Source organism: Giraffa tippelskirchi, chromosome 7, assembly GCF_054371585.1.
Source record: "Giraffa tippelskirchi isolate mGirTip1 chromosome 7, T2T-mGirTip1v1.2.pri, whole genome shotgun sequence".
Taxonomy (NCBI): domain Eukaryota; kingdom Metazoa; phylum Chordata; class Mammalia; order Artiodactyla; family Giraffidae; genus Giraffa; species Giraffa tippelskirchi.
The window spans coordinates 154384893-154529071 of record NC_137281.1 but is presented as its reverse complement, the minus strand read 5'-3'; the positions used below and the strand labels follow the sequence as shown (position 1 = coordinate 154529071).

Here is a 144179-nt window from a genome sequence, read left to right as displayed (position 1 = left end):
ACCTCCTTATTGTTTTTTTTTTTTTCTTTTTAATTTGGATTGGATTGATAAAATTCCTGATATCCCTTGTCTTTCCTCTTCTGGTCTGAAGGATGCAAAATTTGTTTTAGTAATTTTAGTGGTTTGACTTCATTTTCTGAAACATAGTTAACTGCACATCGTACTTAATAAAACTAAGGGAACTTCATAAACGTTTCCTGAACAATAACCACTTATTATGTCTTCTTTTTCACTGATATTGTTACTTATTTTATTTTATATAATTTTAAACCCAAAGCAACGCTGACTACTTTGCGGTCAGTCTCAGTGAAGTTAGCTAAGGTGCACGTTCTGTGCTCTACAGTGTCACCTGTACCTCTGTTCGCTCCTGTTTCTAGTGTACTCACACAAGTCTACGCTTCGTTAATTCTTCATGTCGGTCAGAGGGGTGTTAACTACCTTTTTGTCTCAATGCTTTGCTCTCAGTGCTCAGTGACAGTTTGAATGACATAGAATTGTGGAGCTACGTTCTCTCATCTTTCCCGGGGTATTTATCTTTTACTGTCTGTCTAGGACGTCTCTGGTTAGCCTTACTTAATTCTTTTGCATATAATCTCTTTTTTCTTTCTGATAGTTGCAATAAGTTCTCTTTAATATTGATGACATGCAAATTTACTATGAACTGTATGGTTGTAAATTTATTTTTACCGCCCTTGTTTCTCAGGCTGTTTCACCTATGAATTGCTGTCTTTCTTAAATTCTTCATATACAAATATTGCTCCATTTTATTTGCTATGCAAATTATATTTTCTATACAAATATTTTATTGGAATTGTAATATCAAAGTTGCTTCTTTGTTATTTAAAATACATCATTATCACTCTGGAATTTTGGAGGGAAAGGGGTATATCAAGGACCTTCTTGCAATTTAGCACTTCCCCCCTGAGTGTTAGCTATAGTTGATTCCACCTACTTTAATAAGCCTCTCTGTATTATGAGTTTATTGCAGTGGTTTTATTTTTAAGTTCTACATAATAATTTTTTCTTTAATTTTAGAGTAAATATATGTTCCATCAGTGATCCTCTAGCTGTTTTTATTAACCTTATGTCTACTTATAAAATTGGGAATTTTAATTTCAAGCTTAGTTTGAGTGGGATATGTTTGATTTGTTTGTGTGTTTCATTTGATTGTCTTTCTTTCACTTTTTGTCTAAATTTTGCAGTTGTCTTAGACTGGGTAACTGATCTCCAAGTTCAGAAATAGGTCGTACAATGGAATTTGAGGTTTATCCTGTACAGCAACCATAAATCTCTGTTCAAATCCTCCTCAGTCTAAATAATTCCACCCTCTGGGGGTATGGTAAGTTCAGAAGAACAATCCATCGCAACCATGAAATTAAAAGATGCTTGCTCTTTGGAAGAAAAGCTACGAAAAAAACTAGACAGCATATTAAAAAGCAAAGACATCACCTTACTGACAAAGGTCCATATAGTCAAAGCTATGTCTTTTCCAGTAGTCATGTATGGATATGAGAATTGGACCATAAAGAAGGCTGAGCACCAAAGAACTGATGCCTTCAAATTGTGGTGCTAAAGAAGACTCTTGCGAGTTCCTTGGACAGCAACGAGTTCAAACAGTGAAACCTAAAGAAATCATCCCTGAATATTCATTGGAAGGACTAATGCTGAAGCTGAAGCTCCAATACCTTGGCCACTTGATGGGAAGAGCTGACTCATTGGAAAAGACCCTGATGCTGGGAAAGATTGAAGGTGGGAGGAGAAGGGGACAACAGAGGATGAGATGTTTAGCTATCATCACCAGCTCAATGGAAATGAGGACAGGGAAGCCTGGCATGCTCAGTCTATGAGGTCACAAAGAGTCAGACACGGCTTAGTGACTGAGCAACAACAGTCCATGGTACTGCACTCCTGTGGTTTTCTTCCCAGCAGTGATGCTGGAGTAGACTAGAAATCACATGACTTAGTGCCCACCACTGATTGCAACCAGCGAGTGGGAGAACAAATAGAGCCACAATGTGAGATAATTCTGTGTGTCTAACCCATAAATTCAAATTAGCATTTTGTGACTTTTTTTCTTCTTGCTCTGAAACATACATCCCCTTAAATTTTCCTTGAATGTAGAGCTGGCCAGATTAAAGGCTAATCACTGTTTAGTTGACGTACTGGCTTTTTTTTTTGTATTATAGTTTTATCAACAAGAGATGAGGTCACAGAGTCAGGATAAGACACAGAATTGACAAAAACTTATTTGTGTAGCTTTAATTAAAACTTAAAATTTACCTTCGAATTCTCATCATGGCTTTGGCTTTCTTTAGTCTTTAGGTTAAAAGAATGTTAACTATATTCATAGCTCTGCTTGATGTCTCATTTGTCAGTGCTCAGTTGGTTTTTTGCTTCTCTTTGTTTTCTCTTTCTTGTCATGAGATATTGTTGGCCAGAAGAATGTCTTCTGAATCTGTTACTTTATTTTTTTTCTCATGACTAGTAGTAAATCTACTACACTTTCCCCCTTATTAAGTGCAAATACTTCTTCTGACCAATGCTTCCTACTAAAAAAATTGATAGATATTGAGAGTACCTTAGGTCTAGTTACATAACGAGTGGAATATTTGGATCATTGTTTGTTTGTTTTTTTTTTTGTCAAGCTTTATATTTGTTCTCCTTTTTTCTGTGTTCCCAGTGGACTGAAAGGGTTGTGTTAGTCACGCAATCATGTCCAACTCTTTGTGACCCCATGGGCCGTAGCCCACCAGGCTCCTCTGTCCATGGGATTCTCCAGCAAGAATACTCAAGTGGGTTGCCATTCCCATCTCCAGGGGGTATCCCCGACCCGGGAATCCAATCCAGTCTCCTATATCGTAGGCAGATTCCTTACCATCTGACCTACCAGGGAAGCCTGTGGACTGAAAAGTAAAACCCAAAATAGCAATTTTTTTTTTTTCTTTTTTCTTCTAGCCTCAGTTCACATGCCTGAGAATTCCACCCAGATCCTTGTCTTTCAGGCTTTGCATATCAAGTAAATTCATCATCTTTTTGTAGATTCATTAATTTTCTATTACTCACACTTTCTTTATACCCACAAACATGGAACTCTTAGCCATCTTCTTCAGAGCCCTGTAGACCCTCAGTTTTACTCCAGCACCCTAACTTGACTTTCTAATCCACAGCTTTGGATCTTTTGCTGAGATTTTCTCTTTTTATCTTCGTCATTGCAATGATTTTGAAGCTGAATGGCAGTGCTGAAGTTTGAGTCAGCTTCTAAGAATTGCCAAGTACAGCTGACTATCAAAGCATCTTATTATTATCTGCTTTCTTATTATTTTTTTCTGTTCTCCATCTACAGTTTGCCATCTTTAAACGGTACTCTAACTTTACACCAGCGTATTCTTTCTCTAACTATAGATACTATATAAAATCACCACTTGTATTTCCTGTGTGTGTGTTCAGTCTCTCAGTTGTGTCCAACTTTGTGACCCCATGGACTGTAGCTTGCCAGACTCCTCTGTCCATGGAATTTTCTAGGCAAGAATACCAGAGTGAATTTCCTACTTTTATCTATAATTCTTATTTTGCTTCCTCTTCACCTCTTGGCTTTGTGGTAGAATGTTTAATTCCATCACAGTGAAATATAGTCTTACACTTTTATAATTTAACATCACATAATGCATACGTACTATCCAAGGACTTATATAATTTAACAGTGTGAAACATTTTTGCAATGTGCTTTACATAAAATATATTATATGCAATGAAGTTGTTTTGTATACAGCACAGAATTTTTTCTCTGAATAATGATTTTCACTATGGACTTTAGCTCATCTGGACTCATAAATACTTGCAGTCATAAAAATTGTTTCTCTTTACCTTCCAATATAAATCTGCATTTGTCTATAAAACTTTTAGCCCAATGAGAACAGTATGTTTCTTTTAAGATATTTGCCTTTGCTCCTATTGATTTTGTAGAATATTCCTTTCTTTCTTAAGAAAGTTATTTCTACATTTTCATAAAACAGAAAACATTAGGGTGTGAAACAATAGCTTTATGGAGCATCCTTAGTACAATTCAGGATACTCATAGACCTCTAAAAGTGGTGAAAAGCCTAATTTTATGTTTAGAATTTTTACAATTATCTTCTAAAACCTTTTACAAATGCCAATTTCCACTGATTTTATCTATCACTAGCTCTTTATTGAAATCTTTTAAAAAACATCCAGATATATATAAGCTCATAGTCAAATCTATTGACAATCTAAATAAACATATACAGTATTTTCTCTTGGAGAATTTGCAATATAAATGCCTTACATCTTTGTACTTTTCAGAGATCCATGTGGTATGCTATTGTGATCTGGTATAATTTTGTGTTTTCTACAATGTTTTCTACAAAAGATTTCTCATATCATTTAAAATTAAAAAAATAAACACCAAAATATAAAAGATTAACTTATGTAGTTTATCCATTGTCTATCTATATATTTGAAAATAATTAATTAAACATTCAGGATAGTTAATAATTACATACATATTTTTGGTAAAGCTTGTATTTAATCATAAAACCAATAATGATACTTCATTGAAAAAAAGCTGATGACTGTTACATGTATTTTAAATTCATGCTGTTATACTGAGATATTTATTCTTTTGTCCATGTTCCTAATGAAGAAAGTGGAATCCAGAATATTGTATAACACATGTTTTTAGTGCAAAACTTATTCCAATGACCATATTATTCCTTAGTAAAATATATTTTTAATTAGTTTTTATTGTATTAAATAATACAAGAATGGTATTTTAGAGAAAAATGGCACAGTATTCAAAACAATCTCTTTAAAATGCACCCCTACCTGTTAAAATCCTTCAGTGATTTCCAAACACATAAAATAATAAAATCCAAGCACCTCACCTGAATCATCTGTCAGCTGACTCTCTCACTGCCTCAGTAGTCTGAGCCTACATTGTCCAAAATATATCAAATATTCCTTCCCCTCAGACAAATGCTATTCACTCTGCCTAGAAAGCTTTGTCTACCAATTTTCCTACCAGTTGTTCATTCTCATCATTTAGTTCTTTATATAATTATTGTCTTATCAGAGAGTTGGTTCCTAATCATTCTATCAGATTTGCTATTGTCACCATCCATCCCATTACTGTATTTTATGTAACATTTATTATTATAAGAAAATTTAACAAACATTCCTTTCTGAATGTGTTTACTGTATACCTTTCTCAATAAAATATAAGACTATAAAAGAGCAGACAGTTCAGTTTAGTCGCTCAGTTGTGTCCAACTCTGCGACTCCATGGATTGCAACACGCCAGGCTTCCCCTGTCCATCACCAACTCCCAGAGCTTGCTCAAACTCATGTCCATTGAGTCAGTGATGCCACAGAACCATCTCATCCTCTGTCATTCCCCTTCTGCTGCAGTAGAAGACAGTTAGTCTATTTGGGTCACAGCAGTATCCTTAAAATGTGGATATGGGCCACCATGTTTGGCCCATAGAAGTACTCAGAAAATATTTGAAGGAAATACTGGCTATTCCCAAGGAAATTACAGTTTTCTACTGGTTAGTCCTCTTGCTAACTTTGTGACTTTGACTGTGTCATGGGTTTCCCTGGTGGCTCAGATGGTAAGAATCCGCCTGTAATGCAGGAGGCCTGGGTTCGATCCCTGGGGTGTGGGAAGATCCCCTGGAGAAGGGAATGGCTGCCCACTCCAGTATTCTTGCCTAGAGAATCCAATGGACAGAGGATCCGGGTGCCCTACAGTCCATGGGGTGGCAAAGAGTCCAATATGACTGAGCGACTAACACTTCCACTTTCATAGATTCTCTATCCCCAAAATCACTCCTCTATAACAAAGCTAGTGGAGGTGATGGAATTCCAGTTGAGCTATTTCAAATCCTGAAAGATGATGCTGTGAAAGTGCTGCACTCAATATGCCAGCAAATTTGGAAAACTCAAAGGTGGCCACAGGACTGGAAAAGGTCAGTTTTCATTCCAATCTCAAAGAAAAGCAATGCCAAACAATGCTCAAACTATCACACAATTGCACTCATCTCACACACAAGTAATGTAGTGCTCAAAATTCTCCAAGCCAGGCTTCAGCAATACGTGCACTGTGAACTTCCAGATGTTCAAACTGGTTTTAGAAAAGGCAGAGGAACGAGAGATCAAATTGTCAACTGGATCAATTGTCTGCTGGATCATCAAAAAAGCAAGAGAGTTCCAGAAAAACATCTATTTCTGCTTTATTGACTATGCCAAAGACTTTGACTGTGTGGATTACTATAAACTGCAGAAAATTCTGAAACAGATGGGAATACCAGACAACCTGACCTGCCTCTTGAGAAATCTGTATGCAGGTCAGGAAGCAACAGTTAGAACTGTACATGGAACAACAGACTTGTTCCAAATAAGAAAAGGAGCACGTCAAGGCTGTATATTGTCACCCTGCTTATTTAACTTATATGCAGAGTACATCATGAGAAACTCTGGGCTGAAAGAAGCACAAGCTGGGATCAAGATTGCCGGGAGAAATATCAATAACCTCAGATATGAAGATGACACCACCCTTATGGAAGAAAGTGAAGAGGAATTAAAAAGCCTCTTGATGAACGTCAAAGAGGAAAGTGAAAAAGTTGGCTAAAAGCTCAACATTCAGAAAACTAAGATCATGGCATCTGGTCCCATCACTTCATGGGAAATAGATGGGGAAACAGTGGAAACAGTGTCAGACTTTATTTTGGGGGGCTCCAAAATCACTGCAGATGGTGATTTCAGCCATGAAATTAAAAGACGCTTACTCCTTGGAAGGAAGGTTATGACCAACCTAGATAGCATATTAAAAATCAGAGACATTACTTTGCCAGCAAAGATCCATCTAGTCAAGGCTATGGTTTTTCAAATAGTCATGTATCAGTGTGAGAGTTGGACTGTGAAGAAAGCTGAACGCCTAAGAATTGATGCTTTTGAACTGTGGTGTTGGAGAAGACTCTTGAGAGTCCCTTGGACTGCAAGGAGATCCAAACAGTCCATCCTAAAGGAGATCAGTCCTGGGTGTTCATTGGAAGGACTGATGTTGAAGCTGAAACTCCAATACTTTGGCCACCTCATGTGAAGAGTTGACTCATTGGAAAAGACCCTGATGCTGGGAAGGATTGGGGGCAGGAGGAGAAGGGGACGACAGAGGATGAGATGCTTGGATGGCATCACTGACTCGATGGACATGGGTTTGGGTAAACTCCGGGAGTTGGTGATGGACAGGGAGGCCTGGCATGCTGCAATTCATGGGGTCACAAAGAGTCAGACGCGACTGAGCGACTGAACTGAACTGAACTGATAAAAAGAGAGAAGTTAAAGAAATAATGCTTGTATTCCTTATCCCCTAGAGTTATCATGAGGATATAGGCTATAATCTGTGGAAAATGCTTTGAGAATTGTAAAAGACTGTGAATATATAAAATGCCACTGCTGTCCCGATTGTCTGTTAACTTGCTGAGTGTCCTTCACTCATTCCCAGCATCCTCATCTAGAGAATTTGGGGAGTGAATGTCATCGAGCTCCTGACTCTTGAACGGCTTATGAATCCAACCATTACTCTTAGATCTTACCTTGCTCTAACTGGCTGTTTTATACTGAAAGCCAATGTGCAAACAATTAGACTTAGCAATGACAAGAGAAATATGAGAAAGCTGGGGTCTATCGAGGAGAGTCCCTATACTTGAATTTTTACATTAGATCAGTAGAACCTTTATTCACCACAGAAGTATTAGTAAAATATCTAACATGTAAGTTTATAAAATCAAGGGTATGATATATTTAATAAGCACTCTCCCCTAAGAGGTAGATAAAGGCTCAAAAAATTAAGGTCATTTGAATGTAATATACCTACAAATATTTAACAGGGTAAAATAACACAAAATAGCAAAACCCTGCAAAGTTTCACTAAGCAATTATGTCTTGGAACATACAATGGTAATTCTCTTAGATTTAATTTAGTAGGCTTAATCAGCTATATTGCATACAACTGTAACTACTCATACTTTTGTAAATCTTACATAATATCATTATTCAACTAGGAGAAATAATTTCAAAATAACTATTGGTCATAATAGCAGTGGACATACCTGTTATTTCAGAATGAATGGATGACTTATTTGACCTGGTTAAACTAAAGATTATTTTAAGGCACAGTAGGAGGATAAAATCTTTAATGACAAATTAGCAAGGCAAGGATTAACTTTTTTTTCTTTCAAATAAGAATCTATCCTCTTACGCTTAGTACCTTCTATTTAATAATTCCTTAACTATTCATCATTGTTTTAGGTCTTAATTTATTTTTACATCACATAATGCCAAGAACTCATCCCTGTATCCAACCAGAAAAACTTGAAGTATATATAATCAATGACCAAAAAAGTGGTTACATACATTTGCTTGTATTCAGTTTGAACAAAGGTAAGACTGCTTTCCTGCTTCAGGCAAATACACACATGGTGTTGCCTTCTACTCAAAAGTCCCCATTGTAACAACAAGGTCAATATTAAGTAATTATTTTTTCAATAACTGGGAAGATAATTGGATGTGCTATTTTCTGTAACTAACTCTCCCAACTAAAACTTCAGTAGTATTTTTATTCACCATTTCATAGATGCTATTTTTTCTTGTGTCCAAAGCTGTATCTTGTGTATTGAATGCAGTTTTTTACTTGTTTTGTTTCAGTTTTTGCTTTTCTCTACAAAAGATATTTGGGAAGCAAATTTCAAAGTTCCTGGCAGTGATGATTAAGTTTGTTTTAACTTGACTGGGCTACAGGATACCCAGATAGATGGATGGTAAAATGTTATATCTGAGTGTGTCTGTGAAGGTGTTTTTATAACACCTTTGGTGTTATAAATGGTGGCCTGAGTGAAGATCATAACACCAGTGCTAATGGCATCATCCAATCCCTCAAGGGTCTGAATAGAACCTAAAGACAGAGGAAAGAAGGATTTGCACTTTGCCTGGTATGGGCCTTCCATCTTCCCCTGCCCTGAGACATCAGTGCTCTTGGTTCCCAGTCTTCAGTTTCAGACTAGGATTTATACCACTGACTCCCCCGCTCCTCAGGCCTTTCACTTTATACTGGAACTACACCACTGGCTTTCCAGGGCCCCCAGATGCAAGCCACAGATCATGGAACTTTTCAGCCTCCATGTTCACATGAGCCAATCCTTCACAATAAATCTCTTTTGAAATACCTGTATTTGTATCTGGGCTTCCCAGGTGACTCAGTGGTCAAGAATCAACCTGCCAATGCAGGAGACATAGGAGATGTGAGTTTAATCCCTGGGTTGGGAAGATCCCCTGGAGAAGGAAATGGCAACCAACTTCAGTATTCTTGCCTGGGAAATCCCTTGGACAGAGGAGTCTCACAGGCTACAGTCCCTTGGGTAGCAAAGAGTCAACATGACTGAGCACAAACTCTCACATACACATTTGTATCTATATTTTGATTCTTCTGGTACTGTTTTTCTGGAAAATCCTGACTAGTATATTGTCTTTTGTGAGACTTATTTTTGTTTCTTTAATTAACATCTGACTTGGTTTGCTTTCCAGATGAAAGATATTGATTAGTTATCTATTTACCAAATTAAATGTTCTTAGTTCGTTCTTTAAACAAGATTCAATAAAAGTTCAACTTTCAAATGCAGCAAAGAGTTGGACATGACTTAGAGACTGAACCACAAAGTATTAAATACTTAAGCTCTTAATATATTCTATCTTTTCATATGTCAGATTTTCTATGGAATGTGTGGGGTTTCAGAAATTATTCAGCTAATTCTAAGACAAAGCTCTCTTTGATAACACTGCCTTCCCTAAGTCTAGAAAGACTGTGGAATGTTTAGTTTTTCAATCATTAGATCAGAGTCAATAAAATTTAAGAAATGGTTTCAAAGATGCATCAGTTTATAGGCAAAACTATCATGAGGGGGAAAAATCACATAGGCTAATCACTTTCCTGTGCTTTAACACTAATCTGCTCACATCTCAGAGTTAGTCCCTAAATTCATGTGTATGTTGCCTACCAATGTGTAAGGTCAATTAATGACTACTTGAAGGAGGCAAGGTAGAGAATGTAAGTGGCAATAACCCTTAAAAGGACCAAAGACATTGAAGGTTTCACATTTCTTGGGTCAAAGGAAGTATTTGGGAAGCAAAGATGACATAAACATCTTACCAAGATGCAACTGGGAGAAATTCAACAAAAATGAAATGTATATTTCATGCAGTATGTCTCATTCTAGTATTGTCATTTTTGACAGTGATGTACTTTCGGATTATGTTATTTTATATTAACTCTTGTAGTGTGTTTATATTTACTCTCCTATATTTATATTTCACAGCCTGAAACATTAATGCTAAGTGTCAAATTAAGCTAATTCTAAGAAAATAATTACAAATGAATGAGGAAATATTGGCTTCATTACATATTTAAAATTATATTCAAATCTTTATAAACACCATCCACCACTACTTTCAAACATGTTCTGTCATTTTTAAACATACTTTTACACAGTAATTAATAGATTACCATTCTTTTCTAGGATTGAGAAAAAAAAGGTTAAAAATAAAATATATAAAGAAGAAAGAAACAGTGGAACATTAAGAGGCTTTCTACATATTGTTTTGAACTCAGAAGTTTCGAAAGACCAACCAGTTATGGGAATAAGTCATGATAGCTGACCAAGAGAAAAACTATACCATTTAATTACAGCTGTTTTTGTTGTTCAGTTGCTAAGTCATGATCCACTCTTTGGCAACCCCAGGAGACTGTAGCCAGTCTCCTCTGTCCATGAGATTTCCTTGGCAAGACTACTGGAGTGAGCTGTCATTTCTTCCTCTAGGGGATGGTCTCGATCCAGGGATCAAATCCACGTCTCCTGCATTAGCAGGTGAATTCTTTACCACTGAGCCAATTGGGAAGGCTCTAATGGCAACTCAGTTCAGTCACTCAGTCATGTCCAACTTTTTGCAACCCCATGAACTGCAGCACACCAGGCCTCCCTGTCCATCACCAACTCCAAGAGTTTGCTCAAACTCATGTCCATTGAGTCCGTGATGCCATCCAATCATCTCGTCCTCTGACATTCCCTTCTCCTTCTGCCTTCAATCTTTCCCAACCTCAGGGTCTTTTCAAATGAGTTAGTTCATTGCATCAGGTGGCCAAAGTGTTGGAGCTTCAGCATCAGTCCTTCCAATGAATATCCAGGACTGATTTCCTTTAAGGTTGACTGGTTTGATCTCCTTGCAGTCCAAGGGACTCTCCACAGTTCAAAAGCATAAATTCTTTGGTGATCAGCTTTCTTTATGGTCCAACTTTTATATCCATACATGACTACTAGAAAAACCATAGTTCGACTAGAAGGACCTTTGTTGGCAAAGTAATGTCTCTGCTTTTTAATATGCTGCCTAGGTTTGTCATAGCTTGTCTTCCAAGGAGCAAGCATCTTTAGATTCCATGGCTGCAGTCACCATCTGCAGTGATTTTGGAACACAAGAACATAAAGCCTCTCACAGTTTCCACTGTTTCCCCATCTATTTGCCATGAAGTGATGGGACCGGGTTCCATGATTGCTGCAGCCTGGCGGAGCAGAGACCAGAACCTGCCCCATGGCTCCAAGGTGCGGCAAACTGCGCCCTCGTGATTGTCCTAGTAAGCATGCCAGGCGGACATTCTTGGGGCGGGACATTCTCCCTGCTAGGTTTCACTGCCTACCCCTGTGTCCGTCTCCATGGAAACAAAACAAGGTATTCCTGATCAACAGCAGAGCCTGCGCTAATCAAACTCCCCAGTAGCACTCTTCCCTAATGCTCTCATGTGACTTCTGCCAATAAAAGCGTGGGCTGAAAGGAGCCATTTCATCTTCCTGCCATGAAGAGCAGGAGGGCCCCCTGACTTCCTGCTTGCCAAACTATATATGTCTGTCTTTTCATTATGTACTCGCCCCTGTTTCAGATCTTTCTCACTGGCTGTGCTGGACGCAGCACCTGATCTTTGTTTTTTGAATACTGAGTTTTAAACCAGCTTTTTCACTCTCCTCTTTCACCTTCATCAAGAGGTTCTTTAGTTCCTTTTCCCTTTCTGCCATAAGGGTGGTGTCATCTGCATATCTGAGGTTACTGATATTTCTCCCTGAAATCTTGATTCCAGCTTGTGTTTCATCCAGCCCAGCGGTTTGCATGATGCACTCTGCATATAGGTAAAATGAGCAAGGTGACAATATACAGCCTTGAAGTACTCCTTTCCCAGTTTTGAACCAGTCCGTTGTTCCATGCCTGGTTCTGTTGCCTCTTGACCTGCATACAGATTTCTCAGGAGGCAGGTAAGGTGCTGGCATTCCCATCTCTTTAATAATTTTCTACAGTTTGTTGTGATCCACACAATCAAAGGCTTTAGTGTAGTCAATGAAGCCGAAGTGGATGTTTTTTTCTGGAATTTTCTTACTTTCTAACTGCAACTTCATTTTTTAAGAATACTAGGGAATATGTTGATCTTCAAAGTTATAGAGCTGTGTAATCTGCTGGCATATAAAAGAAGATTTTTGAGGGTTTTCTTAAACACTTTAATGCAAGTTTGAATTCGAGACAGAATTTGAATATAGTAACCAATAGTTAAAACTAGCTTCCACTATTTAAAATAATACATTTTAAATCTTTATTTTCCAGTGACTTATAGCTGTCATTGTTTCTGTTTAGTGTTGAGCTATGAATTTTGTTGTGTTTTTAAAAATAATGTATCTTTTTATCTACGGTCACTTTTAAGATGTTCTCTTTTTGGTTTGTGAGGAGCTTGAATATAATAATACTTAGATTAGGGTTACCTTGTATTTGTCTTGCTTGTGGTATGTAATAAAATTTAAATCTTTAGCTTAAATTAAAAAAAAATAAAGACTTATCATTCAAATATTGGTTTTGTTCAATTTTTTTTTTCCTATTCAGCCCTTTTGGCACTCGAAATATGTACATCTCACACATTTTCACTATGTCTCTTACGTCTCTTGTGCTTGCACATTTGTATGTGTTTTTAAAAATTTAAATTATTATTTTTGATTGAGGCAGATTATAGTCTATTTTCCTACATTACAAAGCACTACTCCACTCTTCTGTTGTGTTAATCCATATAGTTAATGGATTAGTTTGTTATTAAATCTATCTACTTAGTTCCTAATTTTATTAGTAAATAAGAAGAACTGATGCTTTCAGATTGTAGTGCTGGATAAGACTCTTGAGAGTTCCTTCGACTGTAAGGAGATCACACAGTCAATTCCAAAGGAAATCAATACTGAATATTCACTGGAAGGACAGATGCTGAAGCTGAAGCTCTAATACTTTGGCCACTTGATGCAAAGATCTCTCATTGGAAAAGACCCTCATGCTTGGAAAGATTGACAGAAAAAGGAAAAAGGAGTGCCAGAGGATGGGATGGTTAGATACCACCAACGGCTCAATGACATTAATTTGAGCAAACTCGGGCAGATATGGAGGGCAGACTAGCTTGGCGTGCTGCAGTCCATGGGGTGCAAAGGGTCAGAAATGACTTAGAGACTAAAAAACAACAGCAAAATTTCAGAATTCTAAAATTTTTCTTTACAGTTCCTTTATAACTTCTTAACTTCTGTATATTTTAAATAAATGTGTTTGTTGGAATAAATAAAAGGATTACATGGAAGCTCTTTTCAAACTGATTTGTTTGGAATTCTTCATCTTGCCATCTGTATTTTGATTGCACTCATTACATTAAGTTTTAAAAATATGTGCTTTATAATTGCAAATCTGTAAAAAAAATGGATTGCTTTCTATTTATTTATTTCTCCTCTTGCCCTCTCTGTGTCTCTGTCTCTATCTCTGTTTCTCTTTCTTAATATGTTTGGTTACTCATGATGGAGTACCATATTCTATACGCACACACACACACACACAAGATCAAGAATCTCTGAATGATGCTAATTCCATCTTCTTTTGGATTTTTTTTTTTTTCAAACTGGGAATAGGAAAAAAAAAATTCCCTTAATTCAAACAAGTTCCAAATTTACTTGAGTCTGGGTGCATTCCTTGTAATACTTGTTTTACTTATGTGTCACTACTGAGACATAGCCCACAAGACATATCCGTTGAGGAATTAGGGGGTATTCTAAAACTGCCTTACTTCTTGGGAAACCCTGAATGCTAAACTGGCCTAGTCTCCACTGGGGTCAGGAAGATCCCCTGGAGAAGAGCATGGCAACCCACTCCACCATTCTTGCCTGGAGAATTCTATGGCCAGAGGAGCCTGGTGGGCTATAGTCCAAGGGATCACAAAGAGATGGACATGACTGAGAGATTAACACTTTCACTTTCCACCATGAGACATTAGAAAACTCGACTGACTGAGCTTTCAGGGGCTTTTTGGTTGACATTTAGCTTCTTGCTTTGTGAAGCTTAAGAACTCCCAAAGTTCCTCAGAAGGAAAAGAGTTCAATGCATCACACACCTCATTGTAGTTCTCTTCTCCCCAGAATCATGGCCGCTCATATAATGTGCCCCTGGGCATTCCAAAATTTCCATTTTTGTGTAAAGCAAGACCACAACATAGAGGAAAATTCTCCTGGATTCTTACCCTTTTTCTAAATTCTCAAATGTTGGACCTATACCAAGAATCAAAACTGCCTCAATGAGAAATGTTAAAGAAAAGGGATTCCTCTCCTCATGATTTCCTTGTCTCTACAGTTTAGGTCGCTAAAGCCCTGGTTGCCTTAGTAGTCCTGAGGTGCTTTCAAAAGGTTTTTCTGACAAAATAGCTAGCTTTCCTAGTTGTTCCTAACAGGATTTTTGGTCTTACAATTTTTTAATAGGGAGAAACAAAAGTTCCTAAGTTAATTTAAACTGTTATATTTTTATGTCTCAGGAGAATCCTGAGGAAGATAGGAAGAGAATGAGTGGATTTTGAGAATCTAAAATGTGTCATTTTACATATCTTGTTTAAGTTCATTTCTTTTAACATCTTTAATGAAACCCCTCTTAAAAATTACTGTTCTCATTTTACATTTAAAACTAGTGACACATACTCATATTTGTCTTTTAAAAGTTTATTCAGAGAGTGAGTAGTAGAGGTCATATGGCAACCAGGTTCATCTGACTCAGTCCTGCCTGCCATCCAATGCATCATGATTTTCAATTTAATTACCTTAGGCAGTTTTGATTCCAACAAGTATATTCCATCTCTCCATGCAGTAAAAAGTGACCCTAGAAAGCCTTTTATTCTCACAGAGTGCAAAAGGGCATTTCATATGCATTTGTAGCCCAGGAACCTTTACTACATTAATCCTGTCTAAACACAATTTATTTTAGTTTAAAATTTGTTGTTCTGTCATTCTCTCATCTGTTCATGAAGAAACAGTATAAAATAAACTCCTTTTAATGTTCCTTATTATTTCCTCAATCATCTTTTTATCCTATAAAATGAAATTCTCTAAATACTGATGTTCTCAGAGTTAACTTTCTACCCATCACCATTATTGTTGCTTGGCTTCTCCATCAATACATTTAATTAAATTCTAGACAGAACATGAACCTCACTTAATATATTGAAATGACTATTATTAGCTCCTAAACAAAGCATCCTTGGAGAAGGGAACGGCAACCCACTCCAGTATTCTTGCCTGGAGAATCCCATGGACAGAGGAGCCTGACAGGCTGTACAGTCTACGGGATCGCAAAGAGTTGGACACCAGACTGAAGTGACTTTGGGTACACACATGCAAACAAAACATTCTAATTTATACATTCAGATCAGACTTTAAAGAGCAGGGACTTCCTGGCAGTCCAGTGGTTAAGATTCTTCGCTTCCACTGCAGTCTGAATGGGTTTGATCCCTAGTAGAGGAACTAATATCCTACACACTGCTTGGCACAACCAAAATTAATAATAATAGTAATAATAATAAATAGATATATTCTCAAAAATTTAAAAATAAAAGCATTTTTATAATCAATTCACTATTGATCTAAGATTTTAATAAATTTTAATGCAAATTCTAATAAAATTTAATTTGCATTAAAATTTATTAAAAGAGCTAAAGAGTTATAATAATTCTTAATATCTTGTATCTCTACAAATTTATACTGCTTATGTTTCCAGGTCCAAGTTACAAGAAGGACACAAAAATATCTGTCTCATTGTTTTGCAATCATATCTAAGAGATATGATTTAAGCAAAATGTAGATCATTTTCTAGAAACCATATATTTATTTTTATATAAAATTTTCAAAAACTACTCATTCTGCTTGATAAATTCCCCCATTTTCTTTTATTAAGGACTAGTTTATTGAGAACATTATTTTTTGACAAATAAACATATCTTTAATTTATTTAAAATACTTTGAAGTCCTAGAGGTGCTACATAAGTTATCTTTCAAGTACATATCACAAAGTTTCCCCTTCAATTGAGTTTAAGTTTCAAATATGGGCTACAGTCCAAACATTCACAAAGAGTTGGACACAACTGAGTGACTGATCAACAGCAGTTTCAAATATAAGTTAAAAAAAATTGTTTGTTTGTTCTATGTATGCATTGTCATAGGATGAATGTCTTCTATTCAAGTGATGGGAGTATCACGTTCAGAGTATCGCACGTGTCACACTGGGTCTTTGTACGACGTTTAGTCTTCCAGCAACAACGAAGCACAAATCTTTCCCTTCTAAAAGGAAACCCTTATTTTTCTGCCAAAATATAGTTACATGACCTCAGTCCCGGGTGTTCATTGAAAGGACTGATGTTGAAGCTGAAACTCCAATACTTTGGCCACCTGATGTGAAGAGCTGACTCATTGGAAAAGTCCCTGATGCTGGGAAAGATTGAGGGCAGGAGGAGAAGGGGACGACAGAGGATGGGATGGTTGGATGGCATCATCAACAGAATGGACATGGGTTTGGGTGGACTCCGGGAGTTGGTGATGGACAGGGAGGCCTGGCCTGCTGAGGTTCATGGGGTTGCAAAGAGTCAGACACGACTGAGCAACTGAACTGAACTGATCTCCTGGTCCTTTCCATTATCACTCTCCCTTCTCAACTAAATGTAACTATAGAAGAAAAATTCAGGAAAAAGTAAATAGGAGACTGATTTACTTATCATTTACACCTTACCTGAAATCATATGTACTTTTGAAAATATGGAAGCTGTGTCTAAAACTTTGAATGCTTCATTTGTACTGCTCTACTACACACAGAACAGTATTAAAACCAATCAATTTATGCTGCCAAATTTTTATTACAAATGAATTAGGCAAATAGTGGCTGAGAAAAGCAATGACTGTGATACTCAAAATAAAAGACAAGCAACATTTATTTAATGCTTCCTTATGCAACATTCCACAGATTTAAAAGAAAACAAGAAATGAGTAAGGCTATCCATTTCATTGGGTATCCACTCATTAGTTATAGAAAAGGACTTAACATTACAATACAGTGTGATAATTACTACAATAATTATGTACAAAGTACTACAGGAAAATTAAAGAGAGAGGGGTTACTCTGCCCAAGTAGGGAAGACTTCAAAGAAGACATGCTGTTTGAACTGTCATGAGAGTAAGCATCCATGTTTTCCATGAAGTAAAGAGACAGAGAAGTGGCAGTAAGGATGAGATTGAGGACTTGGGTGATAACTTGTTCATTAAGCAGGATGGTTTTAGAAAAGGCAGAGGAACCAGAGATCAAATTGCCAATATCCGCTGGATCATCGAAAAAGCAAGAGAGTTCCAGAAAAACATCTATTTCTGCTTTATTGACTATGCCAAAGCCTTTGACTGTGTGGATCACAATAAACTGTGGAAAATTCTGAAAGAGATGGGAATACCAGACCATCTGACCTGTCTCTTGAGAAACCTGTATGCAGGTCAGGAAGCAACAGTTAGAACTGGACATGGAACAACAGACTGGTTCCAAATAGGAAAAGGAGTACGTCAAGGCTGTATATTGTCACCCTGCTTATTTAACTTATATGCAGAGTACATCATGAGAAACACTGGGCTGGAAGAAACACAAGCTGGAATCAAGATTGCTGGGAGAAATATCAATAACCTCAGATATGCGGATGACACCACCCTTATGGCAGAAAGTGAAGAAGAACTAAAGAGCCTCTTGATGAAGATGAAAGAAGAGAGTGAAAAGGTTGGCTTAAAGCTCAATGTTCAGAAAACTAAGATCATGGCATCTGGTCCCATCACTCCATGGGAAATAGATGGGGAAACAGTGGAAACAGTGTCAGACTATACTTTTTTGGGCTCCAGAATCACTGCTGATGGTGACTGCAGCCATGAAATTAAAAGACGCTTACTAATTGGAAGGAAGGTTATGGCCAACCTAGATAGCATGTTTAAAAGCAGAGACATTACTTTGCCAACAAAAGTCCGTCTAGTCAAGACTATGGTTTTTCCAGTGGTCATGTATGGATGTGAGAGTTGGACGGTGAAGAAAGCTGAGCACCGCAGAATTGATGCTTTTGAACTGTGGTGTTGGAGAAGACTCTTGAGAGTTTCTTGGACTGCAAGGAGATCCAATCAATCCATCCTAAAAGAGATCAATCCTGGGTGTTCATTGGAAGGTCTGATGTTGAAGCTGAAGCTCCAATACTTTGGCCACCTCATGCGAAGGGTTGACTCATTGGAAAAGACCCTAATGCTGGGTAGGATTGGGGGCGGGAGGAGAAGGGGACGACAGAGGATGAGATGGTTGGATGGCATCACCGACTCGATGGACATGGGTTTGGGTAGACTCCGGGAGTTGGTGATGGACAGAGAGGCCTGGCGTGCTGCAATTCATGGGGTCACAGAGAGTCGGACACGACTGAGCGACTGAACTGAACTGAACATCTGAAATCACCCTTATGCAATTTCTGTGGCAGCTCAGGAAAGTTAGAAACACAACAGGAATGAGTGTATTATCCTGGTCCTGTTAAGCCTGCTTTGAATATCAGGCTCTGGCAAACACAAAATCCCTCCAAATTGTTTCCTTGAACTCTCACATTTCCAAGAATAGAGCATCAAACCTACAACTAGAGAACTGACTTGAATAATCAAGAAATGTTTCTTCATAGCTAATAAAATATATTGGCGTTTACTCTCACATTTCCACCCAGTATTTATAATCTCATTGAAGGAGTGGGAGTGACATGCAAGCTATTATCAGCAAAATCTAGGACACAAATCTCACTAGTGATGACCTTTTCATTGTTTCTTTGTCTTTGAAATGTTAACACAGTTTTGATTAATTAGGGTAGAGAACTCTCTCAATCCATTACAGGAGAGGTTTCAGTTTGCAACTAATTTACAGATACACCATATAACCAAGGAAAAGCTACGAAATGAATGTTAGTGAGCATACACACTATTATGCTGTTCCTCTGTGACTAGTGACATGAATGCTTAGCCATGTCTTGAAAACATCAATTTCAGGTCATTTTTAGAAAGAAAGGCAATAGTTGAAACATTTCCAATTTTGTATAAGTGTGTATTTTGTAGCAGGTTAGGAGATTTCACAGCATGCTAGGTAATTAACAGCATGTGACATAATGATGTAAGTGTTGTGAATGTGTTTACATTGTGTAATGTCAATATTCTATATTGCCAGTGCCTGAACAAAGAAACAAAATTTACAGAGTACATTTGGACTATATCCATACTAGTTTTTAATTAGTTTTTGTTACTTGTCATTTTTTTCAATAGAATCATATTTCTAAATTCATTCCACTTAAGTAGTTTTACTTTAAACACATATACATGTATATCGGTGTGTGTTTTGTGTTTTTAATGCATCTGTTAATATGAGTATTTGTGATAGAGTAATCATGTAGTCCTTGTGGTTGCAAAGAGTCGGACGTGACTGTGTGACTGAACAACAACTCAAAACAATCATGGAAAATGGAGAAGGAAATGGCAACCCACTCTAGTATTCTTGACTGGGAAATCCCATGGACAGAGGAGCCTGGAGGGCTGCAGTCCATGGGTTCTCAAAAGAGGTAGGTCACGACTTAGCAACTAAGCAACAACAATTATGGAAAAGGATGTGATCTCTGTGTTCAGTATTTCCAGCTTAGGAAAATGAGGGAAGTTGGCATTATCTTCTTTGTCTCATTTCTTTTCCATTTTAATTTTTTTGTTTGTTTGTTTACTTAACTATTTCTGAGAAACTTTGATCTCCACTACTCTTCTTTCTCTTTTTTTTCCTTTTTTCATTAATAAAAAAATATTTATTGTTCCCTCTGGCTCTACAGTTTGGATCTTAACATCTTCAATGATAGATGAGGTATGTGCTCAAAGATTCGGGGTCTGTTGAATATGGGAAGTTGTGGAGAGAATGTGGGTGAACTAAATGAATCTATTGCTCATAATTCTCCATAAAGACTATTGTCCTTCCTGTGTCTACTTTATCTTGCTGTGTCCCATCACTAAGAGATTGAGCATACTACATTTACTATGTTTAGCAGTTTAGCAGACTGCCAGATAGTGATGACAATGTGCTTATGCTTCCCTCCGATATTTCACTTTTCAGATTCTCTTGGGAAGGAAATCTTCCAGAATAAGTGTAGTCTGGGTAGTGACTCATCTGAGTTATTATCACTATTTTTTTTTTTTTTTCCAATTTGGACTTTGTGCTAAGAGTTTTATCTTTTTTGCTTCAACAGTGTTTGAATTCCAGAAAATGTCATCCCCAAGAGACCCAGCAAATGGCAGCAGTGGGAATTGTGCAGCTAATGCCAAGTTAACCTAGATTGTGACCTCATTTCTTATTATTTTCAGTCTAGGAATGAGTCAAACTAGTAGCATAACTGTGAGAACTTCATCTCTTCTTAATCTTCTCAACAGCTTAGTTCCTGGGGAAAAGATCAGTCTGTTGATGGCAATCCAATTCCAAGGCATTTCTTGTGTGGTTTGGGGAGGAAAGGTCTCACATATTCCAATAAATACAAAGACATATTCCGAACTCAGAAAATAGAAAATAAGCTGAATTCAGCAAGTGCTATCAGTAAGGTAGCAAAAATTCTTTGCCAACACTACTTTGGAATTATTTTCACATGGAATTGTTCAAGGGACTATAAAATGTGAACTCTCGAAGCACCAGAATCCTTCAGATATTATTTTAAAAGTTGTAAAATACATGCCACTCCCAATAAATTAAATTAAGGTAATATATGCATATACACATGTATCAGTAATTTTATAAATGTATATATACTGGAGTTTGCAATTTCTTATGAAATTGTCCATTCGTAGAATATTAGTCTGCATTTTCCGTATGAAAAACAATTCACTTTCCACCTATAATAAACTGAACTCATAGCTTTTAACCAAAAAGTAAATTACTGAAACTTCTCAGAGAACATTATATTTTAAAATATTGTGATAAGACTAGATATTTTACAGTGACATGGATCTTTTCCCCATAATAATTCATACTTGAGGCTGACAGAATTATTGAGGAATTTTCTTTTATATGCATTTTCTTTTATATAAAACTGATTTTGTTTTTATTTTTATGCCTCAAATATTTGCTAAAATGCATTACATAGTTCACAGATTTCACACAGCCTCTGCCGAGGGATAAGTCACTCATATTTGTATCATTAACTGCTGTGGAAAGTCTAGCTCTTTGGCTGCCTGTGGAAGAGTTTATGAGTGTTTTATGATGTTTCTTGGTTATACTGTATTTTTACAACTGTTGCAAATAGACACAAATGTCATAAATTACTGAAAAATGTTATCCTCAATCCCTCTGAGTTTAATGAGGAACAGTTACAGAAAAGGGAAGTTTGCAAGTGCCACTAAAGTCAGCTTGATGGATTCCACATGTAGAATAATTTCAGATCTCTGAGTCAGATTTGTTAAACTTCTAATGTTTATCAGTTTCCCTTCTTTGATGCTATTTAAAATGTACCCTTAATTATGGATAAATTGACTATTTGCTAATAAATACAGCTATTTGTTTCAAGTAAATGATCCACAGTAGCTGCCTTTTAGATACAACCAATGCAGTAGATGTAACCAATAGGTAAATATGTCCACCTCCAAATCAAATCATCTACACAATATGTGTCCAGAAAGTTTCTACAACTAAAATCTTTCAAGTTTATTATTAATAGCATTTGGAAAGCTGTCATTGAGATACTACATAAACTTAATGCCCCGTCTAAAAATTTAGTTAAAATCACACAAATATTCATGTAACCACACATCTATTATTACTAGCAAACATATTTAATGCCAAATATCAGGCTTGGAATGGTGCTAAGTACTATGTATGGATTCAAAGAGGTAAAGGTGGAATTTAAAATATAGAAGACATATTTATAACTATCAATAGAGGATGAGTCTAAGATTTAATTTATGTTACTGATGAGTAAAGACAACATTGTGATAGAGAAAAAGCGGCCCAGCAAGGGAAATATGCTTGAGAAAGAAAGAATTGAAGTCCAAACTTTATCAAAATTGAACTTAAATAATTAAAAATGGGTTAGGAGCTTTATCCAGGAAGAATCTCTTTAGGTGCCTCTATTTTAGCAAATAAAGCTGCATGGAGTGGTGAAGAACAAGTCATTTCCATTATAATCTTTCCCAAAATATACAAAAACAATGAACAATATAGAGGTAATGTGAGAAACTCAAAGGAATAGGAAACTCACAATCTTTCTATTATTCAAAGAGATTTAACTGATTTAACATTACTTACTTAATGCCTTACTGAATCTGGTACTAAGTAAAGAAACTAATTGGTTATAAATGCACTTCTCTTCTAGTCTTTCAAAATTCTTCTGAACATGCCCAAATTGGAACAATAATTAAAAATGAAGGCAGTGGTAGAGGGAGGTAAACTAGATAACACAAAAAGCACGATTATTTTCTCTTAATTAACTGAACATTAACTGACCATGAAACTAAATGCTTTTTGGAGTGTCTTAGATGAATTATCTCAAGTCAACCTCATACAAGCCAATAATAGGGATCCTATTATTCTCCCAGTTTTATAAACTATAAAATGTAGCCTTGTTAATATAAGACTTGCAGAAAATCAAGAGTTAATATAGTGATGGAGAACAGCATTGAACCAATGAAGTTTGTCCAATGATGATATTAACAAATACTCCATAATGGGATATAAGTATGAGGCATATTTGAATTCAAGTTTACTCCTAACTTTGAATTTTCTTACATATACTCACACATACACACACTTGTATATTAAATACTACATATTAAATTTAAGCAACTCCTGAAATATATGTAAAATGTATAATATAGAATACATAAAATATAATATATAAATTTATAAATATATAAAAGATATATTATACAATGTATGCATTATATATTTTATAAATATATTTAAGGAGTTGAATTTTTGGTTCCTATTACTGGTTATTGCACTTGATTCAACAAGTTCCTAATTCTATGTTGTTTGTGATCCTAGTTACTAGTCATAATCACACATTAAATTTAGCCTAGGATTAACGGCACTCTTAATAAAATCTAATACCCAAGAGTATCACACTGAATAACTCTCAAAAGATGATCTTTTGAAAAAAGTGTTTTCTCTCAACAAGTTGTTCTAATATTTTGTGAAGTTATCTTAACTGAACTTTTAGACTAAGCTCATTGACTTGCTTATCTAAAACCATATATAACTAAAGAGTTTAAATAAATAAATAAATAAATAAATATATATATATATATATATCATATATAGTATTTACCGTACATAGAGAGAGAGAGAGATACTTAGGATGTAACTCTTGGAAACAAATTCTTAATGTCTGAGATAGGGTGAAGCATTGAAAAGTTAATTCAGCCTGAAATCAGCATATGAAAACTAACTTTAAAATGTCTACTATTTTACTAGAAATTTTAATATATTCCTATGACTCTCCCTTTCTTTCTGCTCAAGTATTTTTATTTTTAAATACACATCAGTGTCTTCCTTTACAAATAAAAATAAATGGAGATAACTCAGGCAACAACATTTCTTTTTTTTCAGGCTTGGTACAATAAATAAAAATAATATGGAAAAGCTGGAAGTTTTACCTAATGCAAACGAGACAAACAGACATCACTGAAATTAGTCTGAGTTTTAATTAGTTCAAGGGGAACCAAAAAGATGCCTAAGGGTAAATGTAGTTGATGTCTTCTTTACGTCTATCATAATTGTGTTTTGTTCTATTGCTGCATGTATTACCATCATCAAACTACCGTGTATTTCGTTCTTGCCTGTGGCAATGCAGTGGCCCCGCTAACAGAAGACGGAGCGGCGTCAGGACTACATCAGGAAAGGAATGTTTTATTGAAGGACTGGGTTGGTAACTCACTACCATATTTCCCTTTACAATGTGCTCACTCCAATTGCTGAAACATTTCCTGCCATTTCAGAAGAGCAAGGACCACAAAAGCCTACAGATGAAATACTACCAGGCTTACACTAGAGGAGCAAATTTGTTCCGTGACCTACATTTGAGAGCATTTTAAACATGTCTTGTATGACTCCTTTCTTTCCTGCCTCTATTAGTTCTTCAGAATTGAACATCCGAACTTCTTGCGACTCTGAAATGAGTAATTAATGAAGCGTCAGTGTTTGGAAGCTTTCTCAATGAAAGCCAGTGAGATAGAACAGAGACAAATGAACCTAGAGACACACGTGCCCAAAGACTTGCGGTCTGAAAAAGTTCTGATTCAAAAATAGATTTGAGATGATTGAACTGTTTTCTCCTGATAGCTTCAGTCTAAAGAGGAAATACTATATCATTGTAAAATAGTGGACTATCTATGGGATATATCGCTGGTAAGTCGTAGAAGTAATTCTTTTTTAAATTACAGTTTTAAAAAGGATTTAGGAATAAATTGGAAATGTATTGATCAAGTGTATAAAGATAAGTAGCAATTTTCCATTCTATTATGAAAAGTTTTAAATAACTTACATAGTATTCCCAATATTAACAGATTTCTTGTGGGTATTTGAAACATATTCTTTATTTCTGGCATTTATTACAAGTGTCATGTGAAGACACAGCTAAATTCTTCAACTGTCTGAGCTCTCTTTGTCCAGAACATCTTGTACTTCTTACAACTCTCAAAATAATAGATGATAAATGTAAATAGATCAATATACAGACAAACCAAACAGACTTTAATCAATAAAATGCAAATCTTAAATTCTAAATTCCTGGTACATGTATTCAATATAAGCAGAACACTAAATATTTTTAAGGCTTACAGTTTCACTGGGGGTATAATTTCAAATATAGTAAAGGTTTAAATCAATATCTTTTCAACATCACAATCGTTGACTAGCTGGGGAGAAAGGTGGCTTCTTTAGTTAAGGTCACAGGGAGTAAAGACTAAAAATATGCCTTTTAAACATTTTCCCAGATAATGTTATAAACTCTAAAATGGGGGTGTTGCAGGCTTTGGCATTTTCTGCCTAATTAAGTGAATTGGACCAAATGGCCCTACAATTGGTGATTCTGTTGTTTTGTTTTATGTTCATTTCCACAATGCCAAGTCACCTGTTTGACCAAGGTATTCCATTGATAACTGTAAGTTTCAAATCTCATCATGCATTAAAATCTTATGGGGACTCAATCATGGGTTTTTATTTTTTCTGTATACAGAAAATTTCTATTACTCCAGAACATTCCTTTATTTCACTTTCCAATCAATCTCTCTCTGCCAGAAGCATCTGCTATTAGTTTTGCTAGTTCCTGAACTTAATAAAAATGAAATTCCACCTTATAACATTGATCTAGACAATACCAGGAGAAAACAATTCTTGAACCCCCAAGTAAATTTTGTAGCATTTCAATATCAGGTCAACGCCTATCTTGTGAACTTTTAAAATAGAAGTTGTCTAATATGCAATCTCTATTAATTAGCATCATCTTTCTCTATATTCGAGAATTAATAATCTCTCCATTGATAGTTCAGTTGCTCAGTCATGCCTGACTCTTTTGATAAACTAACCATAAGTCTGAATTCTATCCACTCAGAAACATTTTGTAGAAAAGGAAAAAGAACTGTTGTGGAAAACATTAGCTAATTCAAAACCTCTTTTCAAATATCAAGCATTGTAAAGTACTGCAAGAATAATCTTCTGCCCTGTATACATTGCCAAGGAAACAGTTACCTTCTCACTGTCTATTTAGGTGAAGAGTATTCAGACTTCAAAATCTTTAGTGTCCCTTGACACATGCTAAATTCAATGGACCCTTTAATTCTTGTGTCCTTTATGTTACAAATTCCAACTGCTAGAGAGAAAGAAAAGAACCTATTCCCCACCTACCTGTTTAGTTTCACCTCCTGTTCCTTTCTCTTTTCCAGAGTAGGCTTTAGGTCCAATAGTTTTGCTTTTTTTCTTTTAATTTTTATTGGAGGTTAGCTGCTTTACAATGTTATGTTAGTTTCTTCTGTACAGTAAAGTGAATTAGCTGTATATGTACATGTACCCACCACCACCACCCCCTCCCCAGCCTTTTTTGGATTCACTTCCTATTTCAGTCACCACAGAACACTGAATAGAGTTCCCTGTGCTATACAGTAGGTTCACACCAGTTATCTATTTTATACACAGGATCAATAATTCATATATGTCCAATAGTTTTCAATGCCTTGAGCCAACCCCAGCTTTTCCTGCCCAGGGCCTCAATACACACTGCCCTGCCTTCAGCTTTCTTATCTCTGCTTTTTGAGACACTAACATCTCATTCTTCCTTTATTACCAATCAATATCGTTTTACTTATTACCTCTTCAGAGAGGCCTCTTTTGATCATTCGCACCTCTGCTTTTGCCCTCTCAGAGCGCTATGGATTTTAACTCATGGAACACATACCAGTGGTAATCGCCTATAAGGAAAAAGAATCTGAAAAAAATGTCTAATGACATCAAAGATCATGCTAGTGATAAAGAATCCACCTGCCAAATACAGGAGCGTTAGATCCCTGGGTCAGGAAGCTCCCCTGGAGTAGGAATTGGCACCCCACTCCAGCACTCACCTGGAGAAGCCCACGGACAAAGAAGCTTCGCTGGCTACAGTCTACGGGGCCGCAAAGAGCTGGACATGACTGAGCACACACATACATACCCAGTGGTAATAACCTATAATGAAAAAGAATTTGGAAAACAGTCTTAACACCAAAGATCACACTCCTTTTTATGTATCTATAACTTAACATTTTAACTGAAATAGTTAAGAATTTTCAAAGAACTGAAGGCTTTGCCTTTCTGAATAAGAAAGCACATGTACACCTGTGGCAGATTCATGTCAATGTTTGGCAAAACCACTACAATATTGTAAAGTAATTAGCCTCCAATTAAAATAAATAAATTTATATTAAAAAAAAAAGAAAGCAATGACATTTGTTTATTAACTGCCTTCGACTTCCCTGGAGTCAGAATCCCCAGAGGTCTTTTCTCCTGTTCACTCACTTGATGTCTGTGGAAGAGGGACTCTGCTCCTTGAAGCATTCCGTGTGTATTAACCCCAACATCAGGGTAACGCTGATCTCCTGAGTAGTGTTTACGCTTGACATGCTATCAGGAGGCTGAGAAAACACTTTCTATTTTCTCTCTTCATAGGAAAGAACCTCTTCCTTCAACAAGATTGAGTTATCCAAGCATACAGGAGCCTCTTTCCATTTAATTTTGTTCTCAAGATGTTGGCTATTTCTCTCTATTCTTCAGGTGCTTTATCTCACCCAACTCAATGAATTTGGATAATGGAGGAAAATGAACTCTTGCTCTTCTAAGAAAACTGATTTAGGAAACTATACCAGGGCCAAATACTGACTTAGAGTTAATTTCTTGATATGTCCACTGCCTTCACTGTGCACTTCAGTTCAGTTCAGTTGCTCAGTCATGTCTGACTCTTTGCGACCCCATGGACTGCAGCATGCCAGGCCTCCCTGTCCATCACCAACTCATCAAGTTTACCCAAACTCATGTCCATCTAGTCGATCATGCCATCCAACCATCTCATCCTCTGTCATCCTCTTCTCCTTCTGCCCTCAATCTTTCCCAACATCAGGGTCTTTTCAAATGAGTCAGCTCTTCACATCAGATAGCCAAAGTATTGGAGTTTCAGCTTCAGCATCAGTCCTTCCAATGAATATTCAGGACTGATTTCCTTTAGGATGGACTGGTTGGATCTCCTTGCAGTCCAAGGGACTCTCAAGAGTCTTCTCCAACACCACAGCTTCAAAAGCATCGATTCTTAGGCACTCAGCTTTCTTTATAGTCCAACTCTCACATCCATACATGACTACTGGTAAAACCATACCCTTGACTAGATGGACCTTTATTGGAACAGAACACCCGTATCTTGTCCATCATTGGCTTGTGCTGATTTTCCCATGCCCTATGATACCTCTGCAGCAGGACCGACAGTCTTAGGGACCAACGAGAGGAGAATGTCTCTTGTAAGCATTGCTTGTTTCTCTTTCCCTGTGTTAACAGAGACAAGCACTATGATATACTAAATTAGAAATAGAAGGTGGAACCGAGGTCTATAAAAGGCATAATTCCTCATAAATTAGAAGAGACACATGCTTGAGCCTTTTTAATCAATGAAAAGACTGTTCTTTCAATGACTATGTTGTGGTTCTTAGCCTAGAAGTACTGCAGCCAATGGTGGTGTGACTTCTGCTATTTTAGTCATAAAATACCTATGTGAACTCCAGATGTTGCCTCTGAAGCCAGTTGTTAATGGAGCAAGAGAGGATTCGTTCCACGCCTATTTTCTACTGCGGTGCTGAAACGCGAGCTTGTCCATAGTCTAGATCCCACCAACAAGCTGGACTTGCACCTGCAAAAGTCTTCAATTTGGGGGCTTTTAAATCACAAACAGACACTCTGACTCACGCTTCCATATTAAAAATTCCATAGCAGAGGAAAAAAGAAAAGAAAAAAAAACCTCCAAAAACTCAGAGCTCTGATTCCTTAATGAGTTATGTACGTACTGTGAGATATACAGACAGACATAACTTGATTTGCTATTCTGAATACTGGAGAGTATATTGCGATGTGTACCAAGACCATTTCAGGGTTGCACTTGTGAGTAAACCAAAATGTTATCAAGATTTGCTTTAACTGAGGAAGCTGGGAATTTCAAACTATTCATAAAACATCACTGACAACGCTAAAGCTCAAGATGAAAATGCAATCTACTTTCTACAAGTTAACTCTATGGTCTTTGGAGACACAATGCATGTGAATATACTGCTACAGACTGAAGTCCATTTTGCACAGATTGTGCAAAGGCTTATTTATAGAGACATGCCCCTGCAATCACCAAGTTTCATTTTAGACTCCCAATGAACCAGAAACCCAAAGCTAAAGTCATCTACAGTCACCAGCTTTCTTATGCTTTTCACCTGGAGTCATAAATCTTTTCTTTATATCCTTGGGGAAGGAGTGAGTTCTCCTGAAAACTTGGGCCAAGTTCACCTGACACTTCTCATGAGTCCCATTTACAGATTTTGCACACACACACACACAAAAAGACAAATCAAAATAATGTTTGCCAGTTTTAGATTTCATTAAAACATACACAGACACATGTGCCATGTCCCAAATCACTTATTTTAATAGCAATCTGGGAGACAAAAATGGCATCAGCTTAGACTGTCAGGACTAACTTGAGAAACACACAGAAGACTCAAATCACTCTCCCGAGCCCTAGGTTATCTCTGAAAATGAAGCCAAAGGAAGTTTGGCCATGGAGGTTGACAGCATATGTGAGCACTCAGTAGTCAACCATGTCATTATTATTAATGTTGATGTAAATGCTCTTAGAACTCATACTTTCAGTCCACACGAGCACATAAACAGTTAATATCATGCTTATTGTCTGCTGTTGTCAAATGCAGGGTACCATGTCTTTTAGGTAAGTGAAAGCACACAGCCATGTGTTGGAACTGGGCATGAACCTTCCAGTAGAGGGCCTCAAAGGCAAGCATTGTTCAAGAAAAGTTCTAGATTTCCTTCCTGGAGAGGTATCATCTTTGTTCTCACTCTAAGTCCCCTCCTGACTCTGCCGCAAACTAACAGCATTGATAGATAAGACGTAAAAAGATAAAATTCAGAAGTCATAGTCCTCTTTGCCGCTTAAATGGGAAGAAGCCAGGATAATCTCAAGGAAGAAACTATGTTTAGTAACTAGGCAGGCAAATTAATTGAACTTCAAGAATGCTAGTAATATTCTTTCTTCATTGTGTTGGTAGTCATATGTGTGCATTCTCTTTGAAATGATTTATCAATGTGTAAATTGATTATATGTGCTTTTATACATCTATCATATTTAAAAAAAGGTTTACTAATCCAATTAAAACGTGGGCCAAAGAACTAAACACATGTTTTTCCAAAGAAACATACAGACGGCTAACAAACACATGAAAAGATGCTCAACATCACTCATTATCTGAGAAATGCAAATCAAAACCACAATAAGGTATCATCTCATATCAGCCAGAATGGCCACCATCAAAAAGTCTACAAACAATAAATGCTGGGGAGGGTGTGGAGAAAAGGGAACCCTCTTACACTGTCTGTGGGAATGCAAACTGGTACAGCCACTATGGAGAACCGTGTGGAGAGTCCTTAAAAAACTGGGAATAGAGCTGCCATATGACCCAGTAATCCCACTGCTGGGCATACACACTGAGGAAACCAGAATTTTTTTTTATTTTAATAAATTTATTTATTTTAGTTGGGGGCTAATTACTTTACAATATTGTAATAGTTTTTGCCATACATTGACATGAATCAGCCATGGGTTTACATGTGTTCCCCTTCCTGGACCCCCCACCCACCTCCCTCCCCATCCCATCCCTCTGGGTCATCCCATTGCCCCGGCCCTGAGCCCTTGTCTCATGCATCGAACATGGAATGGTGTTCTGTTTCACATATGATAATATACATGGGAAACCAGAATTTAAAGAGACACATGTACCCCAGTGTCCATCATATCACTGTTTACAATAGCTAGGACATGGAAGCAACCTAGATGTCCATCGGCAGACAAACGAATAAGGAAGTTGTGGTGCATACACACAATGGAATATTACTCAGCCATAAAAAGGAACACATTTGAGTCAGTTTTAATGAGGTGGATGAAACTGGGGCCTATTACACAGAGTGAAGAGGTGGATGAAACTGGGGCCTATTACACAGAGTGAAGTCAGTCAGAAAGAGGAGCGCCAATACAGCATATTAGAGCATATATATGGAATTTTGAAAGACGGTAACAATAATCCTATACGCAAGGCAGCAAAAGAGACACAGATATAAAGAACAGACTTTTGGACTATTTGGGAGAAGGCAACAATAGGATGATTTGAGAGAACAGCATTGAAACATATATATTACCATATGAAAAATAGATGACCAGTGCAAGATACACGAAGCAGGGCACTCAAAGCCGGTGCAGTGGGACGACCCTGAGGGATGGGGTGGGGAGGGAGGTGGGAGGGGGTTCAGGATGGGGGGACACATGTGCACCCGTGGCTGATTCACATCGATGTGTGGCAAAACCACCACAATAGTATAAAGTAATCATGCTCCAATTAAAATAAATTAATTATTTTTTTAAAGTTTACTAAAAAAAAAGTGTCATTGCACTGTGTTCCAAAAAATAAGTACTTGGAAAAGTAACGAAAAACAGTGGGTAGGGTTGAATCTGCAGGCCTGTTAGAGTGAAAACGTGGAATTTCAGAGAATAGAGCATGACTTAGGCAGTAATGAAGTTAGAAATGAAAAGTATGAAAATAAAGACAGAGCCTAAAGCCAGGCTTACTGCATAAAATTGGGAAGAAGAAAAAGTTTAAAAAGTTGTTGCTTCTTTCTGGATCCATAGCTCATTTAAAAGTTCATACCCAGAGACACAGAAAGAGAAGCGCCTGACAGTCAGGTCCTGCACTAGAGAATGTACTAGATTGAATCTGCCAAATTTCAAATAACACCACTAAACAGGAGGCTCACCCACCAATATAAGACCTGGGTCTGAATTCAGAACTTCAGCAAAGAGCAACAGAAAAGCTGAGAGAGAGAGTAGTACGGTAATAGACTGAGGTAAGCAAAATTAACCTTTACAAAATGCAAACAGCCAACAACTAACTCAAAGCGTCTATGGATTAAAAGCAAATGAACAAATAAGTTCGCAGCATTCTCCTCTTAACAAAACATTAGATAAAGGGAAGAGATGGATTGCTTACATATGAGCAGCAATTAAACAAGCCCTCTTCTCATCAGAAATGCTACTGAGAGAAGATAAAGAACATCCTTTCAAAGTGCTTATTAAAAAAAAAAAATACTGTCACAAGAGTGTATGCTACAAAAGTACAGTAATTTTAAAAAATTATACATTCATATTGAGATCTTTTTTTTTTCTCTCTTTGGACAAATATTGCTGAAGAGCTAAGAAAAGACTACTGAAACAAGAACAGACTGTATCTTAAGAAAAAGAAATGCAGAGGAAAAAATAAATGAGTGTTTAGAAACTGTAACATGTTATCTCTTTTAATTAAATAGTGTAAGCTAGAAATTAGAATCATAACTAGTTTTTATTTAATAAAAAGTTTGAAGTTAAGTTTCTAGATGCCATTAACAAGAAAAATGACAGGCAAAATATTTATAAACTACATAAGAATCTTATTATGTTGTAGGGAAGGACAGGTAGGTAGAATAAACTTTGTTGGAAAAAGTGTGTCCTTTTACTCAACAAAGGGCCTCCCAGGTGGTAAAGAATCCACCTGCCAATACAGGAGACACAGGAGACTAGGGTTCAATTCCTGAATCAGGAATATCCCCTGGAGTAGGATGTAGTAATCCACTTCAATATTCTTGCCTGGAAAATTCCATGCATGGACAGAAGAACTTGGAGGGCTATAGTCCATGGAGCTTCAAAGAGTTGGACATGACTCAGAGAGAGTGCAGTCAACAAATATTAATATTTACATAAAACTATTCATGTGCTTCCCAGTGGTAAAGAACCCGCTTGCCAATGCAGGAGATGCTGGAGACAAGGGTTCAATCCCAGGGCCGGGAAGACCCCCTGGGGGAGAGCATAGGAACTCACTCCAGCTTTCTTGCCTAGAGAATTCCATGAACTGGTCCATCAGGTCACAAAGAGTCAGACACGACTGACTTAGCACGCATGACAGTTCTAAGTGCTAAGGGTTTGCACAGATTCTGGAGAAACAGGAGACCATTCCGAGTGAAGCCGAACAGGTTGTAGCAGTGGGTGGTGAATGTAGTTACGAATGTGGCAGGGAGGCAGACTCTAGGATGTTCTGTTTGGCAAAGGGATTGGAACATGCTTTCAGTTCTTTGGTGTAATGAAGAGTCGAGCTCCTTGTGTTTGTTGTTTGACTGCTGAGAGCTTTTAAGCCTTACCCAGCTCTTCCCCTTCTGCCTGGCATCTGGGCAAGCTGATAAGAAAACCCCGTGCTCCTTCCTTTGGTTCCAGCAGGAGACGCAAAATACACAAACCACTATCTGCAAACAGACATCCTCATCCAGACTCTACTGCCTAAGCATAATAAAAACTCCAAGCCAGTCTTTTTCCTGCTCTTTGAAGACATTTCAGACTCTCTTGGGAGTGGTAGTGCTCTTCCCGAAATACCTCCTTATGTGGGTGATAAACTTTTTCAGCCCCTCTTGGTGTGCGTGGCACCATGAGCATTTACATCTGAATCAAATTTTGAGTCGCTTTCACAGATGGTAAGCCCTTGGAGTGTTTGAGTAGGTATAGACATTATCGGACTCATATTTTTAAAAAATCACTTATCTTCTCTGTGCAAAATACACCAAGGAAGGCAGAGGATACAGTAAGACAACTGTTCCAAGTTATTGCAATTATCTAGACCCAATTCTCCCCAAACTTTTTCACTCTGGGGAGCCCACATAGAAATTAAGACTGTCTATGTGGTACACTAGGAAAGCAGGAAGCTGTTCAGTGCTGGAAATTGTTTCCAGTTTCTCTGGTTCCTTCAGATCTCAATACACATCAGAGTTGATATCTTGGTACCCCTGAAACATATTAGGTAACGATATTGTGAAAGCTAGTATGAAAGAGTGATGGTTTAGACTCTGTGATAAGAGCAGTGAGGTAAAGCTACTGGATTTGGTTGTATGCATGTTTATTTCCATGGAGTTGGCATGAGCAAATGGAAGGATGAAACTGCCATTTACTGAGATGAAAAGAAGTTGGGAGGATCTGGTTTAATGGAACAAAAAATAAAAGGTTATATTTTGAGAAGTATGTTATTCAAAAATATTTTACCAACCACTGAAGGAAATCATTCAAGACCATTGCCTTCATTTTGCCAGAACTGCTTTCTTAAAAAGTTAAAACCAAATGGTAAAATGTACTATCATCTTTCTTTTTTGTCATAGGCAATAATCCCAAAACAATGTTTTATCAGAAAATATTATTTCCCTGTTGTTCTTGAAGGACATGACTTCTAGATATATAAATTGTAGTTGATAACACTTCTCTTTCAGTACTTCAAAAATGTGGAGGCATTTCCTTCTGGCCTCAAGGTTCATCTGCTATCCTTTGAACTAGTATTTCTTTGCCTATTGCGCTGGTTATCTCTAGATGCTTTCAAGATTTTTTTCCTTCAACTTTAGTTCCAGAAGTTTAATTATGATGCATCTTGTCTTGGGTTGTGTGAATGATAAGTCACTTCAATCATGTCCAACTCTGCAACCCTATGGACTGTAGCCTGCCAGACTCCTCTGTCTATGAGATTTTCCAGGCAAGAGCACTGGAGTGGGTTGCCATTCCCTCCTCCATGGGATCTTCCTGAACCAGGATAGAACCTGTGTCTCTTATGTCTCCCGCATTGGCCAGCAGGTTCTTTACCATTAATGCCATCTGTATAGCATTCACTCAGCTTCTGGAGTCTGCAGGTTTTGTGTTTTGGCAAATTTGGAAAGTTTTTACCATTATTTTGTTGAATACTTTTTTCAGTTCTATTCTCTGCACCCTCTGATTTTGGCCAAAAATATGACTGTGACCACTTTTATTATTCTACAAGTTCATGGGACTCTATTGAATTTTTTCATGCTATATCTTTCTGATATTCAGATTGCACAAATTCTGTTGATCTGTCCTCAAGGTAGTTAATTTTGTCCTTCATCATCACTGAAGCCCACCAGAGTTTTATTTGTTTTTGTGATTTGTTTTTCAGTTATACATGTTTTATTTGATTTTTGTTTTATAATTTTTTTACTTATTTGCTGAGATTTTCTAAATTTTATTTGTTTAAGAGAATTTAAACTTCTGGTTGAAGTATTTTATGGTGGCTGTCCTAAAATATTTGCCAGATAATTCTAACATCTAATTTTTCTTGCTCTTGATGTCTGTTAATATCCTCTCTTGTACATGTTGTGATTTTTCTAGTTTTGATATAGATGTTTTCTCAATTATACGCTGAGCATTTTAAATATGATAGTGTAAAACTCCAGGGTCTATGTAGTTTTTATTTTTTATTTTTAATTTTGGTAAAAGTCACATAATGTAAAACATGTTATTTTAACCATATTTAACTATACATTTCAGTGGCACTAAGTACATTCACGTTGTTATTTCAGTTTAGGAAAGTGAAAAAGTTTGGAGGTGCATGATGGTTCAGTTCAGTTCAGTCGCTCAGTCGTGTCCGACTCTGCGACCCCATGAATTGCAGCATGCCAGGCCACTCTGTCCATCACAAACTCCTGGAGTCTACCCAAACCCATGTCCATTGAGTCAGTGATGCCATCCAACCATCTCATCCTCTGTCGTCCCCTTCTCCTCCTGCCCCCAATCCTACCCAGCATTAGGGTCTTTTCCAATGAGTCAACTCTTCGCATGAGGTGGCCAAAGTATTGGAGTTTCAGCTTCAACATCAGTCCTTCCAATGAACACCCAGGACTGATCTCCTTTAGGATGGATTGATTGGATCTCCTTGCAGTCCAAGCGACTCTCAAGAGTCTTCTCCAACACCACAGTTCAAAAGCATCAATTCTGTGGTGCTCAGCTTTCTTCACCGTCCAACACTCACATCCATACATGACCACTGGAAAAACCATAGCCTTGACTAGATGGACTTTTGTTGGCAAAGTAATGTCTCTGCTTTTAAATATGCTATCTAGGTTGGCCGTAACCTTCCTTGTTAGAGTCTATAATATATGTTATTAAAATGTAATTGATTTACAATATTATGTTAGTTTTGGATGTACAACACAGTGATTCAGTTATACATACATATATATTTCTTCACATTCTTCACTCTTATAGGTTATTACAAACTACTGAGTATAGTTCACTGAGCTATACTGTAGCTGTATTATGTGGAGCAAGGGCAGAGAAGACCCAGGAGGACAGTAGGCGCTGGAGTGGTGACTGTGCGGTGCTGGAACAACTTAGAGGAGATCCCCAATGTCCAAGGGCAAAGGAGAAGCCACAGCAAGATGGTAGGAGGGGCAAAATTGCGTTTTAAATCAAACCCCATTCCTGCCAGAGAAGCTCAGAGGGCTCAAGCAAACCTTGTGCGCACCAGGACCCAGAGACCCCACAGTGACTGAGACAGAACTGTGTTTGAGCGTCTCCTGCGGAGGTACGGGTCAGCAGTGGGCTGCCGCAGGGGCAGGGGCTCTGGGTGCAGTAGACCTGGGTGTGGCATAAGCCCTCTAGGAGGAGGTCGCCACTAACCCACCATATAAACTTCCAGATGTTCAAGCTGGATTTAGAAAAGGTAGAGAAACCAGAGATCAAATTGCCAACATCCATTGTATCATAGAAAAAACAAGAGAGTTCCAGAAAAACATTTACTTCTGCTTTATTGACTATGCCAAAGCCTTTGACTGTGTGGATCATAATAAACTGTGGAAAATTCTGAAAGAGATGGGAATACCAGACCTCCTGACCTGCCTCCTGAGAAATCTGTACACAAGTTAAGAAGCAATAGTTAGAATTGGACATAGAACCACAGACTAGTTCCAAATCGGGAAAGGAGTACGTCAAGGCTATATATTGTTACCCTGCTTATTTAACTTATATGCAGGGTTCGTCATGAGAAATGTTGTACTGGATGAAGCACAAGCTGGAATCAAGATTGCTGGGAGAAATATCAATAACCTCAGACATGCATATACCACCACACTTATGGCTGAAAGTGAAGAAGAACTAAAGAGCCTCTTGATGAAAGTGAAAGAGGAGAGTGAAAAAGTTGGCTTAAACTCAACACTCAGAAAACTAAGATCATGGCATCTGGTCCCATCACTTCATGGCATAGATAGATGGGGAAACAGTGGAAACAGTGACAGACTTTATTTTTTAAGCTCCAAAATCACTGCAGATGGTGACTGCAGCCATGAAATTAAAAGACGCTTGCTCTTTGGAAGAAAAGTTATGACCAACAAAGACAGTGTATTAAAATGCAAAGACATTACTTTGCCAACAATGGTCCATTTAGTCAAAGCTATGTTTTTTCCAGTAGTCATGTATGGATATGAAAGTTGGACTATCAAGAAAACTGAGCACAGAATAATCGGTACTTTTGAACTGTGGTGTTGGAGAAGACCCTTGAGACTAACTTGAACAGCAAGGAGATCCAACCCGTCCATCCTAAAGGAAATTGGTCCTGAATTTTCTTTGCGGGGACTGATGTTGAAGCTGAAACTCCAATACTTTGGCCACCTGATTCGAAGAACAGACTTATTTGAAAAGACCCTGATGCTGGGAAAGATTGAAGGCGGGAGGAGAAGGGGAAGACAGAGGATGAGATGGCTGGATGGCATCACCGACTCAATGGACATAAGTTTGAGTAAACTCCAGGAGCTGGTGATGGACAGGGAGGCCTGGCGTGCTGCAGTTCATGGGGTTGCAAAGAATCAGACATGACTGAGCAACTGAACTGAACTGAACTAAATATGTGGAGTAACACAGATTAGAATGGAAGGGGGATGTGGAGTGTTCTTTATGTTCACCTGGAACCACCTCATTCCACCTAGTAGATACTGGATTGGATTAAAAATCAGCTTTCTTCTGGCCCAGGATAACACTAGGCAAAGGGACAAGAGTGTGTCAACTAGCCCAGCTGGCACCCCCTTCTTGTTGTAGTTCAGTTGCTAGGTCATTTCCCACTCTTTGTAACCTCAAGGACTGCAGCAGGCCAAGTTTCCCTGTCCTTCATTGTCTCCCAGAGTTGCTCAGATTCATGTCTATTGAATCGGTAATGCTATCTAACCATCTCATCCTCTGCCACCGTTTTCTCCTTTGGTCCTCAATCTTTCCCAGGATCAGGCTGGGAATAAGTTGGCTCTTTGCATCAGTTGCAAAGAGTATTGGAGCTCCAAGTATTGGAGCTTCAGCCTCAGTATCAGTTCTTCCAATGAATATTCAGGGTTGATTTCCTTTAGGATTGACTAGTTGGATCTCCTTACTGTCCAAGGAACTCTCGAGTCATCTCCAGCACCATAATTTGAAAGTATCAATTCTTTGGCCCCCCAGCCTTCTTTATGGTCCATCTCTCACACCCTGACAAGACTACTGGAAAATCCATAGCTCTGAATATGCAAACCTTTGTCAGCAAAATCATGTCTTTGCTTTTTAATATGCTGCCTTGGTTTGTCACAGCTTTCCTTCCAATGATCAAGCGGCATCTCCAAACCTGTCTTATTGATGTTGGATGACTGTGGAGGCTCAGTTTCTTGCTGGACCCGCCTATTTATAGCTGGACCAACCAGCTTTATAATTAACAATAACAGTATAACTGAAGATTAAAATTACTTAAAACTCAAAAACTGATATTTCTATTTCACTATAATTTGTGTTTCATTTTATTTCCCAGATCTTCTCTACGTATGTTTGTGTTTCATGGAAGTTCAATAATCGCATATGCTATTCCACATTCTTTTTCTGTTTATATTTATATTTTCCTTCTAAACCGATTTTCTACTGCTCACACAACATTGTAAATGGAGACTTGTTGCTTTTTAAAAGATTGGAAAATCACTTCAAAATTAATTTAATAATTAAATGTACAGTCAGTTTTATACCAAAGTAGCTGTTCATTAATGACCGTACTAGTTTCCAGCTAGTCACTGTATTAGTTTCTTATGGCTGCATAACAATTTACCATGTATTTATTGGCTTAAAACAATGTAAATTTGAATCTTACTGTTTTGTAGTTCAGAAATTTGTGTTGATCTCACTAGGCTAGAATCAACTTGTTCCATATCCAGGCTATGTTTCAATCTGGAGGCTCAATGGAATCACCACTCTCCTTGACTTTTCCAGTTGCTAGAGGCTTCCCTTCTTTGGCTCATGTTTCCTTCCACCTTCAAAGCCAGCAATTGCTTTCAAATCTTTCTCGCATTGTATCAGTCTTACACTGACTCACCTTCCTCTTCCACATTTAGGAACTCTGTGATCCCACTGTGACCACCCAAACAGTCCACAATAATCTCCCTATTTTGTTGTCATTTAATTCACAGATTTAATTGGATCTGTAACCTTAGTTCTTCTTTGCTATGGATCCTGACACCTTAATAGAAACTGGGATTAGTTGTGGATATCTTTGGATAGCTCAGTTGGTAAAGAATCCGCCTGCAATGCAGGAGACCCAGGTTCGATTCCTGGGTCAGGAAGATCCCCTGGAGAAGGGATAGGCTACCCGCTCCAGCATTCTTGGGCTTCCCTTGTGGCTCAGATGGTAAAGAATCTGCCTGCAATGCAGGAGACATGGGTTTGATCCCTGGGTTGGGAAGATCCTCTGGAGAAGAGAAAGACTATCCAGTCCAGTATTCTTGCCTGAAGAATTCCATGGACTGTATACTCCATGGGGTTGCAAAGACTCGGACATGAGTGAGCAATTTCACTTTCACTTGGAAGGCCATTATTCTATCTACATCCATGACAGTTCAACTGGGGTTTGCCTCTTGATTTACTGAATCATGATGTTCACTGTTTGCAAGAAGTAACTTGAGGTTTACAAGTTTATAACATATAATTTATCCTTTCAACACCAATTATGAGCAAACGGTTGTAAAATTAAGATTGATTCTAAATAAATGTGGCTTTTAGGATATAGATTAGATGTTAAATCATTCTTAAAGCTTGAAGAGAATGGGAACATTCATTTCAAAACTCTTGGATTTTTTACTACATTCCTAAGAGAAATTTGTCAGGAATGGAGCAGCAGGTGCAATTAGATTTGCCCCATTTTCTAAGATAAAAATATGGAGAAAAGAGTTTTAGGACTAGCAAGATCAGTATCAAGAATATGGAATAACATCATCTACTTTTACAAAGGTGATGAAACTGAACTCCAGAATCTTAGATTGCTTATAGCCACACATTCAATAAGCAGCAATGGGAAAGTAAAAGCCAATAGTCAGCTTTTCTGAACTTAATCCTTATCCACTCCATTTCATCACAACATCTATTGAAAAGAGTGATTTTGATTATTTATTTCAATTAAAGTGTACATATCATTAAAGACACAGGAGAAAAAAATGCCATTACATCAATAGGAACATTTCTTGAAAAAAGAAATTATGTAAAAATGAACTGCTAAAATTAATAGCAATAATTTGATGAAGAATAACTCTATATATTTGTATATATTTTCCTAAAATAAAATCACTCTCTATTTTACTCCATTTTACACTCTCTGGACAATTATAAACAGTCACACTATCAGTGATTAAATATACAAAACAAGTCTTCTAATAAAAATGTTCAATATATAGCAAGTTAAAGTTGCACAGATACATATTAAGTAAGCAGTATATTTGAATATGTATATAATCAACCTACTCCATCAGGCTTTTATAACTAAATATTTGATATAAATTTATTACCGAACATGTAAGAAATCAATATCCTTAATTTCATCATCAAAGGAAAACTATTGGCATTATTTGTATCCTAGAAATCGAAATATCTGTTAAATATATTAATTTCCTAGTAAGGTCTCTTCTTCACTATAATTCAGGTCACAATGACCAGTTAACACAATACAGAAACCAAGAGCTCTTGATTGAGGTCCTGAGTCATCCAGCTGTAACTTATGATGTGGCACGACTTGGGAATCAATAGCAGTAAACTAGTATTTACTAGACATATAATCCATTTATAGATGACAGTGGGGAAAAGAATAGTCTCTTACTATGTTTTCTCCTATCTGAAAAATCATCAAAATGATTCAGAAATCCCAAAATGATACTGTCGTAACCGTCTTGACTATACAAATTAGCTATTAGTAAGCAGTCTGTTTTTGAACACATTGAACAAAACTTTGAATTTTTCCCAAGATAAAAGCAAACATTTAGTTCAAATATGGGATCATCCATAATATCTTGTTTAACTCTTTACTGGAAAGCTGAAAGATTTTCCTTAACAAGACCGTATCAGAAATTTTTAGCCTTGAAAAAAAATCTCTGAATGTCCATACTGTCTTACAATGAAATATTGGCGAAATATAAGAAATATGTATTAGTGCTATAAACATGAGATACTTATTATTGTCTTTTCTTTTTTTTTTTCTTCATCATTGACAGAACATATTGGCCAATACTGTAGGCTCTGTAACGCTTTCCACGGCCCTTGCAAAAAGGTAATTGTCATGAACTATATTCCCTTTATGTGCTCTTCTTTTTAAATCTGTGAAATAGTATAACTACTTCAATGTTTTTTGGGGAAGATTAAATGAAAGGATATATTAACAATACTTAGGACAGAGCCTGGCTGCTTTTAAGTGTCTTTTCTTTTGGAATTTTTTTGTTTGGTTGGTTGTTTTAGCACCAAACCAAAGTTGACTATTTTATGATATTGATTATACCAATTCTTTTGTGCCAGGTATTTTTGTGGCATGATATATGTGCCAGGGAATTTAAGAGGCCAAGTAGCTTTGCCCATCAAGTAGATTGTAAGATACAGAGAATGAAACTGTATTATTATTTTAAAATATGCAGACACAATTGAAAAATATGATGTAAAGTTTATTTAAAAACAAGACAAAAAGTCTGAACAATAGGAGCCAGATAATTTATCACTAAAGCTAGGATAATTTGGAGAGTAAAATGAACCACTAATTAGATCAGGATAGCAGACAAAAAACTGGGATTGTTCAAGGCAATTCAAGAGATGTGGTCATGCTACCGATCAAGAATATCACAACTGTGAGGAACTTCTCTGGTGGTCCAAAGAATAAGACTCCACTTCCAATGCTGGGGGTCCAGGTTCAATCTCTGGTCAGGGCACTAAGATTCCACCTACACAACTAAGTCTGTCCAATGCAATGAAGACCCAGCACAGCCAAATAAATTTAAAAAATAAAAAATAAAAGGGAGTGGGGTTCAAGAGGGAAGGAACATACATATACCTACAGCTGACTCATGTTGATATGTGGCAGAAACCAACACAGTATTGTAAAGCAACTTTCCCTCAATTAAAAATATATACATTTAAAAAAATAAAATCAAAAGGAAATAAATTTCTAGAAACATATCGCAACCATGAAATAAAGAGCTTAGAAGCCTTCTCATACAAACCTGGATTTAAGCACTGGTTGTGCCATCTACTGACTCTGTTTTAATTGGGACATATTTTAAGACTTTAAAGACTATTGTCATATGTAAAATGGAACCATAATAATACCTATCTCTTGGTTTATTGTGAGGAATAAATACAGCAAAGTATTAATATTTAAAGAAGCTAGCAGGCTACTGGCACCAAATGAGTACTCAGAAAAAGGACAGCTATATATATGTACTGATAATCAGAAAATGTGTCAAAAGAAGATACAATAACCATGAAAAGGAGGCTTTGAGAAGTACCTTCCCACCACCATGAAATTACCTATCCCACTGAATGTTAGAAGTTCTAACTTTAATCATTTATTCATTTCAGCTACACCTTTTCCCTTTTAAACACAAGTATTTCTGGAAGGTAAACACTCTTTAAGCACTTCAAAGGTCTTTATTCTCATATATTACAAATTAACTATTACCTGAAACAACAGATTATATTTTGTTTAGAGTTTTCTTTTTTCCAGAACATCTTTGCATATATTATCACAATAAAATTTTTGCACATTAAAACTTACCAGCTCTACCCTTACTTCCCAGATGAGGAAACAAAATAAAACATTCAAGCCTAGCAAGTGAAAGGCAGTACTGTATTTGAATGCAGATTTTTGTTTCCAATATCTTCAGAACTAGCTTAAGAACTTGTTTTCAGAGTGCAAAGACTGGGAGAGACTGGCTTGTTGTTAGGGGGGCAAAAAAGCCTTAAGAAGCTGTATCTGGTGATGACATGACTATTGCTGGCAAGCGGCACTGGGCAACAAACAAAAGGAGATAAGGGGAGGAAAGGATACAAAGAGGGAGGTGGGTTTGGACAGATGGACAATAGAGCAGACAACTCTTTCCTGCCATTTCAAATACTTCCGGCCCCACCTCTTACATTAGTAACACAGTGACGATTTTTGTGCAACTGACAGATCCTTGTTTCCTACCTCAAGGTTTCTCAGCAACCATATTATGGGATGGTCTTGACCACTGTCTCCTGTACAATGTCATTAACCTCCATCCATAGTTCTTCAGGCACTCTGTCTATCAGATCTAATCCCTTGAATCTATTTCTCACTTCCACTGTATAATCGTAAGGGATTTGATTTAGGTCATACCTGAATGGTCTAGTGGTTTTCCCTACTTTCTTCAATTTAAGTCTGAATTTGGCAATAAGGACTTCATGATCTGAGCCCAGTCAGCTCCCAGTCTTGTTTTTGCTGACTGTACAGAGCTTCTCCATCTCTGGCTGTAAAGAATATAATCAATCTGATTTTGGTATTGATCATCTGGTGATGTCCATGTGTAAAGTCTTCTCTTGTGTTGTTGGAAGAGGGTGTTTGCTATGACCAGTGTGTTCTCTTGGCAAAACTCTATTAGCCTTTGCCCTGCTTCATTCTGTACTCCAAATTTGACTGCTTCTCCAGGTACTTCTTGACTTTCTACTTTTGCATTCCAGTCCCCTATAATGAAAAGGACATCTTTTTTGAGTGTTAGTTCTAGAAGGTCTTGTAGGTCTTCGTAGAACCATTCAGCTTCTTCAGCATTACTGGTCAAGGCACAGACTTGGATTACTGTGATATTGAATGGTTTGCCTTGGAAACGAAGAGAGATCGTTCTGTTGTTTTTGAGATTGCATCCAAGTACTGCATTTTGGACTCTTTTATCGACTATGAAGGCTATTCCTTTTCTTCTAAGAGATTCTTGCCCACAGTAGTAGATATAATGGTCATCTGAGTTAAATTCACCCATTCCAGTCCATTTTAGTTCACTGATTCCTAACATGTCAACGTTCACTCTTGCCCTCTCTTGTTTGACCACTTCCAATTTGCCTTGATTCATGGACCTAATATTCTAGGTTCCTAAGCAATATGGCTCTTTACAGCATGTGACTTTACTTCCATCACCATTCACATCCACAGCTAGGTGTTGTTGTTGCTTTGGCTCCCTCTCTTCATTCTTTCTGGAGTTACTTCTCCATTGATCTCCAGTAGCATATTGGGCACCTACAGACCTGGGGACTTCATCTTTCAGTGTCCTATCTTTTTGCCTTTTCATAATGTTCATGGGGTTCTCAAGGCAAGAATACTTAAGTGACTTGCCATTCCCTTCTCCAGTGGACCATGTTTCATCAGAAATCTCCACCATCACCCGTCCCTCTTGGGTGGCCCTACTTGGCATGGCTCATAGTTTCATTGAGTTAGACAAGGCTGTGGTCCATGTGGTCAGATTGGTTAGTTTTCTGTGACTGTGGTTTTCAATCTGTCTGTCCTATGATGGAGAAGAATAAGAGATTTTTGGAAACTTCCCAATGGAAGAGACTGACTGAGAGAGAAAGTGGGTCTTGTTCTGACAGGCGGGGACATGCTCAGTAAATCTTTAATCCAATTTTCTGTTGATGGACAGGGCTGTGTTCCCTCCCTGTTATATGACCTAAGGCCAAACTCTGGTGGAGGTAATGAAGATAATGGTGACCTCCTTCAAAAGGTCCCATGCATGCACTGCTACACTCAACTGCTACACTGCTCTCAACCTTGCAGCAGGCCACCACCGACCCACCTAGAGACTCCTAGACACCCCTGGACGCCTCTACTGGAGACTCCTGGACACTCACGGCAAGTCCGGGTCAGGCTCTTGTGGGGTTGTGGACTAAAAAAAGATGTACAACTTGAGAAATGTGAGTTAAGTTTTAATTGGGGCAAAACAAGGACTGCAGCCTAGGAAGCAGCATCTCAGATATCTCTGAGAGACTGCTCCAAAGCAGCAGTGGGGGAAAGTCAATATAAAAGGTTTTGGTGAATGGGGAGTTCAATACCATGAAGCACTCATTTTACAAAAGGTTTTCTGTGGGTCATGAGGATCTGATGTCACCATGAAAAGGTTCTTCTCTAGATATGAGGAGATGCAAGGCATAAGATGATAAAATCTGTTCCTAAAAACATCCAACTATATAAAAACCTGCCCCACCTGACTCCCTGGAGCACAGAGTGCCTCACTCCACCCTGCACTCCCTCAGGGGTTGTTGAAGGTCAACAGCTATAGAAGCCTGGGGTTCAACTTCCGTAGAGGCAGATGGCAAATGCTTTTGTGGTTCAGCCATTGGCAATGCTCTTGGTAAGTGCCAATTTGTAGTTGACAGGTCACTGTTCCTTTCTCCTCAGCCCTGGTGCTCACAACGTTCTGTTTGTGCCCTCCAAGTGTCTGTTACCCCATCCTCTGTAAGTTCTGCCGGCTCTATGGTAGGTTAATGGCAACCTCCTCAAAGAGGGCTTATGTCATACCCAGGTCTGCTGCAGCCAGAATCCCTGACCCTGTGGCAGTACACTGATGACCTGTGCATCCTCAGGAGACACTCAAACACAGTTCTGTCTCAGTCTCTTTGAGGTCTCTGGGTCCTGGTGCGCACAAGGTTTGTTTGAGCCCTCTGAGCATCTCTGGCAGGTATGGCGATTAGATCTGATAGACAGAGTGCCTGAAGAACTATAGACAGAGGTTCCTGACATTGTACAGGAGGCAGTAATCAAGACCATTGCAAAGAAAAAGAAATGCAAAAGGCAAAAAGGTTGTCAGAGGAGGCCTTACAAATAGCTGTGAAAAGAAGACAAGTGAAAGGCAAAGGAGAAAAGAAAGATATATCCACTTAAATGCAGAGTTCCAAAGAATAGCAAGGAGAGATAAGAAAGCCTTCTTCAGTTATCAACTCAAAGAAATAGAGGAAAACAATAGAATGGGAAAGACTAGAGATCTCCTCAAGAAAATTAGAGATATCAAGGGAACATTTCATGCAAAGATAGAGGAAAACAATAGAATGGGAAAGACTAGAGATCTCCTCAAGAAAATTAGAGATATCAAGGGAACATTTCATGCAAAGATGGACACAATAAAGGACAGAAATGGTAGGGACCTAACAGAAGCAGAAGATATTAAGAAGAGGTGTCAAGAATACACAGAAGTACTATACATAAAAGATCTTCATGACCCAGATAATCAGATGGTGTGATCACTCACCTAGAGCCAGACATCGGGAATGTGAAGTCAAGTGGGCCTTAGGAAGCATCACTATGAACAAAGCTAGTGGAGGTGATGGAATTCCAGTTGAGCTATTTCAAATCCTAGAAGATGATGCTGTGAAAGTGCTTCACTCAATATGCCAGCAAATTTGGAAAATTCAGCAGTGGCTACAGGACTGGAAAATGTCAGTTGTCATTCCAATCCCAAAGAAAGGTAATGCTAAAAATGCTCAAACTACCACACAATTGCACTCATCTCACATGCTAGCAAGGTAATGCTCAAAATTCTCCAAGCCAGGCTTCAACAGTATGTGAACCATAAACTTCCAGATGTTCATGCTGGATTTAGAAAAGGCAGAGAAACCAGAGATCAAATTGCCAACATCCATTGGATTATCAAAAAAGCAAAGGAGTTCCAGTAAAACGTCTACTTTTGCTTTATTGATTATGCCAAAGCCTTTGACTGTGAATATCATAACAAACTGGAAAATTATGAAAGAGATGGGAATACCAGACCACCTGACCTGCATCCTGAGAAATCTGTGTACAGGTCAAGAGGCAACATTTACAACTGGACATGGAACAACAGATTAGTTCCAAATCAGGAAAGGAATATGTCAAGGCTGTATATTGTCACCCTGCTTTATTTAACTTATATGCAGAGTACATCATGAGAAATGCTGGGCTGGATGAAGCACAAGCTAGAATCAAGATTGCTAGGAGAAATATCAATAACCTCGTACATGCAGATGACACCACACTTTTGGCAGAAAACGAAGAACTAAAGAGTCTCTTGATGGAAGTGAAAGAGGAGAGTGAAAAATTTGGCTTAAAACTCAACATTCAGAAAACTAAGATCATGGCATCTGGGCCCATCACTTCATGGGAAATAGTTCGGGAAACAGTGGAAACAGTGACAGACTTTATTTTGGGGGGCTCCAAAATCACTGCAGATGGTGACTGCAGCCATGAAATTAAAAGATGCTTGCTGCTTGGATGAAAAGTTATGACCAACCTAGACAGCATATTAAAACACAGAGACATCACTTTGCCAACAAAGGTCCATCTACTCAAAGCTATGGTTTTTCCACTAGTCATGTATGGATGTGAGAGTTGGAGTATAAATAAAGCTGAGCGCCAAAGAACTGATGCTTTTGAACTGTGGTGTTGGAGAAGACTCTTGAGAGTCCTTTGGACTGCAAGGAGATCCAGCCAGTCCATCCTAAAGGAAATCGTTCCTGAATATTCATTTGAAGGACTATCCTGAAGCTGAAACTCCAACACTTTGTCCACCTAATGCGAAGAACTGACTCATTTGAAAACACCCTGATGCTTGGAAAGATTGAAGGTGGGAGGAGAAGAGGAAGACAGGGGATGAAATGGTTGGATGGCATCACCAACTCAATGAACATGAATTTGAGTAAACTCAGGGAGTTGATGATGGACAGATAGACCTGGTGTGCCTCAGTCTATGGAGTCACAAAGGATCAGACATGACTGAGTGACTGAACTGAACTGATATTATGGGGTGCCCTGAAACCCCCTCAACTTTTATACATATGTACCTCAAAAGTTCAGGGAATTTCAAACAAATGGATCTGTCATTCACAGATTTCAGAAAAAGAAAGAAAAAGCTATATCCTTTCATGCAAGGATCTGAGAAACATTTCATGAAGCTCTTCCAAAGATCAGGATGGATGGAGCGCTAGTTAGCTCTTCTTCTTCCTCTGTTTGACTCTTGTTTGTCCTTCTCTCCTATTTCCAGGGGCCAGGGCATAGCACAATTCAGCAGGAACGTATGGTCTCTGCTCTGGCAAGAAATTGCTCACATGCTGAAGATATTTTAGGACCACTGATGGGTACCAAAAAGAAACAGGGAAAAATGTGGATGAGTCTTGTAAGTACTGGTCCAGTGGGTCCAGGTATGAGTGATTTATTGGCCTAGAAGCACTTAGAAACTGTTTTTGATAGATGACTTTCTTCAGTTTGCATGTAACAAACATCTATAGCAGTGTTACTCAAAGGGTCATCTACAGACCAGTAATATGGATTTCACCCAGGAGCATATTAGAAATAAAACTTTAAAGTCTCATCCAGTGTACTGAATCAGAATCTGTATTTATCAAGATCCCACATAATTTGTGTCGTATTTAAGTTTAAGAAACACTAGCCTACAGTAACTAAAGTGGAGATGGCTTAAAAAAATACCAAGGGAGGAGCCAGAAGGCTCAAGGAAATGAAAACGACTCTCTTGAGAGGAAACAGAAAACAGCTCCTTTGTTAAAGTTGCTATTAATAGAAAAGTGTTGGTGAGGGCATACTGGAATCTTTAAAATCCTTGGTGGAGGCACTCTTCTTCATGCCAAGGTTAAGTGCAGGAGATAAACCTATTGACTGGACTGCCTGGTTTTGAACGGGAGATGGTGGACTCTGGAATGGCAGAGGCAAGGCAGCAGCACCCCCTGCAGAGACAAGATGGATTAATGACTATAATGGATCACAGGGGCCAAATGGTAATTAGATTACTAGAACCTGCAGCGATTTGTAAAAATGATTAATAGATCCTGATGTTTTGAAGAGTGAGAAAGATAGAAATCTACATAGGTATTATTTAACTTGAATAACTAGGAAAAAAGACATGATGGCTAGTGAGCAGAAAGCAGACATTAAAGATTATGGTGAAAAATATCAACCCCTGGATCAATTTTTAAATATAAGTTCCTCTGCCTCAGAGCCTACTGACCTATGGGAAAGCTGAGGTGCTGGAGGAAAATCTTTGCATTGCATTGTATGAAAGTGAAATATCCAAATTCTTTGAACACTATTGGACAAGATGTCTACAGTGCCATTGATATCAGGGGATTGAAAGTGCCACCATGGTTTTCTAGATGGAATGAGGGTTTCAGAGCTGTCTCAAGTTCATTATATAGTGGGTCTAATATATTCAGGGAATAAAGCTGTGGGTATTTTCTAGTACCTAAGCCTATAATTGCCATAGGTATACCTTAGAGTTTGAAGAAGCATTTCATTGATTCCCTGAACTGTAGAGTAAGGCAGGTTTTGGCAGAAAGGCTCAAGTGGAAGACCCTAAAATTGGTCCCTGCAGCCCCTTGGGAGGATGATAAAATGGAAACAAAACTGTATCCCAGACGAATTGTATGATTAACACCACCGTAGAAGTTTTAAAAGATATAGAGCTATACATCCCCATCAGATTCTCATTCAAACCCCAAAGCTGTGTATGAGAGGGGTGGTGAGGTAAACTCACAACATTTTTTCATTGTGTAACTGGGAAATTTGGGACAGTTAACACCAATGATGCCACCCTTAACCCAGGGAAGGTGAAGCTGCTTTTATCTCACTGGATAGTTCATTAGTATCTCATACCCAAGGTGTCAAATAGAAACCCTTCTGAGAACCAGCCGGAAAGAACTGGACATAGGGGAGTAGGCAGTGCCAGTGGGAGGATGAGGGTTTATCAGAGATTGTTTTCCCTCCATGTCTGTTTGCTCTCTAGAGGGACCATTAAAAAGAGATTGTTTTCAATGCTCAAAAGTGATTCATAATTCAGGGGCCTGAGGGGAGAAGAGAAGCCCAACTACAGTTTAATCAAGTTAGTGGGCATTTTATCCAAATTGCTGAGTGGGAAATTTTTTATTTATCAGTATTTATTTATTAATTTGGCCGTGCTGGGTCTTAGTTGCAACATGTGGGATCTTTCGTTATGGCTCACGGGTTTCTCTCTAGCTGTGAGGAGCAGGCTCCAGAGCACGTGGGCTCAGTAGGTGTGATGTGTGGGCTGAGCTGCCCAGAAGCACGCGGGATCTTAGTTCTCCAAGCAGGCATTGAACCTGCATCCCCTGCATTGGAAGGGAAAGTGGGTTCTTAACAACTGGACCATAAAGAAGGCTGAGCGTTGAAGAACTGATGCTTTTGAACTGTGGTGTTGGAGAAGACTCTTGAGAGTCCCTTGGACTGCAAGGAGATCCAACCGGTCCACCCTAAAGGAAATTAGTCCTGAATATTCATTCAAAGGACTGATGCTGAAGCTGAAGCTCCAATACTTTGGCCCACATGCTCTGGAGCCCTCTCATCACAACTAGAGAGAAACCTGTGAGCCACAAAGAAAGATCCCACATGTTGCAACTAAGACCCAACACGGCCACATAAATAAATATTGATAAATAGAAAATTTGCCGAACTGTTGTTCCCACTCAGCAATTTGGATAAAATGCCCACTAACTTGATTAAATGATAGTTGGGCTTATCTTCTCCCCTAGCTAATTATTTATGAGACAAAGAATGGGAATTTGAAGGGTCTACACCTAGCCCTTTCATAGGTACACAAGAGAGTCATCCAAAGTCTTATGTAAGTCATGTGGGAGAGAATTATTCATTGTGATAAGATTTTCCCAAAGCTCAAAAAGATGGAGGAGACTTCTTGACCCTTGTTGTTTACCAGAAGTACAGGGTTCAAAGTTCAACACTGCCAGTGGGCAACTCAGCAAACACACCTTTCAGTTGTCTTTTCCTCTTCTGTTGTTACAGGTTCATGGAATCTTTTTTTTTCTTCCAGGCTTTGTTTTGTGATAAAACAGCAAACTTTACTCTAAATGAAGAGTCAGTGTTAGATTAGTCTTCTAATCCAATCAATGCTAGATTAGTCTTCAGGACACCTCAGTTCAGTTCAGTCGCTCAGTGGTGCCCCACTCTCTGCAGCCCCATGGACTGCAGAACGCAAGTCTTCCCTGTCCATGACCAACTCCCGGAGCTTGCTCACGTCCACTGAGTCGGTGATGCCATCCAACCAACTCATCCCCTGTCATCCCGTTCTCCTCCTGCACTTATAAAAAGAAGACAGCTCTCATAGACAATAGTGAATTAATGGGTAAGACACATTCCAATAAATATAAAAACTGATGATGGGCTGAATTTGGCTAAAATGATACAGTCTTCTGACAGTACAGGGGTAAAAGAATATTCAGTTCCTTTAACATGCTGCTTTGCTTCATGCTTCTAGTTTTATTCACATATCTAGTCCTCTAAAATAAAATAATTATAATAAATAAAATGTTTTGATTTGATGAGCTAAAAAATTTCTTTTAGAAAATCATCAAAGATCCAATTAAGAATCATCTCTGAAATAAAGGCTTGTCAGCACCATACATGTTTTCAGGGGACTTCATCACTATGTTCCTTATTCACCTGCTTTACCTTATAATCACTTCTTTTAATGCATATAATACTTTATTGGCCATCTGCATATCACTACTGTTTTAAAGAATGTAAGTTCCTTCAGTGAAGGCAGATTTTATCTTTTAAATTCAGCTCTTATTATGAGCTTTTGAAACTGTTTTGTTTGTGGAAATATTGAATAAACAAATAAATGAATAAAGTTGCATCATGCTTTTCTAGAAGCAGGGTCTCCCCAGTTTGCATTTTTAAAGAAAAAAGTTGCTTCCTTTGAGACTCAGACAACAAGAGACAAACAAAAACAAGAATGTTTGCCTGTGATTTTATCTTTTTTCTTTTGCTAGATAATCTCACTAAAATTTGAAACTACAGGGTGCTTCATTAAGAGAGACAATCAGATTTATCACTACAATTTTGAGAGAAAACATGGAGATAATCTGAAAGCATTTTCTTTTTAATACATATTGCTCTTTCCAAATAAATAGCTGATTAAAAAAGGATTCTTAAAATCAGTGAAGAACATATGGTAACATATTATCTTCATCATATTAAGATCACAACTTTAAGGCTATCTTTTTAAAAAAGAAAATGCTGCTGATAGGATTTTTACCCTTTTTCAATAGTGTTTTCTGCTTGCATCCAATACTTCCATCATAAGATTCTCTACTTTATTCCTATGTTACAAAGAAGTTTCTGTGATTATATTTACACATTGACTTTGGTACAATGCATACTGAATAGTGTCATCACTAACAAATTAAAAAGAAAACTAAACTGAAACTACGATTACCTTATAATATTAGCATGGCTTATAATGTCTAATTTTGCATTTACTTTAGTGATGAAATATCTCACATTTTCTTTTTTGCCTTTTGTCTGCCAGATGTATCAACCTCCAATATCATGCTGGTACTTTTTCACTGCAGTTAGGTCATAACTGTCATTAGCCAAGAAATCCTGGGGAAAAAGTAAAACATATCTGGGGAAAACTAAAAAAGTAACCAAAACCTCTGTCAAAATATTCAGGTTTGTAACAGGTAGTAGTTCTTATGAAAACAGATTCCAGAAGAGGGAGAAAAAAAAGTCAAACACTGAATGACTAGTGTGAATATTGCAAAGTGAACCAAAAAGCCACAGATGTTTCCAGGTTTATGTCTGAAAATCTGGAAAGATGAATGATTTATATATTTTCATTTTTATGATGGGGAGAGTGAAGTGAATTGTTCTGTAAGTAACACGTCATGAGTTGTTGGAACATATGTTGGAAAGCTCAGTGACTTGGATGCTGAAATTGGCCATTCTGCTTTTGTTTCTAGTTCATAGATTATTTTTTTCCTGCTTTAATGCAATTTTTATTATTTTTGGGCGAAAATGGAGAGCTGACAGATAACTTTGACTACCTAAAGTGTTGAGAAGAAATTTAAGAAGTTTTCTTAGTTGAAAATATTAGGCATATAGCAAAAATTGTTAATAGCATATTATTCTATTTAAAAAGATGCTTTTGGAAAATTTATTTGAAATAGTTCTAACGAAAGGCAAATAGAATACAATGAAAATTCTTCATATTTTCCTCTTTTCTGTATCCATATTCTATAATTTTTTAACAGTATTTTTTAAAGCTTATTGATTTATTTTTGATTGTGCTGGGTTTTGTTGCTGTTTGGGCTTTTCTCTAGCTGTGGTGAGTAGGGGCTATTCTCAGTTGATTTCCCCGGGCGTCTCAGTGTGGTGGCTTCTCTTGCTGCAGATCGCGGGCTCTCGGGTGTGTGGGCTTTAGTAGTTGCAGCTCCCAGGCTTAACAGTTGTGACTCCAGGGTTTAGTTTGCCCCAAGGCATGTGGAATCCTCCCAGATCAGGGATTGAACCCCCGTCTCTCTCCTGCATTCTCAGGCAAATTCTTCACCACTGAGCCACCAGAGAAACCCCATGTTCTACAATCTTAAAAAAAAATCTTAAACTCACATTCCTGACAATTGCTATATCAGAATATGGTGTTGAATGTATTCATTGTGAATCACATCATTGACCAGTAAGTATTATTGAAATCTGCCATCATTTAAGTGATTAATATTGCTTTGAATATGATTCAAAAGGTGCTTATATTAATTTGATATATTCATCTAAATTTTAGATTTGCTTGTTCCTACGTTTCTTATTTATACTTTTCCTTCCTTGTCTCTTTACTTCAGACTCAGGAAACCACAAGATGGGTCAGCTGTTTACATCATCCCTGCCCAGTTCTTTCAAACATACCTGAAAACATCACTTCTGAATCAATCTTTAAAATGAATAATAACCCGAACATCCAGTTTAATATTTACAGAAGAAAATTCATGAGCAAATATACACTAGTTATTTGGTATGACTAATTTTATAGAAATCTAATGTTCTTAGTAGGGGATATGCAAATCTGCAGAACTCTACCAAAATTTCCGGGGTTTCCCTTGTGGCTCAGACAGTAAAGAAACTGCAATGCTGGAGACCTGGGTTTGATCCCTGGGTCAGGAAAAACCCCTGGAGAAGGGAACAGCTACCCACTCCAGTACTCTTGCCTGGAGAATTCCATGGACAGAGGAGCCTGGCAGGCTACAGTCCATGGGGTCGCAAAAAGTCGGACACGGACTGAGCGACTTTCACTTTCACCAGGATTCTCTCTTCAGTCTCTCCTCACTATATACTATTCCTAATTTTAAATACAATCTGTTACATTTGCCCTTGTCCTAGTGAGACTCCAGTTAGGAGATATAAATCACATCAGTTATTGTAACAGAAGAAATTAATATAAATAATTTGCTAACTAGGTATAAAGCTATTAACTAGATAACTCAAAAGGTAAATTAAAACATGAAGGTACCAGGGAAGTAGCAATTTCAGGAACAGTGCCCGTAGTTGGTCCTAAAATCCAAAATGTCTCATAAATGGAAAACTGTCAGCAGTCTTTAGTTCACCTTGTAGTGGTTCCACCTTTCTAGAAGGTAACTTATCCAGAGATCACTGACATCTTTAAATATAAATATATATTAAATGTAACCAGCTTTTGTCTAGTACATGCAGTAGAAGCATTAGCCTAGTAAGATCTACGACATTCTAGAAATGGAAGTCTCTGAAATATACTTTATTAAATTCACAATGTTACTTAGTATGCTTAGGTTACTGCGTTAGTCCTTCAGTCGTGTCCAACTCTTTGGGGCCCCATGGACTATAGCCCACCAGGCTCCTCTGTCCATAGAATTCTCCAGGCAAGAATACTGGAGTGAGTTGCCTTTTCCTTTTCCAGGAATGCTTAGGCTAAATCAGTGATAATTATTTAAACATTGCTGGTACTTCCTATTAAGTGAAATCATTTAGGCAATTTTGAATACTGCAACCTAGCTTTCTGTATATGGAACTAAGTTTTTTTTTTTTAAAGCCATAATTTTCAACACAGATATTTGGTAGAATAGATATGTCCATGAATAAAGTTCCAGATATAGACATATGATAGATAAATCACTGATATATATTTATATATTAACTAGCATTATTATAGTAAAATAAGATATGAATTTCAAACTATCCCCATGTAGACTACTGTGCTATGAACCAGATTTCAAACATTATTTTTCAACACCAAACAATATATTTTATAAGATATAAAACTGACATTAGAAATATATTACCATTAAATTCTGTGATCTTGGCTCAAGAACATCAACGATTAAGTAAAACTGCTGATTTATCTGTGATATGATAGGATTATACCACAGAAAGTGGGATTTTTTTGCTTTGAAACTCTCCTAATTTTGTCTCTTATCACACAAGTACACATCAAAACAACTTGATATTTGGATATTAAATATGTTTTCAGTCACATACACTTATATTAACTTCTCTGAGTCTTTCATTCCATACATCTTTTCTGCTCTCCAAAACAATATATCTAACTGACAAATTTGACACTAGTGGTAAAGAGTATTCCTGCCAATGCAGGAGACATAAGAGACTCGGGTTTGATCCCTGGGTTAGGAAGATCCCCTGGAAGAGGAAATGGCTAACCACTCCAATATTCTTGCCTGGAGAATTCCACGGACAGAGGAGCCCTGTGGCCTACAGTCCATGGGGTCACAAAGAGTGAGACACGGCTGAGCTACAAACACTTTCACTTTAGGTCGTGAGGGTTGGGTCCTCAGAATGGGAGTAGTATCCTTACAAAAGAGACCCCAGAGACTGACCCTTCTCTAGAGGAGCCCACAGCAAATTTTAATAAAGGGTGGTCTATGAACCAATAAGCCAGCCCTCAGCAAACATTTCATCTACCAGCACTTTGATTTTGTGGTGCTGATCACCACTTCTTGGCCTCAAGAAACTGGAAAAATAAATTTCTGTCTTTTATAACCTTCTCGGTCTATGGTATTCTGTTATATCCACCCAAACAGACTAAGAAATATATTTCTCCAAGATATATAGATGAATTTTATCAATTTACCTTTACTTGCACAAACATATGTCTGCCTCTACACTTCTGTAAACAAACCTTACATGAGGAGAAACAATACTAAGATATTGATCATAGATCTCACTGAATGATGAGCAAACACATCTATCATAGATACTTTCTCATATATACCTATTAAAAATGTTTATCAATGAAATATTTTAAATATATGAGGTAATTCATCTCATAGTTTATATATACATATATACGTATCTGTTCAGTTCAGTTCAGTTGTTCAGTCGTGTTCGAATCTTTGCGACCCCATGAATCGCAGCACGCCAGGCCTCCCTGTCCATCACCAACTCCTGGAGTTTACCCAAACTCATGTCCATCGAGTCGGTGATGCCATCCAGCCATCTCATCCTCTGTTGTCCCCTTCTCCTGCCCCCATCCTTCCCAGCATCAGGGTCTTTTCCAATGAGTCAACTCTTCACATGAGGTGGTCAAAGTATTGGAGTTTCAGCTTCAACATCGGTCCTTCCAATGAACACCCAGGACTGATCTCCTTTAGGATGGACTGGTTGGATCTCCTTGCAGTCCAAGGGACTCTCAAGAGTCTTCTCCAACAGCACAGTTCAAAAGCATCAATTCTTCAGCGCTCAGCTTTCTTTATGGTCCAACTCTCACATCCATACATGACCACTGGAAAAACCATCGCCTTGACTAGATGGATCTTTGTTGGCAAAGTAATGTCTCTGCTTTTAATATACTATCTAGGTTCGTCATAACTTTCCTTCCAAGGATTAAGCGTCTTTCAATTTCATGGCTGCAATCACCATCTGCAGTGATTTTGGAGCCCAATAAAATAAAGTCTGATACTGTTTCCATTGTTTCCCCATCCATTTCCCATGAAGTGATGAGACCAGATGCCATGATCTTAGTTTTCTGAATGTTGAGCTTTAAGCCAACTTTTTCACTCTCCTCTTTCACTTTCATCAAGAGACTTTTTAGTTCCTCTTCACTCTCATAAGGGTGGTGTCATCTGCACATCTGAGGTTATTGATATTTCTCCCGGCAATCTTCATTCCAGTTTGTATTTCTTCCAGCCCAGCATTTCTCATGATGTAGTCTGCATATAAGTTAAATAAGCAGGGTAACAATATACAGCCTTGACGTACTCCTTTTCCTATTTGGAACCAGTCTGTTGTTCCATGTCCAGTTCTAACTGTTGCTTCCTGACCTGCATACAGGTTTCTCAAGAGACAGGTCAGGTGGTCTGGTATTCCTATCTCTTTCAGAATTTTCCACAGCTTATTGTGATCCACACAGTCTAAGGCTTTGGCGTAGTCAATAAAGCAGAAATAGATGTTTTTCTGGAAGTCTCTTGCTTTTTTGTTAATCCAATGGATTTTGGCAATTTGATGTCTGCTTCCTCTGCCTTTTCTAAAACCAGCTTTAGCATCTGGAAGTTCACAGTTCGTGTATTGCTGAAGCCTGGCTTGGAGAATTTTGAGCATTACTTTACTAGCGTGTGAGATGAGTGCAATTGTGTAGTCGTTTGAGCATTCTTTGGCATTGCCTTTCTTTGAGATTGGAATGAAAACTGACCTTTTCCAGTCCTGGGGTCACTGTTGAGCTTTCCAAATTTACTGGCATATTGAGTGCAGCGCTTTCACAGCATCGTCTTTCAAGATTTGAAATAGCTCACCTGAAATTCCATCACGTCCACTAGCTTTGTTTGTAGTGATGCTTTTAAGGCCCACTTGACTTCACATTCCAGGATGTCTGGCTCTAGGTGAGTGATCACATCATCGTGATTATCTGGGTCATGAAGATCTTTTTTGTACAGTTCTTCTGTGTATTCTTGCCACCTCTTCTTAATATCTTCTGCTCTGTTAGGTCCATACCATTTCTATCCTTTATTGAGCCCATCTTTGCATGAAATGTTCCCTTGGTATCTCTAATTTTCTTGAAGAGATCTCTCGTCTTTCTCATTCTATTGTTTTCCTCTTTTTCTTTGCATTGATTGCTAAGGAAGGCTTTCTTATCTCACCTTGCTATTCTTTGGAACTCGGCATTCAAGCGGGAATATCTTTCCTTTTCTCCTTTGTTTTTCACGTCTCTTCTTTTCACAGCTATTTTTAAGTATAGATATAGTTATATACATAGCAAGGTGGGTATCAAAGTTAATATCTGTTAATATATCTTTGGACTTTCCAGGTGGTGCCAGTGGTAAACAATCTGCCTGCAATGTAGGAGACTCAGGAGACATGGGTTCAATCCCTGGGTCAGGAAGATCCTCTGGAGCAGAAAATGGCAACCCGCTCCAGTAGTCTTGCCTGGGAAATTCCACAGCCAGAAGAGCCTGGTGATCTACAATCCTCTTCTATAAATTAAGCCCTGCTTATGACAAAATATGCTTAGAATATAGCAATTTCTTTTTATAAAGTAGATTATGTATACTGTTATTAAAAAGACCCATCACACTATAAAAGTCATTTTTATTATACCAAAAAATTTTACATTTTTTTAGACATTGGACATAGCAAGTTATTCACATGAAAATAGCAATTATAAAATCAGTCCTTGCAAAACTAAAATATGCTTCATAACATTATCCATTTCCGCTTTCACATTTAGTCTACTTAGTATATTCAATTTTTTGTCTGATTTTGAATGCAGTGTCCTTTATTAGCAGAATGTTTTCTTTTATAATAATCATGATCAGTCAACAAGATTGCTATGCTGTTAATAAACAGCAAGTGGAGCTGTCAAAGGAGCCCATTTAGACTTCTTTTTCCTTTTCCCTCAAAAACATATGAAAACTGATCAAACAATTAGTGTACCAGATTATAAAATGTGAAGATATTTGTATATTGAGATGCTTAGAGGCCCATAAATAGTCACTGCTCTGTAATCCTAATCAAAGTTCTAAGAATCTATGGAGACTGACTGGGACATTGTAAGGTAGGGTGGGGTATATGTTTCCTCACTTGGACTTCTGAAGTCTATTCAATACATCTGTAGAAAACATTTTACTGTCTCATCCGTGTCACAATTTTTCATTTTGTTTTTTATAGACATTTTCAAGAATATTATGGAAATCAGAAAAATAGATATTTTTTAATAAAAAAGACTCCCCTCTTTTTGTTTCTATCTCACCTATATTTGCTGTTGTTTATTCCCTAAGTCATGTGCAGCTCTTGTGACCCCATGGACTGTAGCCTGCCAGGTTCCTCTGTCCATGCAATTTCTCAGACAAGAATATGGAGTGAGCTGCCATTCCCTTCTCCAGGGGATCTTCTCAACCCAGGGATAGAACTTATGTCTCCTGAATTGCAGGCAGATTCTTTATCACTTAGCCACCAAGGAAGCTCTGTTTCTATGTAAGCATACTTTAGGTAAGATATCAGGGGATATATTATTTACAATTAGGGCTATCTGTGTAGAAGGTGTTCTATTCATTTCTCCATGGATCCTGTTGTTATTTTCATGCAATCTGGGTCCCAATCTTTTTTTGGTACCAATGATAACAACTGTGTCTCTCTTTGTTAGAAGACTGGCCTCAAGCTTTTGGAGTACATATTTTTATGTAAATGTGGAAAACTTTTATATTACATCACTTCCATAAGCATTTCTTAACAAGTATCTGATTGAGGTGGGGATATAAATACCCCCAGAGATATAAATAGCCCTTAATCAGGACCATCTGGACATATATGATAGACACTTGAGAAAAAGTTACCTATCATGGGACTTTGCATCATATCACACAGTTTCTTGACCTTCTTCCTTTCTTGGTTCTATTTTCCTGGTTTCTCACTAGGTTTTCCCGTGAACACTTCTTAACCAATCACTCTCAAATCTTGCATCTGAGGAACCTAATCTAAAATAAGACATGAGTAACAGGTGATGCTAGTGGTAAAGAACCTGCCTGCCAATGGAGGAGATGTAAGAGATGAGGGTTCAATCCCTGGGTCAGGAAGATTCCCTGGAGGAAGTTATGGTAATCCACTCCAGTATTCTTGCCTGGAGAATCCTATGGACAGAGGAGCCTGGCAGGCTACAGTTCATAGGGTCACAAAGAGTTGGACATAACTGAAAAAATTGAGCAGTAAAAACAACAAAGACTATTAAATTTGTTAAAGATAATAATTTTTTATCTCACATGTAAAACAATTTTTAGTGGAGGTGATTCTTAAATGATTCTGGGTAAGAATTTCACAACAGTGGAAACTAAGGCAGGTTTTAAAGGTAGAGTGGAGCAGCCCTCATTATTCTCAACACCCCGATAGTCAGATGTGATGATGAACAGGTTTAAAGATTCCTGGCAAGTTTCTGCCTGGCATCAGTCTCTTCTGCTCCTCTTCTAGCTCTTATTTCTAGCTGCTAGCCCAGTTGACCACAGTCAACTTAGGACCATCAGCAGGAGCTGGACTGTAGACTGCAGAAGTGATAGTTACAGAAGGTCAACAGCTCCCCCTAGATCCCCCCGTGAATTTCCCTCCTCCACTTTGGTACCTGAGAGACGATGATTTCTGTAACTGACTTGTTAATGTCTCCTCCTCTGATTCTCTTCTTCTTTCTACCTTCATTTCTGCAGATCTCACAATTGTGCCAGATCTAATTGTTCCTTAAGTTCTTTAACTATAACTTTCATTGTGACTTATACACAGTGGCACACACTTAATGGTCATTCCATAAATATGTAATGAATACATGGATGGTGATTTCACCAAAAGAGATCATTCACAAAGTGACTGGGAAATATGTATTTCCCAAATAATAAGTACTACCTTTTCACTGAAAGAATTAAGATGAGATAAACTTAATTTAAGCACAAGCTGGATTCAAGATTGCCGGGAGAAATATCAATAACCTCGGATATGCAGATGACACCATCCTTATGGCAGAAAGTGAAGAAGAACTAAAGAGCCTCTTGATGAAAGTGAAAGTGGAGAGTGAAAAAGTTGGCTTAAAGCTCAACACTCAGAAAACTAAGATCATGGCATCCGGTCCCATCACTTCATGGCAGATAGATGGGGAAACAGTGGAAACAGTGGCCGACTTTATTTTTCTGGGCTCAAAAATCACTGCCAATGGTGACTGCAGCCATGAAATTAAAAGACGCTTACTCCTTGGAAGGAAAGTTATGACCAACCTAGATAGCATATTAAAAAGCAGAGACATGACTTTGCCAACAAAGGTCCATCTAGTCAAGGCTATGGTTTTTCCATTGGTCATGTATGGATGTGAGAGTTGGACTATAAAGAAAGCTGAGCGCCACAGAATTGATGTTTTTGAACTGTGGTGTTGGAGAAGACTCTTGAGAGTCCCTTGGACTGCAAGGAGATCCAACCAGTCCATCTTAAAAGAGATCAGTCCTGGATGTTAATTGGAAGGACCGATGTTGAAGCTGAAACTCCAATATTTTGGCCACCTGATGCGAAGAGCTGAATCATTGGAAAAGACCCTGATGCTGGGAAAGATGGAAGGCAGGAGGAGAAGGGGACAACAGAGGATGAGATAGCTGGATGGCATCACCGACTCGGTGGACATGGATTTGGGTGGACTCCGGGAGTTGGTGATGGACAGGGAGGCCTGGCGTGCTGCGGTTCATGAGTTCGCAAAGAGTCGGACACGACTGAGCAACTGAACTGAACTGAAAGTTAATTTTATCAATGAAAACGTAGTACCTTAAGCTAAACTTGGGCTTTGCTGATGGTTCAGATGGTAAAGAATCTGCCTGCAATGTGGGAGACCTGGGTTCGATTCCTGGGTTGGGGAGATCCCCTGGAGAAGGAAATGGCAACCCATGCCAATATTCTTGCCTAGAAAATCCCATAGACAGAGAAGGCTGGCAGACTACAGTTCGTGGGATCACAAAGAGTCAGACACAACTGAGCAACTAAGCACAGCACAGTAAGCGACATTTAGAGACGCTTATGAAGCTTACAATTCAAAGCAATTATTTTGTGAATTTAGAAAAGAAGCAAAAGGAAGGCCTAGGAATAAAATATTCACATTCTTGGTTGATAATTTAAAATTGATCAACTGCTCAATGTACCAACCATTTCTTGTTTAATTGGAGCATAGATAAATGTGTACAGAGAAAAGATGATTCAGTTTCTCTGCAAATATTGATAGACTGGACCACATTGAACTTCCTTTTTCTTGCTGAACAAAAGAAACATGTTTCTCAATAAGCATCCAGGAAGCGTTAAGTAAGTAATTTGCGGTTGAACATGTGAAATTTTATAAATCGCAACTAAAAACTAAGCCTTGAAAAACAGCAGTATTTAGGTGCTGCACCTGTGCAGAAAGATTAAAGTACTGCTTACTTTATTCAGCAATACAGTGAAGAAATTTAATAGAAATCACTAGGAATTATGTCAATTAAGTAGACATGATATTCAAACATGGGAAAGAGAAAGTAATGAGACTTGATTTCCAAGATTTATTATATATGTAAGAAACCATCAAATGCAATAAAAACTCATGAAAATTAATATTTTCAAGTTAAATTATTATAGCACAGTATTTATATGTCACTTGTTAATGCTGCTGTCATTATTCACTCTCAACGTGATGAATAAATTTTAGCAGAAGCATAAATGTGTTACCTTCAATTCAGGATAGCCTTTATTCTGCTATTTCAATTGGATTGACAATTTTTTCTCCTACTCCACTCTTCCCTCAGTAATGTGCATCAAGTTTTTTTAGATGAAAAGTGAACTATGGTGTGACTACATTATGAAATATTGCCTTTATCACTTATTTAGCATCTTAGAACTCCAAACTGCATATGATAAAAGTTGCTATGTGTTTATGCATTAAAGACCTACAGGCAGTTATGCTGCGAAGCCAGCATCTCAAACCACTTTTGTTTACCATATAGAGGTCTATAGATATAAATAGGTGTAGATAACTATTTGCTTATAGATAATCTACAAGAAGTAAAGATTACTTAAAAGTTAAGCAATGTTTAATAACATTTCTCACACAAAGTCAATTATGGAAAATTTAAGCTCTAGTATCCACTGGCTGTGTGACCCTAGCTTCATTTCTCCTCTCTGAGATGTGTTTCCATAGCTGTAAAGAGAAGGGAATGGCTATCCACTCCAGTATTTTTGCCTGGAGAATCCCATGGACAGCAGAGCCTGGTGGGCTATATAGCCCATGGGTGGCAAAGAGTTGGACACAACTGAGCGACTAACACTAAAGAAAGAAGCTCTCCACGAAGTCTACCTTACAGAATACTCCTAAAGCTCAATAGAATCAATGAATGTGCAAGTGTGCTTTGTAAACCCTAGAACAGTGCGTGGCTAAAAAACAAAAAATACTCTGAATCATTCAAAGTATGCATTTTAATTAACTATTCTTTTAAGCAGAGCTCCAAATTACTTCACTAAGACTAGTGTTTGACCAAAGAGCTGTTCATCATGACCCAACTGACATACCAGAGTAGCCACTGGAATAAACCTTAAATAAAGAGAAAATATTTGCACAGCATGAAAAGGTATGGATACCATTAACATAAAGAATAGGAATTTGCTGTATGGCTCAGGAAACTGAAAGAGGGGCTCTGTACCAACCTAGAGGGGTGGCATGGGGAGGGAGATGGGAGGGAGGTTCAAAAGGGAGGGGATATATGTATCCCTATGGCTGATTCACGTTTAGGTTTGGCAGAAAACAACAAAATTCTGTAAAGCAATTATCCTTCATTTAAAAAATAAGTAAATTTAAAAAAGAATGCATTTTTAATGATAAAAGCTTTCACAAACAAAAAAAGAAAAAAAGGAGAAAATTAAATGATCATTCAACAGAAGGAAGAATTGTATATGTTGCTATCACTCCAGGAGAATAAGAACATAAAAACAAACAAAAAACCAAAATTATTTTAATTATTCTAAAATGATAGACATTGTTGGATAACAGTTTGGTGGTATCTGAAAAAACTAGACATACTCTTACCACATTTTCCAGCATTTATGCTTTTTGGTATTTCACCTAACAGAGTCAAAAACTATGTCCATACAAAAAACTACACAGAGATATTTATGGCTGCATTATTCATAATTGCCAAAAATTGGAATCAATCAAGATGTCCTGCAATAGGTGAATGGATTGACAAGCTGTGGCATATCCAGACAAAGGAATACTCAGCACTAAAAAAAAAAAAAAAAGCAACCAATCTCATGAACCATCTTCATAAAAAGATGTGAAAGAACTTTAAATGTATAAGGATTATTAAGTGAAAAAAGCCAGTCTGAAAAGGCACATACTGTCTAATTTTGACTATATGACATTCTGGAAAAGGCAAAATTAAGAGGAAGTTAAAAAAACAAAAAAAATCAGTGGTTGCTGGGATTGGAGTAAGGTAAAGGATGAACAGGCAGAACACAGAAGATTTTTAAGGCAATAAAAAAAACTTCCTGTATAAAACTGTAATGACAGATAGGTCATTACATATCTGTCCAAACCCACAGAATGTACGAAACTGAGAGTGAACCCTGATGCAAACTATGAGCTTTGAGTTATTCGGACATGTCAGTGTAAGTTCATCTATTGGAACAAAGGTACCACAAAGGGGATGTTCATAATTGGAGAATTTTTGCATTGTGGGAACAGGAGGAAGATGGGAAAACTCAATTTTTGTCTTAGTTTTGCTATGAACCTAAAACTGCTCTAAAAAAAAAGAATTCTTTTAAAAAGTGACAGATATTGTCCTTTGTAAAAATTGTACTATAAGAATTAAGATGGGTGAAACTGTCACCTAAGGACTAGGAAACATCAGCCAACCTATATCTCAAAATTATATAATTTCTGTAATGCAGGGGTATTATCTATGACCCCTTCCATGAATAGCCTTGTGATCAATGAAGTGGAGAAACCTAAGGATAGCCCAGTCGGCAGAGAAGACCTCTGAACCCTCAGGAGAGAAGCAGGAAATTGTAGCACAACTCAAGTCTTGAGAAATTTTAAAAGGCAGTTTGAAGATATTTGGAGCCTTGGAAGCCTGCTGGGAACAGGACTCTAAAACGACAAATATGTTGGAAAAATTGTGGTCCAAGGCCATTATTGCTGGCTATAAGTGGGATCTCTGGAACCAAAGGGAGCACACAGCTCTTCCTAAGATTGAAGGGGTTTATGTCAGAGGTTAAACTGATTTCTATCTAGTCAAGAGATATGTTTATGCGTACAAAGAACAGCATAGTAACTCCTGGCAGAAAACCTAACAAAACCAGGGTAATCTAGGGAAAGGTAACTCTGGCTCATGGAATCTAGCATGGCTCATGCCAAATTCTGAAACAGCCTTCTTACTAAGGCCATTGGATACAGAATCTGTGTGATGCTGTACCCTTCAAGGATTTAAACTTACTGAAAATTAAATAAATAAATGTGTGAATTTGTGGGGGAAAAAAGGCAATTTGGAAATACTACTAGTTCACATATATTTTTAAGAGTTCACAATATCTACCCAATGAAATATATAGAATCTATAAAGGGCTCAGGCTAACTGTTTATAATATGAAAATAGTAAGAAACAATTTGACAACTGAAACTTCAACTTTTAAAATATGTGACAAGTAATGCTGTCTGGTCCCATCACTTCATGGGAAATGGATGAAGAAACAGTGGAAACAATGTCAGACTTTATTTTTGGGGGCTCCAAAATCAATCCAGATGGTGATTGCAGCCATGAAATTAAAAGACACTTACTCCTTGAAAGGAAAGTTATGACCAATCTAGACAGCATATTAAAAAGCAGAGACATTACTTTGCTAACAAAGGTCTGTCTAGTCAAGGCTATGGTTTTTCCAGTGGTCATGTATGGATGTGAGAGTTGGATCATAAAGAAAGCTGAGCGCTGAAGAATTGATGCTTTTGAACTGTGCTGTTGGAGAAGACTCTTGAGAGTCCCTTGGACTGCAAGGAGATCCAACCAGTCCATCCTAAAGGAGATCAGTCCTGGGTGTTCATTGGAAGGACTGATGTTGAAGCTGAAACTCCAATACTTTGGCCACCTCATGCAAAGAGTTGACTCATTGGAAAAGACCCTAATGCTGGGAAGGATGAGGGGCAGGAGGAGAAGGGGACAACAGAAGATGAGATGGCTGGATGGCATCACCGACTCGATGGACATGAGTTTGCGTAAACTCCGGGAGTTGGTGATGGACAGGGAGGCCTGGCGTGCTGCGATTCATGGGGTCGCAAAGAGTCAAACATGACTGAGCAACTGAACTGAACTGAACTGAACTGAATGCTGTCTTCTTTAGAAAGTCATCCATACTCCTGATCACTAGCACCCAAAATATAAATCTAAATTATATTTCCCTAGGAAATTAGGAGAAGTCTCTTGAGAGTCCCTTGGACTGCCTGAATATTCATTGGAAGGACTGATGCTGAGGCTGAAACTCCAATACTTTGTCCACCTGATGAGAAAAACTGACTCATTGGAAACGACCCTGATTCTGGGAAAGATTGAAGGTGGGAAGAGAAGGGGATGACAGAGGATGAGATGATTGGATGGCATCACTGACTCAATGGACGTGGGTTTGGGTGGACTCAGGGAGTTGGTGATGGACAGGGAGGCCTGGCCTGCTGCGGTCCATGGGGTTGCAAAGAGTCAGCCACGACTGAGCAACTAAGGAAATTAAGAAATGAAAAATGAGTTTCTAAACTATATTACTTGAACTAGTCCTCACATGTTGCACTCTAAACTTAAAAGGCTAAGACCTAAGAGGAAGTTTCTTACAGGGTCACTGGCCTCTAATAAGGAAAAAGGGGAAGAAGGAAAAGGGAAATCGAGTTTGACCTTGAGGTTGTTCATATTTTTCAAAGAAGATATTTATGGTATTTGTATAATTATTCTAAAGCATTTCTAGCTTTCAGAATTAAAATGTAGCATGTGTGGCATTTCTTTATCAGCAAAGTTTGAAGTTATTATCCCTACTCTTAAAAATGAAGGTAAATGAAAATTAAGCTGTGGCTACCATTTTACATATTAAATGTGCCAGTATCAGAAAGAGGGACTGAAGTAAGTGAAAAATACCAGCTTCTAGCCAGGAAATTAAAATAAAGGAAGAAAAAAATAGTAGGAACACACAGACCCTTAAATCAGCACCGTCAGGAATGTGACAGACCACTTTTTTCTCTCCTCATGGCTTTGATTTGCAGATGGACTCTGAGTTGCATTTGTGTCAGAAGGTTTCATTTAAGTAAGGAAAAGAAATGAATTTGGGGCACAAATTGAAAAATGGGTTTTGGTTAAACAACCTGGGTATGAATGGATGAGAAAAGGTCTGGCCTATCTCTCGTTAGATTCATCACTCAGTTGTGATCTCTACTCATCTGAGGAGTCATGTTTAACTCTCTGAACATTTTTCAACTATATTCTTTGAAATGTATCTAAAAAAAAACACATGTTTCAATCAGGATGAAAAGTAGGTATTTCTCCAGAATCTGTTTAATGTAATTGAGTGCAATCTCCTGTTAAAAGTTCCAGAATCAAAATTAAAGGAGTTGACATATTTTAAGAGATATCTTCAAAATCAGTTGCCTTTATCATATCAGAAAGGATTTATCTCCATATATTATGTGTGTGTTATGTGTACAGATATATATATATATATATATGTTCAGCCACTAAGTCCTGTCCAACTCTTTGCAACCCCAGGGACTGTAGCTCACCAAGCTTCTCTGTCCATGGGATTTCTCAGGCGAGAATACTGGCATGGGTTGCCATTTCCTTCTCCAGGGGACCTGATTGAATTAGGGGTATAACACACACACCTCCTGCCCTGGCGGACAGATTCTTTAGCACTGAGCAACCTGGGAAGCCCTATATGTATAAAAAATGTCAACATCAACAAGTTATAGGTTTTAAGAGAGATTTTAAATTCTTAGAACTTATGGTGGTAAATCTTGCCAGAAACTGAGAATAGTGACTAGAGTTTATGATCACAGTGAAACATACCACAATTCACATAAAATGGAAGGAATTTCAAGGCCCTGCCACAGAGGAAACACAATTTAAACACACAAAAACCACACCCAAACTATCTCACATTTAATAGCAAGAAGTCAGTTTTAAAATGTCTCACATGCGGCAATTCTGACCCACTGGCCCCAAGTTTCTCCATCTCTTTATTCTTGACTTACTTTCCTTCACTCTTTCCACACTCATCTTCCTTTTTCCTTCACTTGCCATGTACCATTATCTCTTTCTCCTACACTGATAACATTTTATTTTCTGAAAATTCTAGTCTGGTGTCTTGTTTGTTTTTGGCTACACATTTTGATTTGGAAAGTATCAAAAGGCAATGGCAAACACAGTTGAAAACAATCGTCTCTGAGTGCTGAAGATTTGATGCTTTTGAACTGTGGTGTTGCAGAAGACGCCTGAGAGTCCCTTGGACTGCAAGGAGATCACATCAGTCCATCTTAAAGGAAATCAGTCCTGAATATTCATTGGAAGGACTGTTGCTGAGCCTAAAACTCCAATACTTTGGCCTCCTGATGTGAAGAAGTAACTCACTGGAAAAGACCCTGATGCTGGGAAAGATGAGAGCAGGAGGAGAAGGGGATGACAGAGGATGAGATGGTTGGATGGCATCACCAACTCAATGGACATGAGTTTGGGTAGACTCTGGGAGTTGGTGATGGACAGGGAGGCCTGGCATGCTGCAGTCGATGGGGTCGCAAAGAGTTGGACACGACTGAGCGACTGAACTGACTGACTGATTCATTGTAAGAACTGATGCTGAAGCTGAAGCTAGAGCTCTAATACTTTGGCCACCTGATGCAAAGAGCCAACTCACTGGAAAAGACCCTGATACTGGGAAAGATTGAAGGCAGGAGGAAAAGGGGATAACAGAGAGTGAGATGGTTGGATGTCATCACCGACTCAATGGACAGGAGTTTGAGCAAGCTTCAGGAGTTTGTGAAGGACAGGGAAGCCTGGAGTGCTGCAGTTCATGGGGTCACAAAGAGTCAGACACGACTGAGTAATTGAACAATATAGGGAACTTTTTATTCTCTTTCTTGTTTTTTTATTATTTTTTTTTATTTTACTATGTCACAGAATTTCAAATACATAGAGTGAGACCTAGATATTTGTTAGCCAATCATTTATATATATTCATATTTTGTGGATTCATATATTCATATATGTGTGTATATATATACATATATATATATATACTCAGTTGCTTGTCATGTCTGACTCTTTGTGACCCTACTGACTGTAACCTGCCAAGCTCCTCAGACTATGGGATTCTGTAGTCAAGAAGACTAGATTTGGTTGCCATGCCCTCTTACAAGGGATCTTCCTGACCCATGGGATGGAACCCATGTCTCCTGTATTGCAAACAGATTCTTTACTGCTGAGCCACCAGAGAAGTTTCATGCATATCCACAAAAGTCCCTTGACAGAGGAGAGGATTTGAGAAAATGAATATATGCAGTAAATCTTTCTCTTTGGAATGTCTCCCACTTTAATTTACAAAATTATCTCCTTCTGGGTTAAGTTACAAATATTAATATCCTCAAAATATTTTTTTAAAAAGTCAAAGTTACACATGTATAAAAAGTACCACTGGAATTAGACAGTGCAAATTATGAAAAATTCTATGTCTTTTTCTAGAGAAGTATTTACTCAACATTCCAACATATGAAAAACCTGTGGGTAAACTTTGTGAGGGATATAAAAGGAAGATAATGGGTATCTTATTTCAGCAAATCATAGTCTTTGCCTAGTGTGAAATTGTATTGGTGCATTTGAGCTGCTATAACAAAAATACTGCAGAATATGTGACTTATAATCGGAAGGAATTTACTACTCAGAGTTCTGAAGGCTAGAAGTCCAAGATCAAGGTGTCAGCATTGTCAGATTGTAGCAAAGTTGCTCTTCCAGCTGCAGACTACCAACTTTTCGCTGTCCTCATACAGTAGAAGGGGCTGTGGACGCCTGTGGGACTCTTTCATAAAGACACTGACCCCATTCATGAGGGCTCCACTCTCATGTCTTAAACACCTGCCACAGCCCTGCCTCCTAAAACCATCTCACGGAGCACTAGGATTTCAAAACATGAATTTTGGGAGGGATACAAATGTTCAGACTATAACATTCCACTTCAGTTATATAAACTTTGGGGCTTCCCAGGCGGCATTCATGGTAAAGAACCCACCTGCCAATGCAGGAGACATGAGACATGGGTTCGATCCCTGGGTTGGGAAGATCCCCTGGAGAAGGAAATGGAAACCCACTCTATTATTCTTGCCTGAAGAATCGCATGGACAGAAGTTTGGAGGGCTACAGTCCACTGTAGAGTCGGACACAACTCAGCAGCTAAACGACAACAACAACATACAAAATCCATATCTTTCTCATGTGTTAGCAACTCAAAATGTATGTCCAGATTCTCACCTGAATATCATCTGAATCAGGTATGGATGGAACTCCAGTAGTGAACTTGTGAAATCTAATGTGCTGTATGCTTTTAAAATACAATGCTGGAACAGGCATAGGATAGCCATATCATTCCAAGGGGTGAAATATAAATGGAAAATAAATTATAGACCCCAAGGAAGTCCCAAACCCTAGGGCCCACAGGTTCAGACAGTCCTGCAATCTGGATGCACTGCTGTGGGGATCTCCCTTTCAAAATACAGTGAGTTGGCTCCTAGCCCCCATGGCTTTTCTGGCACAGCACACTTAGTGGCTTTCATGTGTTGAGAGTCCATGCCTGTGACTCTCTTGAGCCGGAATCTCACACCAGTGGCTCTACTGATACGAGGTCTTGGTGGCCCACTCATCCCATTGGTTCCACTGAGCATTATCTTAGTGGAGACTCTCTGCAGTCACCACACCTGAGTTCAACACTCCATTGTTCTGGGTAGCTCCATAGTTGAAATCTAGCTGGAGGTGCACAAGGAACTACTAAACTAGTGATAGGTCCCCGTGTCTGCAAATCATACTCTGACTAGAGGGAAAAAAAGAACAGTCCCCCACATCAAGGCAAACTATTATCTCAAATATAGTTTGAGAAATGAGTTAGGAAAGTGGAAAAAAAAATTAATTGTAATTTAAATGTAACATCACTATAACAATGAAATAATTGTTCTAATAGTGTGCATAATTAACATGAAAAACTTACCCAGAAAAATGATTGATATGCAAATTCAAAAGAGAGCAAGAACCTTGGTCTCAGGACATTAGAGAAGTTTCTGAGAGTAGGTAGGATTTAAGCTGGATGACAAAGAGTAGGTCAGATTTGAACACAGACTAAATGTTTAGAGAGAACAAAGATTAACCATAATAAAGTATTCCATTAGCAACTTGACTGCCTGAATTAGAATTAAGAGAGTTGGCTTGAGGACAGTGAAAGAGATAACAACTTTAAAAATAAATGCTAACTGGAGTTAAATTTTGGTTGCAGCATACTCATAGCATGAAAAATCTTTTGCATTTTTCTGTGACTTCTGTACATCAATTTTAATATGATTAATTAATTGTCAATGCCTTTTTATTGAAGACAACTTTGAAGAAAGGTATTAAAGGAAGAAAAATAAAATCAATAGGAGAGGATAACTTTATTTAGATAATTTTATAGTTATCTAATAATAGCTTTATTATGACCATCTATATAAAATAGTCTAAATAAAATTGTAATATTTAAAAAATACTTTTACATGCAGTCTTAGCTCACAATTCACTTAAGATATTGGATTACATATACTAGTAATTACCAACTAGAAAATGCAAAATTTTCAAAAATTCTGTTTTCAGTAACAACAAGAGCATAATGTTATTAGAAATACAAGTAACAAAAGTGTAAATTCTTGGCAATTTTTTTTTTAATATTATTAGAGAAAAAAGAGATGTTAATAAATGAAGAGATATAACACAACATGGGTTTTAAAGTTGCCATTTCTATCCAAATTAGTCTATAAAATCAAAATAACTGCAATAAAAAGAACACATTATTTTTGTTAGAACTTGACAAGATATTCCTCAAATTCATATGCAAAAGCAAGGTGCCAAAAACAGTCAAGATAATGTTGAGGAAGAATAAGCAGCTAAATGGTGTTTGTAGGTATCAAGACTTAAACTAATGAATACTGCAATTAAGACAGTGCAGTCTGACATTTAAGATACCAATTGAGTAATGGGGTCCAGATTACAGTTGGAAACATATTCATACAGATGTGCACCTTGATATCTGACAGAGGTACACTGCAAATGCCTGTAGAATTAATGAATTATTGAATATGTATGTCCCTCTTTCATAAAAAAAAAGAAAAAAAGCTAAGTTCTATAGTAAGATTTTTCCAGGTGGAGATTCCAATACAAAGCAGTTATTTTCTTCTCTCCTCTAGAAAAGCATTCAACGGCAAGGAGAAAAAGAAACACACACACACACACACACACACACACACACACACACATTGCATTTTTGAGAGAATTAAAAAATACAAAAATATAGAACAAACACTTATTGGTGTGCAGAAAGAGGCCATTAGGCAGGCACATAGAGGAAGGTGAGTAGAGAACCCACTACAGAATTCAGGAAACGTTAGCAAAGTATCCTTCTCTCTTTTTTAAAAAAAATGTAATTTGTCATTATATTTTATTTTGTTTTAATTTTTATTGGAGTATAGTTGATTTACCATATGTTAATTTCAAGTGTACAGCAAAGTGAATCAGTTATATATATTATATATATATAATATATATATATATATCTCCACTCTTTTTTACATTCTTTTCTCATATAGGATATTGCAGCATTATTTTCTCATATAAGCTACCACAGAGCATTGAGTAGAACTCCTTGTGCTGTATGTAGGTTATTAGTTTTATATTTTATACGTAAGTGTTAGTCACTCAATCTTGTCCAACTCTTTGTGACCACGTGCACTGTAACCCACTCGGCTCCTCTGTCTATGGGATTTTTCAGGCAGGAATACTGAAGTGGGTTGCCATTTCCTTCTCCAGGGGATCTTCCTGACCCAGGAATCAAACCTGGGTCTCTCCCATCGCAGGCAGACTCTTTACCGTCTGAGCCACCATGAGACGTTCTCCCACCTTATCCCCTCCACCACCACCTGGTAACATCTCTAACTCTAGTTCCAGCATCATTCCCTACAGGTCCAAAGAGTGAGTGCAGCCTGATGGGTGAAAGCAAAATTTCTGTCTTTAACCGTCTTTCCAATGAATGCATGATGCAGGGGTTGGCATGAGGTATTTCCCAAGGCAACTGCGGTTTCAAGAAACATGTTTCACAGCAGATTTTACTGAGTTGCCCCAAGAGATCATGCTCTATATCAGCAGTTCTTACCCAGGTCTCACAACCCACTGATATGCCAGGTAATGGTGCAGTAAATCACATGCCATTTGGTATTAGAACATTGAAAATTCTGAATTACATATCTTTCTTAAATAAGGATGATCCGAGATTACCTCTGGCCATATTTCTCTCTACTGGATATTGACATGGCTTTGGCCAGTGTATTTCCTATAAGTTTTGTCCATCTTATGAGTCAGAACAAAGCAAATGGATCAGGAAACAGTGTGCAGGGTCCTTTTATGTTAAACTTATTCATGTCAGATGCCTTGCTAATAGGAGATCTGCATTTTTACAAGGTTCTACACCAAAATATATCAGTGAACCCTCATCCTTCTTGCTATAAGGCCGTGCACTGGCAAAGGGAACTTCTGGGAACCCTGGAAAGTCCCTGGTGCCCAGATGTCTGCTGGCCAGAGGTTCAACAGAGAAGCTGGGCATGTGTGTTCCTAGTGTATTTCAGGAAAATTGAAATGGACCAAAAATAAAAGTTACTGAAGAAAGGTATTTTTTCCTCATCTTTTTTCATTTTCATGTTCATGGCCTCATGGCATTTTCCCTTGGGAGAAGGGCAGGAACAGAAGAAAATCTACCAGGCAAAGAATCATTTATATAAAATATTTCCCTGTCAACACCTTAATTCCAGCAGAGACTGTTCACGGTCCTCAACCAGCACCACAGTTTGTAAGACAAACGTAATAGCAGGATATGCAGGGCTACACACGTGAAAGAGAACCTTTGTCTTTTCTCAAAAAAAAAAAAAAAAAAAAATCAGGAATTCAGGAATGTTTTCATTACATCTCACAGAGTGCCTTTGATTGGATTGGTTTATTGCTCACTTTTTTTTTTTCCCCATTGCTCCATAAAGGATAGGAGAGAAGGTTGAGTGGTGAAGGCTGGTGGAAGCATTAATCTCTTATATCCATTCTAAGTGGTTGCTTTATCTGACAAAAATATTTCCTTATGGCGAGGAGATTGTTTGCATATTTCCAGATCTCCTTTGTGTCTTTAATCAGGAAGGCACTAATGGATCACAGAAAGTTTCCTATCTATTATATTTTAGTTTTGTTTGCTTGAGTCTTTAATTTTTTTACATTTGGTCTTCTTTTATGATCTGAGGTTTTGGTTTTATAATGTGGTACCATTAGGAATCAATACAGGGGTGTCATGTGCATCTTACAAAATAGAATACGCACTTTTTGAAAAAGACTCTTTTTACTAAGATTATCAATTAAGCATAGTTTTGTTTTGTTTTGTTTTTTTCTCCTAGACTTTTCCATTTATGCACTTTTCCAAGGGGCTTGCCAGGTGGTGCTAATGGTAAAGAACCTGCTGCCAATGCAGAAGACATTACAGACGTGGGTTTGATCCCTGGGTGGGGAAGACCCCCCTGGAGGAGGGCACAGAAACCCATTCCAGTGTTGTTGCCTGGAGAGTCCCCATGGGTAATGGAACCTGGCTGGCTACCGTCCATAGAGCTGGACACGACTGAAGCCACGTAGCACACGCACACTAATAGATAATATAGATCCAATGCAATATGACAGGTCATAAACTGTAATATACAAGAAGCTATTTTTACTACTTAAGTTCTTAATAGCTTGGCAATGAGGGAAATAAAAGTGCATATCCATGTAAAGTCAAAATAATAAGGGTGGCATAGGTGATAAAAATAAGAAGGGAAAATAGTGAAAATACAGATATTCAGATCTCAGAAGACCAAGTTTCACGGGGTGGATTGGTGAAAGAATACCATCTGCTTGAGGATATGCTGCTGCTAAGTCGCTTCAGTCGTGGCCGACTCTGTGTGACCCCGTAGACGGCAGCCCACCAGGCTCTGCTGTCCCTGGGATTCCCCAGGCAAGAACACTGGAGTGGGTTGCCATTTCCTTCTCCAATTCATGAAAGTGAAAAGTGAAAGTGAAGTCGCTCAGTCGTGTCCGACTCTTAGCGACCCCATGGACTGCAGTCCACCAGGCTCCTCCATCCATGTGATTCTCCAGGCAAGAGTACTGGAGTGGGGTGCCACTGCCTTCTCCGCTTGAGGATATAAATGTGCTTTTTTGTAAGGGAAGTTGATAAAAATTAGTACAAATCTGGAAACAAGTTTGAGATTAAATCATAATTACAGCAAAATAATAATAATACTTATGAACATTATAAATTAATATACATTATATCCCTATCATATTTTATAGCTTTTAAATGTTTTTGCTTTGTTTTATAACATTTTACATGCTAGAAAAATCCTTCTACCTAGGCTTCAAAAGTACATGAACCAAGAACTTCCCAGATGTACAAACTGGATATAGGAAAGACAGAGAAATCAGAGATCAAATTGCCAACATCCTTTGGATCATAGAAAAAGCAAGAGAATTCCAGAAAAAGATCTACTTCTACTTCACTGATTACACTAAAGTCTTTGACTGTGTGGATCACAACAAACTGTGGAAAATTCTTGAAGAGATGGGAATACCAGACCACCTTACCTGCATGCTAAGAAACCTACACACAGGTCAAGACAGAACAGTTAAAATTAGACATGGAACAACGGGACTGGTTCTAAATTGAGAAAGGAGAACATTAAGGCTGTATATTGTCACCCTGCTTATTTAACTTATATGCAGAGAACATCATGCTAATTGCCAGGCTGGAATCAAGATTGCCAGGAGAAATATCAATAACCTCAGATATGCAGATGACACCACCCTTATGGCAGAAAGTGAAAAGGAACTAAAGAGCCTCTTAATGAAAGTGAAAGAGGAAAGTGAAAAAGCTGGCTTAAAACTCAACATTCAAAAAACTAAGATCATGGCATCTGGTCTCTTTACTTCATGGCAAATAGATGGGGAAAACTGGAAACTTTATTTCTTTAGGCTCCAAAATCACTGCAGATGGTGACTGCAGCCATGAAATTAAAAGATGCTTGCTTCTTGGAAGAAAATCTATGACCAACCTAGACAGCATATTAAAAAGCAAATACATTACCTTGCTGACAAAGGTCTGTCTAGTCAAAGCTATGGTTTTCCCAGCAGTCATGTATCGATGTGAGAGTTGGACTATAAAGAAAGCTGAGCGCTGAAGAATTGATACTTTTGAACTGTGGTGTTAGAGAAGACTCCTGAGAGTCCCTTGGACTGCAAGGGGATCCAACCAGTCCATCCTAAAGGAGATCAGTCCTGGGTGTTCATTGGAAAGACTGGTACTGAGGCTAAAACTCCAATACTTTGGCCTCCTGATGTGAAGAACTAACAGATTGGAAAAGACCCTGATGTTGGAAAAGACTGAAGGCAGGAGAAGGGGATGACAGAGGATGAGATGGTTGGATGGCATCACCGGCTCGATGGACATGAGTTTGAGTAAGCTCCAGGAGTTGGTGATGGACAAGGAAGCCTGGCATGCTGCAGTTCCATGAGGTTGCAAAAAGTCAGACAGGACTGAGCGACTGAACTGAACTGAAACTGCATTAAATCTACATTTTCCCCTTAGTGATGGCTGAGTCAAAATGCTGTAGTATTTTCTCTTATTCTTCTATTGTTGAACATATATACATAGAGTAAAAGAAATAGTTCTTGTCAGAATTTATGCTATTATACAATAACCCCCCGCAAAAAAAAAATAATAATCAAGTTTTGGGACTTCCCTGGTGATCCAGTGGTGAAGGCTCTGTGCTTCCAATGCAGGGAGTGCAGATTTAATCCCTATTCAAGTAACTAACGAAGAAGGCAATGGCACCCCACTCCAGTACTCTTGCCTGGAAAATTCCATGGACGGAAGAGCCTGGTAGGCTGCGGTCCATGCGGTTGCGAAGAGTTGGACATGACTGAGTGACTTCACTTTCACTTTTCACTCTCATGCATTGGAGAAGGAAATGGCAACCCACTCCAGCATTCTCCCCTGGGGAATCCCAGGGACGGGGGAGCCTGGTGGGCTGCCGTCTACAGGGTCGCACAGAGTCGGACACGACTGAAGCAACTTAGCAGCAGCGGCAGCAGCAAGTAACTAAGATTCCACATGCTTTGCGACACGACCAAAGAAAAAATGTTAAAGAAAAAAAAAAAAACCACATGATTTTATGTATATTTTTCATCTATCTTATAATAATCACTCTTTAGTTTGCACATTTCAGAAACATTTTCCACTATCCTTAATAACCTGTACACTAGGTATTTTCTTAGTATATTTTTACAAAATTAAGCATTTAGGAAATGAGTGAAATAGAAGTTTTATACATCAGTTAATCCAATTGAAAATTAGTTGAAACATGAGATTGATATTCACTCATTTTTATATAATAAAAGCATAAATATATTACATAAATATATAGGGTTGGACAAAAAGTTCCTTTGAGTTTTTCTGTAAGATGTTATGGAAAACCCCAAAGAAACTTTTTGTCCGTGCCAATATTTAAAAATACAGTAGATACTTTTTCCGAATATGAAAGTCACTCAGTCATGTCCGGCTCTTTCCGATCCCATGGACCATAGCCTCCCAGGCTTCTCTGTCCACGGAATTCTCCAGGCAAAAATACTAGAGTGGATAGCCATTCTCTTCTCCAGGGCATCTTCCCAACCCAGGCATTGAACTCAGATCTCCTGCATTGCAGGTGAATTTTTTAGCCTCTGAGACACCTATAATGCAATAGTAAATAATAATAATAATATATTGTAATAATAAAAATTAGATTTTTTTTAAGCACTTACTTTGTGCCAAGTACTTTTTAAGAACTCTGCATGGGTTATTATCATTCAATCCTCACAACACCTTTCAGATTAAGATTGCCATTGCACCCAATTTTCAAAAGAAGGAATAAAAATGAAATTCACCTAAGGCAATACAGGTAGGGATAGAGCTAGTATGTATACTCTCCTTACAACTAAAATATTATGTGATGTAAAATATATGAAATGTAAAAAGCAAAAATAATGTGCTGGCAATTAGGTGAAGAGTTGGCCCCAGGTAAACATGGCTTCTGGTTTACTTCCTCTAATCAATGTTATTCAACTAGAAAGTGTTAACAAGGGTAACAAGAAAGTGATAGTCTCTCAGTCATATCTGACTCTTTGCGACCCCATGAACTGTAGTTTATCAGGCTTCTTTGTCCATGAATTCTCCAGGCAAGAATACTGCAGTGGGTTGCTATGCTTTCTCAAGGGGATCTTCCTGGCCCAGGGACTGAACCTGGGTCTCCTGCATTGCAGATGGATTCTTTCCAGTCTGAGCCAACAGGGAAGCCTGATATAAAATATATGAAACACAAAAAGCGAAAGTAATCTGCTGGTAATTAGGTGAAAAGAGTTGGCTCCTTGTCCATGTGGCTTCTGGTTTGCTTCCCCAAGCCAAAATCATCTGCAATTTGACAGCCATTTTCCCTGATACAATGTATCATTGTTGTATTTCTAAATATATACCAACAGTCACATGTTACAGTTTACTGACATATTACTAAGCATATAGGGGCTTCGCAGGTGGCACAGTGGTGAAGAATCCACCTGCAATATGGAGACACAGGAGCCATAGTTTCTATCTCTGTGTCAGGAAGATGCCCTGGAGGAGGAAATGGCAACCCACTCCAGTGGTCTTGCCTGGAGAATCCCATTGACTGAGGAGCCTGGTGTGTCACAGTCCATGGGATCACAAACAGTTGGACAGGACTGAACACCCACAAGCATATATAGTAAATACACTTTTGCATTTACTCATTTGATAATGCAGAGAAGGCAACGGCACCCCACTCCAGTATTCTTGCCTGGAAAATTCCAGGGACGGCGGAGCCTGGTGGGCTACCGTCTATGGGGTCGCACATAGTCGGACACGACTGAAGCGACTTAGCAGCAGCAGCAGCAGCAGCGTTTGATAATGTGAATTCTACACCTTTGACTCTGAAAAAAAAAAGGGTAAGAATTTTGAACTTGGATTCACTGTCTCTGCAGGTGAATTTTGCCTCTGTCATTCTCTGGGTAACTGAGGCTATGAGAATCCTTTACCTTCTTGAGACTGCTTGTATATAAAACGCGGTGATTGACCCCTTCCTAAATTATTTGTGTTATTAGCAAGTGAAGATCCTAGTACATGTTAGGGACAGAGTTGCTAATCAATAAATGGCAGGTATTTTTATTATTCTTCCAGTAAGTTAATAAATATTAAAATATATTAGTGTTTCACTTCAGTATGGTGTTTATGTTGCCTCTACTATATATTACACATTTCAAAATTTTACTACATAAAGCTCCTACTCATCAGTTATGCATTTAACTACACAACCCATCATTTGTCCAGCACATGTGTCAGAAGCCTTATTGTATTTATAGAAGTATTTATTAAATTATTAGCTCAATTGCAGTTGACTGTATTGACTTTGTAAGAGAATATGCAAGATACTTACATTATTGAAAGATGTTTACATTATTGGTATTTACTATTATAATTCTCATGTTTACTAAAATAAGGTGGCCATTTTTTAAAGATATTCAGATCTCTCAAACTGCATTCCTTGTAGTGCTGATTTTCTAAATGTCTTAGATGAGAAAAGTATATAAACCTAAAATGTATACTAATCTTCACAATTATTTTGAGATAGGAATTTATTGCATGAAATAATCTCATAAAGTTGGCCATACTTTATTTACTCTGAAATGTGGACTACAATTTAATTATGTTAGATAAATATAACAGCTCATTTACTTTAAATTTGTGACTAATGAGGCAAACTCACAGGTTTAATTGCATTAAAGGTCAATCAGCTTTGCTTTGCACCGTGGAAACAGATTGCGCTTCAAACACTAACTATGTTAATCACAAATGAATGAAAATAATCATAAGAAATTGCAAGACGTTGAACATTTAAGTCAAAGTTCATCATCACAACTAGGTAAAGTCTTCTGAATTGCAAGTCAATGATACCATCAAAATAATACTCAAAACATATTAAAAAAATAAATAGAAATAACTAAGTTTTATTTTTTAAACTAAGGTGCTCATAAAAGATTAACCTTCTAGTGTGATTTCATAAATAGATGTAGAGCTTCTTAGTACACATGTTCTGAAATGGGATCGACTCTGCCTGACATCAGAGTTCACTCTGAACTGATATTCTACATTTGAAAGCTTTCTCTTCCATTCTTCCTGTTATGTCTCCTTCACAGCCATCCCTGAACATGTCACACTGTTTGTGGCTTTATTCTTTCTTTGACCCTCTTGTTTTGTCACTCTTCTTTCCCATAACAACTCATAGCTTTTGCTTTTTAACACACAGTCAATAAACATTATCTGAAAAATATATATATATATACACAATGGCACTACACTTTATAAAATGGTAGCTTGTCTAATTTATCTAGTGATAAATTAAGGTACTTTGCTCCTCAGAATAACCCAATATATGAAGTATCATGATTAGATGGAATCGATTTTAAGAATGAAGAAATTAAAATGCAATAATGCTAATAAATTCTGTCACACTGAAAGTTAATAAAGGGCCTATAAGATCACTATGATGCTATTCCCATGCCTTCTTGGAGCATCACATTCAACTACTAAACGGTCTTGACAATAACTGGGGCTTCTTAGGTCTCTTGTTGCACCAGAATTCTGTGTCTTGTCTGTCAAGTTCTCTGTGTGATTTCCCTTGGAAATAGATGTAAAGAGGATCCTCTTGAGCCTCTACTATTACATTCTTATATAAGGTACAACCAAGAAAAAGACTCAGACCTATAACTGGTTGGTTTCTTTTACTTTCAAGAATTCTTAAGTATGCCAAAGGATTGTTCTTTCACCCACAGACCAACTCTTATACAGAACATGCTTTCCAAGTTTGGTAACATTTTATCCTGTTTTAGCTACTTTATTGAATTGTGTTAAGGAAGATAGCACATCATATTCAAACATTTTTGTCACTAATCCTTTTATATGAACTTGTTGTAATATATTTCAGTACAGCTTTAGAAAAGTAACACAAGTTAGACAAATCAGATAAATAGCAGTCTTTCTGAAAGTGAATAAAAATACAGAGAATAAAAATTTAAAAATTAAAGTTTTAAGAACATTCAAGAAAGTAAAGTTTTTTGGGTTTTTTTTGCACTCATTCTAAATATAGCATGTAAGCAAAGTGGTATAAAATTTTAAAAGAATGATATTCACAAACATCAATTTTAGGACGATAACCTACTCTGATTTTAGGAAGAAATATATTTTTTGTATAGAGGATGTATGTGCATGTGTGAGTGTGTGTGCCTGTGAGAGAGAGAGAGGAAGAAAGAGAGAATGATCTAATTGCAATATTGTAAAACAAATAAGCACTAATTATTCTTGAAAAATAAAAAAATTAGAGAAAAATGAGAAGTTTTTCCAAGTACCATATTAAATTAACATTTAAATAAATTACTTCTATTAGTAATCACAGCACTTTTTTTATGAAAAAAAAAATCAAAGCTGTTAAATTTCCATGGAGAAGTGGAAAGCACAAATATTATCTTTTCTACCAGAAATTTGGGGATATGCTGAAGAGAGATAAAAGCAAGTAAGTTCATTTGAAGTCAACTCTACTACATTAAATTATAGTCATTAAAATTATGTATCAAATGATAAATACAAACTTTAATAACCTTTTTATTTAATTGTAAGTCACTTGAAAAGTCATCATCAAGTTTTAATCAATTTACAGTATGGACAAAATAAGGCAGGGTTTCCCAGATCTACAAATCTGTCTGTTTCAAAAAAATATACTAATTACACAGATTATTATTGGTCCTTTTATATATATTTTTTTACTGTATTAACATAAAATTTTAGGCATTAATTAAAACTTGCTGAGATTTCAACGTACATAATTTTCTCACTTGTCAATGCAGGACTCATTTCAGATTTATAGTTTAAAAATTTATTTTGTTGTTGACTTTTTAGTTCTCTTAGCATTCAGTGACCTACTACCTGAAATCTTGCATTCTACAAATGCTTTCTAAGGAAATACGATTAATTGACCAGAACATAAAACGATTCACAAACATGTAAGAAGTAGATAATATAACTGACTTTGCACTATGTTTTTCCTGTTTCCTCATTATTTTCATGTAAGAAACAGAAAGAAATAATAGCATATTTTATTTACTTGGCTAAATTTTTATTCACAAAAGAACCTCTGAAAATTAAAATCAAATAGATCTTTAAACTGTACAACTATATTCTAAAGATAAAATTCTCCTAACAACTTTAGCAATGACATACTAATTGGACTAGAACAACAGAATATAGAAATGAAATAAATTCATCAAGTAAAAGTATACATACTGTGCAAAACTTTGTCAAAATATTTACTTCAAAAGATCCCTCTCCATTAGATAAATTCTGTCCTTGTGGAATGGGGTTCAACTTAATTCAACAAATACTGAGTACATATTATTTACCAAGCAGAGGATCAGTTTTATAGAGGATGTAAAGAATAAACAATCCTTACCATTTCCTCTTCCAGGATATCTTCCCAACCCAGGGATCAAACCCACATCTCCTGTGTCTTCTGCATTGCAGACAGATCTGTTACCCGCTGAGCCATGGGGGAAGGCCCTGTAATTACAGGATTGAAAATAAATATGGATACAACATTCAGTCATATACAATAACTAGACAAATATATAATTAAGTCATTATGAAAAAACTTTAGTGAAAATCACTCATGTTCACACAAGTAAGGCCAATGTATTGTGTTATGAAAATAGAATAAATCAGAGTTGGTTGTCTGGTTAAAAGTTGCATGGAAAGGTTGGAAAGAAATTGAGTTTTAAAACAGTGCAAAAAATGTTATATTCAAATTAGAAATGCTATACTAAAATATACTAAAATTTCTGCAAAAATGAACAAGTGTTCATCTTTTCATGAACACTGGCAAGTACCTTGGATTAGAAATAGCTGCAGACCAGGAAGTTAAGGTTGATGAATTTGAGTTTCTAAAGCAGCTTGGGAAGTACAAAAGTGGCAGGGAAAGCTAGATACAGCTCCATCTCAAGATCGTGGTAGTGAAGAGGGTCTTTACTCAAAATCTGCCAAGAGGGATAGATATTTGCATATCTGTGTTTAAGAAGCATCTCACACATTTATCCAAAACATACATCTTAATACCTTGCCCTGACCAAAATCCATTTTTTCCTGAAGACTTTACATTTTATTAACTGGGCTGACAACCCATCCAGTTGATGAAGACCCATCTTTGTTAATATCTCCTATTTTTATCCTCTTTGAAGTACATTCCATAAGAAGTTCTATTGCTTATCATTCTAAAATATTTTTTAAATGTTCCTCCTTTTACAGCTATTCTATGCAGCTATACTAATCTAAATCATTATAATCTTTTGTCTTTCCTGCTGCAGTAGTTATTAAATGGTCTATCCAAATTCAAAAATGCAATCTCACAGAATCCAGAGTTAGGTTTTTAAATCCTAAACCATTGCACTCTATTGTCACTCTAAAGAAATCTTCAAATAACTTCTCTTATTAAAATAAAGTCCAATTCCTTACCATGGCCAACAGGATCAATTTCAACTCTTCACAATGATTTTATGACCTCATCTCTATCCCACATCTTCTGGTTCACTAATATCCCCCAAAATCTACATATGTAAATTCTTTTTTCTTTTATTGTTATAAGTCCTTTCCCATTTATAGAATTCACACATTTTTTCCCTATGTGCATTTCTGTTACCCCAACTCTTCAAAAGGTTAGTTCAATTATATGCCACCTTGTTACGCTAGGTGGGCTCACCTAGCAAATATAATTCTCAAATGGGGAAATTACATGAATGGGAAGAAAATCGTGCTTGATTTGTGGGCCAAAATCTGTGTTTTAGGTATTTGTAAAATTGTTTCCATAATTAAACTTTGAGTAGTCAATTATATAAATAGAAATAAGTCTCTGTGACAAGGAATTTAAAAATTAGAGAGATATTAGATTCAATTAAGCGATAATCTGGGCTTCCCTGATATCTCAGTTGGTAAAGAATCTGCCTGCAGTGTAGGAGACCCTGGTTCAGTTCCTGGGTTGGGAAGATCCACTGGAGAAGGGATAGGCTACCCACTCCAGTATTACTGGGCATCGCTTGTGGTTCAGCTGGTAAAAGAATCCGCCTGCAATGCGGGAGACCTGGGTTTGACCCCTGGGTTGGGAAGATCCCCTGGAGAAGGGAAAGGCTACCCACTCCAGCATTCTGGCCTGGAGAATTCCATGGACTGTATAGTCCATGGGGTCACAAAGAGTTGGACATGACTGAGTGACTTTCACTTTCAAGTGATGGTCTATATCATAAGATTCTCTCTCAGGAACGCAAAGAACTATGTGAACCATGTAATACAAATATTCAACAGAGAAAAATATAAACTCCCAGTATTATGTACATATATATTTGACCTCACTGGAGTGGTGAAAAACTGGTCTGTTTCTTATGTTTCCATAAAGTGGCAGAGAGTTCAGTAGTACTTATTTGTTTGACATCCTAAGCACAGTAAAATTATCTAATCAAATTTTCTGAGAAAGTAATCAGTGTCTTCCCACATCATTCCCTGTTCTCAAGGTTAAGTATTTATTTTTTATCATGCCTTATGAAATTAGATTTACCTTAAGATGAGACTAAACAGTTTGGTATATATGTGGTTTTTTAACGTGCTTGATAACTTTTGTTTATTTGACATCTACCATAAGAAAACTGCTAAATGCCCTTGTAATTTAAATCTTCACAACAAGTGCAGAATTACTTTGAATATCATTCACTGCATAGAATGGATAGATACAACAGCAATTTGCATGATTATGTAAAACATAGCATAGTTGATTTGCAAAACAGCTCTGTTAATGAACCTTATCTAGTTCAGGTTAGACAATATTAACATAATTTTCCTCAGTGATCTCATTACAATAGATTGAATTTACAAACCATCCAGTGATGCCTATTAAGAAATCAGAAGATTTGACTTTTCAAGCCTGATCATATTCAAGCATAACATTCTGTCTACTTTCTAACTGGGAAAACAATGCAATTTAATGAGCTCAGAATAGAATTAGAAGTAAACATTGGTTCTTTAAACGGAAGACAGCATTTTCTCATTTATGAAAACCGAAGAAAGAAAAAAGAACAATATGTTATCTATAAGTTAACTTTCTGAAAATGGATTACAAAAAGTTAAAATATTTTCTACCAGTCTGCTTCATTTTATATATCTCCCTGTGTATTTTATATCATGTTAGAAAATCACAGTTTTTGTAGAGTCTAGATTCTATAACAGGTCTTCCCAGGTGGTTCAGTGGGTAAAGAATCAGCCTGCAATACAGGAGACACAGGAGATGCAGTTTCAATCCCTGGGTCAGGAAGATCCCCTGGAGGAGGGCTTGGCAACCCACACCAGTATTCTAGCCTGAAGAGTCCCATGGACAGAGGAGCCTGGAGGACTATAGTCCAGAGGGTGGCAAAGAAACGGACACACGGAAGCTACTGAGCACAGGTTCTGTAGTAAACTTATTTTGCTTAAAGTCATGGCCTGCCTTATAAGTTTAAAATTCCTCTGGGCATTACATTTCTCAACTATTATATGTGGAAAATAATAACATGAATGGTATTGGATTTGCATTAATTAATACATCATGCCCCTGCTCAGTCATGTCCGACTTTTTGAGACCCCATGGACTTTAGCCCACCAGGCTCCTCTGTCCATGGAATTTTCCTCCTCTTGTATGAAATTTTCCAGGCAAGAGTACTAGAGTGGGTTGCCATTTCCTACTCCAATTTTTAGGGTAGAGTAACAAAATAGCTTCTCTCAAAAGGAGAAGAATAAACAGTAAGTGAAAACACAATCCTTAGTTATTTGATGTCTCTCTTTTATAACCCTCAGAACTATCATATTGGATTTTTTGAGCAACAGGAACATTTTTAATTTACTAAAAGTGCATTAATATAAGACAATGCCTATTTGTCAAAAAAAAAAATAGATACTAGTTAAAATGGAAAGTAAACCACAGAGCTAGATCTTTTATGTGTTTTATAGCAGAGTCATAGAAAATGATAATTTTTTCTAAAATTGCAATATTTTGCCTATGCAAAGTTGAATGTCAAAATTAGATAACATCATCTGCAACTGTGGTGTCAGAAATCTGATAGCAAGTTTGCTGCTCCATTCTGCTCACAACATTGTATGACTTGATGAAACAGTCCAACCATGGAGATGCATCAACTTTTGCTACTGGAGGACAAAACATGCCCATGTTCATATCCATACTTTGCTGAAGGTCATCATCGATTAAGACTTCTGATGTTTGAATCTGGAAGAATTTTTCAGAATTCATGAGGTAAGCTTCCAATATATCCGTTCCATCATCAAGAGTAAATGTCATCACAAACACATATTAGAGGGTACGATATCCAGTACTTCTGCCACAGAAGAAGGACTCCATGATGTTTTATCAACCAGGGAATTCATAACAATCTGAGACCTAATAAACACTCAACAAACTTTACTGCCGTTGTTTATTACACTAGTCCTAGCCAATATGGGCTTCCCTGATATCTCAGTTGGTAAAGAATTCACCTGCAATGCAGGAGGCCCCGGTTCAATTCCTGGGTCAGGAAGATCCACTGGAGAAGGGATAGGCTACCTACTCCAGGGTTTCTGGGCTTCCCGTGTGGCTCAGCTGGTAAACAATCTGCCTGCAATGTGGGAGACCTGGGTTTGATCCCTGGGTTGGGAAGGTCACCTGTAGAAGAGAAAGGATACCCACTCCAGTATTTTGGCCTAGAGAATTCCATGGACTGTAGAGTCCATGGAGTAGCAAAGAGTCGGATACGACTGAACAACTTTCACTTCACTAGCCAATATAATCTCGTGCTGACATTAGGATTTTGGTAGAACTTTAGATACATTCAGTACAGTTCAGTTCAGTCACTCAGTCGTGTCCGACTCTTCATGACCCCATGAATCGCAGCACACCTGGGAATAAGGAGTTTAACCTAACTTGACCATGGTCATTTGTTTAGTAATTTTTAGGGCAACGTCTCAAACATAAGAATCTCAACTGTAGAGTGTCATCTGCCAAACTAATGTGATAAAGAATAAAGCAAACATCTATTAATGTAGTGTAAGGGTTCACAATAGACCAAAATTATAAATATGAGTAAAAAGGTTAATAGAAAAGATAACATTTAAGTTATACGTCAAGGGACACATTTCACATGTATGTGTTAATACACAGAATTTGTTTTTCTCTTTCTGACTTACTTCACTCTGTATGACAGTCTCTATGTCCATTCATGTCTCTGTAAATGGTTCAATTTTGTGCCTTTTATGGCTGAGTAATATTCCATTGCATATATGTGTCACATCTTCTTTATCCATTCTTCTGTTGATGGACATTTAGGTTGTTTCCATATATGTAGAAAAATGGTACAGATGAACCTATTTGCAAAGCAGAAATAGAGATACTGATATAGAGAACAAATGTATGGACACTAGGGGGGGATGAGTTGAGAGACTGGGACTGACACATATATACTACAGTGTATAAAATAGGTAGTAACCAATGAGAACCAACTGCAGTTCTCTGGACCCCAAATAGACTCTTTTCTTATTTGCCATCTTGCACTTTTTGCTGTTGTTGTTGTTGACACTGATCTTAAAAGGGTAGTGTATTTTGCACCCTCTTTTGGGATGCCTCTTGAGGCCATAGAGTTGTTCACCACTGTTTGTCCAGGAATATTTACTGAAACTTGACAAGGCATTCAAAATATATTTTTACAGTATCTCTGTGGTCAAAATTTGGCCAAATTGGAAGCTAATATTCAGGGCCTAATGAGAGCATTTTTAGGTCTTTCCCACACAATCAAAATGAAACTATGTACCCAAAGGGAAAGTAAAATATTCTGAAGTTTATGTGAAAGAATTTAATAAAACATTACGAAGATACACAGTTCTACATCTAGATGTGGGAATGTTTGATTTCCATCTTAGCTGCAGATCTCCTCCCTCATATACATGGAAGCAAATTGAGGAAGATGTAGTTGGAAGCTGTGTCAGCCTCCCTATCGTTCAGGTTGTAATCTGAGGAATTACAAACAACTATACATGTCTTCCCAGGGAGCTCAGTGGTAAAGAATCTGCCTGTCAATGCAGGAAAAGCAAGAGATGCAGGCTTGAAATGGCAACCTACTCCAATATTCTTGCCTCAGAAACTTCATAGACAGAAGATCTTGATGGGCTAGAGTCCCTGGAGAAGGCAATGGCACCCCACTCCAGTACTCTTGCCTGGAGAATCCCATGGATGGAGGAGCCTGGTGGGCTACAGTCCATGGGGTCGCTAAGAGTCGGACACGACTGAGTGACTTCACTTTCACTTTTCCCTTTCATGCACTGGAGAAGGAAATGGCAGCCCACTCCAGTATTCTTGCCTGGAGAATCCCAGGGACGGCAGAGCCTGATGGGCTGCCGTCTGTGGGGTTGCACAGAGTCGGACACGACTGAAGCGACTTAGCAGCTTAGCAGCAGAGTCCCTGGGGTCTCAAAGAGTCAGACACCACTGAGTGATTGAGCACACATACTTGTCTTGCAATTCAAGTCTTTACAAGCACAGAGAGGTGGCTCCAAAGTCCATCTATTGTTTTACAAATACCCAAATCTCTCCTGTTTATCTTAGAAGATAAACAAATGTTGTAAAACACCCGGACTTAGGAGAAAAAAATCCTTCTTCATGGAAGTTGTTTCCTTTTTCTGTGTCTTTTCTGATAGAAGTATTCTGCCTGTACTTCTCTGGAAACCAAGTAATCTTATCAGAAGGAGAGGGGGGGAAAAAGGCCTGTTTTGAAAACTTGGCCAAGAAAAAACCTCAAAATTCTCTTTCACAATTATTAGTAAAAAGCTTTAGCTGTCTGAGGAGATAACTTTCATTTATTCCATCTGCAGAAACACAATTTAGATCCAACTCTTCTTTTATAAAATAGCGATTTTTGCATTATTGCACCTGTCTCATGGTTAAAATTTTAAAATAAAAGCTCTAAGATCTCTGTTTGTGTCTGTATGCATGCTTATAGTATGCATGCATATTCATTTTATACATGTGAAATTTTCTGAATCTCATTCCCAAAATTATTTTGTAAAGAGCTCTATTTAATTGGTTTAAAGTCAAACAAGCATAATATAAATCGAGTATACTTTCAGAAATACAGAATCTAACCCAAATGTTTTTCAAGATTACATGAACTAGGATAATCTTTGGTAAATAAAAGCTGGTTTCAACCTGCTTACTTTGTTATATACAGAAATTGTCAGTAATAAAGATACCATAGGATGATGGTTAGCTGTATGATGTCATGAAATATTCATGGCTAACCTAAATATAATTGTCAAAAACAAGTAAATTAAGTAGACATAAAATAAAAATTTATAAATAGTGTTAGTCGCTCAGTTGTGTCAGACTCTTTGCATCTCCATGGACTGTAGTCTGCCAGGCTCCTTTGTCCATGGAATTCTCCAGACAAGAATACTGGAATGGGCTGCCATTCCTTCATTGCAGGCAGATTCTTTACCATCTGAGCTGCCAGGGAAGACCTTATAAATAATACTTTCAGCAATAATTATGCTTTAAGGTATGAGTGAAGTCGTGAGTGAAGTCGCTCAGTTGTGTCCGAGTCTTTGCAACCCCATGGACTGTAGACTACCAGACTCCTCCGTCCATGGGATTTTCCAGGCAAGAATACTGGAGTGGGTTGCCATTTCCTTCTCCAGGAGATCTTCCCGACCCAGGGATTGAACCCAGGTCTCCCGCATTATAGGCAGACGCTTTACTGTCTAAGCCACCAGGGAAGTCCTTTAAGGTATATTTACTTAGAAATAGTTTCCAAAAAAAATTGTGATGTCTCAAAATTTATCTACACTGAAATAGATTAAACAGTGGATATACATTGAATATCCAGATCATTTCCAATAGATAAAATACTGACAAATTAATTACTGAACACAGAATTGTCCACCCTCAGTTTCCTTTTACAGAGGAATGAAAGATATTTAGGTCTTTTAGTAAAAACGTTTTGTGCCACATTGGAATTTCTATTGTGGAGAAGAATATACTTCTAGAAAGTACAAAATGTATTTATAGATTTGCCAATTCACAGAATACTGTCCACAGTTGCTCAGTTCTTAGGTTTTATTAGGAATTAAGGATTTATGGGATAAAATTCTAATCAATGCATGCAATTAAAACTACTTGGGCATTGGACCTCCCTAGCAGTCCCATGGTGAGGACTACCATCCAGTGCAGGGGCTGCAGGCTCAATCTCTGGTCATGGAGATAAGATCACAAACGCCTTGCAGCCAAAAAACCAAAACAGTTAAAAAAAAGGAACAAGAGTGTAACAGATTAAAGAAAGATTTTAAAAATGATCTACATCAAAATAAAATAAAACTACTTAGGCATAGAAAGAGTGAAAGGGAAAAATGTGTATGAAAAGCAGTAAGGAAAGTAAAATGATTCATTGCTCCAGAATGAGAAAAAGAAAAACATAAAAGTATTTCATTGTGTATAGCTCCTCAGGTCTCCTTTCTATCTGTTAGATTGGATTCTGCCCAATTCAAAATGATTTTTATTCAAACTCTTATGATGTTAGTATGTTTCAGTTTAACTTTTAACAGCTTTATTTTTCTGTCTCTATCTTTTTCTCTGTCCTCAGGCTCTGTCTTTCAACCAGCGTACAAAGATGTTTATGTGTTTTACCTGCACTATTTTATTTAATGCTTTGCCATGGAACTGGAGTAGGAAGTGGCAATACACTCCAATATCTTACTTATCATTTTCTGCCTGAGTGTCCTCATGTATAAACGGGTTATATAATAGTACCCATCTAATAGACTTGTTCTAAGGATTAATTGAGAATTCAAAAGAGAACCTCATTTATGGACATAAATATGAAAGTGTTTGCTCTGACAATGACGATGATAATAGTGATGGCAGTATGATAATGATGATGGAGCTTACATATATATATATATATTCTGGATCATCTAACTTCTTGTGTGTATATTGTAGCCAGTATTGATTCAACTTTTACAATAGAAAAATGGATATAATGAATTTCTATGGGTATGACTATCTATGGATTACTAGCAATGAAATGCTGCAGTGCACATTGTTATAAACATGAGGAAAGATACTTCTTAGAGTCATGGGTGGAATGGGGGAAAAAAGAGAGGAATAGATAACCAGAGTTCCAAATTAGTCATTTCTAGACAAGGAATTGGCCAACACAACAAATTAGGAGCTGGAGACAGAATTAACACCATCACAAATGAAAGGAGTGCACCAACTCTCTAAGTTGCATCTAAATATTCTTGCTTCAGAAGTTGATAGATCCATATTTTCAACTTTTGCTAAGTTTAAAACATCCTATGATTTTCATTTTGTATGTGTTTAAGTCCTTGACAATGTATCAATAGAAGTATTCTACATGATATCCAGGTATTTGGTATTTCCTAATTTTTTTTTAATTGTTGGTTATCTTTAATTCAACTTAGTAAGATAAGATACTCTTGCTTTATTTACTAACATATTTTCATTTTTGCAAATATTCCACGTGCCTTTAAAACAAATAAGTGTGCTTCAGTTGTTGGCACTATTTTTAGATATAAAAGTTTGATAATTGTCAGTTATAGTGAACCTTTTTTTTTCCTGGCTTCCCAGGTGGTGCTGGTGGTAAAGCGTCTGCCTGCCAGTGCAGGAGACAAGAGAGACATGGGTTTGATCCCTGGGTCGGGAAGATCCCCTGAAGAAGAGTATGGTAACCCACTCCAGGATTCTTGCCTGGTGAATCCCATGGACAGAGGAGCCTGGTGAGCTACAGTCCATCCAGTCCCACAGTCGGACTCAACTGGGTGACTAGCACACTTTCTTTTTCCTACAGATTAGTTTTTTTTTCCTTATTCTGTTATGACTAAGAGAAACAGGTTAAAATCTTCGAGTATCATTGTGAATTTGAATAGTTACCCTTTTGGTTTCTGCCCATTTGGCTCAAATATTTTGACATTATGGTATTAGGTAATACATGTTTAACATTTTACATATGTTGATCAGTAACCCTTATATCATTTTGAAATATGCCTCTTCATCTTATTAATGTTCCCTGAAATTCTATTTGTCTATTAATAGTATTGTCACATGATTTTTCTTTTGATTAACATTGATCGGTTCCATTGCTTTCTTATTTTTCTTCTGTATCTTCATATTTAAAGCAGGTTGTAAGCAGAAATGTTTTTTCTTTGTTCATTTTATTCCTTTTTAAATTCATCTGATACTATTTCTTTTTAATTAATTAAAATGGTTTTATGTAACCATTGACATATTTGGACTTAAGTGCAGCATCTTTCTCTCATGTTGAAATATACACACACACACACACACACACACACACACACACACATATATCTTTCCATCTATCATTCTGGTCATGTTTATTGTATTTTTGACATGTATCAAAAAAAAGTTGCCCACAACCATGCACATCATCCTAAATACTTAAGTGCCTGTATATCATTTTCATTGTATACCTTCATTCTTGTCTACTTATTTGTAAAGCAAACAACTTTTTCTTATAATTTGCTAGTATCTTCTATGATTACTTTTACAGTTCTCATAGAGATCACAATCTAAAATTTTGATGTATAAAACATATACATGCAATTTTCCCATGACTCAGTGACCTTAGAGAACTTTACCTCAACATATCTATTCTTTCTCTGAATGCTACCTTAAACTTTTAAATTTATTTGCCTCTTGATGAAAGTGAAAGAGGAGAGTGAAAAAGTTGGCTTAAAGCTCAACGTTCAGAAAACTAAGATCATGGCATCTGGTCCCATCACTCCACGGGAAATAGATGGGGAAACAGTGGAAACAGTGTCAGACTTAATTTTTTGGGCTCCAAGATCACTGCTGATGGTGATTGCAGCCATGAAATTAAAAGACGCTTACTCCTTGGGAGGAAGGTTATGGCCAACCTCGATAGCATATTTAAAAGCAGAGACATTACTTTGCCAAAAAAAGTCCGTCTAGTTAAGGCTATGGTTTTTCCAGTGGTCATGTATGGATGTGAGAGTTGGACGGTGAAGAAAGCTGAGTGCCGCAGAATTGATGCTTTTGAATTGTGGTGTTGGAGAAGACTCTTGAGAGAGTACCTTGGACTGCAAGGAGATCCAATCAATCCATCCTAAAGGAGATCAATCCTGGGTGTTCATTGGAAGGACTGATGTTGAAGCTGAAACTCCAATACTTTGGCCACCTCATGCGAAGAGTTGACTCATTGGAAAAGACCCTAATGCTGGGTAGGATTGGGGGCGGGAGGAGAAGGGGACGACAGAGGATGAGATGGTTGGATGGCATCACCGACTTGATGGACATGGATTTGGGTAGACTCCGGGAGTTGCTGATGGACAGAGAGGCCTGGCGTGCTGCAATTCATGGGGTCGCAAAGAGTCGGACACGACTGAGCGACTGAACTGAACTGAACTGAACTGATACACATTTTTAACTCAGTAAAACAATTAAAATGGTTTTGTATCTAGATTTGCCTATATACTTACTTTTTACATTGTCCCTTATTCCTTCCTGCTTCTCTATTCTTCTTCCTGAAGCTAATTTTCTGATAAAGAATACTCTTTAGTATTTCCTTTATTAAAATTATATCACAGATGAGTCATCTCAGCTTTCTAAGAGAAATTAAAATGCTTTTTTTCTTTTTAATATTTTTCTTAAATTCATTTTTAATTGGAAGATAATTTATAAATGTTTTTGTTTCACTTTTTTTTATTTGGAGTAAAATCTTAATTTTACCAGTGATGAATTTGGGTCACTTGAACACTCATGTAACCACCACCTTGATCAAGAGAGCATTTCCATTATCTCAGATGACGCCATTCAATCATCTAACCCTCTGTCACCACATTCTTCTCCTGCAGTCAATCTTTCTCAGGATCAGGGTCTTTTCAAAGAGTTGGCTCTTCACATCAGGTGGCCAAAGTATTGGAGATTAAGCTTCAGCATCAGTCCTTCCAATGAATAGTCAGGGTTGATTTCCTTTTTATTGACTGGTTTGATTTCTTTGCTGTCCAAGAGACCCTCAAGTGTCTTCTCCAGCACCACAATTTGAAAGCATCAATTCCTCAGTGTTCAGCCTTCTTTTAGGTCCAACTCGCACATCCATACACGACTACTAGAAAAAACATAGCCTTGATCATATGGACCTTTGTTGGCAAAGTAATGTCTCTGCTTTCTAATACACTGTCTAGGTTTGTTATAGCTTTTCTTCCAAGGAGCAAACATCTTTTAATTTCATGATGGCAGTCCCTGTCTTCATTGATTTTGGAGACTAACAAAATAAAATCTGCCACTGTTTCCACTTTTTCCCCATCTATTTGCCATGAAGTGTGGGACCGGATGTCATGATCTTAGTTTTTTGAAGGCTGAGTTTTAAGCCAGCTTTTTCACTCTCATCTTTCACTTTCATCAAGAGGCTTTTCATTTCCTCTTTGCTTTCTGCAAATAGAGTAGTATCATCTGGGTATCTGAGGTTATTGATATTTCTCCCAGCAATCGTGATTCCAGTTTGTAATCCAGCCAGTCTAGCATTTCACATGATGTACTCTGTATAAAAGTTAAATAAGCAGGGTGACAATATATAGCCTTGACATACTCTTTTCCTAATTTAGAACCAGTCCATTGTTTCATGTCTGGTTCTAACTAATGCTTCTTGTCCTTCATACAGGTTTCTCAGAAGGAAAGTAAGGGGGTCTGGTATTCCCATCTCTTTAAGAATTTTCCAGTGTTTTGTGATCCACACAGTCAAAGGCTTCAGCGTAGTCAATGAAGCAGAAGTAGATGTTTTTCTGGAATTCTCTTGCTTTTTCGATGATCCAAGGGATGTTGGCAATTTGATCTCTGATTTCTCTGCCTTTTCTAAATCCAGCTGTACATATGGAAGTTCTCTGTTCAAGTACTGCTGATGCCTAGCTGAAGGATTTTGAGCATTCCTTTGCTAGCATGTGAGATGAGTGCAATTTTATGGTATTTTGAACACTCTTTGGCATTGTCTTTCTTTGGTATTGCAATGAAATCTGACCTTTTCAGTCCTGTGGCCATTGCTGAGTTTATAAATTTCCTGGCGTATTGAGTGCAGCACTTTAATTGCACATCTTTTTATATTTCAAATACCTCAGCTGGAATTCCATCACTTCCACTAGCTTTGTTCACAATGATACTTCCTAAGGCCCACTTGACTTCACACTCCAGAATGTCTGGCTCTAGATGAGTGACCGCAATATCGTGGTTATCCCAGTCATTAAGACTGTTTGGTTTAGTTCTATGTGTTCTAGCTACCTTTTCTTAATCTCTTCTGCTTCCGTTAGGTCCTTGCTGTTTCTGTTCGTTATTGTATCCTTCTTTACCAGAAAGGTTCCCTTGGTATCTCCAATTTTCTTGAAGAGATATCTAATCTTTCCCATTCTTTTGCTTTCCTCCAGTTTTTTGCATTGATCACTTAAGAAACCTCTCTTATCTCCTTGCTATCCTCTGGAAATCTGCTTTCAGTTAGGTATTTCTTTCCCTTTCTCCTTTGCTTTCTGCTTCTCTTCTATTTTCAGCTATTTGTAAGATCTCCTCAGACCACCGCACTACACATGTATAAACACATACCGATACAGATATTGTAATGCACTGTGATCAGGAAAACTCTCAAGTGGAATGCTGTAATCCATCACAATTTTCCATCTTTCCTGGAACTCAGCATCATTTTCACTCTGAAAAACACTGAATTTTTACTTTACATTCCCCATTATCATGCTTTATACCTCAATTTCCTGTTTCCCCCTAGAGTAGAATAATGCTGCTTTTTGAAAGCTAAACTACCTATTTGATATTTGTACATTTCTTAGAAGTATGATGCTTTCATCTTTCATCATTTAATCATATTGATTTTTCTAATGATTTCCTGTCATCTTCCATCTCAGTTTCTAAACCATTCATGATTTTCATTTTCACAGTGATTAATATGGCCATTTTTAAAGATAAGGAGAAAAGAGTTCTTCTCAGTATGCTCATTTTCCAGTATGTTTATTTTCTTTCAACCTTGAGTATATTATTACCTTGAATGTTTCAGAGATAATAGATTAATAATTTAAAAAATCTACACCTGAAGTGGCCTAACAAACAAATGCAAAACAGAATAATTAAAAATGAAAACAGACGTTAGACAATCTAAAAGGTGCATAAGAAATGGGGCTTCCCTGAGGCTCAGCAAGCAAAGAATCCACCTGCAATGCAGGAGACACGTGTTCAGGATGGGACAGTCTCCTGGAGGAGGAGTAACATTCCAGTGTCCTTGCCTGAGAAAGCCCTGTGGGCAGAGGAGCCTAACAGGCCACTGTGCACAGGGTCACCAAAGTCAGACACAACTGAAAGTAAGTATTAGTAGCAGTCTGCTCTTAATTTGCTAAAGATCTTCTGGAAATTAGAGCAGGATTGGGAAAATTAGGGGGTAACATAACTAGCTCATAACAACCTCCAATTTTTCTTTTCATGTGTCTACAGGCAGCCTTGTTCATGGCACAAGCGTTTACTGTGCTTGTATTTGTTATTATTGGAGGAGTTGCTAATTGCATGTTTGAGATCCTAGAGAGAAGAAGGATGATGCTCCTACTCAGTTATCAACAGCCTTCAATTAAGCCTTAGTCTTTGCCCTAAAGATAGGGAAACAACTGAAACAGGGACGAACCTTACTTTCTTGGGCTCCAAATTCACTGCAGATGGTGACTGCAGCCATGAAATAAAAAGATGCTTACTCCTTGGAAGAAAAGCTATGACCCACCTAGACAGCATATTAAAAAGCAGAGACATTACTTTGCCAACAAAGGCCCATCTAGTCAAGGCTATGGTTTTTCCAGGAGTTATGTATGGATGTGAGAGCTGGACTATAAAGAAAGCTGAGCACTGAAGAATTGATGCTTTTGAACTGTGGTGTTGGAGAAGACTCTTGAGAGTCCCTTGGACTGCAAGGAGATCAATCCAGCCAATACTAAAGGAAATCAGTCCTGAATATTCATTAGAAAGACTCATGCTAAAGCTGAAGCTACAATACTTTGGGCACCTGATGTGAAGAACTGACTTATTAGGAAAAACTCTGAAGCTGGCAAAGATTGAAGGTGGGAGGAGAAGGGGACGACAGAGGATGAGATGGTTGGGTGGCATCCCTGACTCAATGGACATGAGTTTGCACAAACTCTGTGAGATGGTGGAGGACAGGAAGGCCTGGTGTGCTGCAGTCCATGGTGCCAGGAAGAGTTGGACATGACTGAGAAACTGAACAACTTTGCCCTAAAGAAAATCAGCTCATGTGTGGGAAACAGAAAGGTTTACACATGGAGTTAATAGTCTTCCTAAGAAATATGCTAGATTGTTTTCAATCACATGCACTGATGGAGACCTAAATTCTCAGACATCTGTCATGAAACAAGAAACCTAATTTGAAAACATTCATGAAACTTACAAGGACTCGAAATCCTCACTATCATTTGGATCTCAGTACAGGTTCTCCTGGGCTTCCCAAGTGGCACAGTTGTTGTTGTTCCGTTGCTCAATCGTGTTCTACTCTTTGCGACCCCATGGACTGCAGCGAGCCAGGATTTCCTGTGCTTCATCAAGTCCCAGAACCTGGTCAAACTCGTGTCCATTGAGTCAGTGATACCATCCAACCGTCTCATCCTTTGTCATCCCCTTCTCCCCATGCCTTCAATCTTTCCTAGCATCAGGGTCTTTCCTAATGAGTTGGCTCTTCGCATCAGGTGGCCAAAGTATTGGAGCTTCAACTTCAGCATCAGTCCTTCCAATGGATATTCAGGACTGATTTCCTTTAGGATTGACTGGTTGGATCTCCTTGCAGTCCAAGGGATTCTCAAGCATCTTCTCCAACACCATAGTTCAAAAGCATCAATTCTTTGGCATTCAGCCTTCTTTATGGTCTAATTTACATCAATATATGACTACTGGAAAAATCATAGCTCCCAAGTGATGCAAGTGGTAAAGAACCAGCTTGCCAGTGCAGAAGACATAAAGAGACACAAGTTTGACCCCTCGGTCAGAAAGATCCTCTGCAGGAGGGAATGGCAACCCATTCCAGTGTTCTTGCCTGGAGAATCTCATGGACAGAGGAGTCTGTCAGGCTACAGTCTGACCCTATGGTCACACAGAGTCAGATACTACTGAAGCAACTTAGCATGCACCAAGCATAGGTCCACTTATTGTTACTCTAAGAACATCTTGAAGGACATGCCAGGAGGTTTAAACTTCCATAATCACTCCTAAAGAACTGAAATGTTCTGACATAGGAGGGGGCATTTAGGCATGTTAAAGCATTTCCTAAGTAATACTTCTTCAAGATGCATTTTTACATAATTATAATGTCACGAACTGCTGATCCCGAGAAAAGCAATCAATGGATCCATCTGTTTCTTAGGATTGCTTTCCATCCAATCCTCAAGATTCTTCTCCAACACCATTGTTTTGAAAGCATCTGTTCTTTGGCATTCAGCCTTCCTTATGGTCCAAATTTCACATCTATACCTGACTACTAGCAAAACCATAGCTTTGACTATTTGGGCCTTTGTCATAAAGTAATGTCTTTGCTTTTTAATATACTATCTAGTTTGTCATAATGTTTCTTCCAAGGAGCAAGCGTCCTTTAAGTTCATGGCTGCAGTCATCATCCGCAGTGATTTTGGAGCCCAAGAAAATAAAGCATATCACTGTTTCCTTTGTTTCCCCATCTATTTGTCATGAAGTGATGGGATGCTGTGATCTTGGTTTTTTTAACTGTTGAGTTTTAAGCCAGCTTTTTCAGTTATTACATCTCCTTTTTCCCCATTATCTTGTTCAAGTGGCTCTTTACTTACTAAGTCATGGTCAACTCTTTGCAACCCCATGGACTACTGCCTGCCTGTCTCCTCTGTCCCTGGGATTTTCCAGGCAAACATATTGGAGTGGCTTGCCATTTCCTTCTCCATTGGATCTTCCTGACCCAAGGATCAAACCCAAGTCTTCTACTTGACAGGCAAATTTTTTACCTTTGAGCCACCAGGGAAACCCACTATCTAGTCCATAGCAGGGTCTAATAAATGCTAGCTCATGCTCCTTCCTCATTTACTTTTAATTCAGCACAGAAAGTCTGAGCACAGACCTTTCCCCCCCCAAATATTGAAAATATGGAATTTCCTTGCATATTTTCTATATATTGTATCTCAAATAAGCCTATTCCAAATCTACCTGTAAAATGAAACCTATTCTTCATTATATACTTCTTGCATCCTCTTAGGTAACGGAGTCAGTAAATATCTAAACAAAGACATCATCCTTTGTACAATGTACAAACATCCTTTGTACTTTCACTTTGCCTTAAGATAATGCGATTTAAAACTCACTTTGTATGAAATTGTATCACCTATAAAAGAGAGAAAATACAGAATAAATACAACAATTCTTTATTCATGTCTGGTTTCCTATAAGGGTTTTACACTAATGGGATCCTTCAACAAAAAATAAGAGAGGCAAGGGTAATTTAGATGAGAGCATAGTTTTTAACAGTTCAAAGTGATTTCCTGATGGCAATTTAATATGAATTTCTACAACAAGGCATTTCAAAATGCTGTTTCTTGAAGATGAATCCAAGTTCTGGTAAAGGCCAAAATAATCTAATTACTGCTTGAAAATGTCCTGAATTAAAAGTGTTGGTTTTTTAGAACTGGGTGGAAAAGTGCAAATATATGGTTTATATACCTGAATACTATATTTTAACATTGCTCAAATTAATAGTGTGTCTCAGAAGAGTTTTTTTAAGTTAATCTTCTTAGAAGTATTAACTCTCATAACTGCATAAATATCAACTTACATATATTCATTGTAATAAAATCAGAGGTAAGAAATAACAGGGGATTAATAACTAAAATGGTAACTGCTATATACCTTTTAATAAGATATTTTAAAATCAGAGGTACGACCATAGTTGCAGGTATAATATACTGTCAGCTCTCTCAACGTTTTTCTGTACATGAACTTCATTGCCTGTGATTGCTAAATACTGACTCATGAAATAAAGATATCAAACAGAAATCAGTGATTCTGAACACATCAACATTCCTATCTCTCCTTTTCTTGAAATAAGAACTTTTCATATTATCATTGCTTGAGCTATTGAAGTACTTTCTTAAGGTTCCATTTTACTTACTCTGAGAATATCATAATCAGAACTTAGTGCATTGCAGTTTAGAAAAGAAAAAACAGTGCAGGAAAAATTACCATGACTAGCAACATATATAATTGCAAAATACAGCTTATTTATATCATTGTAAAATACTTTGTGTATTAAAATGAATCTGACAATTTACCATCTCTTTTCACTTGATATTGTCATTTCTATCTAATCAACCAAAAATGATTTTACTGTAGTTCTATTCACTCTGAAAGCGAAGGAATAATTTTCAGAAACTCAAAGTACCTTGAATATACATCTTCATTATTTGTGACTTAGATGCCTATTGATATTCTCACATCATCTATGGATTTGCTCTTGTTAGCAATTGTTGCAAGCACCTTGTAATCAATACAAATAAAACCATCATGATTTCAGATGAAATTGGTTTTATAACTGCTAATTAGTGTCATTTCTGCAATGACACAGATACACAAATATGCTACTTATATAAGACTGTGAATAAAGAAGCAGTTGTGTATGTATTGCTGTTGTTGTTGTTCAGTGTCCCAGTGTGTCCAACTCTTTGTGCCCCATGGACTGTAGCACGCCAGGCCTCCCTGTCCCTCACCATCACCTGAAGTTTGCCCAAGGTCATGTTTACTTCATCAGTGATGCCATCCAGCCATCTCATCCTCTGACACCCTCTTCTCCCTCTGCCTTCAGTCTTTCCCAGCATCAGGGACTTTTCCAATGAGTCATCTGTTTGTATCAGATGACCAAAACACAGCTTCCGCATCAGTCCTTCCAGTGAACATTTAGGGTTGATCTCCCTTAAGATTGACTGGTTTGATCTCCTTACTGTTCAAGGGACGTTCAGGAGTCTTCTCCAGCACCACAGTTTGAAAGCATCAATTCTTTGGTGTTTTGCCTTCTTTACATTTTAGCTCTCACAACCATATGTGATCCCTGGGAAGACCATAGCCATGACTATATATTAATTTATATCTTTACATTTGCATGTATATTTTTAAGATAACTGAGTATATAACAAGTATATTTTCAAAATAACTGACTATATAAATATCTATATATGAATCTGTATATAAAAATTAATTTTTTTCAACCAATCAAATGAGATGGCAAGGGAGTGACAGCTACTGCTATATATAACAATAATTCTATTCCTACTAGTATTATTTTATCAATAAAATAATTCATCAATTAATAGTATCAACACAATATATAATGCATTTTCAATGAACTCACATTTTTAGACATTAACCAGTTTTCTAAGAATCCATCATTTAAATGTCACATATGTATCTGTTAAACTGAAAAATTACATAATAACTGGCTGTATTAATACATATTTATACATTCAAAATTTCTTCTTAAATAATGACATTTGTTTAATGAATGAACGGACTAATAGACAAAAGCACTGCCTTTGATATAAATGGTTTGCTTATAGCAAAATCAATTTTCTTTAAAAAATTCAAGAAACTAAATTAATTATACTATTTTTATTAACATATATTTCTAGCATTATTTACTAACATCTAGATAAAGTTAATTGAGGTCATTGTTCTTGATATGGTGCAGAGGCCACCAACTCATGGCCTGAGATTCATGTTAATGTCACACCTACAATGAATCATCTTTTGTTTTCTCAAATTTAACATGTATGTTCTATCTCATTTTTCCAAGTGAAATGATAATCAAGTTTTCATGTTAAATAGATCAATACATATAAAATGAGCATGACCTTCTACCTTGTCTTCATATAAACAAATGAGTGACAATCTGATATTGTGTTCCTCAATTAATATCCCCTTTTCTGTTATTGAAGCATCTTTTAACTATGCACACAATGTCATACATGTACCTCAGAAAATAAAGATCTTCAAGAATAGAAAAAAATATTTAAATAGCATTTATCTATCCATCAATTCATATGTGTATATCACCATAATTCCCAGCAGTTTCTATTTCAAATGTGAGAACTGGTCAAAAATGACCACATTGAAAACTTTTCCATGTCATTTAAGATATATCAGCATTAAAAGTTTCTCTCCATCAATTGTAAGTATTTTTAAATGAATAATAGTTTAAAATTCAGAAGAATATTGTCTGTTAGATTTCTAACACCATGGGACAAGAAACATTTGTCTCATTCACAAAGTGAATAGCACAATGTCATCACTTGGTAGAATTTTGGAATAAATAATATAACTAGATTTAGCAGTTTTAAGCTACCAATTTTTCAGTATGTCTATAAATTAATGAGACTACTTAAAAAAAAAAAAACAAGTAGTAATTCATGCTTTTAAATATGCAAATATTGGGCTTCCCAGGTAGCCCAGTGCTAAAGAATCTGCCTGGCAATGCAGGAGACGCAATAGACATAGGTTCAATCCTTGGGTCAGGAAGATCCCCTGGAGAAGGAAATGCCAACCCATTCCAGTATTCTTGCCTGAGAAATCCCATGGCCAGAGGAGCCTGGAAGGCATGCTATAGTCCATGGGTTGCAAGGAGTCAGACGACTTAGCGACTGAACAGCAACATTATAGAAGTAGCAAATCCACAAATAACATTCAAATAATGTTATATAATGAATGCTCAACAAATGTTTGTTGAACCTAACTATTCCCTCCATAATTTATGCATTTATCCCACAGGTAATCCCTTTTTTTCCCAAAAATACTTTGTCACTTATCTTTGGAATTATTTTTAGAGCTAAAGTTGTTCTTTGAAAATGTGACTATTTATAGAACACTGAGCTTCCGTTGAGGCTCAGCTGGTAAAGAATCTGCTTGCAATGTGGGAGATCTGGGTTTGATCCCTGGGTTTGGAAGATCCCCTGGAGAAGGGAAAGGCTACCCACTCCAGTATTCTGGCCTGGAGAATTTCATGGACTGTATAGTCCATGGGGTCGCAAAGCCGGACGTGACTGGGTGACTTTCACTTTCATTTACAAAACACTAGAATAGTTTACTACCATTGGATATCTATCCATTGGGAGATGTAGGTCAGTCTCTGGGTTGGGAAGATCCTTGGAGAAGGAAATGACAATCTACTCTAGTATTCTTGCCTGGAAAATCCTATAGACAAAGGAGCCTGGGGGGCAATAGTCCATGGGGTCGCAAGAGTTGGACATGACTGGAGACGTAGCTCTCATGCACATCTGTCTAAGCGGCTACCACCTATCTATCTATGCGTCTATGTTTATAATGTTATGAGAAATGCTTATCTGGAAATTTATTTGTTGTGTCTATTATTTAGTATTGTCATAATGGCAAATATTTCATGGATTGCCCACATTTCAGATTAGAATAATATTAATAGCCTCAACTGAGATACATTCTCATGTCTGGAAAATATAAATACAAAAAAGAGAAATATGAGCATAAATATTTAAAACTACACACACATACATATGTATATGATTTTTCTTATCATTCTGTATTTCAGAAAACTGTTTCTGAGGCCTCACATAAGATAATTAAGCCAATAGCATATGTTATGTTTTATATATAGGCACAGTGATCATTCAAAATAAATATCTCATTATACAAATATAAACAATAAACATAATGTTAACATATTAGGAAGTATTTAGCTAATGGATATCTAAAATTTTTGGAGAGTTTGGGTATTTAAGGGGAAAAACCATTGGGACTGTAAATACTAATGACTGGTTGATTCAACATGAGAGCAATATTTACATTCTATTTATTTTTCTAAATTAGAGAACTGTGACAGAGAAAAATAGAGTGATATTTACAAATTTTCTTAAAAAGGTCATGTTTACTGAGATTTGTTAGTTATATTTTTGTGATTTATTACAATGATATAAAGTAGACTTGAAAAATTTCAAAATCTGTAGCTTCTTTAAAAATAGTAAGTATCCCCCTTTCCTATTCATCATCTAATTTTGTCCCTGGTTAATATCAAATGGATTAAAGTTTGATTTTATTTTTCACCAGAAGATTGTATTCTTCAAAAAATTACTTTATAACTGTTTAATCTTTATAATAGAAAACTAAAGCTGTCTCTACACTGGAAAGACAAAGAATTGGATTCAAGTTCAGTTCAGTTCAGCTGCTCAGTTGCCAGGTTTCCCTGTCCATCACCAGCTCCTGGAGCTTGCTCAAACTCATGTCCATTGAGTAAGTCATGCCATCCAACCATCTCATCCTCTGTCATCCCCTTTTCCTCCTGCCTTCAATCTTTTCCAACATCATAGTCTCTTCCAATGAGTCAGTTCTTCACTTCAGGTGGCCAAAATATTGGAGCTTCAGCTTCAGCATCAGTCCTTCCAATGAATATTCAGGACTGATTTCCTTTAGGATGCACTGGTTGGATCTCCTTGCAGTCCAAGTGACTCTCAAGAGTCTTCTCCAACACCACAGTTCAAAAGCATCAATTCTCTACCCTACAAAGACAAAGAATTGGATTCATAGGATCCTGATTTTTCAATCATTTTGCCTATTGAATATAATCATTGAAAAGGCCCTTAAATCAAAAGCAATCAGTGAAAAGGTAACTAAATTTAATGTCCATTTACATCAGGGGCACATGTCCTGTTTCAAATACATTGCCTCTCTTTGGCAGCAAGGACCTAAAATAAAAACGTTTATGCCTAAGAGAGAAGTCCGAGGATAACTAACCAAGGCTAATCCATTGAAAAGCATAATTTCAAAGATAAATTGCGTTGGTTAACTGTTGAATCCAATAAAACATATTTGCTGGAATCAGATTATACATTAGACTGGCTCATATACAGATTCACTATTTATTTGAAGTGTATATATATATATATATATAAACAACTAGAGACACAAAGAGACAGTAAGCTTAGTTTATACCACTGATGTGAGATCACATAGAAATTGATAGTAATTTTTTCAGCTATAAACAAGTGATTTTTTTCAGCTATGGTCTCTGTCCTATCCTTGTGAAATATGTGCCTGGGTTAGCCTCTCTCTGTCCTTCTTTCCTTAGTGTGTTTTATGACTTTAGCCTTAGAGAATTCTCCTAAAATTTACTATTAGCATAATGATTTCTATACTAGTTCTTCTGTGTACTGTTTACATATCCTTACTAAGTAAAGTTTTCCATTCTTATGCAGCTTTTCTTAACCAAAACTTTTATCATTATAGCTTTGTTTTACCTGCAGATAGAACATTTGCTCTGAATGCTTTCTCTACATGTTGTCTCTTTCTCTGAATTCAGTAATCTGCTGTGATTATCTGCTGTGAATCTGTGACTATTTCTCAATGTTCTTTTGCTCTGTCATTAAATTCACTTTCTTTCAACTTTGAGCATCTGCAAATTTTTTGTTCACTTGTTTCACAGCCTGTACTATTTCCAACATTAATTCTAGGCACAAGACAGGTATAATTATTTATTTCACTTTTGAAGATTAATTATTTTGGCAGAAATAACACACTTTATAGTTTAGTTATATTGCATAAAACCAAAATATTTATGCCAATAATTTAACAAATATAAATGGCATGATTTTACTCACTCAGTTTTCACAGCTATGCCTTTGAGATATATGCAATTATTATCCATTTTTCAGATGTGACAATGGAGGCTCAGAGAGTTTCCATGGATTGTTCAGGGTAGTACAGCTAGAAAGTAGAAGGTCTGGGATTTGATCCAAGGAGTGCAGGACTCATGTTCTTAAGTACTATATGCCCTCTTGATTAAATAAATAACTCATTTTAAGGAGAATTTTCACAGAACAAATTTACCATTCCTCATTACTTGCTAATGATGTTACAGCATTATTTTATCAGAAATATTTGCCATCAACCATATAAATGGAAATTACTGCTTTGTTATTGTATGTATGCTCAACATGATAAAAATATTACCACAAACTTAGAGGCTTAAAACAACACACCTATTTTTTTCATGCTGTCCATGCATCAGGGATCCAGACACAATTTATCTCAACCCCACCATGCTCAAGGCCTCACAAAATGCAGTCAAGTGTTAGCTGAGCTATGTGTTCATCTTGATGCTCAAAGTGAGAATTTCTTCCTGGTTCACGAGGGTTGTTAGCAAAATTCAACTTCTTTCAATTATTGGAATGAGGGCTTCGCGTTTTCGCTAACTGCTAGGTCTTCTGTACTACTTTCTGTTCCTTTCCATGTGACTCTCTCAATAGGAAGTTCACCCCATAGGTGCTTGCTTTTTCAAGACCAGCAAAAGAGAGTATGCTAAGACAGAACCTTATAGAATATAAAATAATCATGGGGTGTTTTCCCATCACCTTTTCCATATAAAATAAACTAAATCAAGTTAGTTATTATTATTATTGCATAGCTATGACAAACCTAGACAGCCTATTAAAAAGCAGAGATATCACTTTGCTGACAAAGGTCCTTATAGTCAAGGCTATGGTTTTCCCAGTAGTCATGTACAGATGTGAGTGTTGGACCATAAAGAAGGCTGAGCACAGAATTGATGCTTTCCAGTTGTGGTGCTGGAGAAGACTCTTGAGAGTCTCTTGGACAGCAAGGAGACCAAACAGTCAATCCTAAAGGAAATCAACCCTGAATATTCATTGGAAGGACTGATGCTGAATCTAAGCTCCAATACTTTGGTCACCTGATGCAAAGAGCCAACTCATTAGAAAAGACCATGATGCCAGGAAATTTAAGGCAGGAGAAGAAGGGGGTGACAGAGGATGACTTGGATGGATGACATCACCGACTCAATGGATGTGAGTTTGAGCAAACTGCAGGAAATAGTGAAGGACAGGGAAATCGGGTGTGCTGCAGTTCATGGAGTCGCAAAGAGGTGGGCACAGAGACTGAACAACACTTTGCCATAGAATAAGTCCTCTACAGACAAATAAGTTTCATTCCAAGAGTGTGTTCTTAAGTCCTATTTGTTCCTAAGTACAACCAAGTTAGCTTAGATACCCAACTATCACAATTGTCTATATACCACTGCTTTTACACTGGCTTTGGAACATCCTGGACTTTAAATATACTGTACCACTATACAGTATTGTACTATACTACACTATACTGTACTTTACTATATCGTACTGTAAGTAAAGTCCACAAAAGCACAACCACTTCTAGAGGATGCACACACACGGCGAAGTATTCCAGACACATGAACTAACTCGCATGATTGGCTATCAGAATGCACGTTCGCACCTTTCAAAGTCGGCATCTTAAAGATTCATATGTAGGGGACTTATTGTAGTCTATTGATTAGAATCAACTCACTGGTCCCACTCTCCACTCAAGAAAAGATTACACAAATTCCTGGGTATCAGAAAGTGGGAAATCACCCTAGCATTTCATTGTCCACCACAGTCATTATGGACATTTTAAATACAATATTAATGCCAAATAATTGTATACCTTAGTTTGAATTAAGATGAAGAATTTGGAGCACAGAAGTTTCAAGTACCCACTCATCAATTTATTCAATGAGGAGAATATTTCCACCTGAAACTCTTTTCTTCAGCCGGTCTTCCAAGTGGCAGAGGTAACCACAATAATGCTTACGATTACTTCCTGGAGTACTAGAACAAACTCTAAGTGGACGCTTGCTTCATTGATGGTTGATCAGAGATCAGCCTACACACAATTGATCTGGGCAGCATCACAGCACTCAGTCTATGCATCTAGTTGAGATTTTAGTGACTGACACCTTATGCACTGAGAATGATTTAAGAAATAAAGGACCTTCCTTGAACGGATCACCTAATAAATGTGAACAGTTCATGATGCTACTTAAGTTAATTTTCATATCATCTACTTCAAACTCTGCTTCTACCCACAGGACTATGACGGCTTCAGATTTAAATTCCAGCTGTATATATTTTTTCTATTTATAGCAGTTTAGGAAACTCTTACCAGTCTAGGATTAAGAGAGCTTGAAAGCATTAACTGTTGAGTTAATACAACTTAAAAATTAGATAACAAAATAGTTTCCATGTGGAAGGACACAGACAACAAAATAACAAGTAATTGTACATTTAAATAAAGTATATTTCCTTGACAAGGAATGAGTTACAGGTACAGAAGAATATGGAATTCAGGGCAGTTAAAAAATATGAATGTGATTCTTTGTTGTATCTATTGGAAGGATGAAGACTGTCCTCAGCATTAAGACTGTCCTATTCCAGAGGATATCAAAATCACTCTGAAGGGATGCCCAGTTGTTGCAAAGAGTTCTAGAGGCACCCTGGGGAAGGACTCCAATCACATCTACGTAGAACTCAATCTCCTTGGGAAAAAAAAGAAGTTCCAGGTTACAAAGGGTGGGGAAATAGAAAGGTACTGGCTTGCCTGCATACACTGTAGTCACGCACAGAACACGAGTGCTGCGGTCTGTGTCTGCCCCCTTCACTATCAACGCCACTCTCCAAGAGAATGGGTCTCCTGATGAAACTCAAAATCTCTTTGGCAAAAAGCAATACACCTACTGGGCTTGGATGAAGCCGGGAAGTGTTTGTTGTCTCAAGCCCAAAAAGTTGAGTTGATTTTTTTTTAAGATGAGTTAATTCTTGAAGGAACAACAGTGAACTTCTATCAGATTTAGCTGCTTTGATTCAGCAAACCCCACCAGTTACAAGCAAACATATCAGAAAAGTTTGGACAGTATCTACATTTCTGAAAAAAGGAACAGTTTTTTAGGCTGACGAATAAAATCTAAGTTGTTCAGTTACAGAAACAGCAAGAAACTGGATAACTCCCCAGATGTATTTGTGGTATTTTAAAGATGCAAAAAAAGCCATGCAATGAAAAACAAACAAAAAAATACTAATGTGCTTATGCTATGCTCATACATTTAATGCTTAATATATTATTAAAGATAGCCCAAGGCAAAAGTTCTGCTCCAAAGATTGGAAAGGCCATTTCAGGGACCAAAAATATCCAGTGATTAAGCTGGTTTTGCGCAATCACATGTTCAATCACAAGCTGGCAGAACATTTTTAAAAACTTGGTACTACTTCAAGTGTGTGACAAAGTCTATTTGATAACGACCCACACAGAGATGGATTTTTATTTTATATGATGCTTAGGGTCTAAAATTTACCTCTTGGTCTTTAGTCTGAGGGCTTTCATCTGTGGACTCAGGGTATTCTTGATGGTAAAGACAAAGAAAAATCATTCAATATACTTTGTGTTTCACAGCGAGTTACCTGTTAGATATTCAAAATGAGTCTAGAAAGGCACCTACTAAGTTTCTTTTTCAAAAACAAAAAAATGGGAGTACCCAGAATTTTAGGATATAACTCACTTTCCATAAATCCTGACACAATAGTTTTAAGAGGAAACACAAGCTAAAATGGATATCACCCAACAGATTTCAAGACACATCTCTCAATATTACCGTAGGACATGTGGCACATTAATTTTGGAATCCTACAAACCTCCACTGAGATTTCTCCTTAGTGGTTAGAACTTTCCCTAAATTTCCAGAATTAATAAATCTCTCCATATTTGTTGAGATATCTGTGTGCATATCATTGCAAGCTTTTACCACTCTGTCTTGGCCTTTAATTTCTGCTTGTGCAGTTTCCAGTCCATTTGTAAGTGAGATGTTAAGACATTCTCAAGACCTTCCTAGACATATAGACAAGTTCACAAATGTTCACAGCATTCTAGACTCCAACAATACATCAGAGCTTTCCAAAGGCTCTGTGACATTTTATGTGGACAAAGCTGTGCTTCCCCAAAATCATTTGCTGAAACCCTACCCCTCCATATAAGCATATCCAGAGACAAGCTCTTTGGGAAGTAAAGTTAAATCAGGTCATAAGGGTGACCATAATTTGGTAAGAATGTGTGGCTTTATTAGAAGGGAAATAAAGATGTCTCTCTTTTTTTCTCTCTCTCTGTCATGTGAAGAAATAGTGAGAAAGTGGCTTATGCAAGCCAAGAAGAGCACTCTCACAAGAAATTAACCATACTGGCACGTGGATCTTAGACTCCAACCCTCTAGAACTGTGACAAAAATATTTCTGCTGCTTAGGCTATGGCATTTTATTAGAGCAACATCTTATTTCTCAGTTTTTCTTTTTAAGATTTTTAAATGGTTTATTATTTGACCCAACTTTTATCTTCATCTGCAGCAACTGCAACATTAACATACTTTCCTATAAGTATTTTTTTTAATGTAAGGATAAACTTTAGGAACGCATGAATTCAAGTCATGTTTAATAAAGACAAAATTTTCATCTGGAGTATTTCCAGGGAGTGAAAAAAAATTATCGTTTCATTTTTGTTTCAGAATGAGGTTTTGAAAAAGCTGGAGCTTCACGGTTTTTCTTCTGGTACCAGGAAGGTTGACTTGTTATATTAGCCATCTATCCCTAGGCTAGATAGCAGGACACAGACCTAGAACAAGTTACAAGACCATAAAGCTCACTGCTAACATCAACATTCAGGAATTTTTAAAATAAGTGTTGCTGCAAGTCTTTGCCTAATTTTCATAGTTTTGAAAAAGTTAATTCTGACAATTTTTGACAGATGTTTTTCATCAGTTTTAAGGAGGGTTATATTTTCAGAGGTCCATATCACACCATTTTTGGTTATAATATTCTGTTATTTTTTAATATGCTCTTAATATTTCAAAATTTAGAATTCTAGCTCCTCCATAAAATTTGGAAATCTAACAATAATGTGCCTCTAATATCAAAAGATCAAGGAAAGGATGGTGATAACTGAGCTGTGATTTCCTATTTTATAACATCTATTCTTTGTTAACCATATGTCTCCAGCTCTCCTTTTTTATTCAGCTGGTCCCTGTGGGTTCTGAAAAATCACCTTTGATAAGTTATTACTGAAATACATTAACTGATACTGTAAGGAACTCATTTTCTAGAGAAAAAACCAAATTTCTCAAAGCATGACATTCCCCCCTTCAAATATTCTTAGGGGGTGTAAAAACATATTTATTAACAGCATATGTAAATTTGCCTAGAAGTAAAAGATAGTTTTTTAAATTCCGTTTTCTCTCTTTTTAACCATCTGGCTCTCATGAAGATTTGTAACCTAAATTCAAACAGTCTGTTTCTTTTGAAAAATCTTAACCAAATAATTTGGGCTTCCTGGGTGGTGCTGGTGGTAAGAAACCCACCTGCTAATGCAAGAGACATAAGAGACACAGGTTCGATACATGGGTTGGGGAGATGCCCTGGATGAGGGCACGGCAACCCACTGCAGTACTCTTGCCTGGAGAATCCCTTGGACAGAGGAGCCTGGCAGGCTACAGTCCATAGGGTGGCAAAGAGTCAAACAAGACTGAAGTGACTTATCACACATGCAGCCAAATGGCTTCATTTAAAATGATCCTAGATTTGTAGTGTTTCCAGACAGTCAAATGATAGCAAAACAAACAAAAATCCTGTCCAGAGTAACTCAACTTTAATGTAAAAAAAGTGAAAGTGTGAACTGCTCAGTCGTGTCTGACTCTGCGACCCCTTGAACTGTAGCCCACCAAGCTCCTCTGTCCATGGAATTCTCCAGGCAAGAATGAATACTGGAGTAGGTAACCATTCACTTCTCCAGGGTATCTTCCAGACCCAGGGATTGAACCTGGATCTCCTGCATTTCAGAGAAGCCTAACTTTAATATAAGCTTACTGTATTTCTACAGATTGTCTAAGGAGTATGACTTTATAGTCAAAAATCACAAAACAGCTAAGGAAATGAAGTAACATGATTTGCAGTGAATAAAACAAAATAGATGTCAGAATTTGAGTTTAAAATGCTTATATTTTAACTATCAAGCATGGAGATAAAGTAGCAAGATGAATATATTTAAAAAGATAAGAAGTGTGTGAACATCTAAATAATAAATAAATACTGAGTGAAGAAGTCAGACAAAGATGAATATCATATGATGTCACTTAAATGTGAAATCTAAAAAATGGTACAAATGTTCTTATATGCAAGACAGAAATAAAATCACAGATGTAGAAAGCAAACTTACATTTACCAAGAGGGAAAGAGGGGAAGGGATAAATTGGAAGATTAAGATTAATATATACACACTACTATACATAAAATAAATAAATAATTAGGACCCTCTATATAGCACAGGGAACTTTACCCAATACTCTGTAATGACTTATATGGGAAAGGATCTAAAAAAGAGTAGATGTAGGTATATGTATAACTTATTCACTTTGCTCTACACCTGAAATTAACACAACATTGTAAATCAACTATACACCAATAAAATTTGTTCAAAGAAATAAAATATATACTTTAAAAAGAAAAAAGAAAATAAATTTGATTATAAATTCTTAAAGTAGTAACATAATTATATGTACACACATGCATATACACATATATGTATATATAATCACTGAAATTATCAAAAGATAGGTAAGCAAGAGATTAGAAAAAGTATTAATTGTAGTAAAAGGATTAATAAAATGTCTTTTATATTTAAAGAATGTAGTAGATTTCAGGATGGAAAGAAAACAAGATGCAACATATAAAAGGATCTAAAAAGACATGGATTTTCAAAAGAATTAAGAAATGTAAATTAAATCAGAGTTCCAAAACATAAAAACAATGAAGAAACAATATTTAAAGAACTATTAGCCAGGAAATTTCCAGAATTGTTTAGAAACACCTTCTCAGATCTAGGCACCAAGGCAAATCACTAAAAATAATATTCCAGATAATAACACCAATAAGAGTTGCTGCTGCTGCTACTGCTGCTAAGTCGCTTCAGTCGTGTCCGACTCTGTGCGACCCCATAGACAGCAGCCCACCAGGCTCCTCCGTCCATGGGATTCTCCAGGCAAGAATACTGGAGTGGGTTGCCATTTCCTCCTCCAGTGCATGAAAGGGAAAAGTGAAAGTGAAGTCGCTCAGTCGTGTCCGACTCTTCGCGACCCCATGGGCTGCAGCCCACCAGGCTCCTCCGTCCATGGGGTTTCCCAGGCAAGAGTGCTGGAAAGCCTATCCAGGCCGCATTCCATGGCTCCAGCCCTTGCCCTCGGCAAAGGCCTACACCCTCAAGTGTGGGCTTCTCTCTGAAGCCTAACAAATCCCACCTCTTACTTATCGCTCTGTCTCTCACTGAATTTTTGCAATGAGACATCAGAGCCTGAGCTTCCTGGGTTTTGGCCGGGCTTGAGTCCCAGGAGAGAGCTGCAGAGCAGAGGAACCCCCACCGGCTTGGGTAACAGCTCCTGGGGCCCAGCGGAGAGTGCCTTTGGGACGTACTGAGGAGTAGCCTCTCCAGAGTCCCTCAGTTGCGCCCACTGCCGCCCGTCTGTTCACCGGGGCTTCGAGGAGACAAGAAATGAGAGGTTGTGAAGGAATTAAGATTTTGTTAGGCCTGTCCCTCCAGCTCCTACCTTAACCGGAGGTCTTCTGGAATCTGAGCCTGAGCCGCGTGAGCTTTCTGCTGTCCCGGTTCCCAGCACGATGGGCCTCTCGCGCTGGGTTTTCTTCCGGTTCCGCTTCTACCGCGGGAGCTTCCGCTGAGTTGGGCGCCTGCTCTGCCTGGCCTCCTCCTCGCGGGGGTCGCGCGGCCGAGGCTGTTTCAGTCAGGTTTTATCCGAGTCAGGGCACCATAAATGTCACGCGAGTGTGTGCTCCTCGGTTCTCGTCACGTCACAGCAAAGATTTGGAGTGACGGACATTAGAGGCCTCGGCGGGTCACGGCTCTCGGGTCTTGGACAGACCATGTTATAGCTCGTAGACAAACCAGTGCTACAGCTCTATTTTATTTAGATAATACCAGGAAAATCCGTCCTTCAAGCATGAGGGCCTGCAGACCGTCGACCCAAAAACACGAAGAGAACGCCCCAGCGTGCCGGAGAGAAAAAAAATAAGATAAGGGTTAGATAAATAAGATAAATCCATATAATCTGTGAAGCATCCAGAAAACGCATATACAATGCATACAGGTACTGTTGTTCAGTCACTAAGTCATGTCCGACTCTTTGCCACCCGACGGACTGCAGTACCTCCGGCTTCCCTGTCCCTCACTATCTCTCAGAGTTTGTTCAAACTCAGCCCCCTGAGCCTGTGATGCCACACACAGGCAACATGTACAAATTTAACCGACCGCTGACTTGGTATCAGCAGCAATTCAGACAAAAGCCTGTAGAAAGGAATAAATTATCTAGTTTTCATATGAATTTGCTTGCTACAGTCCATGAGGTCGCAGAGTCAGACACAACTGAACAAGAACAATAATGACAACAAAAGGACAAAAACAGAAACAAATAAAAGCTATTGATTTAAAAGTCTGCCAAAGTGTAGCAAATATTTTTGCATTTATATACAGTTAATGCCAACTTTTTGGGAACATCATATATATAAATAAATATAATCAGATTAATTACTTTGGGCAAAACCCTACAACCCATGGAAATTTACTATAAAAGAAGTATTATTTTCTAAAAAATTAAAATAGTGCAAATTCTAACAATTGCAACATGTGTCTGTTCTTAGTCACTCAGTCATGTTTCATTCTTTGTGACCCCATGGACCATAGCCTGCCAGTCTCCTTTGTCCATGGGATTTTCCAGGCAAGAATACTGGAGTGGGTTGCAATTTTCTCCTCCAGGGGATCTTCCCAACCCAGGGATCGAACCTAAGTCTAATGAGTCTCCTGCATTGCAGGCAGATTCCTTACCACTATACCACCTGGCTTAATTAAATTCATTGCCAGTAAAAATAAAAATAATGAAAATAGATGCTAACACACAAAATGCTAAAGTAAAAGATGAAAATAAAATTTGTAAAAAACTACATTGGAATTATGTAACGGTATTCATACATTTAAACAGGACTTCAGAGGAAATTTTACACTTTACACCTAATTTTACACCATTCCATTTTTTTTCTTATAAAATATCTATAGTGTATGTTTGTCCATAAGTTATTTTTTGTATTTTTTAATGAATCCAATTAATAAGGATCGTCAACATCTATTAAATAGCAAATAGCTGATGACTACATTACACTCCATTTATATATATTACATATATATATAACACATATGAAGATATTTTCCATGAAACTTTATAATCTAATAGAGAAAAGATGACAAAAATACATGGATAAACATCTTAGGTTGTATGTTTTGTTTATAAAGCCTCAGAAACTGCAGCAACTGACTCTGAATAAATTTAGCAAAGATAGAATTTATCAGAATGTTTTAAGAAGAATTATACAATGTATAAGAAAGTTGAGGAACCATTTAGGAATAAATAAGACCCAACCTGAATTCAAGGACCAAGATCGATTTGTTGTATTGGTTTTTTTACAGCTGACTGCTGTAAATATTACTACAAACACATTGGCTTAAAGCACTAATGTACTATCTTACTGTTGTGCAATTTGTGGAGCCAGAAACAGGTCTAACTGAGCTAAAACCCACAGGTCAGCAGGACTCCATTCCCTTTCAAGGCTCTGTGGAGAATTCATTCCCTTAAGTTTTCAACTTCAAGAGGCTGCACAGGTTCCTTAGCTTGGGTCCCTTCCTCCATCTTAAAAGCCAGCAACATAAAATTTCTTTTCACACTCTCACTTCTCTTGTTTTCCCTTTTCATCCTTTGTCTGTCATCTTTAAAGACACTTGTAACTATATTGGCCCACCTGGTTCATCTTTTCACGGGTTCTAGGGATTAGGACATGGATATCTTATGTTGAGGGGCGGTGGGAAGCAGGAGTGTTTACTCTACCTGTCATACATATTATTGGTATTGGCAGGCTACTCCTAGTGGAAAGAGTCAGCTCTTTATTTTTTCTGGCTCTCTACTAAAGATTCAAAATTCCAAAAAGAAAGTACCAATAGCCCAGGTTGGATCATTACATCTACTACTTGGCTATCAAATGGAGTCATCACCCCCATCAATTCTATGCTAAATGAGCGAATTGCATGAAAGTATATTTAGACCCCTGCTATATAGGAGCCAGATGAATGAATGCAAGAAGCCATGGACAACAAATGTCCAATATCATTAGTAAAATGTAAATAGCAAATGCAGAATATGGAAGCTACAATGTAGCCAATAATTATCAATAGTTATTTTCCAAAAAGTGTTCCTCAGTATGTTAGTAGATCCATGGTTGCACATAAAGAAGGAAAATATAGTCGTTTCAAGTGTTACAGAACTCTGAGAATAACCATATCCTTCCCTTTGATATTCATCAAATAAATCAGCAAAGTAGAACACTGTAAAACTTTTTTATTAAAATAAACTAGACACAGTTTTTCCTAACCTATTTGAGCAACAAAACTTTTGTTTCTAGATTTCTTTCTTAATTCCATTGAAACACCAAAGATCATACGTTCATTGGCACTTTTTTCAAAAATGTATCAAGAACACCCAACCCACAAAAAGAAAATTTTGCTTTTTCTATTAAAACTTTATAATTTTTTTTGTCTTTTTTATGTCTTGTTTGAAATTGTAAAGTGTCATTGAATAGAGCAATCTTCAGAGAGTTGGAATTTGACGACTGAGAAACTCAGAGTGTGGGAAAATTTTTATTCATTGGATCATAGAAAAAGCAAGGGAATTCTAAAAAAAAAAAAAAATCTACTTTTGCTTCATTGACTATGCTAAAGCTTTTGACTGTGTAGATTACAACAAACTGGAAAATTCCTAAAGAGATGGGAATACCAGGCCATCTTACCTATCTCCTGAGAAACCTTGTATGCAGGACAAGAAGCAACAGTCAGAACTGGACATGGAACAATGGATTGGTTCAAATTTGGGAAAGGAGTACATCAAGGCAATATATTGTTATGCTGTTTATTTAACTTATATGCAGAGTACATTATGAGAAATGCCACGCTGGATGACACAAAATATTACCAGAAGTATCAATAACCTCAGATATGCAGATAATACCACTCTAATGACAAAAAGCAAAATGGAACTAAAGAGCCTCTTGATGAGGGTGAAAGATGAGAGCGAAAAAGCTGGCTTAAAATTCAACATTCAAAAACCTAAGATCATGGCATCTGGCAAATGGACAGGGAAAAATTGGAAATTGACAGATTTTATTTTCTTGGACTGCAGAATCACTGTGGATGGTAAATTCAGCCATGAAATTAAAGATACTTGGTCCTTGAAAGAAAAGCTATGACAAACTTGGCAGCAAATTAAAAAGCAGAGGCATCACTTTGCCAACAAAGTTTCATATAGGCAAAGCTATGGTTTTCCCAATAGTCATATACTGATGTGAGAGATGGACCATAAAAAAGACTGAGCACCAAAGAATTGATGCATTTGAATTTTGGTTCTGGAGAAGATTCTTGAAAGTCCCTTGGACAGCAAGGAGATCAAACCAGTCAGTCCTAAAGAAAATCAATCCTGAATACTCATTGGGAGAACTGATGCTGAAGCTGAAGTCCCAGTACTTTGGACATCTGATACAAAGAACCAACTCATTAGAAAAGATCCTGATGCTGGGTAAGATTGAGGGCAGGAAGAGAGGGGGATGACAGAGGATGAGATGGTTGGATGTCATCACCGATTCAATGGACATGAGTTTGAGAAAACTCTGGGAAATGGTGAAGGACAGGCAAGCCTGGCGTGCTGGAGTTCATGAGGTCACAATGAGTTGCGCATTACTTAGTGACTGACCAATAGCAAAATTTGACTTGCTAGTGGATACAGAGGAAAGAAAAAGAAAAGTAATATGTATGTTGAGGGGAAGAGCTGTAGTCCAGGTATCAAGAATATCAGATACTTGAAAGCTTGAACATAAGCACTGTGAAACCTGGTTGTTGTTCAGTCAGTAAGTCATGCCTGACTCTTTGGAACCCCATGGACTGTAGCATGCCAGGCTCTAAGCTGATTAACTCCATGGAATCTTGACCTTTCTGTATGCAGCTGACAAGTTGTTAAAGAATAGGAAAGTATTGAAAATCATTGAGCAGAGAATTGGCATAATGAGTAGTAGGCTTTTGAAAGATTAATCCAGGACTTGGTGGGAGGGCAGGTGAACAATGGAAGAAGATACAGTAGTTGAAACTCAAGCTAAAACTTATCTGGTCAAGAGATCATCTGACCTCATAATTATGAGAAGATAAAACTAATAGAAGTTGAGAGAGGTACAGTTGAGAGTAATTGAGTAACTAGAATAAACAAGGAACTGGATCTGATAAGGCAAGAGATAACAGGAATACCTAGGAATGACAGCAATGTTTTGATCTAAGGAGTTAGGAAAAGATATGTATTTCCTGAAAGCTGGGAAATTGGAAGTGGTGATGGTCTATTGGGGAAGTGGATAACTTTGCTTGGGGTATATTGAGATACTGATAAATAGGCATTTATATTGTCGATGCACACTGCTTTTCAAATATCATACAAAGCAATAGAGGTTTAATAAATGAACATGACTGACTTAGTTTCATGGAAGTTAGAATGTAGCAGATAAGACAGAAAATAAATACACATAGCTAATTTTAAAAATGGCCACAAATTTGTCCCATCCTTTTAATGTGGGTTGGCTATGTGGCTGGTTTTGACCAATGGATCATTAGCAACCATAATGTAAATAGAGATTTGTAAAATATTTGTGCATTGTGCACCCTTGTTTTGGAAAAACTAACATTGACCTGTGCAAAACGACAGGCTAGTCTGCTAAACAATGAAAGACATGCAGCTGAATCACTCCTAATGCCTTGGCTGACAACCTGCTAATTGCCAGAACTGTCTGTAAGGTCATCCTAGATCTTCCATTTACCAGCTGACTCTTCAGCTGACTATGAAGCATGAGAAAGCCCAGTGGGATTTATCCAATATGACCACATCGGAAGAATCATCCAGCCAACTCACATAATCATGAACCAAGCAAATTTTAGTTTTCTTAATCTACAAAATTTTGAAGTATTTAGTTGCTCAGTAAAGTTAGTTGATATAACACATGCATACTTACATATGCGGTGCTTAGTCGTTCAGTCATGTCTGACTCTGCGACCCCGTGGACTTTAGCCCACCAGGCTCCTGGAGAAGTCCACGGGGCTTCTCCAGGCAAGAAAACTGGAGTGGGTTGCCATGCCCTCCTCCAGGGGATCTTCCCAACCCAGGATTCGAACCCAGGTCTCCAGCATTGCAGGTGGTTTCTTTACCAGTTAAGTTACCAGGGAAGCCCGTGTATAATTATATACATACTTGCATACATTATTGATCATGTCATCCAATGATCCTATCTTGTATTCTTTTAATTACCAAATTTCTGATGTTTTAATCTCAGTTTCTTGCAAACTACTCTGGCACCCTAATCCAATTTGTCAGTAATTTTATTGGATTAACATCCAAGGTTTATCCAGAAGCTGAGCACTTCTTACCACATTTACTAAAGTTACCCTTTGGTCCAAGTCACCGCCTTTTCTAAAAATGACTACTGAAGTAGCCTCTAAATTTGTCTCTCTCTTCTCCAAACTAGAAATATCTTTTAAACAAGAAAGTTAGATTTTCTGCTCAAAACTTAGCGATAGTTCTCAACTTCATTTAAAGTGAAAGCCAGAGATTTTACAATAACCCACAATGATCTCCCTACCTTATTATGTTAAAATCTCGTTAATTCCATTTCCTACAATCACCCTCTGTCTCCCCCGTGTCCCAGGCACATGTTTCTAGGAGAAATAGTGTAACAGGGAAGAGTTGATTTTGACTCTTCCATGCTAGATCTGTTTCTTTGATTTTACCATTTTTCTTTCTTGCCACTTTTGTTATTGTAATCATACATAATGGCCTGCCTCAGAAGCCTCTGCCTGACCCTTAAACTAAAGTGCCTTTGTTAGCTCACTGGGAGATAATCTGACCCTGTTAACCCCTGAAGGACTGTAAGAAACATAAAAACTAACACATCCCACTGCCTGAGGTTTGCCATTCTGGGAGATATTTGCAAGAATTAAATGGTTTTTATAATCTGTTTCCTCATCTCCCCCATCTCTGACCCTTAAAAGAATGTGACATCCAGACCTCAACAAGTTGGTTATTTTGAGACATTAGTCTGCCATTTTCTTGGTCAGTCAGCTGGCTCTGAATCAATAGGCATCCCTTGCCTCAACAACTCCTCCCTCGTATTCATTGGCCTCTGACAGCCACGCAGCAGAGTGAGCTTGGACTCTGTAACAATAGGATCCTGCTACTCATTTTTCAGTACCTGGAAAGCTCTGCTTTAGATTAAAACATTGTGCAATCCCATTACTTTCTTTTTTTTTTTTTTTTTTTTGAGATTCCTGTTTTGGTCTGTTTAATGAGTCTTTATCACATTATGTATATGGTATACTCAGATAAGTGTCAGATTTCATTTACAGAGGAATCATTCATATGTGTGACAACTACATGCAAAATAGGGACTTTCGTACATAACGTTGAAATACAATGTACTCTGGTTGGTTGTACATAAGCATTGTTGTTGTTTAGTCACTAAGGCATGTCTGACTCTGCTACACTATGGACTGTAGCCCACGTACTTACATAGTCAGCTTAGGCTGACTAAGACAAATACATAACTTAAAACTTTCTTTAAGCCTTTTCAAAGCCTGATCTCTCTATTTAACAATGAAAGATTTCCTTCCATCCCTCCACCCGTTCCATTTTTCCTCACATTGCTAGGTTCTATTTTGTTTTTGTTGTGTGTGTGTGTGTGTGTGTGTGTGTGTGTGTGTTAACTACATCAATTATCATCATCTATACCTTAAAATTTACTTCTTACAATTATTCATTGTCAAACTAAAACTTAAGCTCCATAGATCTTTTTTTTTTCCTTGCTTTTTTCCTATAGACATAATCCAGGTGTATAAAACAGTCTCTAGAAGATAGCAAAGTTCAACAAACATTACTTAACTGAATGTTGAAGAAAGAATTATGTATGGGAATAATAGGATGCTGTGTTAGATGATAACAGGGAAAGAATTCCTAGACACTTGATCTGTCAATGTCCATACCTGAAATGTCCGTTTCGTTTTCTCCTGACAACACATGGAAAACATTTTGAAAATTTGTTTCTGCACTCCTTGCAAAAATACTACAGTGTTTCCAGCAACATTCCATAGATTTTTGAATTCTATTTTAGAGCTCCAACTGGCATAGCTGTTAATTTCTTGGTATTTTGTTCATTTACAAATCAAGTAGCAATTTAATTTAAAATATCGGAAGAATAACCTCTTCAGACACTTTACAATGCCAATGGCAAATTCCTGCCTCTTTAACATCATCACCACATACAATAGGAAGGAATTAAGGAAACCACTTTCCATTCAATTAGCAGTGCACCTATTGCTTGGTTTTTGAAGCAGCACTATGCATTTTAAAAAGCTCTAAAAAGCAACATAATTTATTTAAGCAGATTTTAAAAATACACTTGCATCTATCTTTTCAGAAGGTAGAGCATAGCATGTAATAGCAATTATTAACAAATCAACCAATTAAATTCCTACAACTGAAACAACAGCAGCTTGCTTGTAAGAATTCTTCAGAAAATCCATTTACATAGGCCTCCCTGAAGAGGGAGAACCATTCTACTCAAAATAAAGGGCACTGTCTGCTTTCAAGCATTTAACATATTAATATCTCCAAAAAAAGTTTACAAATTTGTGGTCCAAGTTCCAAACAGATTTTCATAGTAGGTCACAGATAAGGACCTCCCTATAGACTTAGGTGTTTTGAGACTGTTTATGGGGCAACACTTCAAGTTTGGAAAGATCACATTGGCCTTTGTAGCACAGTGTGTGTGCAAATAGATTTCTTGTTCAAGCTTCTGGAACAAACTATGGCAAAGCTGCCTGTGAAGCTGCTTCTAATAAGACAGCTTAAATGTGTTGCCATATGGGTATTTCTGATCTAGATTTACAAGTCCTCCAAAAGATGCTGCACAAAGAATCAAAGAATCTGCTAGCATTGGAGATGCAACCCCAGAAAATGTCAAAGGCAGATTTCAGCTTAATGCTCTGGTGAAACAGGGACATAACCAAATAAGTGAAAGCCATGTGTGTTGTTTCAAAGGATCATCTAATACCCTGGTTATGTGCTTAAGGGAGAGACAAGTGACCAGAGTCCTTGGGGTTTTCTGTTTAGTATGAGCATCTGCCTCGTCTGTATTCTCCCAGGGATGATGACGGGTCTGTGAGCAGAACCTGCATCATAAAACTCACCCAGGGTTCTTAGCCACAGGAAACCCCCCGATGAAAGCTGAGCAGAGGCAAACACTGACACAGGCTTTCCCTTCTGTCACAACACTAACAATTTTCCAGAAGAAACTAAATTAAATCAACTTTAAGTAGGGGAAAAGAGAAACAGAAATGTCTGATCTACACAATATGTGTTCCAAAACAGGGCTGGACAGACTCAGTTACTTGTTTTGCTTGTTGTTGTTCAGTGGCTCAGTTGTGTCCAGCTCTTTGGGATCCTGTGGACTGCAGCACGCCAGGCTTCCCTGTCCTTCGCCATGTCCCGGAGCTTGCTCAAACTCATGTCCATTGAGTCAGTGATGCCATCCAACCATCTCGTCTTCTGTTTTACTAATAGTGGAAAAATAGAGACCGAGGGTGGGTGGCTGATGATGAGTCAGCCGTCTTCAGATATTTTTTTCCCACATGTTCATGAAGGTTATTTGACCATTTGACTGGGGGAGCTCCAGAAGACACCCCAGTAATTACATTAGCTAAATTCTAGAGCAGCAGTCCCCAACCTTTTCGGCATATGGGACCAGTTTTGTGATAGACAGTTTTTCCATGAACCCGGGGTAAGAGGGATGGTTTCCGGTTGATTCAAGTGAGTCACATATATCATGCACTTTGTTTCTATTATTATTATGTTAGGGAAAGCACACTGAAACCACCCACCTTGGCCAGGCACCACAGTAACCATTTGCATCAGTTGCTTTATGACAGGAGGTCCTGGTAAGGAACATGGAACTAATAAGCCATCACCAACTGGAAGAGTTCAGGAAAGGTCAAAAGGAGACACCACATGTCAGACCACTTCCCAGAATCCTTCTCACTGGCGTCCATCTTGGCTGAGCAATGCATGCACCACTAGGAAGGACTCTGAGTCAGACTGATTGGTCAGAGACAACCTGGAAACTAATCTCATCACCATAAAACCCGAGGCTATGAGCCACATGGCAGATCAATTCTCCTGGGTTCCCTTACCCTACTACCCTCTGCCCGGGTGCTCCTTCCCGATAAAATCTTTCACTTTGTTAGCACAGGCGTCTCCTCGGACAGTTCATTTCTGAGTGTTAGACAAGAGCTCCATTTGGGCCCTGGAAAGGGTGCCCCTTCTTGGAATAATTACATCAGCTCCACTTCAGATCATCAGGCATTAGTTCCTGGATGCTGGGGATCTCTATTCTAGAATAACTAGCTAAATTTGATGTGTCTGTCCAAAGACTATCTAGGGGAACTAGTCATGAATGACAATTATCTAGTGCTGATGATGATAAACTTGCGGAGGGTGTCTTGGTGGAACTGTAAGATGTTACTTTCTTAAACTTCTAAGTAAGTAAAATGAAGTTACCCTTAACTGACATCACTGACACATATATTCCTACCTTTGACAAGCAGCAGTTAACTGAAAAAAGGAGACAATTACTTAAGAAAAAAGCAATTTTCTAATCAACTTAAAGAAAAACACGTCATTCTTGAAACAATTTCCAAACACGAATTTTCATTCAAAGTCAAGTCTCATTTTTACTATTATAATGGTTTATTTCAAAGACTAAAACACCTTCATGACATGCAAGATCATGTCTTCTCAGATCTGAAACTTACTCTGGTCTTTCCTCCAAGCATACCCTGCCATTATTTTTGCCTTTGGACTCTGTATGCTTATAATTGTAAATAAAATAATATTGTATTTACATACATAAGATATAAATCTGGTTTCATACGTTATCTTTTTTTTTTTTTCTTAAATGTTACCGGAGTTTGCCAAGGATGCAGAAGACCTTGGTATTATCTAGATAAAGGATTTGCTAGTTGGGTTGCTTTTGGAAAGTCATTTAAATTTCCAGAACTTCAAACTTTTTGTCTGTATAATAAAGGGTCTGAGAAAGGTGAGATATCTAAGTTTATCCACCTCACTATAACTGACTCAAATTATTTCCTTTTACTGGCTGAATAACATTTCAATTATAAATGTATCACAGTTTCTTTAAACATTCATCTGTCGATGGGTATTTAAGTTACTTCCATGTCTTGCCATTGTAAATACTGTTGCAATGAGCATTAGGGTACTTATATCAAATTATAAGAACCAGATGTCAAACAAAAAAATTAAGGAAATCTAAAAATCGGTTTCTCTATAAAATATTGAGAACATTGGTCAAAATTGTTCTTAATCAACCTTTTAAAAACTTTGGAAATCAACCAAAAATTTGTAACAACCCAAGAAGAGGCTATCGAGAAAAATGGTGAAATCTAAATAAGAGTAAGTCTTGGGACATTAACTTGCCATGAATCTTTCCATACTTCCCCTCCATGTATTCTTTATATTCTTGAAAACTAACAACTTTGCAATTACAGTATCTATAAAACCCAGCAGTCCAGCAGCTCAGCAATCATTAAAGAGACCAGGGTTGCACCACCTCAAAAATCCCAAGGGAGAGTCATTATTCAACATGTCAGGATGGTTCCTGAAAAGCTCTCTTCTCAGAATCGTATGTTCTGATATGACTCAGTGCATGCTCTCAGCAAAAAGACTACTATTCAAGGCATTTTTTCAAAAATAATCTCTGATAATTGTTTTATCACAGAGATCTGAAGCAGCCAAACCAGTCTGGGAGAATAAGAGGCTCACCAAAAATCTTAAAAGGACAAATTGGGGAAAAAGGTGTCCATAGTGGACTTTTAAAAACTTCAATATATTTCTGAAAATTTAGAAGGCCGCACACATATGCAAGACTGTGTACATCCCCATACATAAAAAGGTCCTAATTATTCCTCTCTGGCTATCTTTGAACAACATGTGAAGACTAAGGCAGAGTTGCAAAGTGCTGGGTCTGCCCTCAGCAAGATTCAAGGTATTTAAGTATACTTCTGTCCAATGAAAGGTTCACCATTAAGTTAACTTGAACAAAGTTTTCAGTTGCTGCATCTGACACATAATGCAGACTTTTACTTTATAAAAATAGTCCAAACATACAAAAACAATGCATTTCAACAAAAATAATCCACGAAGAGGTGGGTAAATGTGATTTTCAGAGAAGCCACAGTATATTATTCAAAAATGTTCTATTTTCATTAAAAAAAAAATTGAGACACACAAAGAAACAGAAATGTATGTCAGATACACAGGAAAAGATGATGCTGTTAATAGAAACTGTCCCTGGGGAAGCTCATATATTGAACTTAGAAAAGACTTTAAATCAGCTACTGTAAATATGTTGAAAGAATTAAAGAAAGCCATGTCTATAGAATCAAAAGCAAGTATGAGAATAATGTCTCACAAAATAGAGCATAACCATGAACAGATAGCAACTGCAAAAAAGAAACAACTAGAAATCGTGGAGAACTGGCTAGAAGAGTTCAAAGCAAATTTTAACTGGCAGAAGAAAAAATCAGCAAATTTGAATTTATATCAATGAGATTTTCTAGTCTGAGAAATACAAACAATAAAGAAAATGTATAGAGCCTCAGAGATCTGGATACAGTCAGGCATACCAATATATGTGTGCATGCTCAGTTGCTCAGTTGTGTTGGACTCTTTTATACATGATATGATTTCCAGAAAGAAAGGAAAGATAGAAAGGGAAGGAAACAAAATTGAAAAAATATCAGAGCCAAAACTTCTCAAAGTTTACAAAAAAACATTAGTCTACACATCCAAGACAGTGACATAATACACTTTTAAAATCAACTAAGGTCAGGAATAATGAATTTTGTTATAAATAATTTAGATACAATTCACCTTGGGTGAAACATCATACTTCCTCTTTTGTGGTTTAATTTTCCTGAAACGAAAATATTCATTGAGCAACTACAGTGGACTAGAGCCTTGTTCAGGTGAGGATACGTTAGTGAAACACAATGTCCAGGTTCCTGGGGTACAGACTGCTAAAGCCCTCAGGTATTCATTGCTCCATCTTCTTTCAGCCGCAAAAGCTTCTTGTATTCTCTCTACAAACCTGCCTCGCGTTTCACTGGATACAAGGTGGCCTAATTTAGAGAATACAAACCTAGGTTTCCATTGAAACCTTGAGTGGCAGTGTAAGAGTAAGCTTCCAGCAGTGAAAGGTGAGCAGAAGCAAAAGGTGAGACTTCCAGGTCAAATTTTTTGTGAAGGAACGTGTCTTTTGACTTTAACTGATTTGAAGGAAATAACTGTTTCCCATCTCAGTGACTGTAGAACAGATAATATATAGGCGAGATGGCATTGATCTCTTCTTTAGTAGAACACCTTAGAGAAGACAAGTTCAAGGTAGAAGGACCTTGAGTATTGATGCAATTGTATCAGCTGATTGACTTACATTCTACTCACCTACTTCTGTACTCCTAGGTCAGAGAAAAATGATCTAATTGAATTGATCCACTGAATTTTTGATCTTCTTTAATAACTGTATCCGGGTTAGTAAAATTCTTTCTCTTGGAGTTTATAAATATTCTGAAAGTGAAAAGTGAAAGTGAAAGTTGCCCAATCATGTTCCACTCTTTGCTGTATAGTTCATGGAATTCTCCAGGCCAGAACACTGGAGTGGCTAGCCTTTCCCTTCTTTAGGGGATCTTCCCAACCCAGGAAGTGAACCCAGGTCTCCTGCATTGCAGGCGGATTCTTTACCAACTGAGCCACAGTTCAGTTCAGTTCAGTCACTCAGTCGTGTCCGATTCTTTGCAACCCCACGAATCGCAGCACTCCAGGCCTCCCTGTCCATCACCAACTCCCAGAGTCCACCTAAACTCATGTCCATCGAGTCGGTGGTGCCATCCAGCCATCTCATCCTCTGTCGTCCCCTTCTCCTCCTGCCCCCAATTCTTCCCAGCATCAGGGTCTTTTCCAATGAGTCAGCTCTTTACATGAGGTGGCCAAAGAATTGGAGTTTCAGCTTCAACATCAGTCCTTCCAATGAACACCCAGGACTGATCTCCTTTAGCATGGACTGGTTGGATCTTCTTGCAGCCCAAGGGGCTCTCAAGAGTCCTCCAACACCACAGTTCAAAAGCATCAATTCTTCGATGCTCAGCTTTCTTCACAGTCCAACTCTCACATCCATACATGACTAGTGGAAAAACCATAGCCTTGACTAGACAGACCTTTGTTGGCAAAGTAATGTCTCTGCTTTTTAATATGCTGTCTAGGTTGGTCATAACTTTCTTTCCAAGGAGTAAGCGTCTTTTAATTTCATGAGTCACAAGGGAAACCCAAATAAATACTCTAGTACTCTAGTGGATAATTTGTTCAAAATTAACTCAATCAAAAATTGCACTTATTTTACTCATCAAGAAATCTCTTGCCTTATTTTCCAAGTGATCTCCTTTTAAATTCTTAAAAATTAAGCATTTAACTTTACTATGAAATAGTGTCTATTCAATCTTTTTCCTTCAAATGTATCTACCTTGATAACTATTGATATTTTATATTTTCAAGTTTTGCTAATTTTGTTTTGGAAATTCTGATTAGCATTTCTTTCCAGTGGGTTTTCTTTTACTGATTTGTCAAATGTAAATATGTTTTCAAATCATAATGGTATCAGTTCTTGTTGAAGAATTATTCAGGGAAATTCAGTGAATTTTCTCTACCAACAATTTGAAAAGCTAATTTAAAAAAGTTAATTTTCTCTGCTACAAGATAGCTTAACTAAAGATATATAGAATATATTCAGAAAGATCATAAAATAAAAGTATATGACAACTCTACAAATATAGGAAATATCACTTTATCTCAATCTCAAATCCCTTTATTACATCCAAATTAATTTAAATATGCTATTTATAGTATATATATTTATATAATATTGCATTGCATAATATATGTGAATATTGTAAGAATATATTATTACATATATAGTATATATATTTATTTTCATATTCAAACTAATTTTATTTTAAATAGTGCTCTTTAGTCAATAGAAGGGACAGGTAAAACTATGCAGATTAGAGAAGATCTGATAGAATTTAAATCAGATCATTGACCATCTGGAGTGAATAATCAATCTTATTGCAAATATGAAAGAACTGGAAATTTATATTGGAATATATTGAAATTTATATTGAAATTATAAGTTGATTAAATTTACATTGGGAAAATATCACCAATATAAATTTCATTCATGTGTTTGTTTTAATTTTTCCAATTCTAGCATTCTTGCAATACTTTCATAGCATCAAATTTATAAACACTAATTTTCTATGCATAGAAAGACCTATATTAATATAAATTGTTGACCTTTCTTATATGTCTCTTCAGGATGCCACTTTTGAATTATCATTCACATTGGATTGGGTTATTATATAATATAATAGAGCTTTTAAGACATCACAGTCCTCACTCGGACTTGATGTTTAAATAATATATAAGGAAACCTTGTCAGTGCTGAATGTCTCTTCAGACTGTGAAGTGTGAGTAGACTAGTGTTAAAATAAAAATAAAGGGTGAAATTAAAATTTAACTTTATAAACAAAAGTGTGACTTTTCACTCAAAACCAATTTAATCAGTAATTTTTCTTTCAGAAAGCATGTCTTGATCTTTGATTAACTTGATCCACAATATGATTAGAAGCTAGTCATTAATATGGGCATTTAATGACAGCTTAATGATTGACTGCAGCATGATTCTGCCAAGTCTCCCCCTGAGCAAAGTCATAGGAGTATCATGAATCAAGGACAAGGAAAGAATTCCACTTTGAGTATACCTTATGAAAGTTTTTAAATTGCTGATTAACTAAAAATGACCCTTAATGGTTGGTTGGTTTGCATTAAATTATCCATTCTTTACTTTTTAGGCAATACAAAATTGTCAGAAGATGACTGTGTGTTGTGAAAGATCATCAACCTTCCTCATCTTTCATGTTGAAGAGATAATTTACTTTTTAAATACAGAGAATAAGATATGCAGGTGAAAACTTGTATCAGATTTTTCAGCCTGTAGAAAAATTTTCTTTTTTGTTCTTAGAGATGTCACCGAGGTGAAGGGAAAAGTAGCAGCTATCTGGACATATAATTTAACAAAATTCCTCATATTATTTCCTATTTTCCTTTCTTCTTCAATCAAAATAAATACCAAAATGTTAAATCATTATCATTTTTAATATTTGTTAAACATTGCTTAGCACTGTACTTACCAAACAATTGAATGTAGAATACCTATTCTCTCTGATCCTTAACATCATTATTAATATTTTAAAAATAGGGTCCCACTGTGCCTTTTAGAGAACTGTTTACCGGTAATTACATGGATTTATAAAAGAATGCTAAGGGTACCATATCTTCTACTTAATGCTACTCATTCTTTCTACATACAGAGAACATGCTTTCTCTTAAACTAAACTAATTATGGAGATCATGTCACAATACATATAAATTATGAATCATTGTGATATACAACTAAGACTGATATAATATTACATGTCAGTTATAACTCAATTAGAAATAGCATCAAACAAGAAAAAAGAAAAAAACTTTGACAAACTGGTCAAAATATTTGCTTTAATGTTGAGAATAGGCTGAATTGTGTTTCTGTCAACTTGGTTACACTAGGCACTAAATTTTATAGAATGTCGTTTTCCTGGGTGGTTCCAGGTTGTTTAGTCTCTAAGTCATGTCTGACTCTTTTACACCCCATGGACTGTAGCCCACCAGCCTCCTCTATCCATGGAATTTCCCAGGCAAAAATACCTCGATTGCCAGTTCCTTCTCTGGAGGATCTCTCTGACTCGGGGATTGAACCTGCATCTCCTACATTGACAGGCAGATTCTCCACCACTGAGCCACCAGGGAGGTCTAATCCAGATTAGAGTTGGTCAAAATCAAGTTTAACAGAATTTGAAAGACAAGACATAGCAGTTGCCATGACACTCTGAAAGGTCATCATTGTTTGGAGAAATATCTCCACTGTGAATTTGATGGGTTCTAGTTTGTCCTTACCCACCCCAGCTTTAATTCTAGCATTCTTTGTTAACTATTAATTCTGATATTCAATAGAAAACTGGGACTTTAAGGAATCTCCACACTGTTCTCCATAGTGCCTGTACTAGTTTGCATTCCCACCAACAGTGTAAGAGGGTTCCCTTTTCTCCACACCCTCTCCAGCATTTATTGCTTGTAGACTTTTGGATAGCAGCCATTCTGACTGCTGTGAGATGGTAACACATTGTAGTTTAGATTTGCATTTCTCTGATAATGAGTGATGTTGAGCATCTTTTCATGTGTTTGTTAGCCATCTATCTGTATGTCTTCTTTGGAGAAATGTCTGTTTAGTTCTTTGCCCCATTTTTTTGACTGGGTCATTTATTTTTCTGGTATTGAGCTGCCTGAGCTGCTTGCATATTTTGGATATTAACGCTTTGTCAGTTGCTTTGTTTTCTATTATTTTCTCCCATTCTGAAGTCTGTCTTTTCACTTTGCTTATAGTTTCCTTTGTTGTGCAAAAGCTTGTAAGTTTAATTAGGTCCCATTTGTTTATTTTTGCTTTTATTTCCATTACTCAGGGAGGTGGATCATAGAAGGTCTTGCTGTGATTTATGTCAGAGTGTTTTGCCTATGTTTTCCTCTAGGAGTTTTATAGTTCCTGGTCCCCCAATGGTCATTGCAGCACTGTTTACAATAGCCCTGATATGGAAGCAACCTAGATGCCCATCAGCAGACAAATGGATAAGAAAGCTGTGGTACATATGCGCAATGGAATATTACTCAGCTATTAAAAAGACCACATTTGACTCAGTTCTAATGGAGGTGGATGAAACTGGAGCCTATTATACAGAATGAAAGAAAGAAAAAACACCAGAAAGAAAGACAAACACCAATACGGTATATTAATGCATATATATGGAATTTAGAAAGATGGTAATGATAACCCTATACATGAGACAACAAAAGAGACATAGATATAAAGAACAAACTTTTGGACTCTGTGGGAGAAGGCAAGGGTGGGATGATTTAACAGAATAGCATTGAAACATGTATATTACCATATGTGAAATAGATGACCAGTCCAAGTTTGATGCGTGAAACAGGGCACTCAAAGCCGGTGCACTGGGGCAACCCAGAGGGAAAGGGTGGGGAGTGGGGAGGGAGGTGGGAGGGGGGTTCAGGGTGGGGAACACATGTGCACCCGTGGCTGATTCATGGCAATGTATAGCAAAAAACACCACAATATTGTAAAGTAATTAGCCTACAATTAAAATAAATAAATTAATTTTTTAAAAAAGAAAGAAAATTGGGACTTCAAATAGTTGTGTGGCATTGGTCATGAACATACATGAGTACTAGTCTCCCTCAGCTACAAATGGAGATACTGAAGTCCTATTTCCCTCAAATTTCACTTCCAATGAATAAATAAGGCATATTTCCAAATTGCTAGTGCCATGATTTTAAATGCCTAGAGAGCACATGATTCTATTTACAGATGATGAAACTGGTTTCTCCACTTCTGATTTGTCCCTAAGAGAAGAGTGGATGTGAGTGGCCAGCACTAATCTTCACCTTTTATGACTATATACTTATTTTTGAAATTAATTTCTAAGTTATCCAGATCAAAATAAAACCTTCCAAGGGACAGATTCACCTCATCATTTAAATTATTTTAAACTTCGTTTGTTTAGCATTCAGTTTTCAACACCAACCACGTTTAATTATATTTTTCCTGCTTACAAAAAACCTTCATGGGGTGGAAAAGAGTCAAACATGGTAGAGCATGCAATTTTGTCTTGTGTGAATATTAGGTGTTTCTCTAGGGAAACTTTTGGTCTTAACTATCACAAAGCTCCTGAAGATCTTAAGAATAAGGAGATGTAGTTAAATATATACACACATGAATGTCTCCTAACATAGAAGACCATGAATTAAATCTGAAATTCATAAGAAAATTAATCCAGAAATGTTAATATCTTTATAGACCACAACCATTATACTCAATCTCGAACTTAAAATCATTTTAAGAATAGCATAATGCCATAAACAACAAGGTCTTATTTTAGAAATGGAGCATGAAGGAAAAAAATAATTACTTGAATGGGAGAAATGGGGGTAAATTGAAGTCCATGAGTGAGGACAGAGTAGAAATACTTTGACCTTCTTCTCAGAATCTGATGTTATATCTCCAAGACTGAACATAGTGCCTTGAGTTTGTATGACTTGTTCATGGTACTTAAAGTATTTCTATGTGAACGTTCAGTTCAGTTCAGTTGCTCAGTTGTGTCCGACTCTTTGCAACACCATGAGCCACAGCACACCAGGCCTCTCTGTCCATCACTAACTCCCTAAGTCCACCCAAACCCACGTCCATCAAGTCGGTGACGCCATCAAACCATCTCATCCTCTGTCATCCCCTTTTCCTCCTGCCCCCAATCCTTCCCAGCATCAGGGTCTTTTCACATGAGTCAGTTCTTAGCATGAGGTGGCCGAAGTATTGGAGTTTCAGCTTCAACATCAGTCCTTCCAATGAACACCCAGGACTGATCTCCTTTAGGATGGACTGGTTGGATCTCCTTGCAGTCCAAGGGATTCTCAAGAGTCTTCTCCAACACCACAGTTCAAAAGCATCAATTCTTTGGCACTCAGCTTTCTTTATAGTCCAACTCTCACATCCATACATGACCACTGGAAAAACCATAGCCGTGACTAGACAGACCTTTGTTGGCAAAGTAATGTCTCTGCTTTTTAACATGCTGTCTAGGTTGGTCTTAACTTTCCTTCCAAGGAGTAAGCGTCTTTTAATTTCATGGCTGAAATCACCATCTGCAGTTATTTTGGACCCCAGAAAAATAAAGTCAGCCACTGTTTCCCCGTCTATTTGCCATGAAGTGGTTGGACCAGATACCATGATCTTAGTTTTCTGAATGTTGAGCTTTAAGCCAACTTTTTTACTCTCCTCTTTAAAAATGAGAGAACATACTTTGAGTAGAGAAAAACTTAACTATTGCCAGCAAAGAGGAGATATCCTGACCTCAAAAGAGACTTTGAATCTTCCTGCTTCAACCTGAGTTTTTCATCTACTAATAGGAGGTTTATGATAATATACCAAAAAGATCTAGACCCATCTTAATTTTTAAAGATTATACCTAAATCTATTTGGAAATATGTGATAGGAAAGTAGATGCTTTAGCTTGACTGTAACTAGAGCCATCACGTGAAATTTTCTTTATCCTTTGTAAAATTCATTTTCAATGGGACTCTTCCCACTTTACTTTTTTATCATGACTGATAAAAGTTATAAATATATGTATATATATACATGTAAATATATATATATATGTATATATATATGGTGGTGGTGGTTTAGTCACTAAGTTGTGTCTGACTCTTGCAACCCCATGGACTGTAGCCCACCAGGTTCCTCTGTCCACGGGATTCCCCAGGCAAGAATACTGGAGTAGGTTTCCATTTCCTTCTCCAGGGCATCTTCTTGAACCAGGGATTGAACCCCTGTCTCCTGCATTGCAGGCAGATTCTTTGCCAACTGAGCTATAAGGGAAACCCCGTGTCATCCTGTACCCTTCTTAAAAAAGACCCTTAAGCAAACTTAGAGCAGTTCTCTTCAAATAAGTAAAAATTAGCAAGGCCTCATCTGTCTCTGGGAAATACTGACATCAGAAATTTTATAGGCCAATTCATTCTTACCCTCAGACTTTTTTAAAGAGATAATATCATTAGGTATTTAAAATCAAATCATTCTTATATATGATTTCTTTTCCATTCATTTACAAATGTCATTTTAATTCATTTTTAGATTGCACTTAATTGGGAGTAAAACTCAGACCATGACTATCACAAGGGACACATTAATTTTAAAGTTCACTTATAGAAGATTTGTTTTTAATCACAGTGATTTTTCTTTTTCATCTCCATTTACATTAGGTCTGGGCAAAAGGGCAGGAGGAAATATTGAGGCCATCTAACCTTATTGATTAAGATGATGTGGACAGCTAACTAACTTTCATTAATTATCTAAACTGCCTACACAGTACCAGAAATATGGGCATTTAATCATTGTATTTTATTGTATAAAACACCACAATCATTTATGGTATTTGCATTATTACAAGTGCTTAATAGGATGATATCCTAAAACTAGCATGACCCTTGTCATATATTTGTTGCAGATGCTTTTAAATGCTGAAGTGAAGAAAAGCACTGAAATATTTGAATGACTAATGTGGGAAGAAAGTCATAAAATTAAATAGTTTAATTAAAACAAAAGCCCAAACTACCCCAGCATGTGCAGTAAAATCCATTGCTGGCTTCCAAGTGTTCCTAAAATAAAGACAAGCTCCCTGATGGTCCAATGTAAAATGACTAATTGTTCTACACTCGTTGCAGCTCACCTCTCTCATTGTACACTGCTTTTACATCACTTTGAGTATTTTAGAGATAGGAGTTCTTTCAGTTCTGATATTCTCCAAGCTCTTAACCAACATAAATTGTTCACAAATACTTTTACCCTTTGACAGAAGTACCTCCCTCTTCTTGAATATTTCTGCACAACATCCCTTTGGCTTGGATAATTGTTATGTCTGCTGCATATCAGTTATCTTAATTCCCGGTCATACTTCCTCAGATTTGACTAGATGGCTTCTCTTATATACTTCTCTATCACCAGCAAATGATCCTGTGACAGCGACATCTTAACAGAGACATGGATTTGGATTTTTCTAATTTTTTGTTATCAATCTTCTGGAAGTCATTTTTACAGTAGATGAGTATACACTTTTCTATTTCTGATATAACTAATTACCACAAACTCAGTGGCATTATATAACACAGATTCATTGTTTCATAGCTCTGGAAGTCATAAGTGTGAAATGAGTCTTACAAGGCTAAAGTCAAATACTCAGCCAATTCTTCTGAAAAAATAGGAAGGGAGAGGTTGTCTCTTGGTCATTTCTATCATCTAGCAACTTTCAGAGCAATAAAGAATGAAGCAAACCTTATTTGGCACCCCGTGTCTCCTAGGAAGACAAAGATGAAGATTTATGATGAAAATATTGTTTTATAGATATGAAGACCAAATCAAAAGTATATGTATATGGGTTAATAAAGCACGTTTTAGAAACTAGAAACCCTCCACAATGAATAGTCTTTGAGTTGCTTTTCAGTAGGATTTGCTTATACGTTAAGACGCACAAGAAGCTAATTTGCCACTAAAGCACAGAGAAGCCCATCTTTGTTTGCAGCCTGCTTCCTCTGCCAAGTTTCAACAAAAGAAAAAAAGCACGAGTATCAGTCGTGGTTGGTGGCACAAAATAGGGAGTTCTGTTTGGGGGAGAGGAATAAAGAACAAACTCCTTCTCTAACTGAATGAGTCAGCCCACTCTGATTCAGGACCCAATTGTGAATGAACGGAATTATAATATTATACTTTATGCGCAAACATTGAAAAAGTAGAATATAAATAAATAAGCGATAGGCCTAAGATATAAAGAAACTGAGGGGGGAAAAGTGTGTTTTGTTTGAATGAACTGACTGTATTCAAATACTTTTTTAAACTTCTGATTAGCCCAGGTGGCACAATGGTAAAGAATCTGCCTGAAGTACGAGAGAGACCGGGTTTGATCCCTGAGTCAGGAAGATCCCCTGGAGCAGGAAATGGCAACCCACTGCTGTATTCCTGCCTGGAAAATTCCATGGACAGGGAAGCCTGGCGGGCTACAGCCCATGGGGTCGTAGAGATGAAGACTTGATTGAGTGACTGAGCACAGCACCCAGCACTTCATAGAGGACAAAGATATCTCATTAAAATTTGCTCTCCACACAAGCAGTGGTGATAGAGCTTTCAGTAACCTTGCTCTATTTACATAGCTTTGCATTGCTTTTGAGTTTTAAAATATCTGGGTTTTAAAACTTCTTTACTTCCCCTGTACCCAAGTTCTTGCAATTGAAAGGAAGCACAAGCTCAGGGGGGTTTATTTCACTCTCTCTATCTTTTGTTGCTAAATTATACACAAATAGGCATAAGTGAAGTGGTCACATTCAATTGCCTTTGGCAGCAAAATACAATCCCTTTAGGAACAGTTGTAGCAATGAGTTACTATATGTAACTTTTTCTGTCATCTAAAGTACCGAATTTTTGTACAATTATGAGCATTTAAAGAGCTCCGATTTGCCTCACTTTCATTTCATTGCAGTTGTTATAAAATAAACTGAGGTTCACCCTCTACATCATCTCTCTCTCACCAAGGACATGATTGTGAAGCGAAAGCTTGTAGCTTCTATTTGGCAGGATGGGAGTGAGAACTAAATAGCTTAGGCAGGAAAGGTTATTTTGCTGGGCTGTGTCTCCAAAGAAATTCAGAAATGGATGAGCTGAAAAAGGAGAAAAGCTGAGTAGGTTTAAAAAGAATGAGATGGAATTTCAGTAAAAATAACAAATTGTAAAACGTGTGTCTCATCTCCTTACTAAAATACCTATTGATGAGATAGGGACTTGATTTGATCAATTTTTGTGATGTGTTTAGTAGTGATATTCTTCTTTAAAATGAGTGAATATTACAGCAACAGTGATCCTGAGAAGTTCTGCTACTCTTAAATTCTGCTCTTCAAAACAGCAAGCTAATACCTATTGAAATCTAACTGCACAGTATGAATATTTTCTAATTTTTGTTAATTTTGTGTTTGTTTTATTCTCATGTACCATCAGAGTCAGTAAAGTGGTTGGGAAAAGATTAAAATATATTAAGAGCAAATTATGTCAACAAAATTCTTAGACCTTTTACACATTATAAAAACAAGGAATGCTTTCCACAAGCAAAAGCAAACAAACAAAAGCTAAAAACTAACAGTACCTTCCTGGAGAAGGGAATGGCTACCCATTCCAGTATTCTTTCCTGGAGAATCTCATGGACAGAGGTGACTGAGGGGCTACAGTCCATGGGGTTGCAAAGAGTCAGACACGACTGAGTGACTCACGCACAACAGTGTCTTAAATAAGCAAATATTTTATTCCAGCATATAAGAATTCTAGTGGCAGTAACCCAGGGTTAGTTCAAAGGTTTAAAGATGTTAATTAGGAAAGTTTTTTTTTCATCTTTGATATCACTATCTCTCGCACATGGCTTCCATCTTCCTCTTTGCAAGATGATTCTTTCACCTCCAAGTATTGTTTCTACATTCTGGGCAGGAAGAAAGGCTAAAAGCCTAAGGGATATGCCAAGTGAATCCTTTTCATAAGTGAAATATTCTCAAAAAACCTTTCCATGAGGTTTTTCCATACATCTTACTACCCAGAATTCATAACAGGTGCACATCTAGGTGCAAAAGAGTTTGGGAAGGTGAGTGATTTCCATTTTCACGCTCTACAGAAGAGAAAAGTAGGAAAAAGTCCATAAGTCATGGCTTATATGAAACTAAACCTTAGGCTATGTCACAAATATCATTACATTAATTCCCAAAACAGAACGACATGGTAATACTAGAAAATTAATTTACCGATGATTAGACCGAAAGTCAGATAAGGTAAGTTCTCAGACTCATGAGCTTGAATAGCAGAGCTAAGAATCAAGCCCAAGTTTGTCCTACACCAAAAATGAAAGTTCGTGTCTACTTTTAGACAATATAGAAATAACATTTATTAGAATATAAATAAGGACATGTGAGTTTAATCAAATCTATACTATAAACATCATATTAAATGGATATATTAAAATTGTTCTTGCATTTCTCATGATTACACATTCAGAGAGAGCATGAGGAAAATCTACATAGATAGCCCTTATTAGTTTTGTAACAAAGTAGCAGCAAGTTTTTGAATGTACATATTTCAGAATACAAATGGTTATACTGACAAAAAGGGAGTGAGTTTTATTTTCAATTTCACCAGGTGGTCAGCCTCTCACATTTGCCCTAATTTAAGCCTAGAAGACAGATTATTGCAGAAAAGATAATGGTCTGATTGAAAACTCGTTCTGAGTCTTAAGATAGAAAATTCCTCATTAAATTCTGTCAACTAGACAAAGTGATATTTTAGGCATATTATCTTTCCCTGTAAAGCTTTTCAAACCACTTAGAGTCACTTTGCAAGTTGAAAACATCTCCTCTTAAGCTTCAAAAAATGGTGTTGAACTTCAAAACCAAAAACGTAACACATCCACAGTGGCCTATAATTTTTCTATAGCATGTATTTGGAGAAAAGCAGATTTTTTTTTAAAATTATAGAACAGGTTAAAAATTATGATTGTTTCACTTTCCCATGATCTATTTTACAAAAATAATGTATCAGAAATATTGTATTGTACATAAAGCATTTTTATAAATTCATCTCAAAATCCCGTGAAGATAATATTTCCCCTAAAATATTTAACAGATTTATTAAAAAATCACTGAATAATAAATGCGTTTCTTATGACCATATCAAATATTTCCTGAGGATGTGGACCAAGACAATATAATAGAAAGACATTGAACTCACCTCCTGCCATGAACACATGAACATCACAACTGTTAAAGAACAACTATCTATGAGAATGACCTGAGGATACGTAGAAAAGATTTTTCACAACTAAAGAGACTAAAGGAGCCACAACAAGATGAGTAGTGGGAGCAGAGATGTGATAAAGTGAGGGCCCACACCACCCCCGGGTGGGTCACCCACACACAGGAGGACTAAAATCACCATGGATGCTCCACCCATGGAGCAAGGAGTCAGAGCCCCACATCAGAGTCTCCAATCTGGATTCACTGCCCTGGAAAGACAATTGCCTGAAAAACAGTGGGTCTTGTCTTGGAGAGACCAGAGGACTCAAAGAATTGGGGTCACTGGTCTCAAAGTGCTATATCTCATACTCTCTGAGTCTAGGCACAAAGGCAATCATTTGAAAGGAGCCTGAGTCACTCACTTGCTGGTCTTGGATGGAGACTCCTTGGAGATGGAGAACCCTGGGGACAGAGATGCTGGAAGCAGCCATCTGGGGAGCTTGTTCTACCAAGTCAACGTTGGCACTGGCAAGCACGTTTTTGGACTCCTAGTACTAGCCTGTTAGTGCCAGAAATCTGACCCTGCACACCAGCAAGCTGCACCAACCCCTAGCCTCCCAGTCCTGCAGAAAAGTGTGCAGGGACCCAGTGGATCCACAGCCATCATAAAAGACAAGGCCTTGCAGCCGATGGTTCGGGAACTACCCTGTCTACCAATGCACCAGAGTAGGTGGCCCATCACGAGAGAAGGGCATGCGGAGACCACACACATGGAGGACGCCCTTAGAGCGTATAACTCTGGTGACCAGAGGGAAACACGCTAATGGGCCTCATAATGATATTCTAAAAATATAAATTTGTCCGTATCAATGTTTAAAAATCACTCATAAATTTTATTTTTCTTCAGGACAAAATTTAATTCCTTCTCTTAGGATATACATATTTTCTTATCTTACCTCTTTCACATTCACCAGTTTCTCAGTTTTTGATTTATATGAATTCATAGATAAATACATTTTCACATTCAAATTTGTATTTAATTTCATGCCACCAGCCAATTTTACCATGGTTATTATGATTGATTTTACTGTCATTTAAGAAGTTTATAGAACTCCCGCCTAGCTGAGTCACACATCCATGAGAGCTAAATGCCAGAAGCTCCTAATCACACTATTTCTTGGCAGTAATTTTCAGTCTGTTTTGAAATCAATCTTTATTTTACTACAATAGCTACAGTAGAGTCATATAATAACAATTAGGATATTCATTTCCCTGGTGGCTCAGACAGTCAAGAATCCACCTGCAATGCAGGAGACCTGGGTTTGATCCCTGGATTGGGAAGATCCCCTGGGAAAGGGAATGGCTACCCACTCCAGTATTCTTGCCTGGAGAATTCCATGGACAGAGGAGCCTGGCAGGCTATAGTTCATGGGTCACAAAGAGTCTATTATGACTGAATGACTATCACTTCACTTCACTTTACACATCCACACAAATACATGTACACATGCAGACACTATTCAAAAAGTATAATCATTATCTTTTTCCTCTTTTGTCAAATTTTAATGAAAAATTTTTACCATTAGATAAAATTTACCATTTTTTTAAACATTTCAACTTTATTTGGTTCATTCTGTCCACATTCTTTAAAGCAGGACACTGTGAGGTCATATGCACTATTTGTAATCCTATTATATTTCCTTCTTTTGAAATGCCATTCACTATTGATTTTTTTTTTCTTGGTAATAACACCTCTTTTTCCTTATTAGACAGATTCTATGTTACTTTTTCTTACCTAGACAAATTTCTCTTAAAAAAACTTTCTTCCAGGTTATTGATTCTTTTTTCAAATACAAGTAAGTTATTAACCAATTTACTTGTCTTACAGATAAGCTATAAATCTTAAACATATTTCCTGCTCCTTATTATGACCTAATTATCTTTTATTTAATTTCTTTCTACCATAAAATCTAGCTGGATTGAAGGATATGATGAGTATGTGTTCTTTCAAAGTTATTAAAATACTTCCATATATACAGTTTTCAGATCTCTTTAGTACTAACCACCTAGTTGTTTTTAAAAAGTGAAATAATCAACTACTGTATAGCTATTAGCAAAACTTTCATAGTGTTCTGAATATATAACTTAAGACAGCAATTCTTCCAGGTAAGTAGGTCATGCTTTCAATACATTCTGTATCTGTGTGAAGTAAGTCGCCTGACTCCTCAATACATGTTGTTGTTGTTCGGTCACTAAGTCGTGTCCAAGTGTTTGCAACCCCATGGACCGCAACACGCTGGGTTCCTCTGTACTCCACTATATCCCAAAGTTTGTACAGATTTATGTCCATTGAGTGTACCACTATACATAAATCCACTAAAATATGTTGTTTTCTTACTTTTAAAGATTCTGTAAGTGGAAGACATAATGATGAATTTGAAAGGCTTTTCATGCTTTAATATGCATATTTTCACATACTGTTTTCTCAAAATTTTATATTACAATATGTTGCTGTTGGCAAAATTCATTCTATTAAAGACTAATAAGGTAATAACTAGAAATCCAGAGGCCCCAGTTTCAAAGCTAATATTTAAAACCTGAGAGACATTTACACTGAGTCAAAGGAATGAATAAAGATAAGGTTAGCATTTAAAATATCCTTCAAAGAAGTAATAAAGTATTGTTTCTGCCTATAATCTGTGAATTCATTACTTCTGAGAAGTACTCCCAATCCACATCACAGACTCATGGTTATCTGTGGCCCACCAAGTTAACATTCTTCTTAAACTGAATTTGTTATGCCATTCAGAGGGATCTCTCACAGGGGTACAAGCACAGTTAGAAAGACTGACAGGGAGAGAGAGGTGGCTGGGTGGGGATGGGGTTTTCCACCTCTTTAAGACTACTAAAGAAAAGAGAAAATGCTTTTTATCACATATAAACATCATGTCAATTGTGTCAATTTTTGCTACCAAGATGCAAGTAAACTCTTTCTTGACATCACCAATTTTTCAACATTTATATTTTTATTTTTCTAGAAGTATTTATCTTCCAGTGACCTGGAAATCAAAACATCACATAACCCCACCATTTGAAAGTAATTCACCCATGTTTGCATTAATCTACATAATACAAATTTCATCAAAATATATCCTGTGCTGCAGACACTAAAACAAGCAAGGTGGACACAGTGCAGGATTCAACTGTATATACACTATAACAGAATATTTTTTTTTCTTTTCTGTGCTCTGTTTAATGGATTTCTATTCGCTGTGAGGGAACATTTTTCTATTTATTGCTTGGCCATTAAGGAATTCATCATTGGCCTGGAAATATTTCTTTATTTCCTGATTGATTTCTTTGTGAGTTTGCTTAATGCAAAAGTAATAACTCAAGTTATTTAAGAGGAGATTTATAGTACTTCATCAATTCAAAGACACAAATTTCCCTACATCTTAACATCTCTGTAATTGGTATGTCTTACAATTGATGGCATTGACATAATTTCATTTCATCATAATTTAAGATTTTGCTCATTTTTTTCTTCCTTTTATTTTTAGTGATACACAGAATAATTGTGCACCCTGTGATGGATAGCATCTCAGATTTTATGAAACATGGTATTTCCTCCAAATAACATAATCTTGGAATAAGTTTATCTCATGTGTTAGTAGAAGAAAGTCATATATGTGCTGACAAGATGATCAAGGTCTTCCTGACCCCACTCTTTCTACCTTTGATGTCAAAATTACCAGGTCCAGCCTCTCACCTCCAACATAGCCAAAACTAGAGAGTAAGATACTGCCATATAGGTGACTTACAGAAGTATTCACTGCCATGCAGAAATGCCTCTCCTCAAGGTTAACTGTGATGAACATCTTGCCAATTCTCTGCATTTGATTTGTTCAACTGCATAGCAAAATTTCAGTTGACCTCACAATTCTTCAAGTATTTTCTACATATAGCTTATACAATACTACATACTCCTGGTTTTCATTGTATGTTACTAGACTCTCTTTCTTAGTCTCCTCTGAAGAATACAGTTGAGTTTTGCAGTTATTTCTATTTCTCATGTGAGAAAAATGGATGAATGACTTAAAGTATTCAGTTGGTAAATTAGCAGCAATAAATTCCAATGTATGTGCTCACAACCTAAGATAAAAATTCTCTATCAATTTTGCTGCCACCTGCTTCTAGTGAAGATATTGTGATATAGTAAGTAACCCTTTCTCACACTTATAATTTGTCCTTCAGCCAATGATTTAAAGATAAAAATCAAAATCAGAGACTAGAATTGCTGTATCTGAATAACTAATTGGGCAGCAATGTCACAAAAACTGTGCCCTATGATCTTGATGCCATCTAGTCCATAAGTCAATAAATATTGCAATAATTATTGTCCTCCAAGAGATATTTTGTAGTCTTTTTCTACCATATCAATTTATAAATTGGCTTTTTTATTTTAATTTAGAAGAGAAAAATATGAGTAATAATAATATTTTGGATAATATAAAAACAAATATTTCTCATTTGACACAGGGCTTCCCAGGTGGCAAAATGGTAAAAACATCCGGCTGCCAATGCAGGAGACATGGGTTCCATCCCTGGGTTGGAAAGATTCCCTGGAGGAGGGCATGGCAACTCTCTCCATTCTTGCCTGGAGACTCCCATGGACAAAGGAGCCTGGAGGGCTAAGGTCCATGAGATTGCAAAGAATTGGACACATGAACACAAGCCCTTAAGGGAAAAATTGACAACTAGTTAGTGACAATTTATCTTTTTGAAAATCCTCGTAATGAAATAAAAAGCCAGATAA

The 144179-nt window shown here is 37.3% G+C and overlaps 1 long non-coding RNA gene and 1 pseudogene across 1 annotated transcript; one reads left to right on the top strand and one right to left on the bottom strand.

Moving 5' to 3' along the window:
- Positions 1 to 48873: 48873 nt before the first annotated feature.
- LOC145512143 (uncharacterized) lies at positions 48874 to 114410 on the bottom strand. Its single transcript, XR_014058329.1, has 5 exons — positions 114182 to 114410; positions 83032 to 83138; positions 52671 to 52772; positions 51137 to 51460; positions 48874 to 49084 (listed from the first exon to the last, which is right to left on the bottom strand). It is a non-coding gene; the product is annotated as an uncharacterized LOC145512143 (long non-coding RNA).
- LOC145514908 (large ribosomal subunit protein eL33 pseudogene) lies at positions 65280 to 65605 on the top strand (annotated as a pseudogene).
- Positions 114411 to 144179: the final 29769 nt, after the last annotated feature.